This window comes from Magnolia sinica, chromosome 7 (assembly GCF_029962835.1).
Source record: "Magnolia sinica isolate HGM2019 chromosome 7, MsV1, whole genome shotgun sequence".
In the NCBI taxonomy this organism is placed as follows: Eukaryota; Viridiplantae; Streptophyta; class Magnoliopsida; order Magnoliales; family Magnoliaceae; genus Magnolia; species Magnolia sinica.
The window spans coordinates 47,556,732-47,700,910 of NC_080579.1; the positions used below are offsets into that span (position 1 = coordinate 47,556,732).

The window sequence follows — 144,179 nt, forward strand, 5'->3', positions numbered from 1 at the left end:
ATATCCGACCTATGGTCGATCTGTGATTGACCCATTAGGTCAGAACACGATTTATCCAAATAGGCTCGTAATCGTGTTCTTTGAGTGTTCTTATAGTTCCCACGACCCCCTTGAAGGTCGGCCTGTTTCCAGACGTAAACGCCTTATCAGGCTCAAGTTTCATACGCCGAGTTATCGACTTGTCAATTTTTCCCCCAATAGCCTATATCAAAAGAAATAGTTTGGAAAATTGCATTAACCCTTGATTTTTAGAGGGTCTGCCATTATGATTATATGAACTTTGTTCTAACCATTAGATGTTATGGTAAAAGGTAGATTTGTATGCTCTTTTCAATGTATGATCTACCTAAATCATAAATGGTGCTGAGTTTTGAGCCCTAGGTTTAAAATAGTTGATACACGTGGTGGTCAGAGTGAATTTCATATAAACATGGTGACAAGAGCCACTCAAATCTCCATTCTCTTTGTTGACATATGAGAGCAAGCGTTACGAATTCCAAGGAAAGTTACTCTAATGATAGCTTATTCAATAATCTTTTGAATGACCTCACCAAAGTGTAAATTCTACGCTGAATAAAGGCAGTGGAAGGTAAATTCTATGGACTAGAGTGTAAGTTCTACGCTAGGTAGGTAGTCTTTTTAATATATTATAATATAAGACTAGTATGTGCAATGAGCCCGTGGGTTTAATAATGATAAGGTATAGTATCGTTACCATGGACCCTGCCTATATATATATATATATATATATATATATATATATATATAAACAAATAAATTATTTAAATCAAGGTCCATGCCCGGCCAACCCTAACGCAATCCCAATGAGGAGGTCAGTTTGACCTGATGTCAGCAACTTTAGATCTAAGCTGACCGGATCCGCGGAGAAGTTTAGGGCCGACCCAAATCGTTATGGACCAGGTCCAAAGATCCTACGGGCTGGATCAACCTTCTGCACCCTTGGTATAACATCGTTCCAACTTGCAGTTTGGCCGAGAGTGGGCCCACAGTTCAGTGATCCAACCTATTGATTATATGGACCCACTTTCCACATCTAAGTATATACAGCACCTCTCTCTCTCTCTTCAAGGGTTTGGACTAATTCCCGCTCAATAATTACCACCTTGGACCAATATGGAATAATAGACGTGCATCATGATTCAACCATTTCACAGAAGTGGGTCCCATGATTCATTGATCCAGAATGTTGATTATATTACATTGTCTTCTATATTGGAAGATCTTAGCGCTCTGATCTTTGGCCTGTTCTGGACCACTGTCAAACGTCTATTCATGGGACAGTGATTTAAGGGCTGGAAACCTATAAATATTTTTTGGGATGCCTCGTAATGGAGGCGGAGGGCGCGGATTAGATACTGACAAGATCCATAGCCAAAGCGCTATTGAAGTGACATCACCAAGGTCTATGGACCCCCCATGATGCATGTGTTGTATCCATACCGTCCAACCATTTGTAGATATCGTTTTATGCATGATAAAAATAATGAGATAGATATAAAGTTAAGTGGACCCACCACAGAAAACTATGGGATCAGTCACACCCACCGTTGAAACATTTATAGGGCCCATCACCATTTATTTTTTAGATCCAACTTATTCATAAGTTAACATAGAAATAGATGAAGTGAATATATATATATATATATTTCTGTGGCCCCTAAGAAGTTTTGAACGGTGGATGTCACTGTCCCTACTGTTTTCTATGGTGGAGTCCCCTTGAACTTTAGATCTATCTCATTATTATTTCTCATGCCATAAAACGATATCTCCAAATGGATGGACGGTATGGATACAACACATGCATCATGGTGGGATCCACAGAGCTTGGTGACGTCACTTCAGTAGCGATTTGGCTACTGACCTTGTCAGTATCTAATCGGCGCCCCCATACTTAGTGAGTTCTGTGGGTGTCACCGTGATGTGTCTTATCCAAAACTTCTGTCGCCCCTAAGAAGTCATGGATGTTTTCAACGGCAGGCGTTCAATTCGCACCGGTTCCTGCGGTGGGGTCCACTTGAGCGTTGGATGTGCTTCAATTTTGGGTTCATGCCCAAAATGAGCAGGTAAAATGGATGGACGGCTTGGATAAGGCATAGATCACGGTGGGCTCCACAGAGTTTACTCAGTACGCAATCCGCGTCCATTACGAAGAGATAGGATCCGGGCCTTTCATCCAACCGGCCATACGGTTCATGTCTTGTCGCCCAACAAAAAAAAAAAAAAAAATGCTGATCAGCCCATCAGGTTTTCACATTCGTTTAAAGAAGAAATGGACGGCCGAAATAAATCGACCATCCCCGATCTCGCATACATGTAGGACTGACAGAGTCCAGTATACACAACTAATGGAAGGCAAAAATACAGTCCAACTCGGTTAGTAGGGGTGATACATGGCAATTGTGCAGGACAAAGGAGCCGTCCAAAAGGCACCCCCCATATTGATTATCAACGGTCCAAAATAAGGCCGATCCGCATCAGTTGGGCCCACACCTCCAGTCATATCCGAAGCAAGATACTAAAAACTCCTCGGCCAACGTCCATCCGAGTACAACGGCCTAATGCAACTTACCTACCTCAATTTGAAAAAAATGACGAGAGTTTACCGTAACCCCAGTTACAAGATGCCCTCGTAATCCAAAGCTCTGTGGGGCCCACCGACGCGTCCTCTTGACATCCACTCCGTCCACAAGTTTCTATAGATTCTGTTATTACGTGAGCCCAAAAATGGTAAAGATATAGAGCCCAACTGGGCCACATCCCAGAAACAGTAGGGATCAAAAGCCTACCATTGAAACCCTATTGGTGCCAGATGATTTTTGGATCAGGCTGGTGTTTGTGCTTTGCCTTAGATGGTAGGAATCGCCTCATGAACGGACTGTATGACATATAAATATCACGGTGGGTCATGAATGTTTCAATGTCCGGCGTTTCCATTCACATTGTTTCCTTCAGTTCTCGTTTTTGAGCTCACGGATTAACATGATCTTGATTGGCGGAACTGATGGACGGCCACATGTACTTTCTGGGTGGCTCCAAAGAGTTTTGGGTCACCAAAGCAGTGGAGTACTGTGTAAACTCTGTGGAGCCCACCGTGATGTATGTGTCTTATCCAAGCCGTCTGTCCATTTATCTAGTTCATTTTAGGAAATGAACCCAAAATAGAAGCATATCCAATTCTCAAGTGGACCACACCAAAAGAAACAGTGTGAAATTGAACGCTATTGTTGAAAACTTTTTGGGGCCACATAAGTTTTGGATTAATCTGATTTTTAATTTTTATCCTTTATCTATGTCTGTGTGACCTTATAAACCGGTTGGATGACAAATAAACATCCGTGTTTGTGTGACCTTATCCTCACTATTTCATGTGGTGTGGTCCACCCGAGCTTTGGATATGCTTAAATTTTGAGCTCATGCCATCAAATGAACTGAAAATAAAAATTAAAAAAAAAAACCGGATGGACGGCGTGGATGAGACAAATACATCCACGGTGGGCCCCACAAAGTTTACTCAGTACGCAATACGATTGGTTGGGTTAGAAGAAACTCGCGTCCCAATCCAAAAGAGGTGCCCCCACAAGTTTCCCGCCATGAAATATCCGCTCGTTAGCCACCTCTTATCCATTGCGGAGAATCCCAAGAAAACCGGTAAAAAAAAAATATAGTCGCCGTTACAGTCCTGTAAAAATCCGAGGTCGGCCGAAAAATGCCAAAGGAGAAACCGACGCTAATCAATTCGCCCCGACGTACTCACCACCAACTGTCCCCTCTCTTCTTTCAAAATCAATCCAACATCTATAATAAACTCTCCATATCCAATCGTAGCAGAATCCAATTAGGAGAATGGCGAGGCTGAAAACAGGATTTCTATTTGCTCTCGTCATCGTTTTGGCTGTAGCTGGCCGTGTTTGGGCTGGGTTTCTCAAGTATGAGACTGGAGCTGGGCCTGTGGAAGGGAAGTTGAATGTTCATCTGGTCCCGCATTCGCACGATGATGTCGGATGGCTGAAGACGATCGATCAGTACTATGTCGGATCAAACAACAGTATTCAGGTTACAAGTGTAGAATTTATTTATTTATTATTATTATTTTTATTTTTTTAAAAATTTTAGTTCAATGATTTTGGTGGTTTTGGGGGAGGATTTTGAATTAGTTTGAGTAGATTGGACTATGGTTTGTGTAAGTCAATCACGTACTGATCCAAGACCCAGTTATAGAAGGAGCATGCCTGAGATTCACACTGATTAGACGATCTTGACCATTGGTGGTTGGATATTGGATTTGGACTGGCAAATATTCCTTTTTGGTTGTTCATTGGATGGCTGCCAATTCGATGGTTAGGATATTCCAGTGAATGTGATTTTTGGAGTGTTTGAGTTTGAAATGAGGCTCATGGCTTTGGACGGTTCGGATCGTCCCATGAATGTGATTTTTGGCATCTGCTCAACAATGGGAGGTCTGGATTGAGTTGCGTGAATCCCACATGTACGGTGGATGATTCACATGGTTGAAAAAATAATGGTGAACTACTAGTCTTAACCCACATACAACATCTCGATGGGTGATTTCTGGTATTTATTAAATGGCGGTAGCTTATGTAAACGGATTGTGTCCTGCCCCTGCATGGATGATAATCCGTCCAGGCATGGATCTGCAGGGCCCACCGTGATGTATGGGTTTTATCCACGCTGTCTATCCATTTTGAAAGATCATTTTAGACTCTGAAACCAAAAATGAGTTAGATCAAAGGCTCAAGCTGACCACATAGTAGGAATTGAACGCTCGCCATTAAAAACTCGTTGGGATCCGTAGAAGTTTTGGATCAAGCTGATATTTGTGTTTCCCCTTCATCCAGGTCAATGTGACCTTATGAACAGGTTGGATGATAAATAAACATCTCGGTAGGCATCATCATCACCACTGTTTCCTGTGGTGTGGTCCATTTGAGCATTAGATCTGCCTCATTTTTGGCCTAGTACGATAAAATGATCTGAAAAAATGGATGAACGTTGTGGATAAAACTCCTACATCACAGAGGTAATGTGGTTCCGCTAGCTTGTGCACAGCACCTTTGGCCTAAATGCAAGTCAATCATACCATCTGAATCATGGGTACCACATCATGCATGGATTATATTCCAAAAATCTCAATGATTGGGTTATCTTAACCACTTGATATTCGATGTTGAGTTATGACTGTTGATAATTTCCTTTATCATGGTCACCAATTGGGTGGTTATGATCATCATGGAGCACACAAATTGGAAAGTTTGGATTGACTTGAATATATGCCACTTTTATGGAGGATGAGACATGAATCATGATTGTTTAAGAATCCTGTAAATCATGCAGTTTGTAGCCCGTGTTTGAATGATGAGTTTCATTTATTAATTTATTTTGTCTTTGTAGGGTGCTTGTGTTGCGAATGTATTGGATTCACTGGTCGTTTCATTGCTAAAAGATCCTAATCGGAAGTTTGTTTTTGCTGAGCAGGTGAAACCAATGCCTTTACAATGTTTCTTGATTTTTATTCTTAATGTTGATACATGTATAGACATCATGTAGTTTGTGATACTCGGCCAAATTATCAGCATTTTCATCTGATCAAGCATTTCAAACAGTCTGGTCCACTTTTTCATAATCAAGGCAGTTCATCTGGTGGGCCCCACCATGGTGGATGATGTTGCAGTCAGCCCCCATCCGTCAATCCTTTCTACCTGATACTTGATCTAGAAATGAATATTTTTTTTAAAAATTAAAATAAAATAAAAATTAAAAGAAAAAAGAAACAAAGCCAATGACCCCTATGCCAGAAAGGTTCATTGACCAGATGGTTGGGATCTTCTGATTGAGAATATCATTGCAGACAAGACATTTGGATCATTGAAAGGTGGGGCCTGTGGATATGTGATGAGACTGAAATCTCATCTAGCAAATAATTCCAGTATTTTGGCTTGTGTATTTCCTTTCTGTTGACCAGGGCCATGAAACATCATCTGTCTTTGAATCTTAGCATCCATACTTGGGCTAACAACCATGTGGCTTGGCTGTTTATAGGAACTTTTGTAACATCACCCATTTATCTTTCCATATATATGTATATGGTAAATGTAAGACAGGAACTTATGGTGGGAAAAAAGAAAAGAAAAACCAAAACTGTAGATTAAAAAAAAAAAAGGCAATTCCGCCTAAAAAAGGTAAAACAGGGTAAGAAAGAAACACAAAAAGTCAGTCAGTCAGTCAGTCATCATCAGCATTATTTGGTGAGGGAGAACATTAAAAATTTGTCCTGCAGAGGAGAAGATGAAATCAAACGGAACTACTATGGTGGATAGAGTGAACCCTATCTGATCGTTTAATGAAACCATGCCTTTACTAAAGGGGCATAGTAGAAAAATGAGAAATCTAATTCTTTAGTCGATAAGCATTGTATATATATGGACTAAACTAATATTAGAGGATGAAAAATTAATGAAGTCAAATGAACATGTGAACAAACTGGATTTGGGTGATGATGAAACTGAACGTAAATGGACTAATAAAGAGCACAAGTGTGATTAAATATAAGCTTAGTTGGATACGAGGAAGCTGACCCCAATTAGTTGGGATAAGGCTTATATTATGATGGGGTGGATAGAGGGAATTATAACATATCATGACAGATTTTTTAGTTCCACATTTGTATAAAGCAGCCCGTCCACACACCACCTCATGTGGCAATGTCGCTGTGTGAAATCCAAGCTTTCCATTAGGTTCAAGTGAGTCCCTCTGTGTAGATGCCATGGCCCCAAAGTCAGGCTGGTGCACCCATCACATGTGCTACAATATTATAAACAAAAGGAGATCTTAGAAAAAAAGTGGTCAGGTTCTTTTAGCCATTGACTTGCTTTATACTGTGGCCCATATGATTAGTGGACTTACCTGATTTTAGTCCAAGGCATTTAAGAAGTTGGGGCCACTCAATGGATGGCCTGGATCTCACATCAATGTGCCATGTTGGCCGATGTGGTGGAATATGGTCTTCCTTACACATGTCAACTAGAAAAACTCTATGACATAAACACTATAAGAAAGTAATGCTGGTCAAGTAAAAGATGCATGTGATGGGATTTTTTTCTTCAACACAAAAACACCAGGGACACAAAGTGTTCCCTAATATTCAAGCTTTTTCATAGTTTTTTTTTTTTTTTTAATCTATCCATACCCTGTATTTAGATTATTATTATTTTTTTTATTTGGAAAAATGATTGATTATCTTCACAAGTCAATTTTGATATCTATAGGCTTTTTTCCAACGTTGGTGGGATGAGCAAAATGAGGAAACACAAGAAGTAGTGAAGAAATTGGTAGACTCTGGCCAGTTCGAGTTCATGTATGCAGTTCTTAAGTTCTATTACCAGCTTTCGCTGTTGAAATTGAATTGAATTTATTTTTCATTTTTATGCTGTCATAGTAATTTGCAAATTGTTGCTTAGAAATGGTGGCTGGTGCATGCATGATGAAGCAACGTGTCACTACATAGATATGATCGATCAAACAACTCTAGGTCACCGCTTGATAAAGAAGCAATTCAACAAGGTTCCACGTGTTGGATGGCAGATCGATCCTTTTGGGCATTCTGCTGTACAAGCTTATTTGTTTGGAGCTGAGGTAACACACTGTTAATGATCTCATATATGTTAGGGTGCATTTAGGACTTACTGTATTTGCGTTGAGCAAAATGGTGATTGTGCTCAATTTGGCAACTGAGCTCACTTGCCATTTTAAGCCACTTAAACGTATTTCCTCCATTCACTTGATGTGGAATGGGTCTAATGCAGTAATGCACATTCATAACGAAAACCTATTTCATAATGTAACTTGGCATTGTTAAATGTGGTGCAATGAAATTTTCTGCCCTTTCAAAACTGCTCCTTAAAAAGTGGATAAAATTACATTGGTGTACCTTCTATTTATTCATTGGTTAGAACTTGGAACCAATGTTTAGATACCTATGTTACCGAAGTACAGGTACGGCCATAGAGTAGGTACTTGGGTAAATGATTGGTTACAACTCATAAGTGTAGTCATGTTAAAATGTTTCCGGAATTATATAGCAAAGCAGGATTCACTATAAATTGTAGTCACTAATGAATCTGGAGTTCAGAATCCCGCTAGATATGTAGTTCAGGCCGGGGGATTTCTTACCCTTACCCTTCTCCCAATATCCCACTCAGTACTCCAGTTTTCAAAGGTCACAGTGAAAAACTCTTAATGTTCATAAAATTGTTTAAAACTTAAAAGCATTAAACGCACTGAAATGAGAATAAAACAAATAAATAAGTGAAATTAGGAAAGCAAAGAGAACGATTAGGAAATTGAAGATAATCGGTTTACTGCCTCTGTTATCGTAGGCTTTAGCTTAGGGCACCCAGGGTGGGGTACCTTGCCTAAGTGACCTAAAGCTAGAGTCTAGGTGATCCTAAAAACTAACCTTAGTGAAATATTTAGTAATTAACACTGTTAAGTACTAAACATTTCACTTGCTTTTTGGCTCTTGTTAACTTTAGACCATGCTTGCTGATTTAATTCAACCACATTCTTCAAGTGAACTCGTTTCTGCTACAAGTATGTTTTGCAACTGTCTCAAACAATCAATACATTTCTGTTTCCTCTAATGATGATCGTGTTGGCATCAGCCACATATCGTCGCCAATATCAAACATTATTACTAAAAAAATTTTAAAGAGCATTGCAGGATCCTGATGCAGCATGACATGACCTAGTGTCCAGATACGCCACTTACGCCGGTCTTTACAAGTGGGGCTTATGTCAGATACCCAGACTTTTGATATGGTGGGCTCCACTGTGGATGGGGATGCCCTAAGTTCTTACAGATTGGAAGAAATGCAACAACTGTTTGGGAAAAAAGGCTATAAAAGGCTAAAGATTGGAAGGCTAGGATATTCCGATGTGAAGATTTTGAGGCATCTTCCTTCCACTTTAGGGCTCATCTGATCAGTGGTCTGGATCACAGAAACATTTGGATCCAACTTGTACAGACAGTTGCATCTGGACATTATGGATGTCATGATGCATCAGGATCTGGTACTTCTCTCTTGTAAAAAATCTATCTGTCAATACTCTCAGATGACTATTGAAAAATTACTTATTATCTGATTGGTTATATTGTTCCTGTAGCTTGGTTTCGATTCTCTATACTTTGCAAGGATTGATTACCAGGACAGGGCAAAGCGTAAGGTGGATAAATCACTTGAAGTTATATGGCGTGGGTCAAAGACTTTTGGTTCTTCTTCTCAGGTATGAAACTTCAAGTTCTTGTTCTGTTATTTATTTATTATTTTAAATTGCTATAGTTTGCTGACATATCTGTTGTCCAACTACCAGATTTTCACAAGTGCCTTTCCTGTTCACTATGGTCCTCCAAATGGTTTCCATTTTGAAGTAAATGATGAATCTTCACCTATACAGGTACCTACTTCTTATGACAGTTCTCATGTACTCATCTGGATTTTGTTGTAACTGTATCTCCTCATTGCTATCATGGAACATTTGTAGGATGATCCTCGTCTATATGACTACAATGTTGAACAACGTGTAAATGATTTCATTGATGCTGCTAGGACTCAAGTAAGCCTTTACACAACTCTTCATATGAAGTGTCCTAGTGGTTTCTAATAAGAGTACAATTCAGCCCATGCATTTAATGTAATACTTGTATTCACTCTCTCTCTCTCTCTCTCTCTCTCTCTTTCTCTCTCTCTTGTAATTTTATTTGGCTTTGATGAACAGGCAAATGTGACACGTACAAATCACATCATGTGGACAATGGGTGATGATTTTCAGTACCAATATGCTGAATCTTGGTTCAAACAAATGGACAAGTTTATCCATTATGTTAACAAGGTAATGCACTGGGACCAAATTCAAACCACCTTTCAATCTTGGGTGAAAACTTGGAAGTAGTTCTATTCAACTTTAGAATATTTTTGCTTTTAAAAAAATAAAAAATAAATAAATAAATAAAAACTATAAGAGCCAATATACGACCAAAGAATGTAAGTACAGTCATAGAACAGATTATCATTACATTTGTTCTTGTTCTAACTTGGAGTTAATACTGTCAATATATACTATTTCCTGTGAAATCATCCCTTCCAAATTGTTTAGATTTGCTGCTGTGCATAGGAATAGGATCACATCCTTTGACTCATGTCCAATAGGTCATTGGCAATGATTCACAATTCTAAGAGGAAGATTGTAGTACACAGCTTATTGGTGTGTCCATACTCCCATCAGGAAAGGGAATTCTGCAATGACTATGGCTTTGATGACACAGCCTCTTGAGGTGCTAGAAGTGCGTTTTAACAGTTTGTGTTTAGCCTGCCTTGACCTCTCTTCCCTATGCAGAGTCCTGTTTGGTAGTGTTTTGTTTAGCTGAAGCTTCTTTTCAAGGGAAATCTTACTGCAAGTTGCAACTCACTTCTAGGAGTAAATTCGTTTATCCAATCCAATGCGATCAGAGGATAGTTAAAAATGACTGCTATTGTGTTGACTATGGCATTATATATAGTAGAGATATCATGTTTCTTGTCCAACTTTAAGATGATTTTCATCTGATAGTTTGTCTGGTACTTTTCTTAAGTGGTTATTGGTCTGAACCATTTTTGCAAGTAAAAGGTTCCATGAGATGGAGCTGAGTTAAGTGGGCTGATTTAGATCTTTTGGTTTCCATTGGCAAGTAATACATACAAGCTGCAAATTTACCTATTATCTAGGATGTAGAAAGGGCATTCCTAGGTCAGTTTGCACTTGGATTTTGAACTGGTAGTGTTTGGCAGGCCAGGCCTACTGAAATTTTATTTTGCCCAGCTCATGTCCAGTCCATATACACACCCCTTCCATTATCCAGGGAGGATGGTTAACAACTTAAATTATTCAAATTTGGGTTGCTTCCAAATTTGACTGTTGTTGCCAATGTTATTGGACAGGCAATATCAATGCATTTGAAAATAAAATAAAATTGGGCATAAGTTATTCAACTAGCACCCTTAGAGTAGCCCACTGGTAGGTAAACAGATACAGAGAAAATTGAGATGGTTCAACCATGTGCCTCAAAAGCTGGGGACAACTGTGATAAGAAGGGGAACTTTCGTAGGGTTAAAGCACCCAAATGGAGGATGAGGGGAAAACTTAAAATGGACCTGAGGCAAGGTAGTGAGAAGGGATATGAAGGCTTGCTCATACCAAGGATTCATGAACCTGATCCCAAATAGCTGGGACAAGGCTAGCTTTAGGCTTCTGTTCATGAATCTACCATTTCATGAGCCATACATCAGGAACATTCTAATCTATTAGATATGACATATGAGAATGTGTGGAGATGGTTGGTGAAACAGGATTTACAAATCTGACTGCAAATAACTGGACAACTCTCTGATGCTGATGAAGTCGGTCTTATCTTTAGGCCTCTGTTGGTGAATTTAGCATGTCATGATCCATCAATCAAACACATGCTAAGTTATCAGATACTGGAATGTACTGCATACTTTAAGAGGTGAACCAAAACAATCCATTGAAAATCTCATAGATGATGCAGTAGTCAACATTATCTGATGCAACACATCTGGACGAAATCCAACTGGTAAAATTTCAAGGGGGACATATGGTTCAACTTACAGTACTACAAGGCTATCCTGGTGTTTATGGGTTGAGTTGCTTGATGGCTCCAAAGGGCACAGTGATAAAACTGCCTTGGGAACTGGGAAGAGCAAGCTATGAGAGGATTCCTTGCAGTTCATGTCATAAGTTCTAACTTCTGAAGTTTACCATTCTATGCAGATTGTTTCTGTAATTTCTAAGGTTAATCCTTTTTTCAAAAAAAAAAAAAAAAAGTAGTTTTCAATCAGAGTGTTACGGTTTTATGTAGTGTTTTCTCTGGTACATAATTGATACTGCGTTCTTCTTTGCTTATGGGTTGTTAAAATTTTCTACATGTTTTGTGAAATAATCCCTTAGCTGTGTCTATAGAGTCATATGAAGATGCAGTAAAATAAGTCTCTATTTTTTTCGTCTTCAGATGCAATTCCTTTTATCAAATTAACCATGCAGCTTAGATGGGTTTACTATGGCAGGATGGTCGCGTCAATGCATTCTATTCTACTCCGTCCATTTACACCAATGCAAAAAACGCAGCAAATGAATCTTGGCCACTAAAAACTGATGACTATTTTCCGTGAGCAACAACACTTTTTCTGTTCTGTGTAGCTACATGGCATGGATAGTATTTTGTCACCTGACTTCATCATGTTTAGAAGCTCCCCTTATGGTGCAGATATGCAGACTCTGCTAATGCTTATTGGACTGGATTTTTTACTAGCCGCCCAGCACTAAAGAGATATACCCGCATGCTGAGTGGATATTATCTGGTAACACAGAAACTCAATTTTTATCATCTTGAGAATTTTTAGTATTACGATTTGGCATGAAAAATGAGTTCAATCTATTAAAATTCTGGAAACAAATCTAAATTATCTTAATAGGCAGCACGGCAACTTGAATTTCTAGTGGGAAGGAGATCATCTGGTCCACACACCTTTAGCTTAGGAGATGCATTAGGAATTGTACAGCATCATGATGCTGTGACTGGCACAGCTAAACAGCATACGACAAATGACTACGCGAAACGCCTTGCTCTAGGAGCTTCTGAGGTTTGTAGGGACTTTGATTTCTTCCTCAAGTTCCTTTTTTATTCATCCTTATGTATCTTGTTTACTGACCTTATTCATATCCTTTTAATATTACAAAATTTAACAGGCAGAAATGGTTGTGAGCTTGGCTCTGTCATGCGTTACTAATTCAAGTTCAAGCAGACAATGTACCACTTCTACATTGAACTTTGGCCAGGTGAGTTGTTTTTTGTAAGTCATATGTTAGCCTCATCTATGGGGTTTTTTTTTTTTTTTTTTTTTTAAAAAAATATTTACATGGGAAGGACATAATCACTTGTTACATCCTACAACTCACCTATCTTATGAATATGTTTGTTTCATCCTAAAACTCACCTTGGGATCTCGGTTGCATACAGGAGCAAGGGGTCACATAGTTGGAAATTGGAATTCTATCATCACATGCCGTCTCATGTAATAGTCTCTTGGAACATCATAGGGGTCTTGTGTAATGTGCTAATATAGAAGATTCAAGAATATGCTAGAAAATCTAAAAGCACCTAGAAGGTCCAGGGAAAGTCTAGAAAAATCATAGTCTTGGGAGTGTAGAAGAACATAGAAGTGTCTTGAACTGAAGTAGGAAGAAGTATGTGGAGGCTTCTAGATTGTTTGGATAAGTTCAAAGGGCTCCATTACTTCTACATAGCAAGGGACAAAGGGTTTTGCAAGCCACAAAAAAAAAAATAAAAAATAAAATAAATCTGACTCCATTTTTTTTGTCATGGAAAAGCTATATCTATTCTTGAATGATATGTTGGACCTGTTGGAAAAAATATTTTGAGCTTGGTATCAGTCTCTACTAGATGAAAGACATGGTATAACCAATGTCTTAAATATTGGCAATATCGGCCAATATATCCCACGATATATCTTCTATTCCACCTATGCAATATGAAATGCACAGGTAGTGCCAATATATCTCACATGTTCGATCCAGTGAGTATTTTCAATTTCTGATATATCCCACATGTTCTATCCCACCTATGCAATGTCTCCTTCTTTTTTGAAATTATGTTAAATCAGTGTCAAATAGTTAGAAATCCATTGGTTCTTCATATTTTGCATGAAAAACCATGGAGTTGAAGCTTTGATTTCGATATTCATTGGTTCTTCATGTTTTCAATGCAATTGAGACTAATTTCGAAGTATTTAGGAGTATTTGGTGAAATGATCATCAACATACACTTTAATTTCTAGGTGGTCCGATTTACGATGTTACACTCCAAAATTCTCCCAAATTGCTTGCAATGTTACACTCCAAACATGAAATATGACAACTAATCTACTGATTTGTTAAGTAATTATAAAATTTTGAAAAATAAAAATCATTTTTAATTAAAATTAATAGACAATAATTAAAATATTATTATTTTTAAATTTTCCTTCAACCAATAGTCAATTGAGACCAATGTTTTAAATATTGACGATATTGGCCAATATATCCCACGATATGTCCGATACAAAACACAAAGATAGTGATGATATATCCCACATGTTTGATCTGGAGAGCATTTTTAATTTTTGATCCCTTTTTTATTGAAATTATGTTAAATCAATTTCAAATGGTTACAAATTGATGCAGGACAATTAACCACTTGCTCTAAAAGCTCGAACTAATAGAGAATGGTGAATTAATCCCTTTATCTCATAGCCCAGGCCCCACATCCATGGGTTAGGTTCTTGACCGAACCCTCCTCGTGGGCCCCAAATCTATAGGTTCTGCCCTTCATGGGCCCCAAATCCATGGGTTTCGCCTCACACGGGCTGCTCACCTCGAGTGTGCCCCCGCATCCCACAAGCCACCCCACTCTTCATGTTTTGCACGAAAAAAATAAAAATAAAATCATGGAGGAGCTTTAATAAAAAGTTATTAAAATATATTTTTTTGAAATTTCCCTTCAACTAGCTATCAATTGAGACTAATTTCAAAGCATTTAGGAGTATTTGATAGAATCTTCATCACATACACTCTAATTTCGAAATTGGAGTGTAGGTGGTCCACTTTGGGAAATTTTGGGGAAAATTCAAAATTTCCCCAATTTCTCCCAAATTAATTGCAATGTTGCACTCCAAATATGAAATCGAGCATGTATGAAGGCTGATCTACTGATTTGTTAAGTTTGTCAATTTTCAGAAAATAAAAATTATTTTTGATTAAAAATTAATGAAAAGTTATTAAAAATATTTGTTTTTTGAAATTTCCCTTTAACTAGCTATCAATTGAGACTAATTTCAAACTATTTAGGAGTGTTTGATGAAATGATCATCACATACACTCTAAATGTTATGCATTCAATTTGAATATAGTTTCATTAGTTCAGTCAGACAGTGCAAAGCTTAAGACTCTATATAAAGGAAACCTATTAGGTGCACTTATTTCTTGAGATATTATCATTTAATAGTGTGTATTCTTTTTCAAACAATCCCTGAAGTTCCATTGAAAAAATCAACCATTTTCCCAATGTTTCTTCATGTTTCACAACATGTGCAATAAGTTACCTGATACAAATGATTTATCCCATGCGATAACCGATACGTATTTGTATCCTAAGGATGCGATACTGTAACGCCTTGAAAATTAGGGGTCAAGTAGAAGTCCAACTCCCGAGTTCCAACGCATCACTTATGCAACAAATTTAATGATGATTTAATGTTGTCTGTATTAGTGCATAAAACATGAATAAGATTAAGCCAAATCAGCAAAACATAATCCAGGGACAATTGAAATACGCAAGCGGAAGACTGACTCAAATATGTATAACTTTACAATTCAGTATAAGTCCCCAAAGTATGTATGCATTGCCAGGTCAATAATTACATGTATTGTTTTAAAATACAAAATGTCAAAAATATAATAGTCCACTACAAGTATAACCCTGAAGCCCCGCCGATCAGAACGGTCTAAGTAAACCCGCCAGAATACTGCATATATGAGAAGGCCTCCTCGTTGTCTATGAAGTCCGCCTCTGCCTCATCAGTCGGGTCTCCATCTGCAACTAAGACAGAGTCTGGTTGGTGTGTACAACACCGTTCCGAAATGTGGGAGTGAGTGATCAACTCAGTGGAACAATAAAGCAAAGGTTAACATGTTCTCAATTCAGTCAAGCGGTAATGATAAAACAATACAATCAAACATCCCTAAGTACTCTGATTAATGCAAGAATGTTATGAATAAATGATGCATGCCCTCGCCTACACTCCCTCTGCGATCTTCATCTAACGGTCGCGCATGTCAGTCACTTCCTCAGTGCTCTACCCAACGCCAAACGGCACATGCAGTGCAGTGAATGAACGTGATTACCAAGTTCTTATTAGTCCTTTTCATACAGCAGGATTGGGAAGCTAAGGTACCTCCCTTATATTAATTCCCAAACGATGATCCATTCTAGGGTCGTTAATCCTAGTAGATCTCATACGATGTTACAGTTCTAGGTCACTGCAAAGGGCTCGTCACCTTATCAGTGCAGGCCTAGTATGTACTCTTGTTGCTACGTAAGGGCTCGTCGCCTCTACGCAGTCTTAGCGTACGCTCGAGGTCACTATAAAGGGCTCGTCACCTTATCAGTGTAGGCCGACAGCTCGAATACAGTGTCCCATACCACCGTATTCAGCTCACAAGGCTGTGTTGCTCACTGGACACTACGGGGAGGCTCATCACCCTAGCGTAGACCAACGGCTCGACCACGGTGTCCCATACCACCATGCCCGGCTCATGAGTCTTAGCGGATTGAGGTACCAAGGTTAAAGGGGTTTTCACTGGTGAGTTTGGTACCTTAGATTCAAGCAGTAGCGTCCATACATGGTGAACATACATCAGGTCAATCGGGTTACTTGACGAGCTCGACTAGTACGAGCGCACGTTGAGTTAATTGACATGAAGCGCATAAGCACTCCGTGTGGCCTAACCACTGCCAACATCCCAAGTACGGCTCGGATTCATCGATCACGTCCTATGTGTTGAAATCAACCTTAACCACCTATTCAATGCCTGTTACCGATTGCCTGGACTATTCCGTAGTCCCAAACACATTCAACTATAACAGATAATCATACAAGCTAATCAGAACAGTAATGGATCAACAATTCCAATCATGCAAGCATGTGAGCATTTGATGGATTTCAACTTAAACATGAATTCACACATATGTAGTCCCTAAGTAAAACAGACAAAGAATATAAGTTACATGGAGGAAATCATACACACCATTAAGGTAGTTGAGAATCTCTTCTTAACGCCCATATAAAGTACAATTTATTACACACTTGTTCATTCAGACAATTCTACAAACACTTAGACTAGATATTCCAATATACATGACGTATGTTGGTGATAGCACGTTTTAGGGCAAATCCTTTCACTAAGGAATTGTCACGTATACCTCAACCATATGTCTACAACAGTTAATCTTTCCAAATCCATATCCAGAATCCATACTCATACAAACATTTCAACAAACACAAGAATACACTATATTCAACATAGTTCATATATATGTGTAAAGTGCGGGAACAACGTGTCTAAGCATGTGATAGCAATTCAAGTCAGTCATAAATCATTAACTGACATTGAAAGCCTTGAAAACCATAACCTAAACATTTATAGTCCGCACCTTTCGCCGGTAGACTCATAGCGAACTCAGTTTTAAAAGCTAAATCTTGTTTACGGCACCACAATAACCTATAATAGGGAATAGGTTAGCTAATTCATCTATTACGCTAATCGGAAACCCTAAGACAAGTTAGGGTTAGGTTTTCTTACCAAGTACGCAGTCGGAATCGCCTGTGTGGCAATACCGGAGTGGTGGTTGAGTGCGTGGAATAGCGGGATCGAATCCCAGGAAGAATCTCTAACTCACTCTCTCACTTTCTTTATTTTCCCCTTCTCTTTTCTCTATTCTCTTTCTTAGGGTTTTAGAATTCGTATGGAATATGAGAGAGAGTGTTTAAGGTCCTTATATAAGCCCAGGACTGATGGAAATGGCCCCAGGGCCAAGGTATAGTTAGGTTATATCCAAAGGGCGTCTGTTTCAGCCCAACGGATCACTTCTGGTGGCCCCTTTTCCACGTGCAGTCGGACTTAAGCTCCCTGACATTGGATCTAGGTCAGGCTGAGTTTTCGTTCCGATCGGGTTTGCAGATCGACCGTGGCGGACCAGTTTCAGTTCAACGGTCATGGTCACTCGATCAGGGCCACAAGTACATGGCCATGTATGGGATATTTTCCCTGATCCGAGGGTGTATTTGGGTCAGATTCTGACGGTCTGAATCCTTATATTTAGCCCGCAAGTGACACGACTCAGATTACTTAAATTCGGAATTTACTTTTAAATATATTCACGTTTCTCACACACTTTGCTCCAGGCTCAAGTTGTACATTTCTAGACGTAATTTAGACTTGATTTCTGAGGGGGTTGTCAAGTCCAGTAATGCGGTCATAATTGTATAGTTTTGCGGTCATCGGACTTTTAACGTACGGTCCAGGTCCGATACGGAGTTTCAAGATGCTCCCGAGAGCAACTGGGTTTTGAGATGGATTCTAGATTTTAGGGTAATGTAGCGTCAAGGATACTGTACGGTTTGGGTCCTGCAGATCATATTTAAAGTGATTAGTGTTAATTTCACAAGTACACTAGTTTAGCACTTGCTAATACTAGCCTTATTTCTAAAGGTTTTGGTCCTGGGTGATTTTTGCCTGAGGTGGTACTCGGGTCCTTGTACAGATTTTTCCGAGACGTTACAATCTACCCCCCTTAAAGAAAAATTTCATCCTCGAAATTAGTACCTTTTCGTACTCCTCGAGAATCTGAGGGTAGTTCTTTCGAACCTCGGCTTCTGTCTCCTAAGTAGCCTCTTCTTCCATGTGATGCGTCCACAACACTTTCACGAGTGGAAAAACCTTGCTACGTAGTACCTGTTCCTTTCTGTCTAGGACACGCCTCGGTCGCAATACATAAGTAGCGTCCTCACTCAACTGGACCTGTTCCCATCTGATAATGTGGGAAGGATCGGGAACGTATTTCTTCAGCATAGAAACATGAAACACGTTATACACGCCCGCAAGTGGTGTGGGCAAAGCAAGGCTGTATGCTACCAACCCCACTCGATCAAGTATCTGGAACGAGCCAATGAATCGAGGCGTAAGCTTCTCCTTCTTGCCAAATCGAAGAACTCCCTTCATAGGGGAAACTCTGAGGAACACATGGTCTCCAACCTCGAACTCTGGCGGTCGCCACCTCATATCGGCGTAGCTCTTCTGTCTGCTCTGCGCTGTCAGAAGTCGACACCTGATAATGTCGACTTTCTCTGAAGTCGTCTGAACTAACTCCGGGCCAATCAAGCTCTTCTCACCAACCTCTGCCCAGCAATGCGGCGCTCTACACGGGCGCCCATACAGTGCCTCATAGGGAGCCATGCCAATACTCGCCTAGAAACTGTTGTTATAGGCGAACTCTGCATAAGGAAGACAGTCATCTCAACTGTCCTTGAAATCCAGCACACAGGCCTGCAACATATCTTTCAGAATCTTATTCACCCTTTCCGTCTGCCCGTCAGTCTGTGGGTGGAACGCGGTACTTGTAATATCCCGAAAAATTTCGTGTAAAGACCCGAGCCAGAAAATAGATGTAAATCGTGTGTCTCGGTCCGACACGATCTCCAAGGGAACTCCATGCAGACGTATAATTTCCTTGATGTACAACCTGGCCAACTCGTCTGCAGAGTTCGAAACTCTGATAGGGAGGAAATGAGCCGATTTCGTCAATCAGTCCACGATCACCCAAATAGAATCATGCCCCTTCCTCGTCTTCGGTAGCCCTGAGATGAAATCCATAGAGATGAAATCCCACTTCCATTCTGCTATGGGCATGGGCTGAAGTAGTCCAGGAGGTCGGCGATGCTCTGCCTTGACCTACTAGAACGTGAGACAACGGGACACATAATCTGCTATGTGAGCCTTCATATTGTCCCACCAGTACGACCTCTTCATGTCACGATACATCTTCGTACTGCCTGGATGCATAGCCATCCTTGAATCATGAGCGGCCTCAAGAACTTCCTTCCTCAAGTCAGGGAGGTTCGGGACGCATAGGCGGCCACAGTAACGTAAGCCCCCATCCGTGCCAACTCTCCACTTTGAGTCCTCATCTGCACTAACCTGCTCTCTCATCTTCGCCAATAGCTCATCGTCTGCCTGAGCTGCGATAATCCTGTCATCAATGAGGGGCTGTATTCGAATATGTGCGATGCCCTCATATGGCTCCTCCACCGTGAGTTCCTGCTCAAAGTCTCACACGAACTCTACCATGTCCCACTCTGCTACCATCAACAAAGCCGCAAATGCCAATGCCTTCTTGCGGCTCAGTGCGTCTGCCACAAGGTTGGCCTTACCGGGATGGTAAGAGACCTCGAATTTGAAGTCCTTCAAGGTTTCCATCCATCGCCGCTGCCTCATATTTAGGTCCCGCTGAGTGAATATGTATCTGAGGCTCTTGTGGTTACAAAAGAGCTCGAAATCCTCTCCATAGAGGCAATGCCTCCAGATCTTCAAAGCAAAGATAATGGCAGCTAACTCCAGGTCGTGCGTAGGGTAGTTTTTCTCATGTTTCCTCAACTGTCGCAACAAGTAGGCAATAACCCTGTCCTTCTGCATCAAAACACCGCCCAAACCGAGACGAGACGCGTCCGTGTATATCGTATACTTGACCCCTTGCTCTGGCAATACTAGCACAGGGGCGGACGTCAACTTGTCTTTCAACTCTTGAAAGGTTGCTTCCGCCTTTTCATTCCAAGCGAACTTCAGATCCTTCCATGTCAATTGAAACAAAGGTCTAGCTATCTTCGAGAAATCCCGAATGAATTGTCAATAGTAACCTGCCAGACCAAGGAAACTCCTCACCTCGGTAACCGAACCGGGCTGCTTCCAGTCCTGAACTGCGGCTACCTTAGCAAGGTCCATAGCTATCCCTTCTCTGGACACCACGTGTCCTAGAAACTTGATTTCCTCTTTCCAGAAGTTGCACTTCTTGTACTGGGCGAACAACTGGTTCTTCCTTAGAGTATCCAAGACTGCTCGCAGGTGTTCCTCGTGCTCTTCCCAACTCTTAGAGTATATCAGGATATCATCAATAAATACGATAACGAATCAGAATAGAAATGGCCGAAATACCCTGTTCATCAAGTCCATGAACACGGCTGGTGCGTTCGTAAGGCCGAACGATATTATGAGAAACTCATAGTGTCCAAAATTGGTCCTGAAGGCAGTCTTCTGCACGTCCTCATCCCTGACGCGCAACTGATGATACCCCGATTGCAGGTCAATCTTCAAGAAATACCTTGCCCCCTTTAACTGATCAAACAGGTCATCTATCCTCGGCAAAGGGTAGTTGTTCTTTACCGTCACTTGGTTCAATCTGCGATAATCAATACATAATCGCAAAGATCCATCCTTCTTCTTTATAAACAACACAGGCGCTCCCCATGGAGACACACTGGGTCGTATAAAGCCTGCATCCAACAGAGCATCGATCTGTTTCCTCAGCTCCTCCATCTCACACGGAGCCATGCGATAGGTCAGAAGAGACACAGGTGTCGTACCAGGCACTAGATCGATCGTAAAATCAATTTCGCGCTGAGGGGGTAGTCCAGGTATCTTCCTGAACACGTCTGAGAACTCTTGGACCACAGGAGTGTCCTCGAGCGCTGGACTATGAGCGTCCTCCAGCATGTAAGCATAACAATCAATGCGATAGGGCCAACTGACCTGCACCGGGAAAGTAAAGGTCATGCCCTCTGGTCCATAGGCTGTCACCACTCTACAATCGCAGTCGATCTCTGCCTTCATCTCTGTGAGCCAATCCATACCGAGAATGACATCATAATGATGTAATGGGGTGACAATCAAGTCGAGGAGCGCTGTCCCGCTCCCTACATCTATCGAACACCCCTTATAGATCTTAGTAGCGTCCGAGAAAGTCCCTGTGGCGGTAAGGATTCTCATCCCAACCATAAGACTAGTTTCCAACCCTAGCCGCTTGACTGTTGCACACGATATGATAGAGACAGTGGACCCGGTGTCCACTAATAAAAAGACTGGAGTACCTTGGATATGTGCCGTAACATCAAAAGCCATAGGTGGCATAGGTGCTGCCTCTGATGCTTCAGCTATAAGTGAGTGCACTCGAGCCTACTGAAAACGGTTAGGCTAAGGTACCATAGGCCGTTGAGGCAGCCTAGATAGAGGTACAGGTGGCTGGAATGATGGATGAGCTGGTGCCGAGCGTAGAGGTGGTGCTGATATAACCTGGGGAAGCAGGTGGTTGACCCTCTGGGGCGGTGAGAAGCCGCTATCCCTCATCCTGGTGAAGCAGTTCACCTTTGTGTGGCCTGGCCTCTTGCAGTAGGCACACTACACATCAAGTCACCTCACAGGGGCAGGTGGAGCCATCAGTCTCTGCGGTGAATCTGCCCATGGCCTCTTCCCGAGGAATGGTCTGCTCAAAATCTCTGGTCGCGGCCTAGGAGCCATCGGTGCTCGCATACGGGACTGCCTGTCCCCGTCCTGCTCAACTCTCATGGACATGCTCACTAGCTCAGCATAGCTACGTATGCTAGCGCAGCACATCTTCGAGCGAATATCTAGTCGCAGACCCTCAGAAAAACGCCATATACGCATCATTTCATCTGTCAGAATCAACGGGGCATACCTGCCCAACTCCGTAAACCTGTTCTCATACTCTGCCACTAACATCCCTCCCTGTCGGAGGCGAAGGAACTTACTCTCCTTCTCGTGGCGATAGGTGACGAGATAGTATTTCTCATGGAAACAGGTCTCGAAATCTGCCCACGTCCATATGTGTCCGACCGCAACAGTACGGAGGACGTTATCTCACCATAAGCTGGCCTCCTTCTCGAACATGAAGGTGACCAACTCCACCTGCTCGGGCTCTGTGCAGTGTAGCGGCTTTAGCATCTTAGAGATGCGGTCAAGCCAATACTCGACCTCCTCGGGGCTGTGAGTACCCGCAAAGGTAGGGGCCGTAAACGCTGGAATCGCTCAAAGTGGCCGCTGGCACTTGCATTCCCAGCAGAGGGCGTAAATGAAGCAGGCGAAGCCACACCTATGCTCTGGGCAAAAATTCCCGCCATGGTGGCCAAAAACTGCTGCTACTATGCCTGCTGCTGCTGCTGCTGCTGCTGCTGATGTACCTACTGTTGCTGCATCAATAACATCATCTGCTCTAACCTATCAGTAGGGGGAGTTGACTGAGGTACAGATGGTGTCGAAGAGGACGCGCGGTTCTGTTCTGGAACCGGTGACACAATAGGTGTAGGCCCATTGGTGGGGCCAGTGGCTGGCTAAGAGTCCGGCATGGTGTCAGAGGGAGACGGGCCCGAACTGGGGTCCGTATGGCTATCGCTTAGGGGAGGTGCCCCTTCAGACGAATCGCCAAGAGTGAGCCGTGCCATACTCCGTGTGGCCTTAGGTGGCATTCCCTATATACAACATAGGGTGCCACCCAGGTCAGATTCAGCATGCCCACAACCTCAACCACACAGCATTTACACACAGTTTAAGGGAACTTCATGCATTTCATTTACCAAAATTGTCACAATTACATGAGATACGTCATAACATGAATCATGACAGGAAATGCATATGAGCTATTACAAGCAAGGCTACGAACGTTAAAACAAGCCAACAAGCACGACATACTTTCCACCTACAATACTCCTAAACTTGCCAACATCAAAACACACACATTCTAAGATAGCAATAAAACAAGCTACTAGACAACGGCATGGATGACTAGACATCTGAGTTTGACGATGGAGGAGAGGCGCCCTTATCCTACAGGCAACACAATAGTTTTCAAGGTGCAGGTCACCTTCTTAAACTTGTGCTTCATAAGGGCCCGGACATCGATAATCTCCTATCGCAAGGCAGCCTGGCCCTCCTCAAGTCAAGCTAAGCGGGCTTCCCTAGCAGCCCGATCAGGGTCATGCCCCGCTGTCGTCGGAGTGGAGCTCTCATCCGTGTCCTGAGCCTCCACTTCTTCCTCCTGTTCTTCTTCTATCTCCTCTCTGCTTTCCTCCTCGCTTTCATACTCTTCACTAGTCGTCTCGTCCTCACTCTCATTGAGGCGAGCTTGCCGCTATTGTGGCCCAATTTCCATCTGATTGAGAGTAGTTTCGTTGATGTAATGGGTCGGCACCGACACTTCCGCTCCAAGTCTATAGCCAAACTCACGTGCAATCTTGCATATGAGTCAGCCGAATGGAAGCGAATCAGATGCTCTAGTGGAGCGTGCAGTAAGAACTATCTGTCACAGAATATGCGTAGGCACGCACAACTTCTCTCATTGCCCCACTTGCTACAGGAACTCTACCATCAGACGAGTGCACTCACTGCGGTTGCTCCACCTAGGTTACACGTTGTATGTGAAGATGTGGTGGAGCAGGCGGAAGTCATCAGTCATATTGGTTGCTAGGAGGCTGTTATTCAGATTCCAGTGGGCCAGTTGTCCGCAAAGGAATCGCGTGCGGCTATCCCTTTCACGTGCACTCTTCAAATTCTTCTCGCTTGCATGCACTTCGCCAAGCGGCATCTTCATAAGCCGAGCTATCAACCCAGCATCAATTGTGGCCTCCCAATCTCTAACAATGGGGATCTTGAACTGCAAGGGCTCCAACGTAGGCTCTCGAATGTGGGCATAGAAGGCTCAGACTGTGCCCACATTTGCACGGTACTCACACTCGAACACAGGACCCCATCCGGCTTCGATCAGGCGGTTCATCACCAGATATTGCCCGAAGAGCCTCTCATCCACATGAGCTTCAAAGAGGACCCTGCGACCCTGAAATCTCCCATAAGACATATCCGTCAGGAGGATCCTTTCGAGGGGAGTCTGGGGATCAAGCTCCCACTTGGTCCTTATCTCCCGATCGACACTTGCACTAGTGGCGACGCCTTTAGACCTCCGTGAACGAGTAGGGTGACTAGGCCCGGCCTCATCCGTAGGAGTCCTCTTCTTCCCCATGAGAGAAAGAAGCGTGGAAATCGAGAAGATGACCATAACAAGCTCGAATAAGGCCATGGAAAAGGGAGGAAATTAGGGAAACGGGATGGTTGAATGGGTTCCCACGGCTTGTTGAAGCACACAATGGTATTTGTGTGTTCAAAATGAGAAGGAATGAAGAAAGTAGAAGAGGGGTTGTTGGGCTTTGGAATGTTGAGCTACAAAGAGGATTTGTAAGCTCAACAAATGGGAAAAAATAAGAAGATGGAAGGTGGGTTTCGATGTAAAGGATGGAGGTGTGTGTATGTTGAAGGAAAATGATGAAATGGGTGGATAGAGGGGAGATTTGAGAGAGAAACAAAGGTTTTTAAAGAAAAAGGAGAGCTTAGAGGGGTAGATTATGAAGGGGAGGTGTGTTTGGAGGGTTTAAATTCATCCCAACACACATCAGTGGGCCATACAGCACCCTAAGAGTGTCGGCCCGAACCGGCCTGCCCAGCCAGGCTTGCCAACCATCTCTGGACATTCCGGCGATGCCTCGCCAGTTGGGCGAGGTCCTCCTGCCCCCTGGACTCTAAAAACATGTGGGACCCACCCTGGGTCCCCCTGGAAATGTTCTGTTTGGCCCCCGACTCCGTTTTGAGTTATTTCGGGTCATTTCGAGAATTTCTAATGTAACCTCATATTTTCTCAATTGTTGAAGGCTGGGATTGGATAAATCATGGTCTAAACCCGTCGATTGACGGTCTAGGGATGATCCGGGATCATCTCAAGCGATCGCGGATGTGTACGGACCTGATCTCAGCGATCATTTTCGGTAACTTTCGCCAATCGGCGAAACTAGAAATCCTAAGCTTGTCTCTACATTTTTCTCACACCCACCTAGGTCTAAATGCGTCAGCGTATGTCATGTGACCATAACCCAAGTCCGGTTTACTCCAAATCATGCTCTGATACCAACTTATAACGCCCTACAAATCGGAGGTCAGGTAGAAGTCCAACTCCCGAGTTCCAACGCATCACTTATGTAACATATTTAATGATAATTTAATATTGTCTGTATTAGTGCATAAAACATGAATAAGATTAAGCCAAATCAGCAAAACATAATCCAGGGACAGTTGAAATACGCAAGTGGAAGACTGACTCAAATATGTATAACTTTACAATTCAGTATAAGTCCCCAAAGTATGTATGCATTGCCAGGTCAATAATTACATGTATTGTTTTAAAATACAAAATGTCAAAAATGTAATAGTCCACTACAAGTATAACCCTGAAGCCCCGCCAATCAGAACGGTCTAGGTAAACCTACCAGAATACTGCATATATGAGAAGGCATCCTCGTCATCTACGAAGTCCGCCTTTGCCTCATTAGTCGGGTCTCCATTTGCAACTAAGACAGAGTCTGGTTGGTGTGTACAACACCATCCCGAAACGTGGGAGTGAGTGGTCAACTCAGTGGAACAATAAAGCAAAGGTTAACATGTTCTCAATTCGGTCAAGCAGTAATGATAAAACAATATAATTAAACATCCCTAAGTACTCTGATTAATGCAAGAATGGTATGAATAAATGATGCATGCCCTCACCTGCACTCCCTCTGCGATCTTCATCTAACGTCATGTATGTCAGTCACTTCCTCAGTGCTCTGCCCAATGCCAAATGGCATATGCAGTGCGGTGCATGAACGTGATTACCAAGTTCTTATTAGTCCTTTTTATATAGCAGGATTGGGAAGCTAAGGTACCTCCCTTATATCAATTCCCAAACGGTGATCCATTCTAGGGTCGTCAATTCTAGTAAATCTCATACGATGTTACGGTTATAGGTCACTGCAAAGGGCTCGTCACCTTATTAGTGCAGGCATAGTATGTACTCTTATTGCTATGTAAGGGCTCGTCGCCTCTATGCAGTCTTAGCGTACGCTCGAGGTCACTACAAAGGGCTCGTCACCTTATCAGTATAGGCCGACAGCTCGAATACAGTATCTCATACCATCATATTCGGCTCACGAGGTTGTGTTGCTCACTGGACACTACGGGGAGGCTCGTCACCCCAGCGTAGGCCGATAGCTCGACCACAGTATCCCATACTACCATGCCCGGCTCATGAGTCTTAGCAGATCGAGGTACCAAGGTTAAAGGAGTTTTCACTGGTGAGTTTGGTACCTTAGATTCAAGTAGTAGCTTCCATACATGGTGAACATACATCAGGTCAATCGGGTTACTTGACAAGCTCGACTAGTACAAGCACACGTTGAGTTGATCGACATGAAGTGCATAAGCACTCTGTGTAGCCTAACCACTGCCAACATCCCAAGTACAGCTCGGATTCATCGATCACGTCCTATGTGGCGAAATCAACCTTAGCCACCTATTCAATGCCTGTTACCGATTGCCTGGACTATTCTGTAGTCCCAAACACATTACAACTATAACAGATAATCATACAAGCTAATCAGAACAGTAATGGATCAACAATTCCAATCATGCAAGCATGTGAGCATTTGATGGATTTCAACTTAAACATGAATTCACACATATGCAGTCCCTAAGTAAAATAGACAAAGAATATAAGTTACATGGAGGAAATCATACACACCGTTAAGGTAGTTGAGAATCTCTTCTCAACGCCCATATAAAGTACAATTTATTACACACTTGTTCATTCAGACAATTCTACAAACACTTAGACTACATATTCCAACATACATGACGTATGTTGGTGATAGCACGTTTTAGGGCAAATCCTTTCTCTAAGGAATTGTCACGTATACCTCAACCATATGTCTACAATAGTTAATCATGGCAAATCCATATCCAGAATCCATACTCATACAAACATTTCAACAAACACAAGAATACACTATATTCAACATAGTTCATATATATGTGTAAAGTGCGGGAACAACGTGTCTAAGCATGTGATAGCAATTCAAGTCAGTCATAAATCATTAACTGACATTGAAAGCCTTGAAAACCATAACCTAAACATTTATAGTCCGCACTTTTCGCCGGTAGACTCATAGCGAACTCAGTTTTAAAAGCTAAGTCTTGTCTACAACACCACAATAACCTATAACTGGGAATAGGTTAGCTAATTCATCTATTACGCTAGTCAGAAACTCTAAGACAAGTTAGGGTTAGGTTTTCTTACCCAAGTACGGAGTCGGAATCGCTTGTGTGGCGATACAGGAGTGGTGGTTAAGTGCGTAGATTAGCGGGATTGAATCCCAGGAAGAATCTCCAACTCACTCTCTCACTTTCTTTCTTTTCCCCTTCTCTTTTCTCTATTCTCTTTCTTATGGTTTTAGAATTCGTATGGAATATGAGAGAGAGTGTTTAAGGTCCTTATATAGGCCCAGGACTGATGGAAATGGCTCCAGGGCCAAGGTATACTTAGGTTATATCCAAAGGGCGTCTGTTTCAGCCCAACGGAACACTTCTGGTGGCCCCTTTTCCACGTGTGGTCGGACTTAAGCTCCCTGACATTGGATCTAGGTCAGGCTGAGTTTTCGTTCCGAACGGGTTTGCATATCGACCGTGGCGGACCAGTTTCAGTTCAACGGTCACAGTCACTCGATCAGGGCCACAAGGACATGGCCATGTATGGGACATTTCCCCTGATCCGAGGGTGTATTTGGGTCATATTCTGACGGTCCAAATCCTTATATTTGGCCCGCAAGTAACACGACTCAGATTACTTAAATTCGGAATTTACTTCTAAATATATTCACGTTTCTCACACACTTTTCTCCAGGCTCAAGTTGTACATTTCTAGACGTAATTTAGACTTGATTTCTGAGGGGGTTGTCAAGTCCAGTAATGCAGTTATAACTGTATAGTTTTGCAGTCATTGGACTTTCGACGTGGAGTCCAGGTCCGATACAGAGTTTCAAGATGCTCCCGAGAGCAACTGGGTTTTGAGATGGATTCTAGATTTTAGGGTAATGTAGTGTCAAGGATACTGCATGGTTTGGGTCTTGCAGATCATATTTAAAGTGATTAGTGTTAATTTCACAAGTACACTAGTTTAGCACTTGCTAATACTAGCCTTATTTCTAAAGGTTTTGGTCCTGGGTGATTTCTGCCTAAGGTGGTGCTCGGGTCCTTGTACGGATTTTTCCGAGACATTACAGATACGTAACGTGATACCGATATTTCAAACACTGATCAAGACAATATATCCTTCAATTCCCTCCTAAAACATGGAGACCAAACAACCCAACCTCCCATCCTTGAATAAACCTAAGAAATCCACATTTCTTTATCATTTGCCACCTGTACGGACAAGGAGAAGCATGACATAAAGCATTGCTATCACAACATGCATCTTCCAAGAATCTACTCCATACCACTTATCCTTCTTGGCTTGCAAACCTCTCCCCATTCCAAAAGATATTATTGCCAACACCTTTCCATAGGAACTCCCTTTGAATTCTTTCCAATCTTCGAATTACATGCACCAACCATTTTGAGCAGAGACGTAAATTATAAAAAAAGGCAAGTTCGACGAGGCTGAATTGATGAGAATTATCCGCCCTCTCAAGGACAAGAATCTTCTCTTACATCGTGAAAGTTTCCTTTCCACCCTTTCTGCCATGTCATCCCACAAATGAACAGGCCGACACATAGGGGTAAGCTAGGGTAGGTCTTTGGAAGGCAACAAGCCTTGCATCCAAAGCTCCCCGTGACAGCACTCACATCCTTCTCTCTCATGCGAATCCCCATCGTTTTTCTTTTCAGAGTTAGTTGATTTTTGGGTCTGACATTATTTCAAACCATCTAACAATGATCCTTAAGTTATCCACCTGTTGCCTACTCACATCGCAAAACAGGATTGTATCATCAGAAATAGATTTATTTTAATGGCACCCAAGAACTCTGCCATTCCACTCTCTTCGGGTGCATCACAATGTCAAGAACCAGATCTGTAGTAACATTGCATGGTTTCATTATCATTACAATTTACTGTTACAAAATAAATATTGGATTGGTAGAACTGAGTAATGAAATATTGAACAAACCAGGAAAAACCTAAACCTGTTTTTCCCAACAAAACTAAATCCTCATTTCATCAGTTCCATCACAAAACACTTAGAATCTGATAGTAGCATAATTCTCCATTTCACATTTAGTCTAAAATCTTCTCCAACTGCCAATCTTTTGGGTTTTCAATGAACTAATTATAATGTGTTTCTCATCTAGAGGATCTTTATATTTTGCATGCTTTTCATTTTGGCGTTATGTCTTTAATTCATTAAGGTTACTCCTATTCTAGTTTGCTAAAAGTTCAATTTTCTTTTCTTTTTTGGGTCAACAGTGTCATTTGCTCAATATAAGCTACTGCCCGCCAACTGAGGAGGAAATTCCAGAGAACAAGAGCTTAGTGGGTGTTTATGTTATTGTCATGTTGGTTACAAATTTAATAATAAAGAATAAATTGTTTTCAACATTGAATTCTATGACATTATAACAGATATTAACTTGTTCAGGTTGTGGTGGCATACAATCCGCTTGGATGGATCCACACTGACAATGTTAGGATTCCAGTGAGTATGCATCCCCTTTTTTTTTTCTTTCTTCTTGTGGGATTGATTCTTAATTTGTTCCATGCATTTGCCTTAATATCAGTGTAATTGTTATATTATTAATAAGCTACCGTTTATCATCATCACCACATCCTTTCATTTCTAATAAAGTTACTGTTTTTGTTAAGGAAACAAAAATGTTGGTTCATGGATTACATGTACTATTGTGTTCTACATTTAATTACATGGTTTTATGCTCTAGGCCTGATGGTATAGATATCATACTTGTTGGACGTAGGCCAGTGGGGCCCACTTGTGAGCAATCACTAGTGGGTACGTCCCATGTTTTCTCTGGTCTTTTCCTTTGAATTAAATTTCAAATTCAAATATGAATTTGATTTTTAATTGAAGATAGGGATTTGATCGGATTTTTTGGCCTTATCCCAATCCCACCCAAACTCTCCTTCCTCTGTTATAAAAAGGAATGCGCTTCTCTCGTGTGAAGAATTGAGTCATATGATAAACCGAGAGTATACAGAGAGATATTGTGTGCGCTATAGTCTGTCCATTTTAGCTTGCCCTTGGGACGATCTGATCAATAGATCGCAATCCGGGGCCACTATATACCGTAGGATCAGAGGTGTGAATAGTTCCATCTGCTCCAGTAGTAGATAGGCAGGCCGTTGAAGCACCGTTCTTCTGCTTTGTGAGGGTTCCAAACTTCGTGTAGACCATCAGATCTTGAGGGCTCACCTTCCGCGCTTCCCAACAGTGGTATCAGAGAAAACTCAACGGCAGATCTTCGATTTATAATTTTCATCTAAAAAGGTAAGTGGCCCTTTTTTTTTAAATTATTGGATTCATGCTCCTGGCTTTTGAAATGTATAAGATCAGTGTGCACTGTGACTCTTGATATGCAAATATGCACCGAATGGGACTACATAGATGTGCATAATGTGCATAGATGTATACACATGAGACTGTGTACATATATATGTGCACATGTGACTGTGTACATAGATGTGCATGATGTTGCCATACAGAACTATTTTCATGTATGACCGTGTACATAGATGTGCATGATGTAGACACTGCACACTGTATTTCGATAAAAATATTATATATATATATATATATATATATATATATATTATATATATATATATATAAAGGCCCTTTGACGTGAATCTTCTATCTGTACACACATGTATATTTACACATGTATTTGTACACTTGTTGGCTGTACACACATGTATCTATATACAAGTTTAACAATAATTAACATGGCTTTTGTACACATTGGCTACTATATTCATGTTCTTTTGTGCATATGTTGTTATGTACACATGCCAATATGTTGTGCTGTACATATGTCAACACGTTGTTTCTGTTAACATGTAGTTTACAGCAACACGTTCCATGTTTTTATATGATGTACTATAACACGGTTATATGTTGCATATTGTTGTATGATGTCCTATAACATGTTGCATTGTTTCTGTTAACATGTTGTTTACAGCAACATGTTAGCATGGTGTTTACACATGTAGTTTATATATGTACATGGAAGGATATAAATTGTTCACAGTACACATGGATGGCGTACTGTACACATGTGATATAGTTGGCTGAACATAGATGTAGGCCACGTGATCTAGTGCTTACAATACACATGGCTTCTCAAATACATGTAGTTTAAATGATGGTGTGGATGTTGTGCACGTATAAAGCATGCAAGAATAACACATGTAATGCAGCCTACTATATCATTAAACATATTTACTACAAGCCATATGTTAACGTGTGAGGAGGGCTGACGTGTTGTACTATAACTAAAATATATACATCATCATATGATTGTACATGGAAGGTTTCCATTTAAGAAGGATGGAATGGTGGGGTCCACTAATGATGTCATCTTGGGGATCCGCTCTGTTCATTATTTTCTCCATATCATCTCATGATATAGGGTTAAAAATGAGGTAGATCTACTATTCTGGTGGACCACACCACATGAGTGTATGTTAAAGTACTTTAACATGCAATACATGTATATATTCTAACGTGTTAAAATACAATACGTCAGCCTACAAGATGTTCATCATACGTCAGTCTACATGTATACATCACACATTTCCTACATGTTGTACGTCAGCCTACATGTTGCTGTACATGTTGCTGTACACGTTGCTATTATAAATCCAACACGTTTAATGGTACACATCTGATATGTACATCTGTTGAATAGATATGTACATTTCCCGTGTGAAGCAGATGGCATATGTGTGAAATAAATCCAAAAATCAGCTCGTGGCATACATGCCTCCCTGCTGTGTGAAGCAGATAGGCTGAAGTACATCTCACGTGATTAGCTAACGTACACGTGTTGGCTGATGTACACGTGCAGCAACTATGTTTTAGTTTTGCTAATTCCACATGTATAGATCTGTTTAAAGATCTATGCACATATTTGTTGAATTCATGTTTAATCTACAAAACAATAGTGTGGTCCACATTCAGATATGCTGCAACCTGAATGTGTTATCCTGAGTTTTGGATTTGATGATATATATTTTTTATGAGTTGATGGACACATATCAAGTATGTTGTTTCTTTTATTATATCTTCTTCACTGTTGATTTAAAACTCATTAGTGAACGAAACGATCATCAACCATGATGATCAATGTTGATGAATGGATCCATCATCAACAATGATCATTAACGGTAATGATCGGATCCATCACTAATGGTCATGATCACAGGTGAAGATTGTACTCTCTTTATATCTAAGCACTTGATTTTTCCTTTCTGATGATGATGTTAATATGCATGAAAATATTCGGCTTGATGTGTTTAGATCTTAGCCCCCTACATTTTCCATTAGAAATTACAAAACTTAGTGCTTAGATGCTCCCTAAAATATAAAGGTTGTGCATAACCTGAGTGGGAGTTTATTCTCCTCCACCAAATGATGCATGCAACCATGTAATGGAAGGTTGCACGTTATACAAATTTATTCTTATAAAAGTATTAAACCCATTTTAATTAGAGAACTTGATTGTTCTATGCCGCCCATTCGGGTATGTGGACTTTCAGATCTCATTAAGATGTGTTAACTGCTTTTATACTTTGAAAATTTATATAACACGTAGAAATGCTGATGATTAGTATCAATACCTTAGATCTTAGCTAAGTAGTGATACTCATGTAATGTAGAGATGGCCACCAAAGCGTTAATCGTTGAATAACTGAAAGGACAACATTTCGACGGCAACAACTACGAAGACTGGTCCCGCGCAGTGCGATGCCTTCTGGACAAGGACGACATATCTCACACACTCGATGTAGTTCAAGAGGAACCCATCTTAGCTGAAAACGGGAACAAGAACATAGGGTTGCGATGACTTGCTATAATAAGTGGTGAAAACAAAATCGTTCAGCCCGTAATGTCCTTCTTAGCACTATGCACAAAGAACTCATACCCACATATGAAGTTCATGAAACCGCTAAGGGAATCCGGGAAGCACTGACAGATGCCTATGCGCAGAAGTCAGATGCGAGATTTAGGGCAATGGAATTAGAATTCCAGGAGTACAGTATGCCTGTCGGCTGCCCCATCAAAGATCATATTCGTAAGATGGAGCAAATGATAGGTGCCCTTAGGAATGTTGGGTGTAAATTGACTGAAAATCAGAAGACTATATCCATGCACCGTTCCTTGCCTGAATCTTGGGCCCAAATCAAAAGAATTCTGAACCATACTGATTCTATTACTACGTTCAGAGATTTTCTGGCCACTTGGTACGTGAGGTTGAAATGAATACAATTCAGCCAGGTTCGGGCAAGGCCTTTGTAGCAGAGACCCATAAACGGAAAGCTAACAATAAACGGTCCAAAGCTCGCAAGAAGGCGAAGAAGAATAATCAAGAACAGAAGACCACAACACATCCTCCAAATCTCAAGAAGGGGAATGGAAAGAAGAAGCAGAAAAAGACAAATATAGTCTGCTTTGTCTGTGGAAATTCTAGCCATTATGCTCAGCAGTGTGCCCATAAAAAGACGGGAATTTCTCAGTCACAAGATACTTTATATGTAGGCGTTTGTTCTGAAATCATTTCCGTTGATACTATATCTAACGAGTGGATTTTGGATTCAGGCGCAACAAAGCACGTGACACAGAGTCGTTGAGGACTCGAGGAATTCCGGCCTGTAGCCAAAGGAAGTTACAAGCTGTACATGGGCAATAACGCTGTTGAAGACGTACTAGGGATTGGCGTTCTCCATCTCCGTATGCGCATAGGGCAAACAATAATCCTTCGTGATACTCTTTTTGCACTGGAGATGCGTCGGAATTTAATTTCTGTTTCTAGGTTATTATTTGATGGTTTTGATATTCGATTTTCCGGGACGAGTTTCTTTGAGACTGAATAACCTCATCCTTGCATTGGGAAATTTAATTTCAGATTTATTTATTCTGGACATAGATTGTGATAATGCCCCTCTTGCTTTATCTGCTATGTCGATTGAAACTGTAGTATCTGAATCTCAAAAATGGCACGTGAGGTTAGGTCACATAGGAAAGGATCGTATGACAAAACTAATACGTTCTGGTCTGTTAGACTCCTTATCCAAAGTTAATTTGTCATTTTGTGAACATTGTGTGTCCGGGAAGACATCGAAGAAACCATTTCCCAAAGCGGCTAGGTCCAAGGGCACACTAGAAATAATCCATTCAGATATCTGTGGACCCTTTAATGTACATGCCAGAAATGGATGTCAATACTTTGTCACTTTCATTGACGATTACTCGCGCTATGGATATGTGTATCTCATCTCACACAAATTTGAGGCTTTTGATTGTTTTCTTAAATATAAAGCTGAGGTGGAAAATCAGCTTGAGAAAAAGATTAAAATCCTTCGATCTGATAAAGGTGGCGAGTATACATCTGAAACGTTTAAATCATATTGTGAAAACGTTGGAATTGTTCGGCAGTACTCAATGGCTTACACTCCACAACAAAACGGTGTTGCAGAGAGAAGGAATAGGACACTATTGGACATGGTTAGATCGATGATGGCACAAGCCAATCTCTCTACCACATTCTAGGGAGACGCACTGTTAACAGCCGTCTACGTCCTTAATAGAGTCCCATCCAAATCCATTTCTAAGACTCCATATGAGATGTGGTCTGGGAGGACTCCTTCTCTAGCCAACTTACGCCCTTGGGGATCTTTAGGACATGTTTTACTACCTACTCTGCATAGAGGTAAACTTGATAGTAAAACCATTGAATGCGTGTTCATAAGGTACCCTATGCATTCAAAGGTATACATTCTAGTTTATGAGGACCATGAACGATGGATTGAGATAGAATCCTGAGACGTTACCTTCGTTGAAGATAGATACCCAAGCCGAATGAAGCAAAAGGCTCCAATAGAACTTTTTTAAATACCCGATGTATCTCAGGAGAGTGGGAGTTCTGCTCCTCAAGATGATGATGCTCCTATAGTTCGCCAGGACAGTGGGAGGACATCTCAGCAGGCTCCTGAGTTACATCGAAGCGAAAGAGGATTGATTCCCCGAAGATACTTTGATATTGAAGGGCAAACATTCTCTTGTGTTGCAGTTGATGATGATGAACCTGATTCGTATCAGGATGCATTATTATCTTCTAACTCGGCCGATTGGGTAAATGCTATGGACGAAGAGATCGCTTCCATAGAGAAAAATAAAGTCTGGGAACTTATTGATCTATCTTCCAATCGCAAAGCGATAGGTAATAAATGTGTACTTAAGATCAAAAGAAAGGCAGATGGTACAATGGACAAGTATAAAGCATGATTAGTTGCTAAAGGTTTTACACAACAAGAAGGCATTGATTACGAGGAGACCTTTTTAGCTGTTGCAAAGTTCTCCTCAATCCGCATGATCTTGTCCATTGTCGCAAGTTTAAACTTAGAGTTATATCAGATGGATGTAAAGACCGCATTCTTAAATGGTGACTTGGATGAAGAGATATACATGCAACAGTCCATGGGTTATGTGGACAAAAAGCATCCAAAGAAAGTCTGCAAGTTGTTGAAATCTATCTATGGGCTAAAGCAATCTTCAAGACAGTGGTACATGAGGTTCCACTTGGCCATCACCACTTTTGGATTCACGATGAGTGAAGAAGATCATTGTGTATATATGAAATAGTCTGGAAGATCTTTTCTGATACTATCTCTATATGTAGACGATATCCTGTTAGCTGGTAATGACATGCAATTGTTGATATCGACTAAAGATTAGTTATTCTCGAACTTTGAGATGAAAGACCTCGGTGAAGCCAACTTTATTCTTGGAGTAAAAATCATCAGGGATTGCCCTAAGAAATTTTTAGGCTTGTCTCAAGCAACCTATATACAAAAAATCATAGAGCGGTTCAGGATGGAAAATTCAAAAGCTGTTGAAACCCCTATGGATAAAGCTACCAAGCTAGACAAGAAATCGTGTCCCCAGACTGAAGCCGAGAAATTGGCTATGTCCTCAGTACCTTATGCAAGTGCAGTAGGGAGCTTAATGTATGTTATGCTTTGCACCAGACCGGATATTAGCTATGCAGTTGGCATAGTCAGCCGTTATCAGAGTAACCTGGGACAATCTCATTGGCAAGCCGTCAAACGTATATTCCGCTATCTCAGAGGAACAAAAGACCTAATGTTGTATTATGAAGGCACAAGCCTCAAGCTCAAAGGATATTCAGATGTTGTTTGGGGTAATGACGCTGACGAGGGAAAGTCTACTTCAGGGTATGTATTCTTACTCGGAGGAGGAGTTATCTCTTGGTCGAGTAAGAAACAGACATCCACAGCTCTTTTATCTATGGAGGCCGAGTACATTGCATGTTGTGCTGCAGTTCAGGAGTGTGTATGGGTTCGCAGATTTCTATTAAGTCTGGGTGTTGTACCGAGTGTTCGTCAGCCTATATCGTTGAAGATAGACAATACTTCTGCCATTGACTTGGCAAAGGACCCTAAACACCACCAGAAATCTAAGCACATTGAAATCAAGTATTATTACGTCCATGATCAAGTGAGAGATAAAAAGGTCGCCCTCAGCTACATTCTTACTAAAGAGATGATGGCTGATCCCATGACGAAACCTATAGCTAGAGATCTATTTCAGGTTCACGTCAGGCAGATGGGATTGAGGAAAGTTTGAATGATATACTTGTTTTGTAAGACATTCGATCTTTCATGAATAATATATTCCTTTTATTCAGTATTGACCTCTAATATAAACTAGGTAAGAAGATCATCAGCATTTACCTTGAGATCATGTAGGATTTCTATTTTTGTCGGCAGGCCGGTCACCCAGTCGCACGGGTTGACCAACCTTGAATGTACAAGAGAGGTACATTTGGGGCCATGTTTATACATTGAGGTATGAACTTCTTTTTATTTTGAATAATAAAGGATGAGGATATGAGTGAGTCGTATCCGCCTACAATCTTTTAAGATTGAAGATGAGACTGACAAAGTCAAATAACATAAGTGCACCATTCTTTTTATGCGATCAATGTTATGGCCTGAATTTAAAGCCAGGTTATGAGGTTATGAGATGAGTCATACCTCATGTAGAATGACCTGCGTATTGTAGACCCGACATTCACCTAGTATTGTCTACTTTACGACGTGGATTGTAGCTACGTGCTAGAACCTTTTACCTACAGATTGCTTTGATTCGATCTAATCATTGCAACGTGCGAGTAGCCAGTCCCGTAGGTGACTCTGTGTCCTTAGATATCCTCCTCTTGTGTATATGAGGATGAGATTGAGTGTCACTACTTTAGTGTACTATGACGAAAGGTCCTTGATTGGCCAGACTCAGTTACGCTAGGAAAGCGGCTTGATTAATTCCAAATTACACATCTGCATGGGGAAGATCCCGTGACAGCTACACCAAGTTTCTAGAACTATAAATACGTACTTGAAGACTTATCCACTGGCAATATCGAGTTGTTTTTTATTAGACTTTTGCAAGCAGTATTTTTCTTAAAAAGCATATATATATAAGTATTTCTTTGAATTGGTTTTAGTCGAAGTTTGTGAAAAATCAAGTTTTCAGAATAACTCGATAAGTTGGATAAGTGCGTATGTTGGCCGAGTACTCCAGTTCAGGAGTTAACTTCATCCGATGTGGTCATGTGGACTAGGACAGGCATTGCAAAGCTTGGGTTATTGAGTTCTAGTCAGGCGGTCACTTAGTACTTAAGCACCTGTGAGAAGATTATGGTGATCTAGCTGGTCCCACGCCTCTAATTCTTTTGATCGTGATGTTTGGTTCTTTGATTGTTATTAGGCAAGTTAGATGGACAAATTTATGTGCCTATCCCACAATGTGATTGAGTGGGAGATGTTGGACGTAGGCCAGTGGGGCCCACTTGTGAGCAATCACTAGTGGGTACATCCTATGTTTTCTCCAGTCTCTTCCTTTGAATTAAATTTCAAATTCAAATATGAATTTGATTTTTAATTGAAGATAGGGATTTGATTAGATTTTTTGGCCTTATCCCAATCCCACCCAAACTCTCCTTCCTCTGTTATAAAAAGGAATGCGCTTCTCTTGTGTAAAGAATTGAGTCATACGATAAACCGAGAGTATACAGAGAGATATTGTGTGCGCTATAGTCTGTCCATTTTAGCTTGTCCTTGGGACGATCTGATCCATAGATCGCAATCCGGGGCCACTATATACCGTAGGATCAGAGGTGTGAATAGTTCCATCTGCTCCAGTAGTAGATAGGCGGGCCGTTGAAGCACCATTCTTCTGCTTTGTGAGGGTTCCAAACTTCGTGTAGATCGTCAGATCTTGAGGGCTCACCTTCCGTGCTTCCCAACAATACCATCCTTCTGCTGTTGTTCTTCTTGACTGTAGATTTAGGAAACATGAATACTGGAATATGCTTGCTTCTTCTCTTTTCCAAGCCATGAAGTTGAACTGATTAGATGATAAATTTGGGAAGATTAGAATATGGGTTTCTTCATAATTTTTTGAGCATGTTACTGTGAAAAATGATTTCTGGTTAAATAGATGGTGGGGAATGTTACCATTTCTTGTAAATTGCTGAAGATCTATGAATAAGTGCACTTCATATTATATTCTGAAATGCAAATATGGATTACAATGTCCATATTTAGATGATCACTGAGTGCAAAATTATAACTGATTGTTTGCATCATAATTAATATGAATTTTGCATAGAATGCTTGTTCATATAGGATTTCAGATTCTAGTTGTTGTTCAGCCCCAAATTTAACATTTTATATAAAGCATTTCCCAACTTGTTAGTTCCTTACAGTATGTCTATCTGAAGGGGCCTCTTTCTGTTTGATCAATTATTTTCATTTTCTTTAATCAATTTCTTTCAGGTCAATGATGAGCATCATGTTATAAGAGATTCTAGTGGCAATACCATTGAGGCACAGTATGTGGAGATGGATAATGCTACTATTAACTTAAGAAACTTCTACACAAAGGCCTACTTGGGAGTGTCAGCCAAAGAAATCCCAAAGTATTGGCTCTTATTTCAAGTATCTGTGCCACCACTTGGATGGAGCACCTACTTTATTTCTAAAGCTGGGGGACAAGGTGGATTTTCAATATTCTTCTCATTAAATACTTTTTGGCTTTTCTGGTCATTTGTTACATACTGCATTCAAAAGCAATCCATTTCATGGAACAAAAGCACCATGAGCAATAACAATATTCACATATTGTAATGCTCCTTAAAAAATATAGGAGCAAGTAGTGGGCACATGTCAGTTACGGATACTTCACAAAATGAGACATTGGAGGTTGGACCTGGAAATTTGAAGATGTCCTTTTCATCAACATCTGGACAATTGAAACGTATGACGAATTATAGAACAGGGGTGAGTTGCATTTTCTTACCTGATTACAAGCTCCTGGGTTAATGACTTAGCCTATTTCCAGAAATGGTTGTATAATTTATTTATTCTTTTTAAGGTTCAACAGAAAGATGGAATAATTTTGGTAGGGTATGCTTATGAAGTTTGGAGCATATTTGCATTGACATCTTTATTCTTCATGTTACAAGTGTGAAAGGCAGACAGTACAGTAGTTAGTAATTGGTGTAACTCCGTAATGAGGCCAGTGTAAACTGAGTCTCTAGATTTCCACAATTCTGATGTGGGAGTCCAACTTAGCCCTTTGTTGATATTTTGGAAACAAAAAAGTTTTTGGGTTTTTTCTTTTCTTTTCTTTTCTTTTCTTTTACTCTTTTTTGGAGAAACTAGAGGGATAAAGAGAAAATTTGATGATGTGGAATTTGTAAGATTGTATTTCCTTAGGGGCTTGAAAAGTTCCGTAGCCAACTAGGAGTGGATTTGAACAAGTCTCTGGAACTTGAAGTTTTAGATGAGCTGAAGACTTGATCTTTGGACTCATCTGCACAGAGATTGGGATGTGTGATTTGTACAAGAACTTGGAACAGGATCATAGTGTTAACTCGAGATGAAACTTTCCCTCCCTATATGTAAATGACTTAGGCATAAGGCTCTGATATATTGGAAGAAATAAACTAAAAGCAATCAAGGAAAATTTGGGGGCAGTTGGAATTTGGCCCAATATGAGTGATATGAACGACAAATATTTCAGACATTAAAATTGCAGCTAGATTGAAAAACAATGCAATGAATTCCAAACTACAAGAGTGGTAATACACAACATTGCAATATAACAGAAGTTTCAATTGTAAACAAGAAATACGCTTTCTAAAAAAATAAGAGCTTAATAATTAAAGAGGGAGAGGGAGAGTCATATGCATGTGCACACGCCTTTGCCCAACCCATTCTTATTGTGACAGCAGATTTCTGTACAATCCTCCAGCTTTCATATATAATGGTTCTGCTCGTGGAAAAGGACTGACTTCACCAAATTAACTCAATCGAGTTTTGTTAGAATATTTCTTAATAGTTAATCTAATCCATTACTGGATTACTATTTCAGTTTTAATATGTTGCTGGTAATCTAACTAGGAGAACACAAAATTCCATAGAGAGGCCTAAGGGTTACTGTTGCAATGCATCAGGTCGATATACCTATACAGCAAAGCTATCTGTGGTATGGTTCAAGCATTGGAGACAAGGATCCACAGGTATGGCACTGCTATGCTTAGGATCAGCACTGTTATGGAATTCAACTACTCGTGGTAACTGTTTATTGTCATGTGTATGCTAATTTTCAAGGCCTCCGGCGCATACATATTTCGACCAGATGGCGCTCCTCCAACAGCTGCTTCAAGATCGGTAATCCTGCTGGTTTCCAGTTTCTTGTTCATTGTAAATTGCTGAATAATGACTTGAGAAACTTGAAACCATTAAAAAGCGGTGTTGGTTAGCTTGTTTGTGGTTTTAAGGTTACTAAACCTTAAATGTAATTTCATTCGACTGTAGGTACCCTTGAAGATTGTGCGAGGACCTCTAGTTGATGAAGTCTATCAACAATTCAATCCGTGGATTTATCAGGTTCTCTACCTTTTATTCACCTATCAAATGGCCATTTCATCAAGATTAATTTATAACGTAGCTTAATAGGATTCTTTATTCAAAAACATCTCTAGTGTTTCAAAGTCACAAAAATTTATCTCTTTCTATTTAAATAATTTAGAAATCATTTCATTTTATTGTTCCTTTAGACCTCTAAACCCTGAAATGATGGTGAATAGAAACATCTAACACAATCATTTCTTTGAGTCCCATGTCAACGCATAATATGATGGAAGAATCAACTAAGTAATTCAACATATAGCAGTAAGGGATGCAAGAGAATGTGCAGTAGAGCCACCTCCAAAACATACAGGAACATGAAAATATATTATAAGATATTAGGACTTTTGATGAGACTACAAAGGCATAAATATAGATATATTAAAGTTTTTTGGTGAATGCTAATCTACCATTGTGCAGCCCACCTATCTCTATCTTCTAGCCCTTTTATGTTATTATTAGTCTGTAGGACATAGATGGTATTTTTTTCTTTTGTTACTTAAGGATACACCTTTTTAACACACGCACTCACACCCCACACACACCCACGTACTCAAACCATAGTGGGATTTCACCACAATGGGTACTCGAACCCACAACCTCGTGTTGAAACTCTTGTGAGTCTACCAGCGAGGCATGCGTAAGGACCCTACTTAAGGATACACTTACCATTATTACTTCTATATTAAAATATAAAAGGAGGGGTGGGGTGTGTGGATGAAACCAAACCCTAATCCCTCTCTTTCTTCTTCTCTTCTCTCCTATTCTTGTCAATCAAGTTTACATAGCATCAAAGCATTGAACTTGATTGATCTAGGCTTTTTTTCCTCTTATCTCACGTTTCTTCCCTTTTTTCCACAATCAAATTTCTTCTATTTAAGTTGAATTTTTAAAGAGTTTGGGGGCTTATCTACATGAATCTTCTCTCATCATTGCTCAACCACCATATGATGCATTGTGTAATCGTGCCCCAATACTTGTAAGGCCCACTTTCATATATAACCATTGTGATGGATTAAAGTGGTTCATTGTGCATCTATGGTCAGATCTACAGTTAGATTTGAAGATAAAGGTATATGTGGAAGTTCTTCCTATGACGCCACGTCACTGTGTGGTCACACTTGGGCAAGCACACGTGGGCGAACCCTAAGGTGGCTAGCAGGATACTATGCACACAGTGAAGGTGGAACTTTGTCCCACATCGGAAGCATTGTCCGAAGTTGTGGTGGTTATAAGTTGGGTTCCTTCCTTAACTGGCATGACGCGTTGTCCCCGGAACAGGTGAACTTATGTCCAATGACAAAAAAAAAAACCACCGCTGCGCACTTTGATTACAATTGGTTGGACAATATCGAAGGAATAGGTGCTAATGTGGGCGGGGCCGATCAAGCCTAGGCGAGCTACCAGTATCCTTTCCCCAGATGACTCATTTTATATCTGTGGACAATATCATGTGCTGTGGGGGCCTTACAAGTTCAAAGCCGAGGACGGCTCTACCCTCGATGGGGGATATTGTGACGCCACGTCGCTATGTGGTCACATGTAGGCAGACACATGTGGGTGGGTGCATATGTGGGCGGGTCCCAAGGTGGCTGACAAGCTACTGTGCACACAGTGAAGGTGGAACTTTGTCCCACATCGGAAGCGTCATTCGAAGTTGTGGTGGCTAAAGTTGGGTTTCTTCCTTAACAGGCATAATGCGTTGTGCCTGGAACATGTGAGCCTGTGTCCAGTGACAAACAAAACCATTGTTGCACACTCCGATGACAGTTGGTTGGACAATATCTGAAGGGGTAGGTGCTAATGTGGGCAGGGCCGATCAGGCCTGGGCGAACTACTAGTATCCTTTCCCCAGATGACATGTTTTAAATCCGTGAGCTTTGGCAGGCAGACAATGTCATCCAAGTCGGTGAATCTTCATATTACATTTACCAAACTTAATGTAGCAAATTACTTACAATAGGCCATATCTATAGAGGTATTTCTTACCTATAAAAGAAAACTAAAGTATCTAACCTCCTCCAAAACTGAAGAAAGTTCGTTGGAATATACAGATTGGGTGGCAGAAGATGCTCATATTAAAGCCTTGTTATGAAATAGTATAGAGCCTCAGATTAGTGTAAACGTTACCTTTCACAAGACTACTAAGGAAGTGAAAAACTTTTTTATTTGGTACCCCTAGTTCATATTACTAGTTTATCTAACTTATTTCATTATTTTTATCGATGATTATTCTTGAATTACATGGTTATACTTAATGAAAGACCATTCAAAATTCATATAGAAGTACAAACACAATTCAATTCTAAGGTGTGTAATTCTCCATTCCGATAATGCTAGAGAATACTTATCTAATGACTTTAACACGTATCTCTCATCTCACGGGATTATTCACCAAACTTCATGGGCTCACAGGCCATAACAAAATGGGGCAACAAAACATGAGAATCGTTATTTACTTGAAGTTACTAAGGCATTGTTTTGAATATGAAAGTTCTTAAAATGTTTAGTGTGATGTGGTTTTAACTACATGCTACCTAATAAATCAGATGCCATCATCTGCCATGTGCTCATAGGCCATAACAAAATGGGGCAACAAAACGTGAGAATTGTTATTTACTTGAAGTTACCAAGGCATTGTTTTGTATATGAAAGTTCTTACAATGAAATTTGCATGCCTTTCATCAAGTCCCATGATCAGCAGGCAAATATGTTCACTAAAGCTTTGGATCGTACTCATTTTGATTGTTTCTTTGTCTAGTTGAGCATTCATGATATATATGCTCCAACTTGAGGGGGAGTGTTAATGGATGTGGGTTGTACCATTATACAACCCACCTATCTCTATCTTTTGGCCCTTATATGTCATTATTAGTTTTTAGAACATGGTCATTTTGCTTTTGTTACTAAAGGATACACTTCTCATTATTACTTTTATATTTTAATATAAAAAGATGAGGGGTGTGTGTGTGTGTGTGTGTGTGGATGAAACAAAACCCTAATCCCTCTCTCAACTTTATTTCATCTCTTTCTTCTCTCTTATCTCCTCTCTTCTTGTCAGTCAAGTCTACATAAGAGATAAAAAAAGGATAAGAAAATGAAAATCTTTTATTGATGATTCACATCATTTAAAAGAATTACCAATTTGTTGTCCATGCCCGTGGTTCTCAAGCATCTCACTTGGAAGGTGCATTGTGTTAAAACTGCTAGAAGAGTGGGACCATCATGTATGGATTTTGGTGCACAAATTGCATCAAGCAAAGAGTAACTGTCTAATTCCCGACAACAGATGGTTATTCTTACTGGTAGTCTATTTTGCTTTAACTGTTGGCTTTTGGGTTGTGGATATGATGATTGGAATTGTCTAATAGCACAATGGATGTTCACAAAAATTTACCAAGTGATCAGCCTTGATTTCTTTTGGAGTTTGCAAAGATTACTAAAAAGAACTGGAGTTGCTAAAGATGAACATTGGAAGTGAAAATTGAGCATTTCAATGAAATAAATTCTGAGAGAGATCATCTGAAAGTAAATTGCTGAAGAGGTAAGAAAAAAGTAATGAGAGAAATAGATTTTCGTTGTAGGTAGATTTTTTAATGTGATCCAGGTGATTAAGTTATATGCTCAAGATCTATGATAAACGGATCTTCCAAATCTCATGGGCCGCCTATGTTGGATAAGCAAAATGTGTTGGGTATGAGATCCATATCAGCTATAAGTCAACTGTATTGTTCTGAGTATCCCTAATATTATCGAAATATCCCTGATATTATCCGTATCTCCAGCTCAGTGATACCGATAACATTGGTATTATAAAAAAATTTCAGGTATCGGCAATGTATCGCCAATATTTTTTACTGTGTAAATTCCAAGTGACGCTTGTATGGCCAATGTATTTCCAATATTTTTGACTGTGTATATTCCAGTTGTCGCTTGTATCGCCAATGTATCTATATCAGTAAAAATCTGTTTATTAAAAAAATTTCATTTCAATTTTTTTATAGACGAGTGGTTGTATGTAGTGTTCAAATTGTCTATGATAATATCACGATATTATCGTTATCGCAACATGGGCAATATTGAGACCATGCTTCTCGTTTCCTTTCCAGTTGTCGGCGATTTCTCAGTGAAATATCATGTTGTCAATATTCTGAAATATCGAAGGATGTTTGGATGGATGGTTGGATGATAGATGGCATGGTTGGACTATTTCTTACGTCAGCACAATCTTTTAGGCCACCATAAATAGAAACTCATTATGTATGCATTCTTTTTGCATTTTTTGGATTCCTAAACATGCAAATATGTGTATTTTAGCATCTCCTAAAGTTTCACTGAAAAATTCCACAGTTTTCCTCATGTTTTCCCAATATTTCCCTGCATTTCCGGTCGTCGGCGATATCAATATTGTTTCGGTATGACATTCTTCTTTATAGATGACATTTGACATGTTCTTGTGTAAAGCAATTCTGTTTAATTGCTAAGTTTCTTTTCAGGGCTCAGTCTGTGTTCTCACTGATTAACGCAGTGGGAAACCATTCTCAATCATTGTTAAAGCATGGGAAATTAATAGAGACCATCTTGTTAGCAAATGTAAAAGGGAAATACTGCTTCTGCTTGTTCTTTGTGATGCACAATGAATATTGCATGAACTTAAAGAGAAAAAGAAAAACAATCATGCATGATGAAATTGTTGGTATTTAATGATCTTGAAGTCGTGACATCCATATATTCTTGTTAGTTTTTTCTTCCTCCTGTCAGTGGTTTTTACCATTTCATGTCCTCACAAATTCACTTTAACAATTTTCAGGTGACTAGACTCTACAAAGACAAGGAACATGCTGAAGTTGAATTCACTGTAAGTTCTTGACATAACAGAAATGTACATTTCCTTATCAAATAACTTGAATTCACTATGTTTGTGATGTCCATAAAGTCCGGTGGGCCAAAAAATTCTATTAGATGGTACTTAGTATAAGTAACTGCAACTTTTGCTTTCTGCTTTTGAGTTTATTAACGATGCCAATTTCCAAAATGAAGATCGGGCCGATTCCTGTGGATGATGGCGTTGGAAAAGAGGTCATTACACGGATGACAGCAAATATGGCCACGGACAGGACATTTTATACAGACTCTAATGGAAGAGATTTTCTAAAACGGGTATGCTTTTATTTCATCCTGAAAGTTTTGAGAGGCAACAGCCAACATGATTAAGGCATCCATGTTACTGGTCCTGATGTGGTCTATTAGTAGTAGTAGATGGGGATATAAAGCATATCTTGCAATCTTGGAATGTCTATGATGCATCTCTGCCAGATTCTGCTGTGATGGTTCTCTTGTACTAGGTTCTCATAGCATTCATTTCAGCCTTAGTACTATTTATGCTAAATTATATGATTTTTCTTGCCTTTAACATTATTATGTACATGAAAATCATTTGTTTTGCCAGGCATGTTAAAATCAGTTGGACCTGTGGTTCTGTGAAGTACTTGGGATTGGTACAATTGATTGTGCCCCTTTCCTCACTTTGTTTCATGCAGCTTGCTGGAGTTCCTTATTTTCCTTGGTTTTTTTCAAGTTGTTCCATTCAATAGAGCAACTTATGGCATCGTTCCTTAGCTGCGGCCTGTAGGAATTGCTACCATTTGACACCAACATGAGCACGAGCTGCTAGAATTCTAGTTGATATGTAACCATATTTTAGTGCTTCTAAGCTAACCATATGGAATAGATAGGAATTTTCCACATGTTGGTTCCATTCATTAACATGTTATCAGGGTGGGTGATCAATCCACTTCTAATGACAACCATTGGTCACCACTGCTGATCTCACCCATTGATGTCAATCTTGTCACTGTTCTTGCAATCTCACAGCCAGATGCAGTCTACTCAATTGCAAGAGTTCTCCAACCAACTGGACTATGGTTAAGGGGACAAGGCATCCTCATCTGTTTCACCATTCTCACCCATCACCAATCTCCATCAATGATCGGCTCATCTATTTGATCTTGCCGCCTACCTTATCCAGTGGAGTCGACTGGTATAAGTTGTCTTTGGATTTGTATCTAGATGTTACTGTTGCTAAAATCCAATCGTTGTATAAAATAAAATAATAAATAATAAATAAATAATCAGTGAGTTGATTTGACAACTGTAGATCTAAATCAGCTGCTGTGGCAATCCAGCTCCATCTGAATTGCTGAATTTGCTTCTTTCAACTGCTGATCGAATATGTTGTTCATGTTGGGGCCATTCTGGTTGGATCTGCCATTTCACTTTAGCTGGGTTGTCGCCTGTGTCATCACTACCATGGTTGATTTGCTGACTTATTCCAACAAGTGGGTCCACCACCTCGCCAGCCCCAAATGGTCCCTGTTACAAACAATCCCTTTACTATGTTGGGTCTTTCTTACCAGACAATTTTCTATGCTGGCCCTTTTTTATCCGACCTGTTCCTGCATTAGGCCGAGTTATTGCTGTGCTGGGCCTTTTTGGATTTAGAAGGCCTATCTTTCTTCTCTTGGATGTATGTTGGCCTCATTGATCTTGTTTAAAGATATTCTAAACTCTATTTGTTCTTTCTTTCTTTCTTTTTTATTTTAATTTTCTGCTTACTGTGATGTGTGGGCCTCAGGTGGGCCATTCACAGGGAAATAGTTGGGAGGGGACACCCACCATTTATTTCATCAGGGCCCACCTGAGCTTCAATGGCCTGATTTTCGGTGTGCCCTTTCATCCTGGGCAGATGGAGGGGTTGAATGGGCCCAATTTCATATGCTCAGCACAGTGTAGCGTGTTCAAAAGCAAGGGTGAGGTCCCCCTCCCAAATGTTTCCCTTGGGGTGGCCCACCAGATTCCAGACTGGCCTAATTTTTGGGCCATGGGTATGATGGGATGCAGGCATGCAGCCGATGATTGGCCCCGATAAATCAGTCTTTAATCTTAGTCAGGCATTCTGTCAACCATGCACAACCTTCTGTTGTTTCCAAATATAACTAGTGAGATAATCATGTGGTAATGTTCATAAATACAAGGACATATAGGCTCCCACCCACATGCAAATGAATGGCCATGCAGGTGGGGCATGAGGTAAGTCTCATGCATGTCTCCTGAATTCTGGCAATTCATTGGATGCTGGGAAGAGAGCATGGGATGTCAATCGCAACATGTCATGCTACATTCTGTTCATGAGAACATAGTTTTTGGTTACCATTCTCCTCTTCTGATGATCAAAACTGGGAACGCCATATTTTGTTTCTTATCCCCATCATTTTGTTGTTTTTGCTTTTATTTTTCTTTAATGATTTTTGTCCAGTACCTGTATAAATATTAAGTGGCATCCTGTGGAATTTTACTGCCTCTTGAAATACTAACTTGTCCTGATACAAATACCAATTGCTTGATCAATACTTTATTACTGTCAGGTGCGGGATTATAGGACAGACTGGCCTCTTGAAGTGACTCAACCTGTAGCAGGGAACTATTATCCAGTAAGAGTTTGTATTATTCAAATTTGGAATGGCATTACTTATGTAGTTTATGAAACAAGGTTGTATTTTCTCCGGCAAGTATCACAATCAAGTTGGAAATTAGACGTCCTTGTAGCATGGTTTCACATACCCTATATCTTAATGCTGTCTTAAACTACTGTAACTTCTAATTGAGTAGTCATTTATGTGGATGAGATTGCAACATTCTACGAGTCTATATTAATCGACAGTAGGTGCATCACAGTCAATTATTCTGTGAGCACATTCCACAGAATTCACTCTTAAACATAATCTCTGGCATATGAATTGATTGACAATGACATGAGAAAGCGGTAATCATCTTTTGATTTCTTATGCCTTCATTGCAGGGTGAGTTTTTGGTGTGGTTGAATGGGTTAATTCTGTTGGGTAGAACCCTTGCCTTCTTTTATGTTTCCTTCTTTTTCTTCAAAAATGGCTGTCATTATCAAAATGGAAAAAAAAAAAAAAAAAAAAAGTTACCCTTCAGTTTCGAGCATATCCATAGACAAACAAATATCATCATCCATTCTTCTTCTTTTTTGGCCAAATGGTCAATTTGCCAATTCCAATTGTAGACTTTGCATGGCAGGATGTTCTATCTTATTATTTTTGAAACCTAAGTTGCACTGCTACAGATATGGCCATTCATATAACACGATTTCTAGAGGGGCCCTAATATTTTAAATTTCACTTTGCACAAAAATGTAAGTAATTGATTAACAAATTTAATTATTAGAATAAGATAACAAAAGAAGAACAGTATAAGTTTTCCAAGTTTTTTTTTTTTCTTGCTATTTTGACAATTGGGATGTAAAAATGTGTTATTTGTTATTCTCTATCATGTATGCCAAAAATAGAGCTTGTTCAGATTACATCACTAAAAACTCATCTTATTTCTTGATATAGTTGGAGCATTTGGAAACAAATACATAGAATCATCCCACCACCAACACCATGTGACTTTTTTTTCTAACTAATTGTGGTTGGCTACACGAGTCCCGTTCCACCATTCCACTCTATCAAGGACCATATCCTCAGTTAAATCAAAGGCCATCAAATCAGTTCTTGTTTCCTCTGCTGACATCCTTTTGGGCCAAACATAATTACCAACAAAGTACAATGCAATGCATTTTATTCTTTAAGAAGTTGATTTCAATGTTTAAAATATCGGTATCGTGTTACGTATCACATCTTGGGATACAGATACGTATCGCACGAGATATATCATTGGTATTGGGTAATTTATCACACTTTTTAGGAAACATGGGGAAACATTGGGAAAATGGTTGAATTTTTCAATGAAAGTTCAGGGATTGTTAAAAAAAGACCATAATACACACTTTTAAATAATAACATCTCAAAAAAGAAGTGCACATAATAGGTTTCCTTTGTATAGGATCCTAAGCTATGTGTTGTCCGAACTAATGCAACTATATTCAAATTGATTGCATAACATTTAGAGTGTATGTGATGATCATTTCATCAAACACTCCTAAATACTTCAAACTTAGTCTCAATTGACAGCTTGTTGAAGGGAAATTTCAGAAAAAATTAATTTTTTAATAATTTTTTTTTTAAGAGTTTTATTTTTCAAAAATTGATAAGGACTTAACATATCAGTAGATCAGCCCTCATAAATGCTTGATTTCATGTTTGGAATGCAACAGTGCAAGCAATTTGGGAGAAATTAGGGAATTTTGAATTTTCTCAAAATCGGGCCACCTACACTCAAATACTCCTAAATACTTTGAAATTAGTCTCAATTGACAGCTAGTTGAAGGAAATTTTTGAAAAAAAATAAATTTGGAGAACATGAAGAACCCATGGATATCGAAATCAAAGCTCCGACTTCATGATTTTTCATGCAAAACATGAAGAATTGATGGATTTTTAACCATTTGACACTGATTTAACATAATTTCAACAAAAAGAAAAAAAAAAGAAAAAAAAAAGAAAAGAAAGAAAAGAAATTGGAAATTGAAAATGCTCACTGGAAGAAACGTGTGGGATATATCGGCCCTACCTGTGCATTTTGTATTGCACAGGTGGGATATAAGATATATCGGCCGATATCGTCAATATTTAAAACATTGGTTGATTTATATACTCCTTTTAGTTGTTCGTCCACCATCTTTTATAAGTTAATGTTTTTATTATTCTTTCTAATGAACTCAGAAATTGTAATATCTTTTATAGGATTAAATATGACTATTGACAGAACACAAAATGTCACTTTTTAAATGAATTCTCAATTTGTAAGAAATGAAATTATTGTTGGATTGGTAGCTATAATATACCATATTTTTTTTTTGAATTGTTTAAGAAAGAAAAAGAAATACATGACGACAGATTAAGATCCTACTGAAATCATCGTTGTGGACATTGTCATCTTCATTGCTTGTCCCAATTATTTGGGATCAGCTTCTTGAATCCTGTTTCTCCAATCATCAGTACAGAATTCCTTAGAATGAAAGCAATGAGATTATTCTTATTTCTTCCAAGGAAGAATAATAATATTTTTAAAAATGAATAAATGATCTTCAATGATGAAAGCAATGAGATTATTCTTACAATGAAAAGTGCCTAGAATTAAATACCCTTTTAAGTAATGGAAAGGTGAATAATAATTTAAAAAATGAATAGACGATCTTCAATGATGAAAGCCCCCTGATTCGTTGTGGTATTCAATTTGGTGCTCGTGAAAAAAAGGAGAAAGATGATTGTTCCATTCTTGAATACTAACGAGTTTTTGTGGAGCATTGGTATTGAAACACCCTATTGATGCACATCACCAATTTTTGTGGGTAATTGTTCAATAAGAGGAATGAGACATATCTCCAATGATTGATTCCCAAGGTTTCCACAGCACTATAGGACCATGGATTCCAGTTTTGGAGATCTAGTTTGGATAGCAAGTGGAAATCTCATTTTTATGAGACAATGCTCACATCGTATCTTGTGCTGGGGAAATTGACGTTGGAAAAGTGTAGTGATTATATGTGGAATCCACTACAATTTTTGCTATCCAAACATAGTGAAATGTCCCATCATGGGAAAAGTGTTTCCTTTTCCTTCTGTTTTCCCTCAGTCCAAACAGGCCCCAAGTCTTTTTGTGAATTTTCCTCTAGATCTTTTTTTCCACTTTCCTATAAAATGTATATTCCCTGATATTTCAGAAACATAACATCATTTTCTTGCTCTTTTTTTCAATAGGTTGATCTTAGTATAACTACAATCTAGTTTTATAGCATGCAGTTATTCAGATGTTCACCACAGCTGTTTTAGCTGAATTTTATGGTTTTTTTTAATCTAGAACACAGGCCTATATAAGAACCTTAGCACCAACTTTGTCTATAGCCCTCTCACTGAGCATTGTGCATCAAATGTCATTTATATTTTTTACCATAGAACCAACTAATTATCAATACATTTCTGCCTCAATTTTCATTTAGGTTTCAACAAACCTTGTTGAAATGTTCCACACTATGTTGTAAAAAATGTTCTAATTAAATCCTACATTTTTTATTTGATATATAATTTAATGATTATAAGCATTTTTTATTGGCAATAAAATCCACATCATGGCTGCTTTTATTGACTATAGTCTATAAGCATTTTGGGCTAACTGCCCTTTTTGTCCTTCCATTTTCTTGTAGCTTGTTTGGCCTTTTTCCTTTCTTGGTTGGTAATGAAATTCTGCTTACCTTCCAAAAAAAATGACATCATGCCCTCCACTAATAATGTCAAAAAAAATTAAATGTCAGATTAACCTTGGAATATATACGTTGGATGGGAAGTCAGAGCTCTCAGTCTTGGTTGATCGTGCCATTGGAGGTGCCAGCATTCAAGATGGGGAACTAGAGCTCATGCTTCATAGGTTCAATTTCCTTGCGATATCATTGTTAAAGTGCTCCTATTCCTTCAATTATTCTTTATGATTGTCATTTCATTTCCATTTCCGCCATTTTAAGTTGATTATCCCCTTTGTTCTATTCAAGGCGAATGGTTCATGATGATTCCAGAGGTGTTGGTGAAGCACTTGATGAGATTGTGTGCGTGGAAGATACTTGTGAGGGACTTACGGTATGTTGATATATATCATAATTATGTACATTTTTTTAATGTTCCTATTAATAACCATCTTGTTTTAAGATGAAGCCAATTAATTATATAATAATTGTGGTTTGGCATATAAATATTTTCTTTTGTAGTTTAAATTCCAATGAGTCTTGATGTTAAATTTACCCAAAGTCTACCCTCCTAGGAGATCATCCGAATAGTGATGCGGAAGAAGTTGAAATGATAAAGTACCCTTTTGTCTTACATGGGAATTTAATTGTGGAATAGGGAATAGGATATAGATAAACCATTGAGTGGCAATCATTATATTAAAGAAACTATATTCTTTTTTTATCCTCTATTGCATATCCAGTTTTTTTTTTTTTTTTTTTAATAAAGAGTTTTCAAAGAAAGAAGCTCATATGCCTCTTTAGAAATGGAGATAGCTCCCTGCAGCACCTGCTCCATACATATGGCATGATTCTAAGGCAAGCAGAACCATTCATCTGGTCTTCCCCACTACATGAAGATCATATTGCTAAGAAATCTAGATCCTAACTATCTTAGTCATGATGCTAGTGGGCTGGAAAATAACAATTAAGAAATTGCACCAATTTGACTGCTCGGGTTGTCAAATCACCAAGATTTCATTGCGTTATTAACAATCTAATGGAGTCATTTCATCAAAATAAGTGGTTAGGAAACATTGATCTTCACTATATGGAAGCTATTTGTGTTGATGTTTATGCATCTTAAATACTTATTGCCCAAGGTCTTTCTTGTTTCTCCACAATCAATATGTAGACGCATCATCGTTGAAGCCTTGCACTAGTATTTGGGGTCAGCTTTACAAATCCTATTTCATTGTTCAATCCTAAAGCCATATCTGTCACGCCCCCAACACTGGAACCTTGGTTAAAGCTAACCTTGGCATCAGGTTAAGGAACGTGACTTGGGGTAAAGTATCAAACATTCATAATTCAACATTCACAATCACACATCCTCACAGTCAACCATAAATGCATAAAAGACTTTATTCAACTTATTCATAAGGTTTGATGTTTAACCACCACTAATCCTACAAATAACCCATACTGCAACCTACGTGGCTAGGTATAAATTTTTTTTTTTAAAAAAAAAAAAAAAAATCTAAAGTAGATGATCATTGCTATAAAATTGTTCCGGCTAGTTTCTGAATGCATTTACTTGCTTCTAATGTTGTAATACATGAAACTGAATGGAATGAGCTAACCACAGCTCAGTGAGATAATTCCAAATCAAGGGCAGCAATGATTTTCAAAACTTAAGGTAAATTATGCCTTGTCAAAAATCATAAAGAGTATGCATGTATGATATAAATGCATGCAAAATTCCACTATTCTCAGTATAGTTTATTTGATGAACACCAGGGCCAATCATCTCTTAATTGGCCTAATATAGTCACTCATACTATTATACTTACAATTCTCTCCAGTTAGATAATTAGAACTTAGCAATCTGAATTGCACAAGAAATTCATCAACACTCATCAGGGACTCTCAACCCCAAAGACCCCTCAATGTTCCCCTCTATTTTTAGTTCACTAAAAAAATGCTCATAATCTACGCAAGAATCACTCAATCAATCCTCACACACTCAAAATTTAGTCTCATCCTCTCAACTAGTGCTCTTAGAATATCCATAATGATGCATATTGGAACATATGTGCAGTTTGTAACCTTTCCAAAAATATACTTTCTAAAAATAGCTGTTTCATAAATAAATTGCAACTTTCCAAAGATAACTTACTACATTGGAAACTTTCTAAACATGGTTTCAATACAGGAATGCAAATGCTTACTTGAATCAAAACCTCCCACTAATATATTTTCACATATGTATATAGTACTCACACATTATAGTGTTTCTCGCAATTATCTACCTTTTTATCCTTTTCTTTCTTAAGTGTCGGCTTAGGAAGGTGATTTTTCTCACAACGATCTCGGCCTTCCATTTCTAATCCAGCAAATTTTCTACAAATAGGATTTCTCAAATGGAAACTTTCCTCTTATAGAATCCTTCTGATTGTGATCCGAAGTTAATGAACTACTTTACGGTGTTATGAGGTAATAGAACTTGGTTTGCAAGTGCCAATTTCCAAGGCCGACATGATAGGCTAGCACCAAGTTGGAAGTGAGATATGTTTGGGACATTCTCATACATATTTAACTTGTGATTTTGAGGAGAAGTCGTAAAATAACACTGCCAAATTTCTCATAATTCAACTAGTTGAATTGGAGGTCTTAAGCATTCAAAAGCTTCTTCTGATTTTCCCCCTAATTTTTCCTAATTTTGATTGTTCAGATTCGTGGATATTATTATATTAGCATCAACCAGTTAGGGTTTGGGGCACGCTGGAGGCGGACAGTTGGTCAACAAGTTTATTCACCATTTCTCTTAGCTTTCACACATGAGGTATATCATCCACTTAATTATATTTTCAGTGTATTTTTTGTTTCTTAATTGGTTTTTATGAAATTGTTGAATCTACAGGAAGAGGAAAGTTGGAAAGCTTCTCATTTGGTGAACGCTACGTCCATGGATCCTAATTATAGTTTACCTCCCAATGTGGCAGTCATAACACTTCAGGTAATCTTGACATGAAATCCTGCCTTGTAGATTAAGGGTTCATTTGGGTGTTTGTGGTTCTCAATGCGGACACGCAAGCTACTGTCAAATCATGGTTCCGATGGGCACCCGAAGGTCTTCTCATCTCAACCATGGTGTGGGGTGGGAAAAGCAATAATGCGCTAACCTTTAATTTGGTTCGGTTTGCTGTGGCCACACCAAGCGCATCACAAGTAGGCCTATGAAGCTGCCATCATCATCTAAGCCATATCCCAACTAATTGGAGTTAGCTACACAACTTCCATTTCACCATTCCACTCAATCACGGACCCAAACCATAGGTCCTAAGGCCTCTTATTATTACCACCACCGACATCCTTTTGGACCTTTCCCTCACCCTTTTAGAGCCTTTAACTTGTACCAAGTCACCCCTAACTAGCACAGCTCTTGGTCTATGTTGCACATGGCCAAGCCTTGCCTTTAACTTGTACCAACTCACCCCCAACTAGTGCAGTTCTTGGTCTATGTTGCACATGGCCAAGCCATGTTAAGTTTACTTTTCCTGATCTTATTATCCATTGGTACTACTCCTAAGTTCCCTCGAATGCATTCATTTCTAATTCTGTCTTTCCTCGTCTTCCTATTTGTTCATCTTAACATCCTCATTTCAGCTACGCTTATCCTATGAGCATGTTGTTCCTTAACTGCCCAACATTCTGTCCCATTAAGCTTGGCTGGCCTTAAGCTATCCTTCCCCACATTCTGTCCCATTAAGCTTGGCTGGCCTTAAGCTATCCTTCCCCTTTGGATCCTAAGGCAGTCTTAGAAAGCCCTATTAACTATGATTTGGCGGCACAACCAGCTGTAACACAAACCTTGGGTACTTCACCTCTTTAAAGGGACTTCCACCTTTAATTTTGCAGGAGTTGGATGATGGAAATGTCCTCCTTCGGTTGGCCCATGTATATGAGGTATGGCAATCAAGAATCTTTATTTGATGGTGATTGATTTCTAGCATTGTTATTCATTTTTATGATGCGAATATGGTTAGGCTGGCGAGGATGCCGAGTATTCATCAACAGCCAAAGTGGAACTGAAGAAGATCTTTGCGACAAGGATGGTATGTAGAGCTGCTTTTGATGGTTAATTCCATTATTCAATATGGCTCATTCAAATTTCAAACCCATACACTATTTTCCTATGTCCTCCTATTCAGATGGTTTCCAAAATGCAACTTGGTTGAAAGCAAAAAGAAATGTAACCTTCCACCTTTTTACAATGCTTGAGATTGATTGTTCAGCAATGATCCTTGCAGAAATTTATTTCATCTCTTATGGGTGTGCATCTCATTCAGGCTAACATTCTGTCCAGTTTGATCCCACCATGGATGGTTGATGGATTGAAAATGTCTCCCCCATCAATGGTTGGCTTGCAATGGATGGCTAAAAATAAAACAGAGCTGCTGGTCCACATGTGATGGGAAGATTGGTTAAGATTATCATGTGGAAGAAAATGTTGGTCTACTGTCCATCTACAGTGAGGTCACCAGGTGAACCATCTGGACCACTGAAAGGTGTAACCCACGTATATGAAATGCTGGTCCAAACCAAAATGCTGCTAGTTCAGGCCTAGCATTGCATAAATCCTCTTCATGGAAAATGATTGTTTGTCTATTGCATACTGATTAGTGCAGTATTGTCTCATGAAACTGTTTCATATAACACCCCAATCAAACTGTGCCATTTCCAAGAAGAAAACACCAAAACTCTGAAACTAGAGTCGAGTTCATAATACATAAATTAACACTTTATACTGAATTACCGACCATGGTTTTCTTGTGCAGATTAAGGAAGTGAAGGAGACAAGCTTATCTACAAACCAAGATAAGTCAGAAATGAGAAGCATGAAGTGGAAAGTCGAAGGAGATAATGGGGAGAGTCCTACACCAGTGAGAGGCAGCCCGATCAATAATGCTACTCTTATTGTTGAGCTTGGTCCAATGGAGATCCGAACTTTCTTGTTGAAATTTTAGGTTAGTCACAGCAGTTATAGTTTCATTTGTGGCCATTCCATAATTAAGGTGTATATGCCTCTTTCTTTCAATGAAACCGTCCATTGGCTAGGAATGTATCTGGTTCTTAAAAATAATAATAATAATAATTTTTTTTTAAAAAAAAAAAACAGTCAGCATTCAATCTTTTTGTATTTAGGAACATTTCATGATTTTTCTACATTTCCTGAAATATCCCCAGCACCAGTGCAGTCAAGTGAACCAATAAGCATGCAACTGGAGCTTGCCCTTCAACAACCAATTAGTTCATATGGTGGGGGCTCCATTGTGGATGTATGATGAAAAACCTCTCCTGCCAATGGAATCCAAACCCGTAGTTGATACAAATTTTATTTTGAATGAAGTTGCAAGGACAAATTTTGGGTTGTGGACTGGAAAGACAGGTCAGTTTGGGTTGGGGATCCAAATCCCATTTTTGGCAGGCCACATGCTAATGTGCCTCTACTTGCAATTATATGAGAAATTCTTCTAAAATGACAAATATGCCGACTAGAATCCATGATTTTAATAAGACTTGGGAAACATCATCTTCTCCATATTACAACCCGTTTGAAGTGCAATCATGATTTTAAGACTTGGGAAGTTGGACCAACTCTTTAAATCTGAGTAGAGTCGTGACTCAGCTGAGTGCCTATTTTCAATTCTGGCTCAGCGTCCAGCCATATCAGGTCCCCGCGGCGTCCAAGTCACACTAGATCTGTCAAGTCTTAAAACCTTGAGTACAACTATCCATGGTTAAAGCCCAAAAGGGGGTTGGAAAAAAGAGTAACTCACCCCATCTCCACACAAAGAAGAATCAAACAAGATAATCACAATTGCACAAACAAATCCAACAGCAATCTGAATTTACGTGGAAAAACAAGAAAAAAAACCATGACACAAAGTGATGAAAACGAAGTTACAAGAGACGAAAACTTTACCGATCAAAGCCTCAAGAAGAAAAGCCCAAACTTTTTTCCTTTAAAATCCCTCTCAAACACGTTTGGGCTTTTCTTCTTGAAAAGCCCTATGAAAGCAGAAAACCATTCACAAGGATTTAGAAAGCCCTAGAACACCTCTACTTCTCCCAAATCCCAATTACACCCAATATATAAAGTATCACAACTAGAATAGAAAACAAATCCCGCACTTACACAACTTTGTACTCACGCTCGATGGAACCTTTGAGCATCTGTTGACCTCTACTTGCATGGAGTGGTCTGTCAATGGCATCAACAGACCCTGTTCTTTACAAATTTAAGACATCAACAACAATCTCCACCATCTCTGTTAGTGGCGACGCACATCAATACGTTTAGTATGTGAGTGATAAACTAAATTTTTAACAAAATTGATCGCACTCTCATTGTCACAATTGACTAGCACGACCTTCTACTAAAGCCCCAACTGATTTATCATCCTCCTGAACCAAACACCTTCCTTGAATGCGGCAGTGACAACCTCTGTGGTACCCTATTCTCAGCTCCTAGCTCACATATTCCAGGTTCCGATCTTAGGATCCCACAATGAGGATTTTTATGAGTATTATTTTTTGTATGTAAGCATAATTAAAAACATCATCACATTTTCACTATAATATTAGTTGGAGTATTGTGCTAAAATGGAAATAGATGATATAACAAAAGTCCCAAAAGATTAGAGTCCTACATGTAAACAACGTGAGTAAGCTCACTACAAAGTTTAGAGATTGTAATCTTGTGTGTGCAATGCATGTGTCAAGCATACAATATCAGAAGAATAAGCGAAAATAGAGGGTTAAATTGACAAGTCTATGCATGTTATCAGCCATAACGAGGTCATGTGATGCAAGAGCCTACATGGCCAAATGTCATATGTTAACTATGTAATACAACATGTCAATCATCCACTAGTCCACATATTAGAATAGTTCTCAATTGGATCATTAGGCTAGGTGTAACGCCCTGAAAATCGGGGGTCGAGTAAAAGTCCAACTCCCGAGTTCCAACGCATCACTTATGCAACATATTTAATGATGATTAAATGTTGTCTGTATTAATGCATAAACATAAATAAGATTAAGCCAAAACTGGAAAACATAATTCAGGGACAATTGTAATACGCTAGCAGAAGACTGAAACGAATATATATAAGTTTACAGATCAGTATAAGTCCCAAAATATAGTGCATTATCAGGTCAATAATTACATGTATTGTTTCAAAATGTAAAATATCAGAAATGTAACAGTCCACTACAAGTATAACCCGCCTGAATAGTGCATATATGAGAATGCCTCATCATCATTCTCGAAGTCCGGCTCCACCTCGCAGGCTGCGCCATCGTCTGAACTTACAACAGGGTCTAGTTGGTGTTCAAGACACTGTCCCGTAACGCGGGAGTGAGTGATCAACTCAGTGGAACAATAAAAAAAAGGTTAACATGTTATCAATTCAGTCAAGCAGTAATGATAAAGCAATACCATCGAACATCCCTAGATACTCTGATTAATGCAGGATGGTATGAATAAATGATGTATGCCCTCGCCTGCACTCCCTCAGCGATCTTCATCTAACGGTCATGCATGTCAGTCACTTCCTCGTGCTCTCTACACATCGCCAAATGGCATATGCAATGTGGTGCATGAACGTGATTACCAAATTCTTATTAGTCCTTTTCATACAGCAGGATTGGGAAGCTAAGGTACCTCCCTTATATCATTTCCCAAACAGTGATCAATTCTAGGGTCGCCAATCCTAGTAAATCTCATACAATGTTATGGTTCTAGGTAGCTGTAAAGGGCTCGTCACCTTATCAGTGCAGGCCTATAGTAGTACTCTTGTTGCTAAGTAAGGGCTCGTCGCCTCTAAGCAGTCTTAGGGTACGCTCGATGTCACTACAAAGGGCTCGTCACCTTATCAGTGTAGACCGACAGCTCAAATACAGTGTCCCATATCACCATATTCGGCTCACGAGTCTAGGTTGCTCACTGGTCACTACGGGGAGGCTCGTCACCCCAGCGTAGGCCGACAGCTCGACCATGGTGTCCCATACCACCATGCCCGGCTCATGAGTCTTAGCGGATCGAGGTACCAAGGTTAAAAGGGTTTTCACTGGTGAGTTTGGTACCTTAGATTCAAGCAGTAGCGTTCATACATGGTGAACATACATCAGGTCAATCGGGTTACTTGATGAGCTCGACTAGTACGAGTGCACGTTGAATTGACCGATGTTCACTCCCCAAGTGTAGGTTTGTGATGTAGTAATAAACTCGGTAAGACCGAGGTCGAATCCCAAGGGATTGAAACCTATGCGTTATCTGAAACTAGGTAGAAATAGAACTACCCTAAGATGAAATCTAAATCAAATATAAATTGATGAATAATGGTGAGAGATTAATGTAAAACTTAAGAGAAATCAGAGATAAGAAACTAGGGATTCAGAGGATCCACTTATAGAGATCAGGGAGATCTTATGCCTGTTTCAAGAACTCAACAGGACTTAAAGTCCCATCTTCATGAAAATCAAAAGTGAACTTCCTTTGATATAGTTTTTAAGAGATGAAAGGTATATGAATTAGAATGGATTCCATCACCAAACCATGCCCATGAGACAAAGTAAACAACAGAATTAAACTAATTACTAACCAATCAACAATGTATGAAGGTTAGGAAGGATACCGTCATCCGACCATGCCCAGGAGACGATGGTGAACAACAAGGCTTCCTGACATCATAAACATAAAAAAGGAAGGAACATGCTCAAAGCTATCGCAGACCTATTGTAATTTTAGTCACAACAGACCATTTAAAACTAAAAACATTCCCATGATCAAACTAATATCAAGATCAATTCAGTGTAATAAAAAGCACAAGCAAAGCGTTCTCCCATCACGCTACAAGCTTCACCTCTTAGCCCTAGCTAAGAGGTTTAGCCGACCATGATTAGGCTATCCTCAAAATTAAACATAAAGAAAAATAGTAAATAATACTCAGAAAAATCTTCTCCAACTCTGTCTCTTTTCTTGTATCCACGTTCAAGCCCCCCAAGCCGAGATCTCCTCCGAGATTGGATAGAAAATGAATCATCTTCTCTCTTCACGTCCCTCTCTTTTATAGCTGCTGGAGGTCGATTGGAAATCGGACGTGGACAGCTGGAGTCGGTGCGCAGCTACAACTCCAGAAACCTTCTTGCACAGCAACTAGTAAAAACAGAAACGGGGAACTGATCGCGTGATCTGCTCCGTTCAGTCTTCTTGGGGGTGATCGATTGCCCCATATGAAGGGTTTGGATGGCCAGGATCATTGGGCCAATCCTACCCATGGTCGTAGAACGGACACAAAATGTCCGGTTTTCGTAGACACAAGGCCTTCTGCGTAACACATGCAACCGACCCAATTTGTGTTAGATATGGGGTCCCTGATCATTGCTGGGTTGGAAATCCAGTCCGATCATTGTTTCTGTCTCGAAAATTAAGCTGGGAAGGGATAGTTTTGGTTGTCCATTTAAGTGGCCCAGGGAATCCGTGCTTCTACCATCCGATCAGCGTTTGCTACTTCATGCACGTGCAACGTTCGAGATACTCAGGCCGTCGATCACTGTACGATCGATTTGACTCCCTAGTTTCAATGAACGGATTGGATCATTGAATGGTATGATAGTAGTGGCCCACCGAGTTTCGCCCGGATTTCCCTGTTGCGAACAGAGCCTATGCAGCGGCGCTGTGACGTTGGTGGGGCCCACTTTACTACTGTTTTGAGAAATCGACGCCGTCCACTGCATTATGATCGAAAAACCATTCGGGAATGGTGATTTTTAGAGTGAAATCGGTGGGGCACACAAGATCTTCTACTCCGTCGTCCATCCTGCGTTTAACGGCTGGGATCGTGAAGATGCTTGCATAGTGGCAAAAGGACACCTAGGTGCTAGTCTTGGCCATCTCCTAAGACAAGTGAACGGGTCGGATCATCGAACTGAATGATGAGTGAGGCCCACAATGATCAACCAACGAAAACAACGTCGGACGCTGTTTGAGTCATGGTAAGAGTCGGGTCAGCCCGACTTTGACTAGGCTGACCGTCCGGTGCGACGCGGCTAGTGTGTGTGCTATGCACATGCATCGCATGTGTGGGTCCCAGGTGATGTATTCGAGAAATCCGCTCCGTCCAAATATTTTTTCGCCCCATTTAAGTGGTTGAAACCAAATTTGAAGCATATCCAGATATCAGGCGGGCCCAAATTGAGAATTTATGGGATGATTTGTCCATTGGGACACTTCCACAATGATCGATTGGCTGAAATTTAACTTGTATGGTTAATTTAGGGTCCTTAGTCTATATATGAAGTCTCGAGCCGAACGGACAGTGGGAACCTTGTAATCTTGTATTCTGGACCAATTTCGGGCCACTTGAACTTCAGTTTCTCGATTTAATTGGGTCTGTGGCGTATAAATCCGTCGATCTTGGTCCCTTGGAGTCTATCCCTTGCCTCGATGGTTCTTGAGCACTAACTCCATGCTTTTAGTACCCTTTTCAAATCCAGGCTCCTAAATACACCTTGCATCACAAACACGATTAAAATAAGCCATTAAACAGTATCATGTTCGTAAAAGCAGGTAGTAACTGGGGTCTAATATGCAATATTTGACCCTCAACAACTGACATGAAGTGCGTAAGCACTCTGTGTGGCCTAACCACTGCCGATAACCAAGGTACGACTCGGGTTCATCAAACACGTCCTATGTGGCGAGACAACCTCAGCCACCTATTCAGTGCCTGTTACCGATTGCCTGGACTATTCCGTAGTCCCAGACACATTCAATTATAGCAGATAATTATACAAGCTAATCAAAACAATAATGGATCAACAATTCCAATCATACAAGCATGTGAGCATTTGATGGATTTCAACTAAAACATGAATTCATACACATGTAGTGTCTAAGTAAAGCAGACAAAGAATACAAATTACATGGACGAAATCATACACATTGTTAAGATAGTTGAGAATCTCTTCTCAACGCCCATATAAAGTACAATATATCACACACTTGTTCATTTAGACATTTCTACAAATACTTAGACTACATATTCCAACATACATGACGTATGTTGATTATAGCACGTATTAGGGCAAATCCTTTCATCAAGAAATTGTTACATGTACAACTAGCATAAACATATGACAATTAATCATGGCAAACACATGTTCGAATTTCATACATATACGATACTTTCTACATATACATGGAATACACTAAACTCAACATAGTTCATATATATCAGAAACAGGAAATAAACATCGCATTTAGCATGTGAAATAACACCCACATCAGTACTAAACCACTAACCAGCATTGAAAGCCTTGAAAACCATAACCTATACGTTTATAGTCCGCACCTTTCGGCGGTAGACTCGTAACGAACTCAGTTTTAAAGATAAGTCTCTGTCTACGGCAGATTGGCAACCTATAGCATAAATTAGGTTAGCTATTTCATAACTTACACTATCTGAAACCCTAAAACAGATTAGGATTAGGTTTTCTTACCCAAGTACATTGTCGAAAACGCCGGATTTGTACTATAGAGGGGGTGGCTAAGTGCATGGAGTAACGGGATCGAATCCCAGGAAGAACTTCCAACTCTAACTCTCACTTTCTCTCTTTTCCTTTCTCTTTTCTCTTCTCTCTCTCCTAAGGTTTCTCAAATTCGTATGGGGTGAGAGAGAGAGAGGGTTTAAGGTCCTTATATATGCCCAGGTTTGATGGAAATGGCCTCAGGGCCAAGGTATACTTAGGTTATATCCAAATAAGGACCGTTCCGGTCCAACAGAGCACTTCTGGTGGCCCTTTTTCCACGTGCGGTCGGACTTAAGCTCCCTAACCATGGATCTAGGTCAGGCTGAGTTTTCGTTCCGATCGGGTTTGTAGATTAGCCGTGGTGGACCAGTTTCAGTTTAACAGTCATGGTCACTCGATCAGGGTCACAAGTATACCGACATGTGTGGGATATTTCTCCTGATCCGAGGGTGTATTTGGGTCAAATTCTAATAGTCTGAATCCTTATATTTGGCCCACAAGCGACACGACTTAGATTACTTAAATTCATATTTTTATTTTTAAATATTTTCACGTTTCTCACACACTTTGCCCCGGGCTCAAGTTGTGCATTTCTAGACACAGTTAGGACTTGATTTCTGAAGGGGTTGTCAAGTCCAGTAATACGGTCATATCCGTATAGTTTTAGAGTAATCGGACTTTCGATGTGCGGTCCAAGTCCGATATGGAGTTTCAAGATGCTCCCGAAAGCAACTGGGTTTTGAGATGGATTCTAGATTTCAGGGTAATGTAGCGTCAATGATTCTGCATGTTTTAGGTCTTGCAGATCATATTTAAAGTGATTAGTGCTAATTTCACAAGCACTTTACTTCAACACTTGCTAACTTTAACCTAATTTCTAAAGGTTTTTGGTCCTGGGTAATTTCTGCTTGAGGTGGTACTCGGGTCTTTGTACGGATTTTTTCGAGACGTTACAATCTACCCCTCTTAAAGAAAAATTTTGTCCTTGAAATTAATACCTTTTCGTACTCCTCGAGAATCTGAAGGTAGTTCTTTCGAACCTCGGCTTCTGTCTCCCAAGTAACCTCTTCTTCCGTGTGATGCGTCCACAGCACTTTCACAAGTGGAATAACCTTGCTACGCAATACATGCTCCTTCATGTCTAAGATACGCGTCAGTTGCAGTATATATGTAGCGTCCTCGCTCAACTGCACCTGCTCCCATCTGATAACGTGGGAAGGATCGGGAACGTACTTCTTCAGCATAGAAACATGAAACACGTTATGCACACTCGCAAGTGAAGTGGGCAAAGCAAGGCGATACGCCACCGCCCCCACTCGATCAAGTATCTAGAATGGGCCAATGAATTGAGGCGTAAGCTTCCCCTTCTTGCCAAACCGAAGGACTCTCTTCATAGGGAAAACTCTGAGGAACACATGGTCTCCGACTTCGAACTCTAGCGGTCGCCGCCTCGTATTGACGTATCTCTTCTTTTTGCTCTACGCTGTTAGAAGTCGGCGCCTGATAATGTCGACTTTCTCTGAAGTCGCCTGAACTAACTCGGACCAATTAAGCTCTTCTCGCCAACCTCTGCCTAGCAATGCGATGCCCTACATGGACGCCCATACAGTGCCTCGTAAGGAGCCATGCCAATACTCGCCTGGAAGCTGTTGTTGTAGGCGAACTCTACATAGGGGAGATAGTCATCCCAACTGTCCTTAAAATTCAGCACACAGGCTTGCAACATATCTTTCAGAATCTGATTCACCCATTCCGTATGCTCGTCATTCTGTGGGTGGAACGCGGTACTAAACTTCAACTTTACACCCATCGCTTCCTTGATATAAGTCCAGAAAATAGATGTAAATCACGTGTCTCGGTTCGACACGATCTCCAAGGGAACTCCATGCAGACGTATAATCTCCTTGATGTACAACCTGGCTAACTCGTCTGCAGAGTTCGAAACTCTGATAGGGAGAAAATGAGCCGATTTCGTCAACCGGTCCACGATCACCCAAATGGAATCATAACCCTTCCTCATCTTCGGCAGCCCTGAGATGAAATCCATAGAGATGAAGTCCCACTTCCATTCAGCTATGGGCATGGGCTGAAGCAAACCAGGAGGTCGGCGATGCTCTGCCTTGACCTGCTGGCACGTGAGACAACGTGACACATAATTTGCTATGTGAGCCTTCATATTGTCCCACCAGTACGACCTCTTCATGTCACGATACATCTTCGTACTGCTTGGATACATAGCCATCCGAGAATCGTGAGCGGCCTCAAGAACTTCTTTCCTCAAGTCAGTGAGGTTCGGGACCCATAGGCGGCCACGATAACATAAGCCCCCATCCGTACCAACGCTCCACTCTGATTCTTCATTTGCACCAACCTGCCCTCTCATCTTCACCAATAACTCATCGTCTACCTGAGCCGTGATGATCCTGTCTCAAGTAGGGGTTGTACTCGAATATGTGTGATGCCTCATACGGATCCTCCACCGTGAGTTTCTGCTCAAAGTCTCACACAAATTCTACCATGTCCCACTTTGCTACCATTAACGGAGCCGCAAATGTCAATGTCTTATTACGGCTTAGTGCGTCTGCCACAAGGTTGGCTTTGCCAGGATGGTAAGAGACTTCGAACTTGAAGTCCTTTAGTGTCTCCATCCATCGTCGTTGCCTCATATTCAGGTCCCGCTGAGTGAATATGTATCTGAGGCTCTTGTGGTCACAAAAGAGCTTAAACTCCTCTCTGTAGAGGTAATGTCTCTAGAGCTTCAATGCGAAGATGACGGCTGCCAACTCCAGGTCGTGCGTCGGGTAATTCTTCTCGTGTTTCCTCAACTCACTCGAGGCATATGCAATCACCCTGTCCTTTTGCATAAGGACACAACCCAAACCAACACGAGACGCGTTGGTATATATGACATACTTAACCCCTTGCTCTGGCAATACTAGCACAAGGGCGAACATCAACCTGTCCTTCAGCTCCTGAAAAGCTGCTTCTGCATTTTCATTCCAGGCAAACTTCAAATCTTTCCGTGTCAACTGAGACAAAGGTTTGGCTATCTTCGAGAAATCCTAAATGAATCGTCGATAGTAATCTGCCAGACCGAGAAAACTCCTCACCTTGGTAACCGAACCGGGCTGCTCCCAGTCCTGAACTGCGGCTACCTTAGCAAAGTCCACAGTTATCCCTTCCTTGGACACCACATGTCCCAGGAACTTGACTTCTTCTTTCCAGAAGTCGCACTTCTTATACTTTGCAAACAACTGGTTCTTTCTCAGAGTATCTAAGACTACTCGCAGGTGTTCCTTGTGCTCTTCCCGACTCTTGGAGTATATCAGGATGTCATCAATAAACACAATGACGAATCGGTAGAGGAACGGCCGAAATACCCTATATATCAAGTCCATGAACACGGCTGGTGCGTTCGTAAGGCCGAACGACATCACGAGAAACTCGTAGTGCCCAAAACTGGTCCTGAAAGCTGTCTTCTGCACGTCCTCATCCCTGACGCGCAACTGATGATACCCTGACTGTAGATCGATCTTCGAAAAATACTGCGCTCCTTTCAACTGATCGAACAGATCATCTATCCTGGGCAAAGGATACTTGTTCTTCACCGTCACTTGGTTCAACCTGCGATAATCAATACACAATCGCAGCGAACCGTCCTTCTTCTTCACGAATAACATGGGTGCTCCCCAAGGAGGCACACTCAACCGTATGAAGTCAGCATCTAACAGATCATCGATCTGTTTCCTCAGTTCCTCCATCTCACATGGAGTCATGCGATACGTCGGAAGAGATATTGATATCGCATCGGGCACAAGGTCTATAGTGAAGTCGATCTCGCGCCGAGGAGGTAGTCTAGGTATCTTACTGAACACATCCTCAAACTCTCGAACCACCAGTGTGTCTTCAAGTACCGGGCCGTCAACATTCTTCAGTAAGGAAGCATAACAAAGGACTCGAAAAGGGCAACTGACCTGCACGGGGAATGTAAAGGGCGTGCCCTCATGTCCATGAGCTGTCACCAATCGAGTCTCGCAGTCAATCTCGGCCCTCACTTCAGTTAGCCAATCCATACCAAGGATGACGTTGAAATGGTATATCGTAGTGGCAATCAAGTTAATGCATATCGTCTTACTCCCTAGATCTATCAAACAACCCTCATACATCTTGGTGGCATCCGTAAAAGTCCCTGGTGTTGCAATAACTCGCACCCCGACCATCGGAGTCGTCTTCAGCCCTAAGCGCTGGACTGCAGAACACGATATCACAGATATAGTGGATCCTGTATCCACCAATAGAAATATAAGGGTACCTTCAATGTGGGTGGTGAGCTCGAAGGTCAAAGGCACGGTAGCTGTAGAATCAGGCGCCTCCACTGTGAGTGCATGGACGCGCGCCTGCTGAGACTGGTTGGGCTGAGGAGCCATAGGTCGCTGGGGCGGCCTAAATCGAGGTACGGATGGCTGGAAGGATGGATGAGCTGGTGCCGAGCGTAGAGGTGGTGGTGATATAGTCTAGGGAAGCTAGCGGTTGATTCTCTGGGGCGGTGAGAAGCCGCCATCCCTCATCCTGGTGAAGCAAGTCACCTCCGTGTGGCCTGGCCTCTTGCAATAGGCACACCACACATCAGGTCGCCTCACAGGGGCAGGTGGAGCCATCAGTCTCGGCGGTGAATCTGCCGGCGGCCTCTTCCCGAGGAATGGTCTGCTCTGAATCTCAGGTCGCGGCCTAGGAGCCATCGGTGCTTGCATACGGGACTGCCTGTCCCCGTCCTGATCGGCCCTCATGGACATGCTCACTAGTTCAGAGTGGCTAGGTATGCTAGCGCAGCACATCTTCGACCGAATATCTAGTCGCAAGCCCTCAGAAAAACGCCGCATACGCATCGACTTATCTACCAAAATCAACGGGGCGTACCTGCCCAACACCGTGAACCTGTTCTCATACTCAGCCACTGTCATCCCTCCCTATCGGAGGCGAAGGAACTCACTCTCCTTCTCGTGGCGGTAGGTCACGGGGTAGTACTTCTCATGGAAGCGTGCCTCAAAATCTGCCCACGTCCACATGTATCTAACCGCAACAGTACGGAGGACACTATCCCACCATAAGCTGGCCTCCTTCTCGAATATGAAGGTGACCAACTCCACCTGCTCGAGCTCTGTGCAGTGCAGCGGCTTTAGCATCTTACAGATGCGGTCAAGTCAATACTCAGCCTCCTCGGGTCTGTGAGTACCCGCAAAGGTAAGGGGCGTAAGCGCTGGAATCGCTCAAGGTGGCCACTGACACCTGCATTCCCAACAAGGGGTGTAAATGGAGCAGACGAAGCCACACCCATGCTCTGGGCAAAAATTCCTGCCATGGTGGCCAAAAAATGCTATTGTTGCTGGCACAGCTGCTGCTGCTGCTACTATTGTATCTGCTGCTGCTGCATCAACAACATCATCTGCTCCAACCTATCAGTAGGGGGAGCCAACTGAGATATAGGTGGTGTCGAGGAGGACGCACGGTTCTGCTCTGGAACCAGTGGCACAACAGGTGTAGGCCCATTAGCGGGGCCAGTGGCCGGCTGAGAGTCCGGCATGGTGTCAGAAGGAGACGGGCCCGAATTGGGGTCCGTATGGCTATCGCTTAAGGGAGGTGCCCCGTCAAACGAATCGCCAAGAGTGAGACGTGCCGTACTCCGTGTGGTCTTAGGTGGCATCCCCTATATACAACATAGGGTGCAACCCAGGTCAGATTCAGCATGCCCACAACCTCAATCACACAGCATTTACATACGGCTTAAAGAAACTTCATGCATTTCATTTACCAAAATTGTTACAATTACATGAGATACATCATAACATGAATCATGATAGGAAACGCATATGAGCTATTGCAAATAAAGCTGCAAACATTAAGACAACTAACAAACACAAAACACACCATTTACCTACGATACTACTAAGCCCTTAAACATTGAAACACAGACATTATAAGACAGCAACAAAGCAAACTACTGGGCAACGACATGGATGACTAGATATCTGAGTCTGGCGATGGAGGGGCACCCTCATCCTGCAGGCAACACAGGATAACTTTCAGGGTGCGGTCACCTTCTTAAACTTATGCTTCACAAGGACCGGAGTATCAATAATCTTCTGTCGCAGGGCAGTCTGGCCCTCCTCAAGTCGAACTAGACGGGCTTCCCTAGCAGCTCGATCACGGTCATGCTCCGTTGCCGTAGGTGGGGAGCTCTCATCCGTGTCCTGAGCCTCCACTTCTTCTTCCTGTTCTTCTTCTATCTCCTCTCTGCTTACCTCATCGCTATCATACTCTTCGCTAACCGTCTCGTCTTCACTCTCATCGAGGCGGGCTTGTCGCTGTCATGGCCCAATTTCCATCTAGTTAAGAGTAGCCTCGTTGATGTAATGGGTCGGCACCGGCACTTCCGCCCCAAGTCTATAGCCAAACTCCCGTGCAATCTTGCATATGAGTCGGTCGAATGAGAGTGAATCAAACGCTCTAGTAGAGCGTGCTGTAAGAACTATCTGCAGCAGAACGTGCGTAGGCACGCACAACTTCTCTCCCTGCCCCACTTGGTATAGAAAATCCACCATCAGACGAGTGCACTCGCTATGGTTGCTCCACCTAGGGTACATGTTGTACGTGAAGATGTGGTGGAGCAGGCGAAAGTCATCAGTCATCTGGGTCGCTAGGAGACTGTTGTTCAGATTCCAGTGAGCCAGTTGTCCATAAAGGAATCGTGTGCGGCGATCCCTTTCACGTACACTCTTCAAATTCTTCTCGCTTGCATGCACTTCGCCAAGCGGCATCTTCATAAGTCGAGCTATCAACCCAGCATCAATTGTGGCCTCCCAATCTCTACCAACAGGGATCTTGAACTGCAAGGGCTCCAATGTAGGCTCCCGAATGTGGGCGTAGAAAGCTCGGACTATGCCCACATTTGCGCGGTACTCGCCCTCAAACACAGGACCTCACCCGGCTTCGACCAGGCGGTCCATTACTAGATATTACCCGAAGAGCCTCTCATCCACATAAGCTTTAAAGAGGACCTTGCGACCCTGAAATCTCCCACGAGACATCCGTCAGGAGGATCCTTTCGAGGGGAGTCTGGGGATCAAGCTCCCGCTTGGTCCGTATCTCTCGATCAACATTAACACTTGTAGCGGCGCCTTTAGGCCTCCTTGAACGAGTAGGGTGACTAGGCTCGGCCTCATCCGTAGGCGTCCTCTTCTTCCCCATGAGAGAAAGAAGCGTGGAAATTGAGAAAATGGCCGTCACAAGCTCGAACAAGGCCATGGAAAAGAGAAGATAGGTGGGAAAAAGGAGGGGTTATTGAACTTGATGGTATATGCGACACAAATGAGGGATTTGTGCTCTCAAATCAAAGGAAAAGAGAGAGATAGGAGAGGGTTTTGATGGAAAATGGTGGGAGGGTATTTATGTTGAAGAAAAATGATGAAATGGGTGAATGGAGGAGAGATTTAAGACAAAACCAAAGAGTTTTGAAGAAAAAGGGAAGCTTGGAGGGGTAGTTTATGAAAGGGAGGTGTGTTTGGAGGGTTTAAAACTGACCCAACACATATCAATGGATCACACAACACCCCAGGGGCGTCAGCCCAAGCCGGCCCGCCAACCGGCGAGGCCTCGCGGAATCGGCGAGGCCCTCGCCGGTCTCTGGACAGTCGGGCGAGGGCTCACCCTTTGGGCGAGGTCCTCCTGCCCTGTAGACTGTAAAAATATGTGGGGCCCACCCTGGGTCCCCCTGGAAGTATTTCGTTTAGCCCCCGACTCCGTTTTGAGTCGTTTCGGGTCATTTCGAGTAACTTCGATGTAATTACGTATTTCCTCGAGTGTTGAAGGCTGGGATTGGGTAAATTACGGTCTAAACTCATTGATTGATGGTCTAGAAGTGGTCCGGGGTCGCCTCAAGCGATCACGGACATGTACGAACCCGATCTCGGCGATCATTTTCGGTAAATTTCGTCAATTGGCGAAACTGGGCAACCAAATCTTGTTTCTACATTTTTCTCACACCCACCTAGGTCTAAATGCGTCAGCGTAGGTCGTATGCCCATAACCCAGGTTCAGTTTAATCCAAATCATGCTATGACACCAACTTGTAACGCCTTGAAAATCAGGGGTCGAGTAAAAGTCCAACTCCCGAGTTCCAACGCATCACTTATGCAACATATTTAATGATGATTAAATGTTGTCTGTATTAATGCATAAACATGAATAAGATTAAGCCAAAACTGCAAAACATAATCCAAGGACAGTTGTAATATGCTAGCGGAAGACTGAAACGAATATATATAAGTTTACAAATCAGTATAAGTCCCCAAAATATGTGTGCATTGCTAGGTCAATAATTACATGTATTGTTTCAAAATGTAAAATATCAGAAATGTAACAGTCCACTACAAGTATAACCCTGAAACCCTCGTCGATCAGAGCGGTCTATGTAAACTCGCCTGAATAGTGCATATATGAGAATGCCTTCTCATCATCCTCGAAGTCCTGCTCCACCTCGCAAGCTGCGCCATCGTCTGAACCTACAACAGGGTCTGGTTGGTATTCAAGACACCGTCCCGTAACGCGGGAGTAAGTGATCAACTCAGTGGAACAATAAAGAAAAGGTTAACATGTTATCAATTTAGTCAAGCAGTAATGATAAAGCAATACAATCGAACATCCCTAGATACTCTGATTAATGCAGGATGGCATGAATAAATGATGTATGCCTTCGCTTACACTCCCTCAGTGATCTTCATCTAATAGTCACGCATGTCAATCACTTCCTCGTGCTCTCTACACATCGCCAAACGGCACATGCAATGTGGTGCATGAACGTGATTACTAAGTTCTTATTAGTCCTTTTTATACAACAGGATTGGGAAGCTAAGGTACCTCCCTTATATCATTTCCCAAACAGTGATCCATTCTAAGGTTGTCAATCCTAGTAAATCTCATACGATGTTATGGTTTTATGTCGCTGCAAAGGGCTCGTCACCTTATCAGTGTAGGCCTAGAGTACTCTTGTTGCTACGTAAGGGCTCGTCGCCTCTACGCAGTCTTAGGGTACGCTCGAGGTCACTACAAAGGGCTCGTCACCTTATCAGTGTAGGCCGATAGCTCGAATACAGTGTCTCATACCACCATATTCGGCTCACGAGTCTGGGTTGCTCACTGGTCACTACGGGGAGACTCGTCACCCCAGCGCAGGCCGACAGCTCGACCACAGTGTCCCATACCATCATGCCCGGCTCATGAGTCTTAGCGGATCGAGGTACCAAGGTTAAAAGGGTTTTCACTGGTGAGTTTGGTACCTTATATTCAAGCAGTAGCGTCCATACATGATGAACATACATCGGGTCAATCGGGTTACTTGACGAGCTCGACTAGTACGAGCGCACGTTGAATTGACCGACATAAAATGCGTAAGCACTCCGTGTGGCCTAACCACTGTCGATAACCAAGGTACGACTCGGGTTCATCGAACACGTCCTATATGGCGAGACAACCTCAGCCACCTATTCAGTGCCTGTTACCGATTGCCTGGACTATTTCGTAGTCCCAGACACATTCAATTATAGCAGATAATTATACAAGCTAATCAAAACAGTAATGGATCAACAATTCCAATCATACAAGCATGTGAGCATTTGATGGATTTCAACTAAAACATGAATTCACACACATGCAGTGTCTAAGTAAAGCAGACAAAGAATACAAATTACATAGAGGAAATCATACACATCGTTAAGATAGTTGAGAATCTCTTCTCAACGCCCATATAAAGTACAATATATCACACTTGTTCATTTAGACATTTCTACAAACACTTAGACTACATATTCCAACATACATGACGTATGTTGGTTATAGCACGTATTAGGGCAAATCCTTTCATCAAGGAGTTGTTACACGTACAACTAGCATAAACATATGACAATTAATCATGGCAAACACATGTTCAAATTTCATACGTATACGATACTTTTCTACATATACATGGAATACACTAAACTCAACATAGTTCATATATATCAGAAACAGGAAATAAACATCGCATTTAGCATGTGAAATAACACCCACATCAGTAATAAACTATTAACCGGCATTGAAAGCCTTGAAAACCATAACCTATACGTTTATAGTCCGCACCTTTTGGCGGTAGACTCTTAACGAACTCAGTTTTAAAGATAAGTCTTTGTCTATGGCAGATTGACAACCTATAGCATAAATTAGGTTAGCTATTTCATAACTTACACTATCTAAAATCCTAAAATAGATTAGAGTTAGGTTTTCTTACCCAAGTACGTTGTTGAAAATGCCGGATTTGTGATACAGAGGGGGTGGCTAAGTGCGTGGAGTAACGAGATCGAATCCAAGGAAGAACTTTCAACTCTCACTCTCATTTCTCTCTTTTCCTCTCTTTTCTCTTCTCTCTCTCTCCTAGGGTTTCTCAAATTCATATGGGGTGAGAGAGAGAGAGAGGGTTGAAGGTCCTTATATAGGCCCAGGTTTGATGGAAATGGCCCTAGGGCCAAGGTATACTTAGGTTATATCCAAATAAGGACCGTTCCGGTCCAACAGAGCACTTCTAGTGGCCCCTTTTCCACGTGCGGTCGGACTTAAGCTCCCTGACCATGGATCTAGGTCAGGCTGAGTTTTCGTTCCGATCGGGTTTGTAGATCAGCCGTGGCGGACCAATTTCAATTTAACGGTCACGGTCACTCGATCAGGGTCACAAGTATACCGACATGTGTGGGATATTTCTCCTGATCCGAGGGTGTATTTTGGTCAGATTCTGATGGTCTGAATCCCTATGTTTGGCTCGTAAGCGACACGACTCAAATTACTTAAATTCGGATTTTTATTTCTAAATATTTTCACGTTTCTTGCACACTTTGCCCCGGGCTCAAGTTGTGCATTTCTAGACACAATTAGGACTTGATTTCCGAAGGGGTTGTCAAGTCCAGTAATGCGGTCATATCCGTATAGTTTCAGGGTAATCGGACTTTCGACGTGCGGTCCAGGACCGATACGGAGTTTCAAGATGCTCCCGAGAGCAACTAGGTTTTGAAATGGATTCTAGATTTTAGGGTAACGTAGCGTCAATGATTCTGCACGTTTTAGGTCTTGCAGATCATATTTAAAGTGATTAGTGCTAATTTCACAAGTACTCTAGTTCAGCACTTGCTAACTTTAACCTAATTTCTAAAGGTTTTTGGTCCTAGGTAATTTCTGCCTGAGGTGGTACCCGGGTCTTTGTACGGATTGTGGTACTCGGGTCTTTGTATGGATTTTTCTGAGACATTACACTAAGTACCATATCATGTGATGTTCGGCATTAAATGGCCTAAAATATAGAGTGGGCCCCGATTAGTGGGCCTCTCTAACAATGCAAGGGTCTACGTGGCGTGGCCCACTTGAGACTTGAATTGGCCCATCATACGATCCCTACACTAAAATGATACATCAGACGGATAAAAATGCATACATCAAGCTTCAATGGTTTGTGGTATGCAACCACCATCGTTCTTGGCGTGCCCCACAATCTGGTGGGTCCCACTCCCCTGCCATGCCGGCAGCCTGGTCGTCCCAGCAAGGTGGGGCTCTCTAAATCAGGTTGGATGGCAATAAAACATCAAGGTGAGCCTTAAGAAAGTTTCAACGGTGGGCGTTAATATCCTCACTGTTTGCACGTGGTGCGGCCCACCTGAGGCCCGGATCTGCCCCATTTCGTTTTCAACATCTAAAATGATCTAGTAAAATGGATAGACGGCATAGATGTCTCACATAAACATCATGGTGGGCCCCACGAATTGGGCCACCTGCCTGGCAGCATACCAAGCACGCTGCCTGTAACGGGGACCCGCATGTGGGTCCCAGCAGTTTTCAATCAACCTGTGATTTGTGTTTTGCCTCCATATGGTTAGTTCTCATGGACTTGAGACAGCCGCACAGGTCTGGATGGCAAGAAACATCACAGATGGCCCCTGAGGAACTTCAATGGCGGACGTCCTTACCTCTACTATTTCCAGTGGTGCGTCCACCTGAGATCTCGATCTGTCTCATATCTGGCCTTGGGCGCTAAAATAAGTTAAAGAAGCAGGTGAATGGTGTGGATTAAACACATATATCATGGTGGGCCCTATTCACGCCCAAGGGCTTCCGCCCTCTCACGGACGCTGAGCAGCGGCATCCGCTCTGTCCACTATCTGCACGTCTCTTTTCCTTTTTTGTAGATTTTTTTTTTTTTATTTACCCTCGATGTGGGGTCCACTTTCAAGATCCAAACCGTCCATCAGGTTGCCAGCTCAGTTTGGACCGAAAGAGATCTTACTTTGGCAGGTTTCGTTGTGTCTAATTGTATACACACGTAACGGTAGGCCTTGGAAAGTTTCAACAGTAAGTGTCATTGCCACCACGGTTTTCTATGGTGTGGCCCACCTTCAATCTGGATCAAGCATGTTTTTTGGATTCATCATTGAAATGAGATGGAAAAACGGGTGGAGCGTGTGGATTTACCAAAACCGTTAAGGAGGGCCCCTGCTGGCCAGGGTGCGCCTGTACGTTGCTGAACATGTGCCCACAGTGATGTTTGGATCTAGCTGATACTCGTGTTTTCCCCTCATCCTGGCCACTCATGACCAGGGAGAGAGGTCAAGAGTGACCACTGCCTAGGTTGGACGGCAAATAAACATCATGGTGGGCCATAGGAAAGTTTCAATGGTGGGCGTCATTGTCACCATTGTTTGCTATGTTGTATCCCACTTCCAGTCTAAATATGGATCAGATTTGGACCCATCCCCTGAAATGATCAGGCAAAAAGGATGAATGGCGTGGATGAGACATATACACCATGGTGGGCCCACGAGTGGGGCATCTTTGTAAGGCACAGAAGGGGCTTCCTCCTAACAACAGCGGACACGGCAGCACCAATGGCTAAGAACCGTTGGTGTAAATGATACCCTAACGCTTCTAGACGCTGACGGTTTAGAGCCGTCGCCAATGTTTGACCAATGCCAACAGTTAAAGAGCGTCGGCGTTTCTCATTAAAAATTTACAAATTATTTAATTAAATAGAAGTGCTTCACTGTTCTCAAAGCACTAACAGTTATAGTGCTGCTAGTTGCATAACTTCACCTGGAAGCTCCAATTTAAAAAATCATATTTATCCACTAGAACAAAAAAGGCCTTTAGCCTCAGTTCAAAAGCTTGGTTTGAGACGTTAAAAACTAAGATAACCTTTAACCTCGATTTTGCCTCAATTATTCAAACCGAGGTTGCAATCCCGTGACTAAAGGCTTTAGCCTTAATTTTAACAATTAAGGCAAAAATGGCTTTTATAGCCTTGGTTCTTCAACTGAAACTAAAAACACATTTTTAGCTTTAATTGCCTCAAAATGAAGTTAAAATTTTTTACCCTCCATTGCCTCCAACCGAAGATAAATCTATTTTTAACATCGGTTATTAATAACTAAAGCTAAAGCCTTTAGCCACGGGAGTTGTAGCCTGGGTCTGGATAATTGAGGCAAAATCAAGGTAAAAGATGGATTTAGCCTCTGTTGGCATCAACTAAGGCTAAATTCAACCGAGACTAAATCCAAGCCTCAGTTACAAACTATGTCTAAAAATGTTTAATTTTTTAAAAAATATATGTTTAAAGTACTCATCCATTCATTCAATCCACTCATTCATCAAGACAAAACAATAATGAAAGCATAATACCAACAAAACAATTAAGAACCGTCTATTTAAAGTTTTCAAAACAAACTCAATCAAAATGTTGCACAACATTAGGTTCAACACATAACACAAAGCCACACTGCAGGATTTGGGTATGACTTTTGCTTGCTTGGTTGTCCAAAAGCATCTGCAAAGAACATAAACTCGCACCCCACTAGCATGTCCTTTGCTCCCAATTTTACTTTTAACAGCTCTAGAAGTTTCTTTCTCTACATTTAAACATCAAAGAAAGCAAAGTTACCATATAAAGTCTAAAATAGACTTGTTTGACATATGTACAAGCACATGGATATCCAAACAAAAACACATGAGAGCAAAAGAAAGAAAATAAACCTTCATTGCCACTTTGCAATAAGACGGGAACATTAGCAATCATCATCATTGTCATATCTGTCGAAAATGGTACAGGTCTTCAATGGGAAAAAAAAAAGCCCTTCATTCCAATAGTAAGAGTGATGCAGGACAATTAACCACTTGCTCTAAAAGCTCGAACTGTTAGAGCATGACGAATTAATTCATTTATCTCATAGCCCAGGCCCCACATCTCATGGATTAGGACCTCAGCCGAACCCCCCTCGTGGGCCCCAAATTACATGGGTACTACCTTACACGGGCCACCCACCTCGAGTGTGTCCCCGCATCCCACAGGCTACCCCACTCGAGCCCGGTGTGAAATGCGCATTAATCACCCCCGGTGAGGAGTCTCGAATAAAAGACCTCTCCCGTGGGCCCCGCCCGCCCCGAGTGTACCCCTGCGTCCCATAGGCGACCCCACTCGAGCCCGGTGTGAAAATGCCCCTGCATTAAAGAGTTACTTGATGCTAGCAAAACATATTGACCTATATGCATGCACACAAACACTGCACGTGGCACAAGTATGTAGTGTTACCTAGACACATGGCATGTGTGCCAAGTGCTGAAGTGTCATGAAACATCCAACATGGTAGTGTATAAAGAATAACGATTGAATGCTAGAAAGAGTGCTAGTATCAACAGTCAAGAATTTCACCAGGAATTAATCAATATACTAAAGCGGTATAAAACAGTAAGTTGGAACATTATTTTATGCCCTTCTAAAATTTGGTTCAGGTCAGGTACTTAATAGGGTAGACATTTTGTTTGTACGGCTTTGTGTGTCAAATGAACCTCAGGTCAATGGAACTAGATTCTTAGTCAAAGTGCACAAGCGACGTTTGTTGTCAAATGGACAGGCCAAATTTTCTGGCTAGCACATGATTAAGTTGGACCCTAAAATTAATCAAATGAATCTTTCAAGTGTTCTATTTTGTCACATATCAACTAGAGCACCCTCTCATGAGCCAGTACCTTAATGTTCTACAAAATAGTTTCCTTGTATTACAACCAAACAGCAAGGCAGACTCATGATGTGGGAGGACTCCAACATATAACAATGTGTTAATGCAAGCATGACACATCTATTTTGGCATTGAAACTATATTAGCAAAATAAGATGGTAAGAGATTCGCAGGTGAATCAGGTTACCATGTATCTGTTTTGGAAGTTGTTATGTGCCTGCTGTTCTATCTCTGTCACCGGAGCACGATGATCCTCAAGCTTCTGGAGTGCCCATGTGCACTTCGACCGCCACCATAATTCCATATACTGATTCCTGCTCACGCTCTGATACACCTACACGAATATTTTACGCATGAATAATCAAACCATGGTAACGTGAACCATATATTGTGCCAAACTTATAAAATATTAAAATAACTAAACAAAAAGGTCAATCAGATACGATTTCTAAAACTTCAGACTGCCTATGTTTGCATAAAGCAAATATAGCCTGAATGAGTAATGAAATCATGATCACAATGCCAATATGAAGCCCACGTCTTTAAGTTCTATGAATAGGGATCCAACAGTACATATGGAAAATACGTATACCAATTAGTACTATTTAACCTTTTTTTTTTTTTTTTTGTTAGCTTGTTAGTACACCCCACTGTCAGTTGACACTTCACTGTTAGCCACCCCCACTAGGGACCGATACCAAGACCTCAAGTGTTGAAACGAGGTATCTTTCACTCAGTCTACCACTTGAGCTATGGATCAGGGTGTTAGGACTATTGAACTTGTGCTGCACCCACTGTATGAGCCATAGCATGGCTCAAAAATTGTTGTGATTGGAATATTTGCTTCAGCGTTGTGGACTTGAAGCAAATATTATCTTGGCAATTGTACGTCCCCATGTTATCTTCCCTATTACAACCTGAGAAAGTGACTGAACCCACCTTCATGCTTATTCAGATGCTGACTGGGCCGGTTGTACTCTCACAAGTAGATCTACCATTGACTACTGTGTTTTTCTCGGGACTTCTCTTATCTCTTGGAAGTGTAAGAAGCAGACCATTGTTTCCAAATCAAGCACGGAAGCTGAGTATAGAGCAATGTCAGCAGCTTGTAGTGAGATTATCTGGTTATGTGGACTTCTTTCTGACTTGGGCGTTCATCTACAAGATCCTAATCCACTCCATGTAAATAATCTGAGTGTCATTCAAATTGCCTCAAATCCGGTTTTTCATGAACGAACAAAGCATATTGAAGTTGACTGTCACTTCATCCGCAAGAAGTTTTAGTCTCGGATCATTTTGTTAACACATGTCGCATCCCATGATCAGATTACCGACATTCTCACGAAGTCCCTCACTTCTACACGACACTCATTTTTAGTTAGCAAACTATTACTTATTGATGATAAGCATTAGTTTGAGGGAGGATGTTAGACAGGCCACATTCCTTGTATAGAAGATTTTGTATTTATTATTTTACCTTGTATAGTCGTTGTAAAACTCTATATATTTAACCCTTTAGGGTTATCTCAAACACAAAAAAAGAAAAGGAGAATCATTCTCCCCAAAGCCTTCATTGTTTTTGGTTTGTTTTCAGTCGATTTAACTCTGAAGGAGGTTGATGCTTTACATGTCCAAACGCGCCCTTTTCCTGTTGTTGTAGAGTAAATGGTAGTACCTCACTAGAGATTCACAGATGTGGTAGACAACTTTTTGCCTCAACCACAGGTCAATGCTGTAAACAAAGAGAAAACAATGAAGGGTTTGAGGAAAATGATTCTCCTTTGCTTTTCTGTATATTTGAGATAACCCTGAAGGGTTGAATATATAGAGCTTTACAACGACTATACAAGGTAAAATGATAAATACAAAATCTTCTACTTAATAATCGCCTATCTATAGAATCGACTATACAAGGCATGTGGCCTGTCTAACATCCTCTCTCAAACTAATGCTGGTCATCGACAAGTAATAGTTTGCTAACTAGAAATGAATGTCGTACAGAAGTGAGGGACTTCGTGAGAATGTCGGCAATCTGATCATGGGATGCGACATGTGGTAACGAAATGATCCGAGACTAAAACTTCTCGCAGATGAAGTGACATTCAACTTCAATATGCTTTGTCTGTTCATGGAAAACTGGATTAGAGGCAATCTGAATGGCACTCAGATTATCTACATGGAGTGGAGTAGGATCTTGTAGATGAACGCCCAAGTCAGAAAGAAGTCCACGTAACTAGGTAATCTCACTACAAGCAGCTGACATTGCTCTATACTTGGCTTCCGTGCTTGATTTGGAAACAATGGCCTACTTCTTACATTTTTAAGAGATGAGAGAAGTGCCGAGAAAAACATAGTAGCCAGTGGTGATCTTCATGTGAGAGTACAACCGGCCCAGTCAGCATCTAAATAAGCACGAAGGTCCAGAGGGGCCGTGGAGGAGAAGAACAGAGATCGATCCAGAGTTCCACGTAGGTACTGTAAGATACATAATACTCCAGTCATATGAAGAGTCCAAGGAGCAGAAAAAAATTGGCTGACAACTTGGACCACGTAGGTAATATCAGGGCGAGTCATTGTTAAGTAAACCAGACTCCTAACCAAAAGGCGGTATAATGTGGGATCCGTAAGGAGTTCACCATCGTCACTGTCATATTGAACGTTAAGTTCCAAGGGAGCCTGAACTGTCTTCTAATCCGTTAATGAGGCTAAGGCGAGAAGATCCTTGGTATATTTATGTTGGCTGACCAGGATTCCACATATAGAACGCGAAAATTCAAGTCCAAGAAAGTATGTCAGATGTACCAGGTCCTTCATCTTGAAGGATGACTACAGAACTTCCTTTAATGCCGAGATATCAGTATCATCGCTACCAATCAGAAGTAGGTCATCAACATATACGAGAACAATGACGATTCCATGCTGAGTGGTGCACAAAATAATTATGGATCATGACCACTTTGAGTAAATTCAGCTCCTGTAACAACATGAAATCGTTGGAACCATGCCCGAGGGGCCTATTTGAGACCGTATAGAGCTTTCTTCAGGCGACAAACTTTATTGGCAGGGATTAAAGATCTAGGAGGAGGTTTCAAATATACTGTTTCTTAGAGGTCTCCATGAAGAAAAGCATTTTTCACGTCCATCTGAGTGAGTGGCCAAGAGCAAACTGATAATATGGCTAGAAGAGTGCGAACAGTTTTCATCTTGGCCACAGGAGCGAATGTCTCATCATAATCAATTCTGTGTTCCTGTTTGTATCCCTGAGCGACAAGCCGAGCTTTGTATCAATCCAATGATCCGTCAGACTTGAACTTCACAGAATAAATCCATTTACTGCCAATTAATTGTCGGTCAGTAGGTCAAGTAACAATGTCCCACATATGGTTATCATCCAATGCTACAAGTTCTTCTGCCATAGCCTTCTTCCAATAATCATGACTAGCTACCTGATGGTATGAAGTAGAAATAGATACAGTATCTAGGGTAGTATTCATGGTAGACAGAGTAGATCGAGCGATTAGGCTGTCGATGTACACAAGAGGAACGACGTACCAAGATAGGATCTGGATCGGTTACGGGTACAGTAGGAAGAGTAGTAGGTGATGGATCTGTAGGTGGTCATCGTGAATAAACCTCTAATGGATAAGGAGGTGTACTCGAGGCAACCAAAATGACAGGAAAAATAGTAAGACTAGGAGAGTCTGGTGTGGGCGAAGGAGGAACAGATGAATGGAAGGCAATATGCTTAAGAAAAACAACATGTCGTAATACCCGTACACAACGAGAGACCAGATCATAGCAACGAAAACCCTTCTTAGGTTCTCTAAATCTCAAGTACATACATTTTATTGATTTTGGAGAAAGTTTGTTACGTTCACCTGATGCCAGATGAACATAACATACACAACCAAAAACACGAAATGTGGAATATGTAGGAAGTGAACCGGTGAGAATAAAGTAGGGAGATTTACTATTCAGGACTATGGTTGGCAATCGATTAATCAAGTAGACTGAATGCATCATAGCTTCCACCCAGAAGGAACGAGGAACACTCATAACTGTCATTAAGGTATTGGCAGTTTCAACAATATGGCGATTTTTTTGTTCAATTACCCCATTCTTTTGTAGAGTATCAAAACAGGTGGTCTGATGAGTAATCCCATGACCCTGAAGATATGTATGAAAATTTATGGAGAGATACTCTCCCCCTGAGTCAGAGCAGAGAGTTTGAATTTTTACTCAAAATTGAGTGTCCACCATAGAATAAAATATTTTGAATTTTTCAAAAACCAGTGACTTAGAGTGCAGAAAGTAAATCCAGGTGTAACGGGTGAAATCATTAATGAATATAATATAATATAATATCGTAGTATAGAGAGAGACATAATTGGGAAAGGGCCCCAGACATCCATATGCACCAATTCAAATATAGATGATGATTTTGTAGTACTTAGAGGAAAGGGAATACACTTACTTTTTGAAAGGCAAAAGGAAGAACAGGAATAATCCAAATTACTTTTATTAAGATAAATATTCCCTAACATGGCAGAAGAAAAGAACTGAATCAAATGATCAGAATGTGGATGACCCAGGTGAAAGTGCCAGAGTTTCTACATTTTATTTGCTGAACAAATATCCGAGGAAGAGGGAGAGAAGAAACAACGAGCTGGGGTAACGGATGGGTGAAAGTCCAGCACGTATAAACATCCATGCCGCCTACCCTTCCCAAGTACCTTTCCCATTGCCAAATCCTGCACAAAACAACAATTTGGAAGAAATATGACTAAGCAGTTATTGGATGTAAGTTGACCAACAGAAATTAAATTTGAGGAGAGTTTAGGGATATGAAACACATCACGAAGGGTAAACTGGTGATGGTCAAAAGGAGAGAAAGTTAATGAACTAACAGACTGAATGGGTAGTTTAGTGCCATTTGCAGTAAAAATAGTCTGATTGCCAGTGTAGGGACGAATATCGAGAAGATGTGATACATCACCAGTCATATGATTGGAAGCATCGGAATCGAAGAACCATGGAGAAGATGAGGTTATACCTGACATATCGGCCGCAGAAAGGGCCTGCATGATCTGCTGGAGCATTGCAAGAGTCAAAGGTGAGGAAAGACCTTCAACAGAACCAGTGGATGTAGTATCACTAACAGAAGGCTCGGAAGAAGTAGTCGCAGAAGTAGCAGAAAGAGCACGACCATGGCTACAACCTTGACCACCATGTCCACGGCCCAATGAGGATGCATAGGCACATGAACGACAGTCTTGAATACCATGAGCAGTCCTTTGACAATAAGCGCACCAATCTTTGCACTGAGCGACGACATGTCCCACTTTGTTACAGCCGCAACAAGTTAAAGGAGTAGAACCACGGTTTTGTGCAGAGGTGGATACAGCAAGTGTCAGGTCAGATGGTCCCTGAGATGTCCCCTGAGAGAGGACCTGCAGTCGTTGTTCCTCGACTAATATATCATTTATAACCGAATTCATTGAAGGAGTTGACGGTTCAGGAGAGCAGCCCTGTAATGCTCAAACTTCGGATGCAGTTTCATAAGAAACTATCTAACTTGCGCACTCTCGCGCATTGCGTGGAATATTTTAAAGTCATTTGGGAATTCTAGATTCATCATAGCCATCTCTGTCCAAATTGTAACCATTGTAAAGTAGAAAGTTTGAATACTTTTGTCACCTTGAGTAAGGTGAACCAGATCTTGTTCCAGGCGGTATAACCTAGCTGCATTACTCTGTTGATATATTGTCTGGAGATGCTCCCACATAGCCTTAGCAGTGCAATGTGACATGAGGCCAATAGTATTGATCGATCGACCGAATCAAGAATCCAATTAATAATCCATTCATTTTTCATTTCCCAATCATCCATTCTGTCGGCATCGGTGGAAGCGGGGATAGTAACAGATCCATCAGTCAATCCCCACAAATCACGACCCTTGAGAAATCTTTGAAAGTGGATGGCCCATAAATTGTAGTTGGTGCCATTGAAACTACATCGTGGGGCCTCTGTACGAGAGGCATTATCCTTTGATAGGAAGAGATAAGAACGATGCTAAAGAAGAAAGTACCTTGCAGCCACAGATCAGAACAACAACCAGCAAAAGACAGAGACAGCAGGAGATCAGAACAAGACAGCATCAGATCAATAGGGATCGGATGCAATAGTAGACAGCAACAGATCAACAAATCAATAGATCAGGATGTCAGTAGTAAGTGTAGTAGGGATCGGATGCAGCAGGAGGTGCACAGAGAGGTGCTCAGGGACGTGTGCAGGGGCGTGCGGACAGGCTTGGGGAAGATCGGACGTGCGTGGGGAGGGCCGGATCGGACAGGGGAGGAGCCGGATCTGACAGGGGAGGGCCGGATTTGACAGACGATGGTGCCGGTGATGAAGAAGATGTTAGATTAGGATCGGTTTGGCTCTGATACCATGTAAACAAAGAGAAAAGGATGAAGGGTTTGAGGAAAATGATTCTCCTTTGCTTTTCTATATATTTGAGACAACCTTGAAGGGTTGAATATAGAGCTTTACAACGACTATACAAGGTAAAATGATAAATACAAAATCTTCTACTTGATAATCGTCTATCTATAGAATCGGCTATACAAGGCATATGGCCTGTCTAACAAATGTGGGCCAAATGAAATTACAATCAAATTCCAAAGTTAGCGGTTTGACTTAAAAATCAAATGCTCAAGCATGCAAAGTCTTAAAAGATAGCCCTGGATTTCTTCGTGAATGGAAGAAACACACATTCAATGTGAAACTAACCGTGTACCATTTGAACTTCAGGCATCAGCATTAAACAAGATCTTAAACTGATGGAAATAGACATGCCAGCCCACATTTTGTGGAACATCAACAGCCCATCAGGTGGGCCTCATCATGAAAATGACCTGGTTTGAGAATCCAATTAGTCAATTGGCCTGGTCTGAGAATCCAACCCACATTTAATTTTCCACATTAAAGATTGAAACCATCAAATTCCTCATATTTGAAACTTAACACTTGAAAAACCAGCTTTTTTCACACAAAGTAGAGAGAGGCCAGGGAAGAAATAAATTCAAAATAATAGTTTGGGCCAATCACAACCAAGTAAACAACCTAATATTCCATATGATCACAATGGGACTAGCATTTGTTTCGCACAGCAAAAGGCAAAGGAACAAACAACACATATTCCAAATCATCACCAAGGAGTATAAAATAAATCAAACAACTCTAGAGAAAGTCAAAGATAAAGACAAAATTCAAACTTCTTAGATAACGGTTGTTTTGAAGCTCACAAGAGCATTTAATTGCATCCAAACATATCAAGATTTCTAGTTAGTTACAAATTGAAGTGTGAGAGACAGGCAACAAAAAACTCGCACTATTACGTCCACAAAAAACTTGACACTGGGATTGGATCCATCTAGTTTATTTGTGGGCTTCTCCAAACATAATTCAGGTCCATGCATAGGTAGAGAGTCCTCTATCCATTGTACACAGAATGTGTTGACCGGTGAGACTTACTAGCAGGTAAAACACTAGGAGCATCATTTTCTTGCAACAATTTCTCGATACTTTTCTTCAATAGTGACTGCTCATTTAACTAAGCACGGGTATTTCTAAGTGAGTGTAGATATTTGAAAATCAAGAATGTGAAACTGTAACCCTAGAAATCAACAGACAGTGCACAGAGTGATATATAATGTGCTAAGATTCAAAATAGTATTTTATTTTCCACAGAACTAATGCACTACCATTATCATAAAGATACATAAGCATCTGAAAAGATGTTATCGTCTATTATAGAAGAGCATTTAAAAACAAAAGCTAGTGGGCAACTTTTACAGATTATATTATCAGAACGAAAAACAAAGAAGAAGAAGAGAAGAAGAATAAGGAGAAGGAGAAAAGGAAAAGGATAAGATGAAGAACAAAAACAACAAACTCCTTTTCATTTCATTCTCTGAAGCTTCAATCCACCATGCTCAACTTCTGAAAAGACACTCAGGGAGTGCTAAGGGGGTACACACTATAATATTATTCCTAAAATTTCAGTTTACTATGTCCTGTAATCCATCTTCTAAAGCTTCCTAGGTAGCAAATCTTAGATAGTCTTGAGAAGATTTCTACAGTAGTGCTAGTCAAGTCAAGAATACTCCAAGAATTTTCTTAGATAGACTTGAGATGTCTATGAATATTATAGTTTTCTCTTTATTCATTCTATCAAGAAAACAATTCAACCTTTTAAGGTTTTTATACAGCAGCCATCCTCCCAAGCCTTATCCACCAATGTACTAAGAGCTTTTATGACAACCACAAAAAAATAATGAGGATCACAGATTCCCTACCTCAAGCCACAAGAAGGCTCAAAAAAGCCTTCAGGAGAACCATTAACAGGGTATTAAGATCCATGCTAACGGTACATCACCTTCATCCAAGGTCTCTAGCTAACACCAAACCCAAATGGCCCTGCACATAATTAAGAAATTCAAGCCTTCAACACTAAGTTTGAAGATGATACCAAATTGACCACTCTTAGGTCTAGAGTGTTGAGGTGTGGAGCCAGCACACCAATTGCGCTCGTTGAAAAACGGAGGCCTTTCACCACGCTACTCAACCGGTCGAGTAGACTGCACGACTCAAAGTCTAGCGAGCTAATGTTTTGGAATTCCACGGTGCTCGACCAGTCGAGTGGGCCGCTAGACCAGTCAAGGCCCTTGCTTGACTAGTCGAGGCTATGCAAATCCTAGTCCAGATTTGGTGTGAACTGCGTAAATTTGAGGTGGTTTTCACCAAGGTGTGGAAGGGAGTTGCCTAAACTATAAATAGGGGTCCTAAGGTTATTCTAGGGTATGAAAAAGGGTTTTCTAAAGTAAGGCTAAGGGTTTTCTATATGTCCAAGGTTAGTATATTGATCGTAATCTCGTTTTTCTTCATAGTGGAAGTTTGCACTTGTGGTTTTTTTACCCTTGTTAGGATTTTTCCACATATATTCTATCTTGTAGTTTGTTGGTATGCTTGGATTCTACTTCTAGATTATTTTTCTTCCTATTTATCGTTTTGTGGGTGAGACCGGAGATTGGATCTCGGTTCACTAGTGTTGTTGGCGTGCTGCACAACAACTAGTATCAAAGCTATTAGTTTAGTTCAAGTGGCAGTGATGATGGAAGAAGGGAAGACTAGAATTGAGAAGTTGGATGGTTCAAACTTTGCCTTCTGGAAAATACAGATGGAGGATTATCTGTATCAGAAGGACCTCTATATTCCTCTAGGAGGAAAAGAGAATAAACCAGAGAAGATGACAGATGATGAATGGTCTTTATTGGATCAGAAGACTTTAGGAACGATCTGACTCTCCTTATCTAAGAGCGTCGCCTTCAATATATCCAAGGTGAAGAACACAAAAGAATTAATGTAGGCTCTAGCTACGATGTATGAGAAACCCTCAGCGTCCAAGAAGGTTCATCTTATGAAACGGCTATTCAAAATGAAGATATCAAATGGTGGGAGCGTGGCTAAACATCTAAACGAGTTCAACACAATCACAAGCCAATTGGAATCCATTGGCATCACTTTTAAGGGCGAGGTCAGGGCGTTATTGATCTTGTCCAGTTTCTCGGACAGTGGGATGGTTTGGTGATTGCCATGAGTAATTCTTCAGGGTCGACAAAGCTGAAGTTCGATGATGTTGCCGGTCTAATTCTCAGCGAAGAATCTAGAAGAAAGACATTGGGAGTTTCAAGGGATTCGGCGAATGCTCTAAGCATTGAAGGAAGAAGAAGATCGCTGAACAAAGGAGGTAATAAACACGGACGTTCTAAGTCAAGGAAGAAGTCTAAGGGACTTAAAGACAAAGACGGGTGTTGGCATTGTGGGAAGAAGGGGCACATGAAATGCGAGTTCAGGGCGCTTAAGAAACAAGAAGGAAGCTCTTAAGGTGGGAAGAATTTAGTAAATCTATCTGAGGAGAGTGACATAGAAGCGTTGATCTTGTCTCTTGATGCACGGAATGAGTCTTAGGTCATAGACTCGGGTGCTTCGTTTCATGCTACTTCGTGCAAAGAAGTTTTGCGTGATTATGTGTCAGGTGACTTTGGGAGAATCTACCTGGGTGATGATAAGCCATGTAGTATTGTTGGAAAGGGAGACATTCATATAAGTCAGAAAGACAGAACAATTTTGAAATTGAAAGATGTCAGACATGTACCGAGTTTGAGATAAAATTTGATCTCAGTGGGGCAGTTGGCCAATACCGGATATGTGACGACATTCACCAGTGATTCCTAAAAAATCACAAAAGGTGCTTTGGTGATATCTCGAGGTAAGAAGGAAGGTACTTTGTACGTGACTTTAAGATAGTATAGTTCACTCGCAGTCGCATCAATTGGAGTGAATGGGCAGTTATGGCATCAGAGGTTGGGACATATAGTGAGAAAGGGATGGAAGTGCTATTGTCAAAAGGGAAGCTACCAGGACTATAACGCCCTAAAAATCGGGGGTCGAGCAGGAGCCCAACTCCCGAGTTCCAACACATCACTTATGCAACATAGATAATGATGATTAAATGTTGTCTGTATTAGTGCCTTAAACATGAATGGGATTATACCAAATTAGCATATCATACTCTAGATACAGTTAAATTACGCAAGCGGAAGGCTATAATAGATATATAAGAAATATAAACTGTTGTAAGTCTTAAGAGTGTGAACATGTCACCAGGTCAAATATATACATGTATACTCAAAAAATGAACAAAATGAATATACATGGGTGTTCCAAAAGTGCAAAATGACAAATGTAATGGCGTCTATTCAGCATCCTTGTAACCTCGTCGATCAGAACATGGTCTACGTAGACCCACCTGATAAGTGCAAGTAGGAGAACACCTCCTCATCATCATCAAAGTCCAGCTCCGCTTCGTAAGCATTGCCATCATCTGCAACTACAACAGGGTCTGGTTGGTATTTAAAGCACCGTCCCAGAACGTGGGAGTGAGTAATCAACTCAGTGGAGCTATAAAGGAAAGGTTAACATGTTATCAATTCAATCAAGTAGTAATGATAAAGCAGTACAACACTCATTCCTAAGTACTCTGGTTAATGCAAGGATGGTATGTGATAATGATGTATGCCCTTGCCTGCACTCCCTCTTGTGACCATCTCATGATTGCGGCATGCAACACTCCCGCTGTGCTCAACTCCAACACCAAAGGCACATGCAATGCGGTGCATGTGCATGATTAGCCAAGTTCTTTATTAAGCATATTCATATAGCAGGATTGGAAAACTAAAGTACCTCTCTTATATCAATTCCCAAACAATGATCTATTCTAGGGTCGTCAGTCCTAGTAAATCTCATACGATGTTGCGGTTCTAGGTCACTACAAAGGGCTCATCACCTGATCAGTGTAGGCCTAGTTTATACTCTAGTTACTACGAAAAGGCTCCTCGCCTCAACGCAGCCTCATAGTATGCTCGAGGCCACTACAAAGGGCTCGTCACCTGATCAATGTAGGCTGACAGCTCGAATACAGTGTCCCATACCACCGTATTCGGCTCACGAGGCGGTGTTGCTCACTGGTCACTACGGGGAGGCTCGTCGCCCCAGCGTAGGCCGACAGCTCGACCACGGTGTCCCATACCACCATGTCCGGCTCATGAGTCTTAGCGGATTGAGGTACCAAGGTTAACGGGGTTTCCACTGGTGAGTTTGGTACCTTAGGTTTAAGCAGTAGCGTCCATACATGGTGACCATACATCGAGTCAATCGGGTTACTTGACGAGTTCGACTAGTACGAGCGTACATCGAGATGATCGACATGAAGTGCGTAAGCACTCCGTGTGGCCTAACCACTGTCAACAACCAAGGTACGACTCGGATTCATCGAACACATCCTGTGTGGCGAAAACAACTTCAGCCACCAGGTCAGAACCTGTTACCGATTGCTTGGACTATGTAATAGTCCCAAGCATACTCCAGAACAATAGCATTTACATGTAGTAGTCAAGACAACATGTAACAACACATTTAAATATAGATTTCACTTCGGCATTTTTAATAAACACACAGAATACATGTTAACATACATGAGCATTTTCTTCATACATCACATAGTAATAAGATAGATTACATGAAGGAAACTGTAACCCTAAATAAGGGGATTGAGAATCCTATCTCAACGTCCTCATCAGAGACATTACATCAAGCATTTTCTCACCCAAGTATTTCATCAAACACTTAGACTACACATATTACATACACGTAATATGTTAGTTAAAACACATATAGTAGCGAACCCTTTCACAAAGGAGTTGCCACAAGTGCAACGATCATGCATTAGCAATCAATAATCCTGGCATGCACAAATCATAATTCCACATTCATTCAAACATTATAACAAACACTTAGACTACACACTCCAACATACATGACATATATTGGTGATATTACGTATTAGGGCAAATCCTTTTGCCAAGGAGTTGTCGCATATACAACAAGCACATAACCACGACAGATAATCATGGCAAGCACAAATCCAAATTCCATGACAATACAAATATCTCCACATCTACATGAAATATACTATGCTCAATATAGTTCATATATATATGTAAAGCGAAACAGACATCGCATTTGGCATGTGAAATGGCACCCATGCCAGCAATAAATCATTATCCGGCATTGAAAGTCTTGAAAACCATAACCTAAACGTATATAGTCCGCACCTTATGTCGGTAAATGCATAACGAATTCAGTTTAGACACTAAGTCTTTGTCAACAATAGAATGACAACCTATAGCATGAAATAGGTTAGTTATTTCATCACTTACACTATTGAAAACCCTAAAACAGATTAGGGTTAGGTTTTCTTACCCAAGTACAGAGTTGGAATCACTGGAAAAGCGATACAGGTGTGGTGGCTAAGCACGTGGAGCATTAGGGAAGGATCTCGACATTTATCTCTCTCACTCTCTCTCTCTTCCTCACTTTCTTCTTCTCTTTTCTCTCCTCTCCCTTAGGGTTTGTAAAATTCGTATGACATGGGAGAGAGAGGGTTTAAGCCCTTTATATAGGCTCAGAAGTGATGGGAATGGCCCCAGGGCCAAGGTATACTTAGGTTACAGCCAAATAATGTCTGTTCCGATCTAATGGAGCACTTCTGGGGGTCCTTTTTCTGTGTGCGGTCGGAATTAAGCTCCCTGACATTGGATCTAAGTCGAGTTAAGTTTTCAGTCTGATCGGATTTACAGATCGACCGTGGCAGATCAGTTTCAGTTCAACGGTCACCGGTGCTCGATCAGGGCCACAAGTGTACTGACATGTGTTAGAAATTTTCCTTGATCCGAGGTTGTAATTAGGTCAGATTCTGACGGTCTGAATCCTTAGATTTGGCCTGCAAGTGAAACGACTCAATTCACTTAAGTCCCAGTTCATTTCCTAAAGATATTCGCGTTTCTCACACACTTTGCTCTGAGCTCAAGTTGTGCATTTCTGGATATTATCAAGACTTGATTTTCGAGGTGGTAGTCAAGTGTAGTAAGGCGGTCATAATCATATGGTTTCGTAGTAATCGGACTTTCAACGTGCGGTCTAGGTCCGATACGAAGTTTCGGTGTGCTCCCGAGAGCAACTGGGATTAGAGATTAATCCTATGTTTTAAGGTAATGTAGCGGCAATGATTTTACACGTTTTAGGTCTTGTAGATCATATTTAAAGTGATTAGTGCTAATTTCACAGGTACTCTAGTTAGCACTAGCTAATTCTCGCCTAATTTTTAAAGAATTTGGTCCTAAGTAATTTCTACCTGAGATGAAACTCGGGTCTTTGTATGGATTTTTCCAAAATGTTACAATCTACCCCTCTTAAAGAAAAATTTCATCTTCGAAATTAGTACCTTTTCGTACTCCTCGAGAATCTGACGGTAGTTCTTACGGACCTCGGCTTCTGTCTCCCAAGTAGCCTCTTCCTCAGTGTGATGCGTCCATAACACCTTCACCAACGAGATAACCCTACTATGCAACACCTGCTCCTTCTTGTCTAGGATGCGCGTCGGCCGCAAAACATAAGTAGCATCCTCACTCAATTGTACCTGCTCTCATTTGATGATGTGGGAAGGATCAGGAATGTATTTCTTCAGCATAGATACATGAAATACATTGTGCACGCCCACAAGTGGTGTGGGCAGAGCAAGACGGTATGCCACCACACCCACTCGTTTAAGTATCTGAAATGGGTCAATGAACCGCGGCGTAAGCTTCCTCTTCTTTCCAAACTGAAGGACTCCCTTCATAGGAGAAACTCTGAGGAACACATGGTCTCCAACCTCAAATTCTAATGGTCACCGCCTCATATCAGCATAACTCTTCTATCTGCTCTGTGCTGCAAGGAGTTGATGCCTGATAATGTCGATCTTCTCTGAGGTCGTCTGTACTAACTCGGGGCCAATCAAACTCTTCTCGCCCACTTCTGCCCAGCAATGCGATGCTCTACACGGGCGACCATATAGTGCCTCGTAGGGAGCCCTGCCAATACTCCCCTGAAAGCTGTTGTTGTAAGCGAACTTGGTATAAGGAAGATAGTCATCCCAGTTGTCCTTGAAATCAAGCACACAAGCTCGCAGCATATCCTCCAACACCTGATTCACCCGTTCCGTCTGCCCATCCGTCTGTGGGGAGAACGCGGTACCGAACTTCAACTTCACACCCATCGCTTCTTGGATATGAGTCCAGAAGATAGATGTGAATCGCATGTCTCGATCTGACAAGATCTCCATGGGAACTCCATGGAGACGTACGATATCCCTGATGTATAAACTGGCCAAATCATCCGCAGAGTTTGTAACTCTGATCGGGAGGAAATGAGCTGATTTTGTCAATCGGTCTACGATCACCCAAATGGAATCATGCCCCTTCCTCGTCTTTGGCAACCCGAAAATGAAATCCATAGAGATGAAGTCCCACTTCCATTCAACTATGGGCATAGGCTGAAGCAGTCCAAGAGGTCGGCGATGCTCTACCTTGACCTGCTGGCACGTGAGACAATGGGATACATAATTTGCTATGTGGGCCTTCATATTGTCCCACTAGTATGATCTCTTCATATCTCGATACATTTTCATGCTTCCAGGATGCATTGCCAATTTCGAACTATGTGCAGCCTCGAGAACCTCCTGTCTCAAGTCATGAAGATTTGGGACGCATAGGCGGCCACAGTAACGTAAACCCCCATCCGTACCAACTCTCCATTCCGAGTCTTCATCGTCACTAACCTGCTCTCTCATCTTCACCAATAGCTCATCATCTCCCTGAGTCGCAATAATCCTGGCATCAATAAGTGGCCAGACACGAATATGTGCGATGCTCTCGAACGGCTCCTCTACCGTAAGCTTCTGCTCAAAGTCTCGCACAAACTCTACCATATCTCACTCTGCTATCATCAACGAAGCAGTAAATGTTATCATTTTCTTGCGGCTCAACGCGTCTGCCACAAGGTTAGCCTTGCCAGGATGGTAGGAGACTTCGAACTTGAAGTCCTTCAAGGTTTCCATCCATGGTCGCTGCCTCATATTCAGGTCTCTCTGCGTGAATATGTATCTGAGGCTCTTGTGGTCACAAAAGAGCTCGAACTCCTCTCCGTAGAGGTAATGTCTCCAGAGCTTTAATGCAAAGATGATGGCTGCTGTAAGACCCATGTCCTAATCCGTACTGTTCCGTTAGCTTTCGCGGTCCTTCCGGTCAAATTCCGGCAACCTTCGCACCGTATCCGGTGTTTGCGCACGATCCTAAGCCAGGTCCCGCGCACCGACGTCGGCTTGGTCTGAAAGTTATATCATAGCGACCGCGTCGTCGCCGCGGTTCCAACGCCGTGACTTGCGCACCGAACCGATACCCAGGCAAGAAGATGCCGATCAGCGTTTATTCCGAAGAAACACCGCGCGTTGCGGATTTCGAGAGAATCTCTACAATCAGTCCCATCAATCAACCATTAAAGCATCCCATACCTCAAGTACAACAACCCATCTCCACCTTTTTTCAAAAGTTTACCCTCTTTCCACCTCACCACTCCTCTTTTTCCCATTTTCAACATCAACCATACCCCCTTTTACAATTTTCAACCCAAACCATCCCCCATCACTCCATCACCCATCTCTCTCTCTCTCTCTCTCTCCCTTACAAGTCTCTCTCTCATTTCAAACTCTCCCATAGCAAGTCCCATACGTATGAGTCCCCCATGGTGAGAAAATGGCATTTGTGAGGCCCCCTTTCCTACCCCTTCATCTCTCATCTCAACCATCCATTTCTCATCTTCCTCCATCAAAGAGTAGCACAAGGAGCTAAGGAAGCCAAAGGAGCAAGAAGATCAAGTGGTGGGTGCCTTGATAGGGTAGATTTTGATATTTCTAAGATGGGCCAAGTGAGGCCAACCGATCAATGGTTTGGATCTCACTTTGGACCCTAAGATGTGGCCGATGGCCCACTTGGATCACCATGATCATTCCATGATGGGGCCATTCTCCATGGACCCCATCATGATGTTTGTTTTCTTACATATTTAGGGTCATCTAGACCGTTTAATTTGGTGGAGATGAGATCTCCACCGTTGGATTTAATTTTAATGGGCCACATGTAATGGGACCCACTTGATGTATGATTTAGTGCAAGGGAGGGCCCATAGTGCCGGGGTCCCTCCATCACGCGGGTCCCACTCTCTCTCTCTCTCTCTATCTCTCTCTCCCTCTCTATTTCCTTTTTTGTGTGTGATCATGACATGCTTGTATGGCCCACTTGGATGGATCAGACCCTGAAGCATACATCCTACCCAAGTCATCTATAAGTAGGGCCCACTTTGTGTGTAATATCCACACCATCCTCCATGAGGTGGCCCATCTAAGCAGGGCCCACCTCTAATGTATTTACAAAGTCCAGCGTCCACGGACGCTGGACGTTCGGTTGAAAAAAAAAATGCAAATGGGTTCAAGGCAATGGGGGTGGTCCGCTTGTGTAGGCCCACCTTGATATATGTAATAAATCCATGCCGTCCATTCCTTTCCCAAGATCGTTTTAGGCGTTGAGCCAGAAGATGGGACCAATCAGACTTTCAGGCGGGCCATAACATGGCAAACAATGCGCTCACCATTGAAACATCCCCTATTGCTTCTATACACTGAAATATGCCCAATATTGGGCTTGTTTTGCTTGTCTAGAAGCATGGAAGGCCATTGGACGGAGTGGATTATCAGACGTGGGCCCCACCTGTGAAAAACCACAGGAATTCAATTTTTTCAAAAAAAAATATAAATCATAACACAGCAGCGTTGCTGCTGTGTCAGAGAATGCAGCAGGCGCTGCCTGCGCACGCCAGCGCCCAACGGACGGGCGGTCAAGCAGCCACCCACGGCTGTGGTTGTGGGCCCCACCTTGATGTTTATAAACCATCTAAACCGTTCATAGGGTGGGCCACCCCCTGACATGGGCCCACCCCAAAAATCAGCTTAGTCCAAGACTCAGGTGGCCCACACCGTAGGAAACAGTGGGAATGAGCCCCTACCTTTGAAACCCTTTTCGGGCCCACAGAAGTTTTGGATCAGGGTGAAATTTGTTTTCACCCTTCATTTGGGCCCATGGGACCTCATCAACGGGTTGGATGAAATATAAACATTATGGTGGGCCCCACATGGAGCCCACAGTGATGTCAGTGTTTTATCTCCACCGTCCGCCTGGACGGTGGAGCCCACTGTGATGGTGGCGTGGAGCTCACTGTGATGATTGTGTGGGCCCACTGTGATGGTGGCGTGGAGCCCACTGTGATGCGTGCGTATGTGTGTGTGTGTGTATATATATGTATATATATATATATATATATAGATATATAATATTATATTTCATGTAATATTATATGAATTATATATATGTATATAAATATTTTACTTACTTATGTTGAGGCCCATGAATGAGGCCCACTTTGATATATAGGTAAGGCCCACCTCAGTACTTGTGGCCCATGGTTGAGGCCCACTTTAATGTATATATAGAGCCCATGGGTCGAGGCCCATTTAATGTATTAGGGGCCCATGGGTCGAGGCCCATTGAGATGTAATGTGACTAATGGGTTGAGACCCATTTGATGCATGTATGGGGCCCAACTGGCGAGGCCCATTTGATACATATAAGGCCATAAGATTAGGCCCATTTAATGCATTCTAAGGCCCACGGGTTATGGCCCATTGCAATGCACATAAGGCCCATTGGTGTGGCCCATTGTTGTGGCTCGCTTGATGAACATGAGGCCCATATGATACGACCCATTTGATGTATTGAAGGCCCAATGAGTTACACCTAAGGTTCATTGCAATGTGCAGTCCCAATATGATTTATGTAACGATGTTTACGTCAGGGCTATGCCTTGGGAGCAATGGTGGTTTGATGTCCACATTGCAAGTATAGTGTGGTTAAATGTCCGCATTATGACTTTCCCTAGGGCCCATTGTTAGGCTCATACGTCTGATGTGTAGGCCGTCTAGGCCCATCTTTGTTATGATTATCATCCATTCTATATAGCATGCTCAGTTCCATGATTCATGACCATATGCATCATACGTATGCTTGATATGAGAAATGACTGATCATCGCATATGCCTTCGGGCAGATTGATTAGGGGCTCCCGTATAAGGGGTGTTACCCTACATGAGTGCACGATACGCGCAGGATTGCTGCATGACTGAATAGTGTGATTCATGCATTCGCATTGTGTGATATGGTTACTCTACGCCCTAGCGACATCAGGGCCGTAGCCTCCACAGACGTATCGCGGTTGGCAGGATTGGATACCGGAAATACTGTTCTACATGGGGTGCGATAGATATCCCTGGGTGAAAGTCCCTAAACCCTTATGGTACCAGGAGGTTGCTTCAACGTCTAGACCGAGTGGGTGCATGAGCGCTGGGTGCCGATTACCAGACGGTTGCGCTTTCCACTGTGTCGTGGTCGGTTGGAAGGGGGTGCGGCCTTACCCGCCCGAGAGTAGGGGGCAATGCTAGGCTGAGTCTGACCAGCTCAAGGAATGGGTCCGCTATTGACGAGCCGAGCCAAATATTGGCAGGCGGATAGTGAGGTCTTTTCCACTAACCTTATTGCGCGCGATGGGGCGACAATCTGGCTTGGAGTGTACTAGACCCTGGTGATATTCCAGATTTGAGCCGTATTGACATGTGGACTTAGATGAGGATTTGTATGCTTGACTTGCATTTCGCATTGCATGGCCTTGGTATGGCCGACATCATTCTTTGCACCGCATGGCCTTGGTACGGCTAATGGGATTCTTAGCATTCATCAGCATGTTCCGCATTACTCTGATACTGCATAACTACATTATCATCTTGAGCATACACTTTCACCACCCTCTAAGCTTTCTATAAGCTTATGCACGACCGTTGCGTGCAGGTGACGTTCACTACCAAAAAAACGGGTAAAGGCTACAGATTAAATCCGTAGCCATAGACCTAAGGCTACGGATTAAGTCCGTAGCTAGTCCGTAACACGACCGTCGTCGTAGGTGCCATAACGATAGGTCTGGAACCTATAGCTACGGATTTAATCCGTAGCCTTAGGTCTATGGCTACAGATTAAATCCGTAGCCTTTTCCCCTGTAGCAAAAAAAATTAACAGCTATAGATATTATTTGTAGCTGAAAGTCCGTAGCAATAGGGTAAAATTTAAAAGGCTATACCTATCTGATTATTGGCTACGGATTTAATCCGTAGCTATATTGTAAATAGCTACAGACATAATCCATATCAATTATATCTGTAGCAAAAACTTCAAACAGCTACGGATATTATTTGTAGCTGAAAGTCCGTAGCTGAGTGCCAAAATTAAAAAGGCTACACCTGTTTGATTAGTGGCTATGGTCAATATCCGTAGCTATTTTGTACATTGAAAAATTAAATCACCTGTTCATTCAATTACCACCTGTTCATTCAAATACCACCTGTACAATCATTCATTCATTCATCACCTGTTCATTCAAATATCACCTGTACAATCATTCATTCATTCAATTACAATCATTCATTCATTCAATTACAATTACAATCCTTCATTCATTCAATTACAATTACAATCCTTCATTCAATTAATTACAATTACAATCAATTACAGTTACAAATACAATAATGCTGAAAATACAAATCTTTGGCTTCATTAGAGAAATGTGCTCGACTTCACCGAATTTCAGCAGCTTCGTATATTCCATCATCCTACAAACAGTCATGTCATTCATAAATTAGAATGCCCATTAGAGAAAAGAAAGACAGTAAAAGAAGTGCATCACGTATAACCACTTTTTTTTTCTTAATGAATTAAAAAAAAAAAACTCAAAGAGGAATGAAATTGACACAAAAGAAATGGTCTCACCATATGATTATAGGTTTAGGTTTGGTTTAGGTTTAGGTTATAGGTTTAGGTTAAGGTTAGGCTATAGGTTATAATTAAGTTTAGATTATAGGTTAAGGTTTAGGTTATAGATTTTGGTTTAGGTTTAGGTTAAGGTTTAGGTTATAGGTTATAGCTTTTGGGAACTTGATTACAGGTTAAGGTTTAGGTTTAGGAAATCGGGTTCGGGTTCGGGATCGGATTTAGGTTTGGGTTTTCAAGTTTAGGTTTAGGTTAGGGAGTTGAGATTAGGATTAGGTGTAGGTTTGGGTTTAAGAATTTGAGAATACATTTAGGTTTTAAGTTTAGGTTTAAGTTAAAGGTTTTAGGAAAGGTTATAAGTTTATGTTAGGTTTATGTTTAGGTTTAGGTTTAGGTTATAGGTTATAGCTTTAGGGAATTGAGAATGGGTTATGGTTTAGGGAAAGGTTAGGTTTAGGTAATAGGTTTTGGGATTTGGGAATAGTTTTAGGTTATAAGTATAGGTTTAGGTTAGGTTATAGGTAACGGTTTAGGGATTTGAGTTTAGGCTATAGGTTTAGGTTTAGGTTTAGGTTTAGGTCTAGGTTGAGGTTTACGGAATTGAGTTTAGGTTATAGGTTTAGGTAATAGGTTTTGGGATTTGGGAATAGTTTTAGGTTATAAGTATAGGTTTATGTTAGGTTATAGGTTAAGGTTTAGGGATTTGAGTTTAGGTTATAGGATTAGGTTGAGGTCTAGGTTTAGGGATTTGAGTTTAGGTTATAGGTTTAGGTTTAGGTTTTATGTTTAGGTTTAGGTTTATGTTTGGGTTTTGGGATTTGAGAATGGGTTCGGGTTTAGGTTATAGGTTTTGGAATTTGAGAATGGGTTCGGGTTTAGGTTATAAGTTTTGGTTTTGGTTTAGGTTTATGTTATAGGTTTTTGGATTTGAGAATGGGTTATGGTTTAGGTTTAGGAAATCGAGTTCAGGTTCGGGATTGGATTTAAGTTTGGGTTTTCAAGTTTAGGCTTAGGTTTAGGCTAGGGAGTTGAGATTAGGATTAGGTGTATGTTTAGGTTTAGGGAATTGAGTTTAGGTTATAGGTTTAGGGAGAGGTTAGGTTTAGGTAATAGGTTTTGGGATTTGGGAATAGTTTTACGTTATAAGTATAGGTTTAGGTTAAGGTTTAGGGATTTGAGTTTAGGTTATAGGATTAGGTTACGGTTTCGGTTTAGGTTATAGGTTTTGGGATTTGAGAATGGGTTCGGGTTTAGGTTATAGGTTTTGGTTTTGGTTTTGATTTTGATTTTGGTTATACGTTTGGGTTTAGGTTATAGGTTTTTGAATTTGAGAATGGGTTCGAGTTTAGATTATAGGTTTAGGTTTAGGTTTAGGTCTAGGTTGAGGTTAGGTTATAGGTTTAGGTTTAGGTTTAGGTTTAGGTGTCGGTTTAAGTTTAGGTCTAGGTTGAGGTTAGGTTATAGGTTTAGGTTTAGGTTTAGGTTTAGGTGTCGGTTTGGGTTTTGGTTATAGGTTTAGGATTAGGTCTAGGTTGAGGTTTAGGGAATTGAGTTTAGGCTATAGGTTTAGGTTTAGGTCTAGGTTAGCGGTTAAGGTTTAGGGATTTGAGTTTAGGCTATAGGTTTAAGTTTAGGTGTAGGTTGAGGTTAGGTTATAGGTTTAGGTTTAGGTTTAGGTTTAGGTGTCGGTTTGGGTTTTGGTTATAGGTTTAGGTTAGGTTATAGGTTAAGGTTTAGGGATTTGAGTTTAGGTTTAGGTTTAGGATTAGGTCTAGGTTGAGGTTTAGGGATTGAGTTTAGGCTATAGGTTTAGGTTTAAGTCTAGGTCTAGGTTAAGGTTTAGGGAATTGAGTTTAGACTATAGGTTTAGGTTTAGGTTTAGGTTGAGGTTTAAGGAATTGAGTTTAGGCTATAGGTTTAGGTTTAGGTCTAGGTCTAGGTTAAGGTTTAGGGAATTAAGTTTAGGTTTAGGTTTAGGATTAGGTCTAGGTTAAGGTTTAGGGAATTGAGTTTAGGTTATAGGTTTAGGTTTAGGTTTAGGTTGAGGTTTACGGAATTGAGTTTAGGCCATAGGTTTAGGTTTAGGTCTAGGTCTAGGTTAAGGTTTAGCGAATTGAGTTTAGGCTATAGGTTTAAGTTTAGGTCTAGGTTGAGGTTAGGTTATAGGTTTAGGTTTAGGTTTAGGTTTAGGTGTCGGTTTGGGTTTTGGTTATAGGTTTAGGATTAGGTCTAGGTTGAGGTTTAGGGAATTGAGTTTAGGCTATAGGTTTAGGTTTAGGTCTAAGTTAGCGGTTAAGGTTTAGGGATTTATGTTTAGGCTATAGGTTTAAGTTTAGGTGTAGGTTATAGGTTTAGGTTTAGGTGTCGGTTTGGATTTTGGTTATAGATATAGGTTAGGTTATAGGTTAAGGTTTAGGGATTTGAGTTTAGGTTTAGGTTTAGGTTTAGGATTAGGTCTAGGTTGAGGTTTAGGGAATTGAGTTTAGGTTATAGGTTTAGGTTTAGGTTTAGGTTGAGGTTTAGGGAATTGAGTTTAGGCTATAGGTTTAGGTTTAGGTCTAGGCCTCGGTTAAGGTTTAGGGATTTGAGTTTAGGTTTAGGTTTAGGATTAGGTCTAGGTTGAGGATTAGGGAATTGAGTTTAGGTTATAGGTTTAGGTTTAGGTTTAGGTTTAGGTTGAGGTTTAGGGAATTGAGTTTAGGCTGTAGGTTTAGGTTTAAGTCTAGGTCTAGGTTAAGGATAAGGGATTTGAGTTTAGGCTATAGGTTTAGGTTTAGGTTTAGGTTGAGGTTTAGGGAATTGAGTTTAGGCTATAGGTTTAAGTTTAGGTTTAGGTTGAGGTTTAGGGAATTGAGTTTAGGCTATAGGTTTAGGTTTAGGTCTAAGTCTAGGTTAAGGTTTAGGGATTTGAGTTTAGGCTATAGGTTTAAGTTTAGGTCTAGGTTGAGGTTAGGTTATAGGTTTAGGTTTAGGTTTAGGTGTCGGTTTGGGTTTTGGTTATAGGTTTAGGATTAGGTCTAGGTTGAGGTTTAGGGAATTGAGTTTAGGTTATAGGTTTAAGTTTAGGTTTAGGTTGAGGTTTAGGGAATTGAGTTTAGGCTACAGGTTTAGGTTTAGGTCTAGGTCTAGGTTAAGGTTTAGGGATTTGAGTTTAGGCTATAGGTTTAAGTTTAGGTCTAGGTTGAGGTTAGGTTATAGGTTTAGGTTTAGGTTTAGGTTTAGGTGTCGGTTTGGGTTTTGGTTGTAGGTTTAGGATTAGGTCTAGGTTGAGGTTTAGGGAATTGAGTTTAGGTTTTAGGTTTAGGTTTAGGTTTAGGTTTAAGTTTAGGTTTAGGGAATTGAGTTTAGGCTATAGGTTTAGGTTTAGGTCTAGGTCTAGGTTAAGGTTTAGCGATTTGAGTTTAGGCTATAGGTTTAAGTTTAGGTATAGGTTGAGGTTAGGTTATAGGTTTAGGTTTAGGTTTAGGTTTAGGTGTCGGTTTGGGTTTTGGTTATAGGTTTAGGATTAGGTCTAGGTTGAGGTTTAGGGAATTGAATTTAGGTTTTAAGTTTAGGTTTAGGTTTAGGTTGAGGTTTAGGGAATTGAGTTTAGGCTATAGGTTGAGGTTTAGGTCTAGGTCTAGGTTAAGGTTTAACGATTTGAGTTTAGGCTATAGGTTTAAGTTTAGGTCTAGGTTGAGGTTAGGTTATAGGTTTAGGTTTAGGTTTAGGTTTACGTGTCGGCTTGGGTTTTGGTTATAGGTTTAGGATTAGGTCTAGGTTGAGGTTTAGGGAATTGAGTTTAGGTTTAGATTTAGGTTGAGGTTTACGGAATTGAGTTTAGGCCATAGGTTTAGGTTTAGGTCTAGGTCTAGGTTAAGGTTTAGCGATTTGAGTTTAGGCTATAGGTTTAAGTTTAGGTCTAGGTTGAGGTTAGGTTATAGGTTTAGGTTTAGGTTTGGGTTTAGGTGTCGGTTTGGGTTTTGGTTGTAGGTTTAGGATTAGGTCTAGGTTGAGGTTTAGGGAATTGAGTTTAGGTTTTAGGTTTAGGTTTAGGTTTAGGTTTAAGTTTAGGTTTAGGGAATTGAGTTTAGGCTATAGGTTTAGGTTTAGGTCTAGGTCTAGGTTAAGGTTTAGCGATTTGAGTTTAGGCTATAGGTTTAAGTTTAGGTATAGGTTGAGGTTAGGTTATAGGTTTAGGTTTAGGTTTAGGTTTAGGTGTCGGTTTGGGTTTTGGTTATAGGTTTAGGATTAGGTCTAGGTTGAGGTTTAGGGAATTGAATTTAGGTTTTAAGTTTAGGTTTAGGTTTAGGTTGAGGTTTAGGGAATTGAGTTTAGGCTATAGGTTGAGGTTTAGGTCTAGGTCTAGGTTAAGGTTTAACGATTTGAGTTTAGGCTATAGGTTTAAGTTTAGGTCTAGGTTGAGGTTAGGTTATAGGTTTAGGTTTAGGTTTAGGTTTACGTGTCGGCTTGGGTTTTGGTTATAGGTTTAGGATTAGGTCTAGGTTGAGGTTTAGGGAATTGAGTTTAGGTTTTAAGTTTAGGTTTAGATTTAGGTTGAGGTTTACGGAATTGAGTTTAGGCCATAGGTTTAGGTTTAGGTCTAGGTCTAGGTTAAGGTTTAGCGATTTGAGTTTAGGCTATAGGTTTAAGTTTAGGTCTAGGTTGAGGTTAGGTTATAGGTTTAGGTTTAGGTTTAGGTTTAGGTGTCGGTTTGGGTTTTGGTTATAGGTTTAGGATTAGGTATAGGTTGAGGTTTAGGGAATTGAGTTTCGGCTATAGGTTTAGGTTTAGGTCTAAGGTTTAGGGATTTGAGTTTAGGCTATAGGTTTAGGTTTAAGTCTAGGTCTATGTTAAGGTTCAGGGAATTGAGTTTAGGCTATAGGTTTAGGTTTAGGTTTAGGTTGAGGTTTAGGGAATTGAGTTTAGGCTATAGGTTTAGGTTTAGGTTTAGGTTTAGGTGTCAGTTTGGGTTTTGTTTATAGGTTTAGGTTAGGTTATAGGTTGAGGTTTAGGAATTTGAGTTTAGGCTATAGGTTTAAGTTTAGGTGTAGGTTGAGGTTAGGTTATAGGTTAAGGTTTAGGGATTTGAGTTTAGGTTTAGGTTTAGGATCAGGTCTAGGTTGAGGTTTAGGGAATTGAGTTTAGGCTATAGGTTTAGGTTTAGGTCTAGGTCTAGGTTAAAGTTTAGGGAATTGAGTTTAGGCTATAGGTTTAGGTTTAGGTCTAGGTCTAGGTTAAGGTTTATGGAATTGAGTTTAGGTTATAGGCTATAGGTTTAGGATTAGGTCTAGGTTGAGGTTTAGGGAATTGAGTTTAGGCTATTGGTTTAGGTTGAGGTTTAGGGAATTGAGTTTAGGCTATAGGTTTAGGTTTAGGTCTAGGTGTAGGTTAAGATTTAGGGATTTGAGCTTAGGCTATAGGTTTAGGTTTAGGTTTAGGTCTAGGTGCAGGTTAAGGTTTAGGGAATTGAGTTTAGGCTATAGGTTTAGGTTTAAGTCTAGGTCTATGTTAAGGTTTAGGGATTTGAGGTTAGGTTTAGGTTTAGGATTAGGTCTAGGTTGAGGTTTAGGGAATTGAGCTTAGGCTATAGGTTTAGGTTGAGGTTTAGGGAATTGAGTTTAGGATATAGGTTTAGGTTTAGGTCTAGGTCTAGGTTAAGGTTTAGGGATTTGAGTTTAGGTTTAGGTTTAGGATTAGGTCTAGGTTGAGGTTTAGGGAATTGAGTTTAGGCTATAGGTTTAGGTTGAGGTTTAGGGAATTGAGTTTAGGCTATAGGTTTAGGTTTAGGTCTAGGTCTAGGTTAAGGTTTATGGAATTGAGTATAGGTTATAGGTTTAGGTTTAGGTTTAGGTTGAGGTTTAGGGAATTGAGTTTAAGCTATAGGTTTAGGTTTAGGTCTAGGTCTAGGTTGAGGTTTAGGGAATTGAGTTTAGGCTATTGGTTTAGGTTGAGGTTTAGGGAATTGAGTTTAGGCTATAGGTTTAGGTTTAGGTCTAGGTGTAGGTTAAGATTTAGGGATTTGAGCTTAGGCTATAGGTTTAGGTTTAGGTTTAGGTCTAGGTGCAGGTTAAGGTTTAGGGAATTGAGTTTAGGCTATAGGTTTAGGTTTAAGTCTAGGTCTATGTTAAGGTTTAGGGATTTGAGGTTAGGTTTAGGTTTAGGATTAGGTCTAGGTTGAGGTTTAGGGAATTGAGCTTAGGCTATAGGTTTAGGTTGAGGTTTAGGGAATTGAGTTTAGGATATAGGTTTAGGTTTAGGTCTAGGTCTAGGTTAAGGTTTAGGGATTTGAGTTTAGGTTTAGGTTTAGGATTAGGTCTAGGTTGAGGTTTAGGGAATTGAGTTTAGGTTATAGGTTTAGGTTTAGGATTAGGTCTAGGTTGAGGTTTAGGGAATTGAATTTAGGCTATAGGTTTAGGTTGAGGTTTAGGGAATTGAGTTTAGGCTATAGGTTTAGGTTTAGGTCTAGGTCTAGGTTAAGGTTTATGGAATTGAGTTTAGGTTATAGGTTTAGGTTTAGGTTTAGGTTGAGGTTTAGGGAATTGAGTTTAAGCTATAGGTTTAGGTCTAGGTCTAGGTCTAGGTTAAGGTTTTGGGATTTGAGTTTAGGCTATAGGTTTAGGTTTAGGTCTAGGTCTAGGTTAAGGTTTAGAGATTTGAGTTTAGGCTATAGGTTTAGGTTTAAGTCGAGGTCTAAGTTAAGGTTTAGGGAATTGAGTTTAGGCTATAGGTTTAGGTTTAGGTTTAGGTTGAGGTTTAGGGAATTGAGTTTAGGCTATAGGTTTAGGTTTAAGTCTAGGTCTAGGTTAAGGTTTAGGGATTTGAGTTTAGACTATAGGTTTAAGCTTAGGTCTAGGTTGAGGTTAGGTTATAGGTTTAGGTTTAGGTTTAGGTTTAGGTGTCGGTTTGGGTTTTGGTTATAGGTTTAGGATTAGGTCTAGGTTGAGGTTTAGGGAATTGAGTTTCGGTTATAGGTTTAGGTTTAGGTTTAGGTTGAGGTTTAGGGAATTGAGTTTAGGCTATAAGTTTAGGTTTAGGTTTAGGTTTAGGTTTAGGTTATAAGACATAGGTTTAGGGAATTGAGAATAGGTTAAGGTTTAGGTTTAGGATATCGGGTTTAGGTTCGGGGTCGGGTTTATGTTTGGGTTTTCAAGTTTAAAGATAGGTTTAGGTTAGGGAGTTACGATTAGGATTAGGTGTAGGTTTAAGTTTAGGGAATTGAGAAAGGTTAAGGGTATGGTCCTTGCAAAGCAAATACAGATATAAACAAGGCCATCCGACGCAAATGCCAGGCCCCTTCCAATGTTGTCCATAAAAATGGACAACTTCATCATGGTCATAATAGCGGTTCCCTCTTTCAAGGGAACCCCGCTCTTCCGAATAGCTCCGACGCACATCCGGGACTGCTCCATTAATTTCGATCAAATACATAAACACGGCCTATCCAAATGGACAGGCCCCTCCAACGCTGTCCATAGGAAATGGACAGCTTCATCATGGTCATAACAGCGGTTCCCACCTTTCAGGGACCCCCGCTCATCCGGATAGCTCCGACGCACATCCGGGTCTGCTCCATTAATTTTGAGCAAATTTAATGGAGCAAATACGTAACCACTTGGTCCCAAATACTTACTTTATAAAAGAAAATCTCCCATGTTTTCTCAAATTTTCTATTTCGATCTTTTTTAACTCAAATCCATGTCAATGCATGAGAATCATACATAAACATGGATTTTAAGCAAAATACATGAGGGAAATTACAACATAGATATCATGCACATGATATCACATAATGTACTGTTTAATGAACTACACATGTGCATTCTTGACAAGAGACGTACCAGATGCTTGAAAATATGCAGCTCCAACCCTCCCACATGCAACATCCACCTGAAAGAATGCGCATAACCATCATGCTTGAGTAATCATTATAGGAATGTACAAGTAAAACTATAAAACCAGAGATACTCACTGCATTTTTAAGATCTCCTCCATAGTTGACGATTCATTCTAAAGCCCTTCTCCCTCCTCCTTTACCCGGGCTTGGGACCGGCAATGCAAGGAGTTGCATTGGCGGAGTTAAAAAAGAGCTTAGGCTCCATTTGGTTTTATAAAAAAAATATTTTTATAAATACTAATGTGATGACCAAATGGAGCCTAAGACTATAAATACGTTCAAATATAGAGTACAAAATTCATTCAATATTAAAAGAAATAAAAAAACAAGTGCCAAATTAGTTCAAAATGCACACAACAAGTTCAAAATTAGTTCAAAATGCACACAACAACTTTAAATAGAGTTCAAAATGCACACAACACATGTTCAATTATACGACCAAATTTGTTCAAATTATTGAATTCTCAAAGCCTCTTTCCCCCATTGCACAAATGATCCTGGACCGGCCTCTCCAAGTGTAGATGCGAACCCATCTTCTTTCCACAAAGGAGCGTGAGGTTGTATAACCTCAGTCAGGACAACAACAAAAGCTCCATCCTCCAACGGCTCGCAATGGACAGTTGCATTTGGATTAACTTCATGTACTTCACCACGAGCAACTACACCACGTTTTTCAAAACCAAGCAAGTCGCATCTCTTACCGATATATATAATATCCGGCTACATTTACACATAAAATGGCATTGGTATTGTTAGCGTTTATAATATAATTGCAAGCTCATTATAGTAAAAAATTTATACTTGCATACCGACGACGCCTGAGTAGATTTAGCGACTGTTGGTGATGAGAGATTTTGAGTATACTGTCTATCTTTCTGCATATCAACCAATGTTTTCTTCATCTCAACTATATCTTGGGTCATACCATCCAATTTTTTCTTCACCTGAGATAACTCTTGAGTTACGCTCTCTTTTTCTTTTGTCACATTCTCTACCTTTAAACGAGCAGGGGCTGACTTCTTCAGTTCGACCTTGCTTATTGAGCAACCTAGACCCCGCATTCGCCCTCTATTGTCAGACCCAACCAACTGTAAAACATTGTAAATTAAGTTATTAGGATATTCATAATTACCATAAAACTCTACTAATTTTTAAATTTTATTACTACCTCTGTAAGGGCATCATCCATGCCGGTCATCCTAGAAGCAGGATTGCTACTATAGAGCTCATCTAGTTTTTCCTGTGAAAAAATACAAATGAATGCAATATAATTCAAAGTTATACTTAGGCTTTTCACAAGGGTACTAGTTAGTGGTACGAGGGATACACTTACAGCAAGTTCAGGATATTGGACAACTTTGTCCTTTCTTGTATGGGCTCTTAAGAAGACTTCACATCTACCTATCTCGACATCGGAGGTAAGATTCTTCTCCATCGCCTTTGGCACATTATATATCATTGAAATATACATCATTAATAGATTTAGATGAATGGTAATTCAAATTTAAATTCAATTTTAAACTATAATATCTATTTTTAAATACATACCATCGTATGGCGAGTAACAGCCATGTTGTGCCTTCCAAAACACGCAGGTCTTTTTAGCTTAGCCCGATTGACTTTATTCCTTGCACTTACCCTCTTGAATTCCTCGGTGGTACGTTGATCCACGAAGGCCTTCCAATCCTCCATAGGGATACCTGGGGGGGCCATCTCTTACAGCAATAGGATCCTTGTTTGTAATATATTTTGCAGTCAATCTTCTCTTGTAATTCCTCCACGCTTCATTGATGCGTTTTGTAACGTAATCAAGACTTGCAGCCCAACTTTGACCCTCAAACTCATAAAACTGTGACAATCTTTCTGTGACCATATGAATTTGTTCATGAGGCACTTGGCGAAAGTCTGGGTATATGATCGGGATATGAGAACGGGTGAGGACACCGACATGCGATGCAAAGTCTCTATGAGTGGAACAGTCCTCATTCGGTTGCCCGAATTCATTCGTCTTTAGGACTTTTTTCCTATCAGGTGGCACAAGTAAAGAAACCCCCTAGTAATGCCTCTTTTTTTAGATGAAGAAGAAGCTGACACAATTACATAAAAAGAATAACAGTTATATATACACATCATTGATTACTGTCAATATATAAGGAAAAGGAAATTTACATATATAATTAAGGAGAAGTGTCTTATTACCTTTGGTATTGCTTGAATCTGTACTGCACCTGCGCACCCAATACCTCCGCTTGTGAATCCATGTGCCTATTTCTTCCCTAATATGAAAAGATAAGAAAAGATTTTTTTAAAAAAGCTAATAGTTAAGAAATAATTTAAATCACAGATAAAGTATAAAAAATTCACTATATTATCCAAACTTTGTTTAGATTTCCTCCAATAAATATCATTCTGTTACATTCTTAGAAAATACAAATAAATCAGTAGATTCTCTTCGATCGTTTTCTTTTTTTTGTTTTCTCGACCACAACACTCACATCTTCAGATTCATTGAATATCAACTCATCAACCATTGCTAATGAGGTGAGATCAGGTCCTGCATCGGCATTACTTACAGCCTTTAATCGTTCCGATAGAACGCATGTCTCTTCTTTGATAAAAAAAAATTTTGGGAACTTCTAAGACCGCATGCTAGTCAGGATTTTTTGGATCTTTGGAGTAGAAAACATGCGTGGCATGCTCTGCAAGAATGAAGGGCTCGTCACCGACTTTGTCTGAACTGTAAAGACTAGCCAAATTTACTAATCTCAAATTCGCTTCTGCATCAAAAGAAACACCATGATGTGTCACTTTCACCCAATCACACTTAAATAGGATGGGCTTGTACCCTGTTCGGTACTCCAATTGGATAATTCTACGAAGGACTCCGTAGTAAGGTTGATTTTCATCCACTGTATTGATATCCTTAGCACTTGATCGAAAGGTTGTCATACCCTCTGTCCTAACCCCACTGTTTTGGTTCGTTTTATTCTCCTCATAGTCCTTAGTGACAAAGAGGTAACCATTAATACAATATTTATTGTATTGCATAGAAAAAGCTAGAGGTCCTCTCACAACATTTTTAAATTCATTATCGTCAGATTCAATGAACTCTGGTTGCCTCTTCAACCAAGATATGAATTCGTCCTCGTTAGGCACCCTGTTGATCCTCTTATAGCATCGCTGCAAGAAATCTTTGTGCTTCCTGCGCGATATTCGATAACATTGTTATATTGAAATCGCATAAAGTAAAGAAGATAAATATATATATACATATATATATATATATGAGCTTATTATACATACCATTCCAACTCGTCGTAGCTGGGATGACTCTTCAGTACCCATCTACGAGCTTGTTCGTATTCGATACCCGCTAGGATAACACTTTGACCCGTACCTACTGGACCAACATCGTCATCATTAGAGTCATCATCAACGATATCTTTCAACTTACGTAGTCCTGGAATGACTCTATTAAACCGTTTTTCCAGCTTCTCCAGTAGGCTTGTTTTCTGTTTTCCTTTATATTGATTGCAGAATATAACTGTCTCCTCTTGGATGTACTGCTCTGCAATACAACCCTCAGGTCGTGTCTTGTTACGGACATAGGCCTTGAATGTCTTCATGAACCTGACAAAGTTAATGATACATTATATATACATGCAAATGTAGATGTTAAGCCGATTTATTCTTATTAAGCTCACAACGTACCTTTCGAATGGATACATCCATCGATAGTATACAGGACCACATATGCGAGCCTCGTAAGCCAAATGGATCGACAAATGCATCATAATGACAAATATCGATGGCGGGCATATAGTCTCAAGCTGACATAACGTCCTAGCCATGCCTCTCTCGAGAGTAAGGAGTGTTTGAAGGTCTACGGTTGTCGAGCACAAGGCATTAAAGAAGGTGCAAAAGCTTGTAATTATAGGACGAATGACCTTTCTATCCCTGAATGCATGCTGGATGAGAACTGGGAGCAGATGTTGCATCAACACATGGTAGGAATGAGACTTCATTCCCTTTAAATCCACGCAATCTTCCTTTACGATGGTCCTCCAATTCGCACTAAAACCGATCGGAACACGCAGCTCATGCAAAGTTTGGATGAAAAGTTTTTTCTCTTCTTTTCTTAGACAGAAAGGACTTTGTTTCTGAATCACCTTGCCATTGTTCTTTTTCAGCCATAGACGCTTCTTAATTCCCAATTGTTTCAGGTCCCTGCGTGCATTAGCATCATCCTTGGTTTTGCCAGGCGTGTTCAACATCAAGGCAACAAGGATTTCACATATATTTTTCTCAATATGCATGACATCAAGGTTGTGACGCACGGGAATATCTTTCCAATACTCCAGATCAAATAATATAGACCGTTTGAAGAACCACGGTGATTCAACATCATCCGCTAGCTCTTGTCGGCCTCCATCAATACCCCTTATATTACTCTTCCTAGTCTTCCCCCACTGCATATTCAAGTTCGCGGTTTGTCTTTCAACCTCAATCCCATCCAGACGGATCGGTTGACGTCGTATCTCCACCTTCTTGTTGAACGTGCCGGCACTTGTGTCCTTCCTAGCCTGTTCTGACATTGGCAACCATCGTCTGTGGCCCATATAAACATGTTTCTTTCCATATTGGAGTCGCAAAGAATCTGTGTTAGGACCACATACAGGACAACCATACTTACCCTTTGTCCTACAACCAGAAACGTTACCATATGCTGGAAAGTCATGAATTGTCCAAAGCAGAACAGCACGCATGTTGAATTTATTTTCATGGTATGCATCGAACGTCGTGACCCCTTCTCGCCATAACTTTTGCAGTTCATCAATCAATGGTTGTAAATAAACATCAATATCCTTTCCTGGTTGTCGCGGTCCCTCAATGAGCAAAGTCAACATAGTAAACTGAGGTTTCATGTAAAGCTTTGGTGGAAGGTTGTACGTCACACACATAACAGGCCATGAACTATGCGACATACTGAAAGTGCCGAACGGGTTAAACCCATCTGTAGCGAAACCCAATCGAACATTGCGAGGCTCAGCTGAAAACTCTGTATACTTGTCATCAAGATTCTTCCATGCAATAGAATCAGCAGGATGCTCCATCTTTTCATGTTGAAATTTTCTGGTTGAGTGCCAAGACATTTCTTTCGCCAACCATGGCACACTGAACATTCTTTGTAGCCTTGGTGTTAATGGAAAATACCTTAACACCTTCCTAGGTATTGTAGATCCTTTTTTCTCAGAACCCATTTCAGTCTTGTACCTAGAAGTTTTACAATTTGGACAAATGGTTTTCATCTCGTTCTCTCTCCAGTATAAGATGCAGTCATTTGGACAAGCATGGATTTTCACATAATCAAGACCCAACTTTGTGATGATCTTCTTCGCTTGGTAGGTATTAGTTGGGGCCTTGTTACCGGAAGGTAACACCTTCTTTAGTAGTTGAAGGAGCTCTGTAAAGCTTTTTTCACTCCATCCATGATTCACCTTTAATTTGAAAAGCTGTACAATGAAAGTCAGCACGGTGAAATCTTGGGCCCCAAGGTATAGCTCAGTCATTGCGTCTTGTAGATTTGCTTCAAACTCATTAGTTTCATTTTCTCTGAAGACGCCTTCAACTATAGGGGTCACGTTGGGCTCATCCTATACAACTTCATCTAGGTTATTACCACCAAGTTCTTGAACGATCGCGTTGTGAACCTCATTTAAGTTCGAGACACTATGATATTGTTGGGAACTTGATTCACGTACAGTACACTTAGGTGATACATGTTCCCCATGCATGTTCCAAACCCTATAGCTTGGGTCGAATCCATTTTTCATTAGATGTATTTCCATATCATCATAAGAAACCGGAAAACGTGCACATCTGCAAGTGGTGCATGGACAAGGAACAAATTCTCTACCAGGAAGGTTTTCTTGTGCAAACTTTGAAAAACTTCTGATTCCAGAAAGAAAACGTGGGTCAGGGAAACTTAGTGTCATCCACTCCCTATTCATTACAGCCAAATCTCGATTAACCAATGGGTCCATTTTCAACCTGCACCTTACCAAAAATTAAAGTTGGAAATTAACCTAATGCACCATCCTCCTTAAAAGTTAAAAATGAAGAAAGTGCTATCAGATGATTGGACCCATACAGATATTATCTACCAAATACAATGTATTAAGGAGTTTGCCATCATTGTATTTTTACAAAAAATTAATAATGCAATTAATAAGTATAATATTAAACCACTTGCATAGATGAAAAGTCTCGCATGCAATTCTAATATATCAAGCTAAATGATGGATCGTACCAGTCAAAGACTTCACCACACAAGGGCAATGGAATGCTTACAGGATTAACATGTTTTATGACACGTGGTGGATGAGTCACGAACATTTAAAAAAATGGTGTACATGCACATGCTAGTCCAACACTTCAATCATATTTCTCAATATATATATATGAATGCCTATGCCAGTAACATAAAAGACATTGTAAATAAAAAAATTTAAAAAAAATAAAAAACATAGAAATTGAAATTGATGTCACAATCTGACAAACTCATAAAAAAATAATTCTGGAATTCCTTTCAGGATCTTAAGACAATCCACTGACATCACCATCATTACCTTTAAATCCCATCCAATCCACCCTAATCCCTTTAAAATTGCTTGGGACGTGTTTGGTTCAAGGGATTAAAAGGGATTGGAAAGTTTAATCCCGGGATTGGCCAGGCGTCCCAAACAGACCAGAAATAGCAATCCCGGGATATAACAATCCCATAGATCTTGCACCAATCTATTGACGCAACTATCATTACCTTGAAATTCGTACAATCTACTCTAATACCATCCAAATCCATCCAATCTGCCCAGCCAAACAGGCCCTAATGGTGGGCATTCAATCACCACAGTTTCTTATGGAACATGATGCAAGTTTCAAGTAAATGATGCCACGTTACAGGAGATTTAGGGTGAGAATTTTATTGGTTGTTTCTTTCCGGGCAAGTGCCTCCAACCTAGGCACACTCAATTCCCTTATACGAATGGGAAAATTCATCACTAGGAGCCTGTTTGGACTGGGAAAAGATGAGAAAAGTACAGTGATTATCCAATCATAGACTCTATGAGCATTATTTAAACATGGATTCCCATGGATTCTATTTTTTGAGGATCTTGTTTCGATAGAAAGTGGAAATCTCACATTCCTCTCACAATATTCACGTTCTATATTGTGCATGAAAATTTGACTATGGAAAGGCTAGCAATCGCTTCCAATCTCACCATTTCCTTTGCTATCCAAACAACAAAAAAGGTCCAAATAATGGAAAACCCTCGAGTTTTCTTTTCTTTTCCCACAACCCAAACAGGCCCTAGATTTCAAAGCATGGAAGAATGATCTAGCTGAGAATTGTGAACTTTCAGATCCTCTTCTCATCTATACTCGTAAAGAAAAACACATCAATCAACACCATCAACAATACTTCACATATCTTTGTTTGTTATGCCTTGAACTACCAAACAATTAATTCCACACCGACACACCCCTAAGAACTCAAAGCACTCACTAAGAAAGCACTCCTTTAGCGCATCCCCCAAAGGGACGAAGCTCCAACAAAGAAGATATGATCTTATATGAGTGTGTCAAGCTTTCCGATGGCTAGTCGGGAGAAGTAAGGTGTTCAAGCAAGATCACCTAAAGAGAAGAAAGACAAAGATTTGAATCCTTTGCCTTCATAATCTCCACTAGGTAGATCATGTATTGATGCACTACGACTTTGTGAGGGCCCTATAGTGGAGATTCTCCGATTTTTCAAGCAAATTTAGGTGATGCCTTAGATGATTGGCCCCTTCTTTCAAGTATGGCACGGAGGTTGCCAAGGCCTAGAAAGAATGGTCTGTTGAAGGCTAACTTAGCTAGCAGGGTTTTAGTCGATATGGCCTAAACGCAAGTAGAGAACTTTCGAAATCTTGTGGGTTCACCAAAAGAGGTGCATCTCAAGGAGGCCTTTCTAATGGAAATTAGGGGAGCTAATTCCATGTTGCGTTGGAAGTTTGGAACAAATAATCAATGTTGTCAAAATCATTATTGTATTGCAAATCATAATAGGGGTTGAATCATATCGAATCGAAAATCATATTGTAAATTGTAAGATTTTTATGATTTTCTACAAAAAGGAAAAATATAAATAAGCAAAAAAAATTAAAAACTTATCAATCATCCTTTTGCCATCAATATGCGCCAAGTAATACCATGTTATGATAGCGATAAAGGATTCTTATCTTCCCTTTTTATTATTATTTATCTTTCAAGAAATTTCATTTAAAAAACATACAAGGATCCTTTGATAATTTATGTTCTTGTGACATTTCATGAATTAGAATCACGTTGGAAAAGTGGCATTTGATTATGTAGACCAACAGAAAAAGATATTTTGATTTCTAACCACTATTCCACAATACAGATAAGTCCACATGATCGTAAGCACCCATGAAAACATTCCAGATAAGTCATACATTAATTTGGTGTTTCAACTAGTTAAGAAGTAAGAGATCTTAAAAAGAGTGAGAGAGAGAGAGAGACACACACACACAGAGAGAGAGAGAGAACTCCATGATTTAATGTTGAAGAAAATATATATCATTTAATCTCTCATAAAGAGCACAATAAAATAATTTACCTTTTCTAAATGATTCTTAAAGCCCCCACCAATTTAAAAACATAATATGAAAGCCGAGGGAAGCTTAAATAGTATAGGCACGAGTTTCACCGAATGCACCCAGAATTTCACTTAAGCCACAGCATTCATATGCACATTCTTCACCATGCATACGGACACAAGCGCAATGGGCGAGATTGTGAGATTGTGTGGAATGTATGACAAGCAAACATCATGGCACATGAGCCTGACTTAATGTGTATTACTTTGCATCGTAACAAACCTACACAACTTTTGGATTTTGTTAAACCATATATGGAATGTAGACTGAATATGTTTATCTGTCATTGGTAAGTGGCCTACACAAGTTTTGGATTTGTCGAGCCATATTTGGATAGCTAAAATCACAAGGTCCAAAATATTGGTTTCAATGTATGTGGTCGAAACCTTAAACCGCATTGGTACGTCACTGATTTGACGCTGGACATTCGATGAATTGAGCCATTCAGTGCATTTCTTTTCTTCTTCTTCTTTTTTACTTTTTATTTAAGAACTTAAAAGATTAAAGGGGATTTATTTGAAACTCTGGCAGAATTTGATGGTTGATGAACAGGCAAACCATAAACATTGCTAATGGTTTGGATTATAGTTTCTGATGGAGCTCAAGCATCAATGGATGAACACCCACCAATAATAGTAGCTTCATCTATAAATAAAACAATACTCACTACCTTCTCATTGCCTATACTTTGCAAGAGTTTAACGATCCAAAAATCATTTCCAGCATAGAGAAGTACTAGACCAAGCATAATTTGAATTGTAAATCAGGATTTAAATCATAAATCATAGGATTCAAATCAGAGAATCGTAGGATTTATATAAAATGGGATACAAGGTGAGATTCAAATCGTCTTACTTAAAATTCAATTCAAATCATAAATCGTAGATATTAGGATTTTGACAACACTGCTAATAATTGCTCATCCATCCGTTCCTCTAAGGCTGTTTGAAAGGTCCAGACCATTCATCAGACAGAGCCCAACATGAACATCCCCTGGGCAAAAAACCAAACTGGTCTACTCATCAGGCGGACCATACGTGTACATTAACTATGGACCATTCATTGCCCTTTCTTTCCACCATCCATTTTACTCAGAAACTAGCATGCAACCTAATGAGTGGACCACAACCACAGGTTTATAATCCAAGGCATGTTCATCCCACCTGATTACTGGCTAGGATCTTACACCCTTGTGTAACAACAGCATGTTCCCCCCAATTCACCGTCCAAGCGAATCTCCTTCGCATTTCTCCTCACAAATTCCAACTTCCAATCACCGAACATATAAATTAAAACCGTAAATAACAATCTGCAGAATCTAACCAGCAAAACCTAAACAAAGAATTATAATTCACAAGGCAATACCTGACACCGGCACACAATTCTCCCGACTGCACAATCCCCGTTGCTGCCGACTCAGCAGCCTCATGTCGTAAGATGATCTTTAAAAATAGATGGGCGGCATGGATGAAACACATACATCATGGTGGGGCCCACAGAGCACCACCACCGGCCATTGGCTGGTGTCGGGGGTTGTAGCCGTTCCTGTTTGGCTGGGTGGATTGAAAGGGATTGAAAGGTATTATGGTGGATGGCCTGGATTTCTAGGTATTGATGGTGTTGACAGTGGATTGTCTTCAGATACATGGGATTGCTATATCCCTGGATTGATATATCCAGTCTGTTTGGCACACCCGGCCAATACTGGAATTAAACCTTACCATCCCTTCCAATCCCTCGAGCCAAACGCGTCTCAGTTGGCTGTTGATCACCGACTCTGTTTGGCACGCCCGACCAATCCCAGAATTTAACTTCCAATCCCTTCTAATAACATCCAATCCCTTCCAATCAGAAATGCCAAACGGCCCTTAGATTTCAGAAACAGAAGGGGCAAATCCTTTCAATCCCTTCCAATAACATCCAATCCCTTCCAATCCGACCGGCCAAACGGCCCTTACATTTCAGAAATAGAGAGAGGGGAATGCAAATTGAACCTCTGAAAGATTTGAGAAAGAGATAAATAGGGAAAAAGAAATATACTCACCGTACGATGCTTCTTCTTCTTCTACTTCATGCAGCGAAATGGGTTTCGGAGGACTATGGAATGCGGCCTTGAGACAGTGAGAGAGGGTGAGGGAGATCGGGAGATGAAGAGAGGGCAAGGGAACGAGAGAGACTGAGTGCGAGAGAGAGAGAGAGAGAGAGATGGAGACGGAGATGGAGAGTGGGTTTCTGGTTTGGAGGGCGGGAGATAATGGCGTTGGGTTTGGTTTTTGGAGGGAGATGGGGTTTTCGACGGGCGCGTGACGGACGGCCCTGAGCGGTTTTAGAATTTTAGTTACGTGGGGCCCACTGTGATGTATTTCATACATCCACTCCATCCAATAAATTTAAAATATTATTTTAACTATGATGAACAATTCATTTAGATCAAATCTTTAAGCTGACCACACAACAAATTAACAGTACACATTTAATTTATATTATTTCTTATGGTGTGGTCCACCTAAATATTCAATCCACATAATTTTTCGGCTTATGCAACAACATTATATATCCGAATTTTCGGACGGCTAAGATCAAATACATATATTCCAGTGGACCTCATGGATCCCCCTCAGCACCATATAGGTTATAGGTTGAAATATATGTTTTAGCTACAGAGAACCTAGGCTATAGCTACGGATTAAATCCGTAGCTAAAAGCTTTCAACTTCCATAGCCTTTACTCGATTTTTTGGTAGTGGTTGGATCGCAGCAGCGCTGAGGCTTGGACGCGTGGCTGATCTTTTGGAGCTTTTTTTTTTGTCTATCATCATTGTATTTCCCTTATGCTCATTGTACTTGTAAAGTTTTTGATTATAGTGGAAATGTGATGGAGTTTTTGGTTGTTGTTTGTGGGTTATGCCTTTGGTTATGCTTATTACGAATCAAACTGATGTACAAAATCCTCCTTGTAGCATCCCAGGATCGGAACCTGGCGAATGGGCGCTGGGAGTCGAGAATGGGGTTCTACGGAGGCTGTCAGCGCCGGATTCGGCGATCGGGAATTTTGTGAGCCCGATTTCTGAGTTTGGGGCGTGACAGAAGTTGGTATCAGAGCATAACTCGGGAATAACCAAGAACAACATTACATATCTGCTATGAATGATTTAAGTCCTAAGTTCGGGTAGCCTAGCGATCTTTTATTACCGACCCTTAACGAGTGTGCCTTCGAGAGTTTCAAAGTTGATAGGCACCTTCGCTCTTTCCTGTAGGACATGGCGCGCAGGAGAGTGACCCGATCGACTCCCGCACCACCACCTGAGACTTCGACTCCACCACCTGCGGCTCCCGCACTACCACCTACGATCCCTGCTCCACCACCCGAGATCCCTACTGCCCAGCCTGAGGATGCCGCTCCTCTCCCAGGGATTTATGCTGCCCAGCCTATGGGTGCAGCTCCTCCACCAGAGACCGGTGCGGAGCCGACCGTATCTGTGAGTGCTTCCCGATTCTGCCGAGATCTTTGCAGCCGCTGGGCCGCACTTCGAGCGAGCAGACCCCGGTCGTTTCACGCGCGGCGAGCGAGCGCTCGAGTGCCCTCCTTCGAGAGTTCCGACGCCTCGATCCCCCGCATTTTCAGGGTGAGCCAGACCCGACCGTGGCTGAGAGATGGCGCGCCGACGTAGAGAAGATATTTGAGACGATGGGATGCGCGACTGAGCGGCGAGTTCGATTAGCCGTGTTTCTTCTCCATGGTGAGGCTGAGCACTGGTGGGCGTCAGTCTCCCGGGCAGCGGGCGCTGATTTTGCATGGACTTGGGAGGATTTCGTGGATCGGTTTGACCGACAGTATTTTCCTGATCACATCCGACATCAGCAAGCGTTGGAGTTTGAGGCCTTGGTGCAGGGTGATATGACAGTGGCTCAGTATGCTGCTCGTTTTGTAGCATTGTCCCGATTTGCACCTTATTTAGTGGATGATGAGGAGCGAAGAGCCCGTCGATTTGAGGGCGGCTTGCGTTATGGTCTTCGAGGCCGTGTTATTGGGCATGAGCTCCCTACCTTCGAGGAAGTGGTGCGGAAGGCCCGGATTTTTGAGGCTGAGTGGGACGGTTCTCAGTCTGATCGCGGTCAGAGGAGAGACCGGAAGAGGCAGGCTTCTTCGAGTGATACCCAGCAGGGTCGACCTCAGCAGAGGCGCACAGGTCGCCCAGCCTTCCGAGCGCCCCCAGCACCTCCAGCACCATCTCCGAGACAGTTCACTGGCACTTATTTTAGGTGTGGTGCGACAGGACACCGTATGTGGGAGTGTCCTCGTCCCCAGCAGCAGCAGCAGCAGCAGAGAGGTCCACAGCAGCCTCCATCACCGCAGCAGCAGTAGAGACCCCCACAGCAGCAGCAGAGGCCCCCACAGCAGCAGCGACAGCAGCCTCCACCAGCGAGACCAGCTCAGCAGCAGCATCAGCACCGGCACCGGCGCCGGCACCTCAAGCAACTCCCACAGACTCACCAGAGCGAAGCATGCTCGAGAGGGGACAAGCACCTCCCGAGCCGGGCTCAAGCTCGATTCTATGCGGCCCAGCAAGATCCTCATCCTACGGAGGAGTCGTTGAGGGTATACTTCCGTATCTGCATGCATTGCATGTGTATTGTTTGATTATGGTGCATCGCATTCTTTCGTGGCCGAGAGTTTTTGCCGATTGACTAGTTTGTCGTTGGAGTCTGCTCATGAGGGTTTTAATGTCGACTCCCTTGGGGAAGACTGCAGTGTTGGGCCAATTTTGCTCGTCTTGCCCGTTGGTTGGGGATATCTTTTTGCTGCCGATCTGTTTGCTTTGCCTATGTCCGAGACATCATCCTGGGCATGGATTGGCTTGCGAGTATCACGCCATATTAGATTGCTCGCGAGGACGATTCACGTTTTGTATACGGCTTGCCGTAGTTCGATTCATTGCCGAGCCCGAGAGGAGAGCCGTTGTCTTGTTTGATGTCTTGTGCCATAGAGGAACCCTTAGCGGTGGCGTCGACCAGTTGCCTGTGGTTTACGATTTTTCCGATGTGTTTCAGGAGATTCGGGATTACCGCCTCGTCGACTCACCGAGTTTCAATTGATCTCTGCCCGGTACTGCACCTATTTCAAGGCCCCATATCGTATGGCACCATTGGAGTTGCGGGAACTGCGAAGCAGTTGGACGAGTTGAGCGAGTTAGGCTTTATCCGTCCGAGCGATTCGCCGTGGGGAGCGTCGGTACTCTTCGTGAAGAAGAAGGATGGCTCTAGTTGAGGCTCTGCGTAGATTACCGCGAGCTCAACAAGGTCACGATCAAGAACAAGTACCCGCTCAGGATTGATGATTTGTTTGATCATTGCAGGGTGCGCAGTTCTTTTCGAAGATTGACTTGCGTTACGGTTATCATCAGATTCGGGTCGAGAGGAGGACATCCCGAAGACGGCATTCGGGACGCGTTATGGTCATTTCGAGTTTGGTCATGTCCTTCTGACCAATGCGCCAGCGATATTCATGCGATTGATGAGCGAGGTCTTCCGTCCGTATCTCGATCGGTTTGTTGTAGTCTTCATCGGCGACATTCCTGATTTATTCGAGGACTCGTGAGGAGCATGAGCGGCATTTGGAGGTTACATTGCAGACCCTCCGCGCACAGCAGCTATACAAGGCTGGAGAAGTGCGAGTTTTGGCGGGGAGGAGGTGAAGTTCCTCGGTCACGTGGTGACGAGGAGGGTGTCGCAGTAATGGACCCCTCGAAGGTTGAGGCGGTGCGTCAGTGGGACAACCCACGACTGCGTTCGAGATCCGTAGTTTCCTTGGTTTAGCGGGCTACTATCGGCATTTCATTGAGGGCTTCTCTCGTATTGCGGCCCCGTTGACCAATTGACTCGGAAAGGCGCAGAGTTTATTTGGAGTGATGGCTGCGAGCGAGCATTTATGGAGTTAAAGGACCGTCTCGTTCGCTCCTGTCCTCACTCTTCCCTCCGGGAGTGACGGATTTATTGTATTCACCGATGCCTCGCATATTGTTTGGGTGTTGTCCTGATGCAACACGGCAAGCCTGTAGCCTTCGCGTCTCGCCAGCAAGGTCCATGAGCCGAACTACCCCACGCATGATTTAGAGTTGGCTGCAGTTGTCTTCGCACCGAAGGTGTGGAGACACTATCTCTATGGGGTTAGGTTCGAGCTCTTTTACGATCATAAGAGCTTGAAGTACCTCTTCTCACAGTTCGAGTTGAATATGAGGCAGAGGCGTTGGATGGAACTCTGAAGGACTATGATTTCGATCTCCGGTACCACCGGGTAAGGCGAACGTGGTGGCGGATGCCCTCACCCTCAACCACGAGGCCTAGTGGCGCATATGATGATTCAGGAGTGGCGGATGCTCGAGGATATAGCAGAGTACGACTTTGAGTTTGGCTTGCGGTCTTCTATTGTTCAGTTACGAGCCCATCGATTCAACCCTCTCTTGTCGCAAGGGTGATCGAGGCTCGGCAGACAGACGACGACATCCCTGAAACTAGCGGCATCTCGTCGAGCAGTTAGCATTGTGCAACTGAAGGCTTCAGAGGCCGATTATGTGTCCGGATATTCTGAGCTACGCCGAGATCTTATGGCCAGAGGCACATCGATCGCGGTTTTCTATCCATCTGGCTCGGCGAAGATGTACCATGACATGAGGCGATAGTATTTTGGGCGGGGATGAAGCGCCGGATCGCCGGCTTTGTGGCCGAGTGTGACACGTGCCGGCGTGTCAAGGCCAATCATCGGAAACCTCTATTGCAGCCATTGAGTGTCCGATGTGGAAGTGGGAGCACGTGTCGGCAGATTTCATTATGGGCTTGCCGAGGACTCGGCAGCGGTCATGACGCCATCCGGGTTGTCGTGGATCGACCGACGAAGTCGGCACATTTTATTGCGATACGTGCGACTTGGCCTTTGGACCGGCTTGCGAGATTATTCATCGAGGATATTGTGAGGCGCATGGCGTTTCAATCTCGATCGTTTCGACCGAGACCGAGGTTCACGTCTCAGTTTTTGGGGGAGCTTCCAGAGAGCGATGGGTTCGATTTGCGGCTCGGCCCGCGTACCATCCCATGAGACCGATGGCCAAACCGAGAGGGTCAACCAGATCCTTGAGGATATGCTTCAGGCGTACACGATTGATTTCGGGGGTAGGTGGGATGAGCATCTGTGATTGGTTGAGTTCGCATACAACAACAGCTATCAGGCGACCATTGGCATAGCTCCTTTTAAAGCACTATATGGCAGACCATGCAAATCACTGAGTTGTTGGATCAAGGTTAGAGAGCGTCGTCTCCTAGGTCCCGAGCTTGTGCAACAGATGTCAGAAGCTATTAATATCATCAGGCAGAGGATGTGCACAGCTCCGAGCCGGCAAAAGAGTTTTGCTGATCGACGACGCCATCCCTTGGAATTTTGTGTATCTCAAGGTCTCACCCATGAAGGGCGTAGTTCGATTTGGAGCGAAGGGCAAGCTTGCCCCGAGATTCATAGGACCTTTTGAGATCACTTGGCGCGTTGGCGCCGTCGCCTATCGGCTTGCCTTGCCATCTCAGTTGTCTGGCGTCCACAACGTTTTTCATGTCTCCATGTTGAGGAAGTATGGGTCAGACATCGTCCCTGTTATCGATTGGCAGCCGTTAGAGGTTCGTGAGGACGCTTCCTATATTGAGCAGCCAGTCCATATCCTTGATCGGAAGGAGCAGGTCCTCCGGACCAAGGTCATTCCGTTGGTGAAGGTTCAGTGGGGTCACCATTCTGTTGAGGAGGCTTCTTGGGAGCGTGAGGCTGAGATTCGAGAGCGTTATCCCCATCTTTTTTATGATTGATTGTGTTGTATGTTGTATGTTATCTCTGATTTTTTATAGTGATGTTATGTTTCTTTTCCCTCTTGAGTTCTTCCTAGTTGCGATGATTGTGTAAATTTCGAGGACGAAATTTCTATTAGGAGAGGAGAGCTGTAAGACCCGTGTCCTAATCCGTACTGTTCCGTTAGCTTCCGCGGTCCTTCCGGTCAAATTCCGGCAACCTTCGCACCGTATCCGGTGTTTGCGCACGATCCTAAGCCAGGTCCTGCACACCGACGTCGGCTTGGTCCGAAAGTTATATCATAGCGACCGCGTCGTCGCCGCGGTTCCAACGCCGTGACTTACGCACCGAACCGATACCCAGGCAAGAAGATGCCGATCAGCGTTTATTCCGAAGAAACACCGCGCGTTGCGGATTTCGAGAGAATCTCTACAATTAGTCCCATCAATCAACCATTAAAGCATCCCATACCTCAAGTACAACAACCCATCTCCACCTTTTTTCAAAAGTCTACCCTCTTTCCACCTCACCACTCCTCTTTTTCCCATTTTCAATATCAACCATACCCCCTTTTACAATTTTCAACCCAAACCATCCCCCATCACTCCATCACCCATCTCTCTCTCTCTCTCTCTCTCTCCCTTACAAGTCTCTCTCTCATTTCAAACTCTCCCATAGCAAGTCCCATACGTATGAGTCCCCCATGGTGAGAAAATGGCATTTGTGAGGCCCCCTTTCCTACCCCTTCATCTCTCATCTCAACCATCCATTTCTCATCTTCCTCCATCAAAGAGTAGCACAAGGAGCTAAGGAAGCCAAAGGAGCAAGAAGATCAAGTGGTGGGTGCCTTGATAGGGTAGATTTTGATATTTCTAAGATGGGCCAAGTGAGGCCAACCGATCAATGGTTTGGATCTCACTTTGGACCCTAAGATGTGGCCGATGGCCCACTTGGATCACCATGATCATTCCATGATGGGGCCATTCTCCATGGACCCCATCATGATGTTTGTTTTCTTACATATTTAGGGTCATCTAGACTGTTTAATTTGGTGGAGATGGGATCTCCACCGTTGGATTTAATTTTAATGGGCCACATGTAATGGGACCCACTTGATGTATGATTTAGTGCAAGGGAGGGCCCATAGTGCCGGGGTCCCTCCATCCCACTCTCTCTCTCTCTCTCTATCTCTCTCTCCCTCTCTATTTCCTTTTTTGTGTGTGATCATGACATGCTTGTATGGCCCACTTGGATGGATCAGACCCTGAAGCATACATCCTACCCAAGTCATCTATAAGTAGGGCCCACTTTGTGTGTAATATCCACACCATCCTCCATGAGGTGGCCCATCTAAGCAGGGCCCACCTCTAATGTATTTACAAAGTCCAGCGTCCACGGACGCTGGACGTTCGGTTGAAAAAAAAAAATGCAAATGGGTTCAAGGCAATGGGGGTGGTCCGCTTGTGTAGGCCCCACCTTGATATATGTAATAAATCCATGCCGTCCATTCCTTTCCCAAGATCGTTTTAGGCGTTGAGCCAGAAGATGGGACCAATCAGACTTCCAGGCGGGCCATAACATGGCAAACAGTGGGCATACCATTGAAACATCCTCTATCACTTCTATACACTGAAACATGCCCAATATTGGGCTTGTTTTGCTTGTGGGGAAGCATGGAAGGCCATTGGACGGAGTGGATTATCGAGTGGGCCCCACTGTGAAAAACCACAGGAAACAAAAAAAAAAATATAAATCATAACACGCGGTCTTGTGTCGAGCTTATGCGACGCGCGCACTGCGCCGGCGCCAACGGACGGGCAGCGCCACCACGGCCGTGGTTGTGGGCCCCACCTTGATGTTTATAAACCATCTAAACCGGGCATCGGGTGGGCCACCCCCTGACATGGGCCCCCCCCAAAAATCAGCCTGATCCAAGACTCAGGTGGCCCACACCGTAGGAAACAGTGGGATTAAACCTTGAAACCCTTTTCGGGCCCACAGAAGTTTTGGATCAGGGTGAAATTTGTTTTCACCCTTCATTTGGGCCCATGGGACCTCATCAATGGGTTGGATGAAATATAAACATTATGGTGGGCCCCACATGGAGCCCACAGTGATGTCAGTGTTTTATCTCCACCGTCCGCCTGGACGGTGGAGCTCACTGTGATGATTGTGTGGGCCCACTGTGATGGTGGCGTGGAGCCCACTGTGATGCGTGCGTATGTGTGTGTGTGTGTATATATATATATGTATATATATATATATATATAGATATATATAATATTATATTTCATGTAATATTATATGAATTATATATATGTATATAAATATTTTACTTACTTATGTTGAGGCCCATGAATGAGGCCCACTTTAATATATAGGTAAGGCCCACCTCAGTACTTGTGGCCCATGGTTGAGGCCCACTTTAATGTATATATAGAGCCCATGGGTCGAGGCCCATTTAATGTATTAGGGGCCCATGGGTCGAGGCCCATTGAGATGTAATGTGACTAATGGGTTGAGACCCATTTGATGCATGTATGGGGCCCAACTGGCGAGGCCCATTTGATACATATAAGGCCGTAAGATTAGGCCCATTTAATGCATTCTAAGGCCCACGGGTTATGGCCCATTGCAATGCACATAAGGCCCATTGGTGTGGCCCATTGTTGTGGCTCGCTTGATGAACATGAGGCCCATATGATACGGCCCATTTGATGTATTGAAGGCCCAATGAGTTATACCTAAGGTTCATTGCAATGTGCAGTCCCAATATGATTTATGTAATAATGTTTACGTCAGGGCTATGCCTTGGGAGCAATGGTGGTTTGATGTCCACATTGCAAGTATAGTGTGGTTAAATGTCCGCATTATGACTTTCCCTAGGGCCCATTGTTAGGCTCGTACGTGTTATGTGTAGGCCGTCTAGGCCCATCTTTGTTATGAACATCATCCATCCTATATAACATGTTTAGTTCCATGATTCATGATCATATGCATCATACGTATGCTTGATATGAGAAATGACTGATCATCGCATATGCCTTCGGGCAGATTGATTAGGGGCTCCCGTATAAGGGGTGTTGCCCTACATGAGTGCACGATACGCGCAGGATTGCTGCATGACTGAATAGTGTGATTCATGCATTCGCATTGTGTGATATGGTTACTCTACGCCCTAGCGACATCAGGGTCGTAGCCTCCACAGACGTATCGTGGTTGGCAGGATTGGATACCGGAAATACTGTTCTACATGGGGTGCGATAGATATCCCTGAGTGAAAGTCCCTAAACCTTTATGGTACCAGGAGGTTGCTCCAACGTCTAGACCGAGTGGGTGCATGAGCGTTGGGTGCCGATTACCAGACGGTTGCGCTTTCCACTGTGTCGTGGTCGGTTGGAAGGGGGTGCGGCCTTACCCGCCGGAGAGTAGGGGGCAATGCTAGGCTGAGTCTGACCAGCTCGAGGAATGGGTCCGCTATTGACGAGTCGAGCCAAATATTGGCAGGCGGATAGTGAGGTCTTTTCCACTCACCTTATTGCGCGCGATGGGGCGGCAATCTGGCTTGGAGTGTACTAGACCCTGATAATTCTCATTTGAGCCGTATTGACATGTGGACTTAGATGAGGATTTGTATGCTTGACTTGCATTTCGCATTGCATGGCCTTGGTATGGCCGACATCATTCTTTGCACCGCATGGCCTTGGTACGGCTAATGGGATTCTTAGCATTCATCAGCATGTTCCGCATTACTCTGATACTGCATAACTACATTATCACCTTGAGCATACACTTTCACCACCCTCTAAGCTTTCTATAAGCTTATGCACGACCGTTGCGTGCAGGTGACGTTGGATCGCAGCAGCGCTGAGGCTTGGACGCGTGGCTGATCTTTTGGAGCTTTTTTTTTTGTCTATCATCATTGTATTTCCCTTATGCTCATTGTACTTGTAAAGTTTTTGATTATAGTGGAAATGTGATGGAGTTTTTGGTTGTTGTTTGTGGGTTATGCCTTTGGTTATGCTTATTACGAATCAAACTGATGTACAAAATCCTCCTTGTAGCATCCCAGGATCGGAACCTGGCGAATGGGCGCTGGGAGTCGAGAATGGGGTTCTACGGAGGCTGTCAGCGCCGGATTCGGCGATCGGGAATTTTGTGAGCCCGGTTTCCGAGTTTGGGGCGTGACAGCTGCCAACTCCAGGTCCTGCGTAGGGTAGTTTTCCTCGTGTTTCATCAACTGACGCGATGCATAGGCAATAACCCTATCCTTTTGCATCAGAACGCAACCCAAACCAACACGAGACCCGTCAGTGTATATTGTATACTTGACCACTTGCTTTGACAATACTAGCACAGGGGCGGACGTCAACATGTCCTTCAGTTCCTTAAAAGCTGCTTCTGCCTTCTCATTCCAGGTAAACTTGAGATCCTTCCGAGTTAGCTGAGACAACGGTCTGGCTATCTTAGAAAAATCCCTAATGAAGCATCGATAGTAACCTGCCAAGCCAAGAAAACTCCTCACTTCGATAACTGAACCAGGTTGTTCTCAGTCCTGAACTGCGGCTACCTTAGCAAGGTCCACAGTTATCCCTTCCTTGGACACCACATGTCCCAGGAACTTGACTTCTTCTTTCCAGAAGTCGCACTTCTTGCATTGCGCGAACAACTAGTTCTTCCTAAGTGCATCGAAGACTGCTCGCAGGTGTTCCTCGTGATCTTCCCGACTCTTAGAGTATATTAGGATGTCATCTATAAACACGATGACGAATCAGAATAAAAATGGCCGAAACACCCTGTTCATCAAGTCCATGAACACGGCTGGTGCGTTTGTGAGTCCAAACAACATCACAAGGAACTCGTAGTGCCCAAAACTGGTCCTGAAAGCTGTCTTCTGCACGTCCCCATCCCTGACGCACAACTGGTGATACCCTAACTGTAAGTCAATCTTCGTGAAATACTGTGCCCCCTTCAACTGATCGAACAGATCATCTATCCTGGGCAAAGGATACTTGTTCTTCACCCTCACTTGGTTCAACCTGCGATAATCAATACACAATCGTAGTGACCTGTCCTTCTTCTTCACAAACAACATAAGTGCTCTCCAAGGAGACACACTAGGTCGTATGAAGCCTGCATCTAATAGATCATCGATTTGTTTCCTCAACTCCTCCATTTCACATGGAGGCATGCGATACGTGGGTAATGAAATGGGTGTTGACTCAGGCGCTAGGTCGATCGTAAAATCATTCTCGCGCTGAGGAGGAAGTCCAGGTATCTTACTGAACACGTCCGAGAAATTTCGAACTACTGGCGTGTTCCCAAGTGTCGGACCATCAACATTCTTCAGTAAGGAAGCATAACAAAGAACACGAAAAGGGTAACTGACCTGCACGGAAAATGTAAAAGTTATGCCCTCAGTGTAATAACCCGAAAAATTTTGTGCCAAGACCCGAGTACTACCTCTATTTTCCTTAGAAGCTTTTTGGGGTAATTAGCGCTAAACTCGATTGCTTGTGAAATTTGCATCAATCACTTTAAATTGGATCTGCATGACTCAAAATCTGTAGAATAGTTAGCGCTAGGTTACTCTGAAATCTGGGATTCATCGCTAGACCCAGTTGCTCTTGAGAATTTTTAGAAGTTCTGGATCGGACCTGGACCGCGCGTCGAAAGTCCGATAGCGATGATCTTAGGCTGTTGCGGTCACCATGTTGGGCTTAACCATCACCTCAAAAATCAAGTCCAGATGATGTTCTGGGTCGATTTGATTGAGTCCGGAGTGAAGAGTGTGAGAACGGCGAGATATTTAATAAGAATTTATAAAATCTGAGTCGTGTTACTTGCGCGATGATTTTAAGCAATCTGACCGTTGGATTTTGACCTAATTTCACCCTCTAATTAGGAAAGGTGGCCCAGGCATGTCCTTGTGCTTGTGGACCTGATCGAGATTTGGTAACCGTTGTTTTGAGTGTGGTCCACCACGGCTGATCTGAAGATCCGATCGGTACGAAAACTCAGCTTGACCTAGATCCATGGTCAGTGAGCTTAAGTCCGACCTTTCGTGGTAATAGGCCCACCGGAGGTGCTTCGTTGGATCGAGAGAGGCTTGTTTTGGTTATAACCTAACTATACCTTGGCCATGGGGTTATTTTCATCAATGTTATGCCTATATATAGACCTTAAAACCCTAGCTCTCTTTTCCATACGAATTTCCTAACCCTAGCTAAGAGAGAGAGAGGAAAAGAGAGAGAAAGTGAGAGAGAAGTTGGTGAATCATCTTAGATTCTTTCCTGTTCTTCTTCATCCTTAAACCTTCACTTTTGAATTGCTATTCCGGTGATTCTGAGTTCATCTTTGGGTAAGTTAACCTAACCCTAATCTGTGTTAGAACTTAGAAGAGTCTTTGTGTTGGTGTAGCTCATTTTTATTCTTGCCTTAGGTTATCCTGTCGCCGTTGACGAAGACATATCGTCTGAATCAGTTCGGTGTTCTATTTCTGGCTTAAGGTGCGGACTTTAATTGTATAGATTATGGTTTTCATGGCTTTCAATGTTAGTGAATGGTTTATTCTTGCTATGGATGAGATTCCACATGCCAAATGTTATGTTTATTTTGCGTTCCTGAGATGCATGTGTTACATTGAGATTTGTGTATTCTATGTGTATGTATAAAGTACCATATGCGTATAAAATATGAACATGTGTTTGCCATGATTATTTGTCGTGTACTTATGCTAATTGTATGTGCGGCAACTCCTTGGTAAAAGGAATTGTCCAAATGTGTGTATTTTAACATACGTCATGTATGTTGTATTATGTATTCTAAGTGTTTGTAGAAATGTCTGAATGATCTAAAGTGTGATATATCAACCCAGTATGGGTGTTGAGAAGCGATTCTCAACTCTCCCACTAGTGTGTATGATTTCCTTCATGCAAGTTACATTCCTTGTTGTTTAATTTCAAGTCTTACTTATGTTTAAAGCCATGTTAAGTTGATATTCTTCAAATGCTTACATACCATATGATTTGAGTTGTTGTTCCATTACTATTCTAAATTGTTGATATCAATATCTGTTATAGTGGAATGTGTTTGGGACTATGAATAGTCCAGGAAATCGGTAATCGGCCTTAAGTTCATGGCTGAGGTTGCTTTCGCCACGTAGGACATGATTAGACAAACCCGAGTCGTATTAGAGTTGTCGACAGTGGTTTGGCCATGCGGAGTGTTTGCGCACTCTATGTCGTTCAACCCAACGTGCGCTCGTGCTAGTCGAGTTCATCAAGTAACCCGATTGTCCGATGAATGTTCACCATGTATGGACGCTACTGTTTGAATCTAGGGTACAAAACTTACTGATGAAATCCTATTAACCATGGTACCTTGATCTGCTAAGACTCATGAGCCGGACATGGTGGTATGGGACACCGTGGTCGAGCTGTCGGCCTACGCTGGGGTGACGAGCCTCCCCGTAGTGACCAATGAGCAACCAAACTCGTGAGCCGATTATGGTGGTATGGGACACTATATTCATGCTGTCAGCCTACATTGATTGGTGACGAGCCCTTTGTAGTGACCTCGAGCATACCTGGATACCGCATTGAGGTGACGAGCCTTAGTGTAGTAATGAGGGTATGATAGGCGTGCATTGATTGGTGACGAGCCCTTTGCAACGACCTACAACTATATGATCGTATGAGATGTCTGAGACTGACGACCCTAGAATGGATCACTGTTTGGATGGTGATATGAGGAAGGTACCTTAGCTTCCCAACCCTGCTGTATGAAAAGGACTAATAATGACTTGGTAATCATGTTCATGCACCGCATTTGCATGTGCTTTGTAGACGTGGTGCACTTTGAGGCGATGTCATGCATAACATAAGATGAAGACGCTGAGGGTGTACGCGCGAGGGCACACATCATTCCTCATACATCCTTGCATTAGCAAGAGTACTTAGGACATGTTTGATTGTTCTGCTTTATCATTACTGCTTGATTGAACTGATAACATGTTAACCTTTACTTTATTATTCCATTGAGTTGATCACTCACTCCCACTTTCTGGGGCGGTGTTAAACACCTACCAGACTCTGTCTTAGTTGCTGATGTTGCAGATGTTGATGCAACCTTTGAGGCAGAGCCGGAGATCGAGGATGATGAGGCTGCATTCTCTTTCATGCAGTTTTTAGACGGGTTCTAGTGAGCCTTGTTCTGATGCGCGGGATGCTGGGATTTCTTTTGGGAATTAAATGATGTAATTTGATACTTGTAATTTTGATAGCAACACTTGTATTATGACCTGGTATGTTACACATGTACACATATATTTCATTAAGTCTTCCGCTTGCGTTCTTCACTTATCCTTGAATTATACTTGCAGTTTGGCTTAATCTATTCCATGTTTTATGCACTCATACAAACAACATACATCCATCATTCAATATGTTACATAAGTGATGTTTTGAAACTCGGGAGCTGAGTTATGCTCGACCCCCGAATTTCAGGGCGTTACACTCAGGCCCGTGAGATGTCACTAATCTGGTGTCGCAGTCAATCTCAGCTCTCATTTCGGTAAGCCAATCCATGCCTAGGATGACGTCATAATGGAATAAGGAAGTGACAACCAGGTCAATGCATATGGTTTTGCTCCCTAAGTCTATCAAACACCCCTTACATAACTTAGTAGCATCCGTAAATGTTCCTGTTGCTGCGATCACTCTCACTCTTACCATAGGGGTCGTACTCAACCCTAAACGTTTAACCGTCGAGGATGAAATCATTAAGATAGTAGATCCCATGTCCACAAATAAAAATACTGGTGTACCTTGTATGTGGGCAGTGAGCTCGAAAGCCAAAGGGACTGTAAATGTTGACTCAGGCGCTTCAGCTGCAAGCGCATGTACTCGCTCCTGAGAACGGTTCGGCTGCGGTACCATAGGCCATTGTGGCGGCCTGATTCGAGGTACAGGCGGCTGAAAAGATGGATGTGCTGGTACTGACCATAGGGGTGGAGTCGAGAGAGGTGGTGGCATCTGATGGTTGATCCTCTGAGGGGGCGTAAAGCCGTTGTCCCTCATCCTGGTAAAATAGTACATGTCAGCATGGCCCAACCTCTGGCAGTAGGTGCACCATATATTAGGTCGTCTCGTTGGGACTGGCGCAGCTGCAAGTCTAGGAGGCGAATCCGCACGTGGCCTCTTACCGAGAAATGGTCGGCTTAGCAGATCTGGTCCGGGCCTCTGACCCATGGGTGCTCGCATACGGGACTGCCTGTCCCCGTCCTACTCAGCTCGCAGAGACATGCTCACTCACTCAGCATAGCTGGGTATGCTAGCGCAGCACATCTTTGAGTGGATCTCGGGTCGCAGACCCTCAAAAAATCACCGCATCTTCATCGGCTCATCAGCTAGGATCAACGGAGCATACCTAGCCAACTCTATAAATCTGTTCTCATACTCTGCCACTGTCATCCCTCCCTGATGGAGACGAAGGAACTCTCCCTCCTTCTCATGACGGTACGTGAGAGGAAAATACTTCCCATGGAAGCGCGTCTCAAAAGCCTCCCACGTCCATATGTAGCCGATAGCAATAGTCCGCAGGACACTGTCCCACCACAAACTGGCCTCCTTCTCAAACATAAAGGTGACCAACTCCACCTGCTTTGCCTCAGTGCAGTGCAGCAACCTTAGCATCTTAGAGATGTGGTCAAGCTAATACTCGGTCTCCTCAGGTTGGTGAGTACCCACAAAAGTAGGAGGCCACAAGCCCTGGAATCGCTCGAAGGTGCCGCTGGCACTCGCGTTCTCAGCAAGGTGCACAGGTGGTGCATGTGGAGCCACACCCATACTCTAGGCAAAGACCCCCGCAATGGTAGCTAGAAACTATTGCTGCTGCTGTTGTTACTGTATCTATTGCTGCTGCATCAACAACATCATTTGCTCTAGCCTATCAGGAGGCGGAGCGGACTGTGGTATGTGAGGCGTCAAGGTAGACGCACGGTTCTGCTCAGGAACCGATGGTGTAATAGGTGGTGCCACAGGCGGTGTCACAGGTGTCAGCCCAGTGGTGGGGCCAGTGGCCGGCTGAGAATCCGGCATGGTCTCGTGAATCGAACCCAAGATGGGGTCCGTATGGCTATCGCTTAGGGGAGGTGCCCCATCAAATGATTCACCGAGTGAAAGGCGTGCCAAGCTCCGCATGCTCTTAGGTGGCATTCCCTATATACAACATAGGGTGCAACCCGTGAGATTTTGCATATAACACTCAATTCTTCAAGCATGCAAAATAGTCCATAACGAAAGGGGTCACATGCATTTCATTTAACAAAATTGGTCACAATACATGAGATATAGTTTTACATGAATCATGATGGGAAACGTATGTGAGCTATTCTAAGCAGGATTCCATACGCTACCACATAACTAAGCCTATTAAGGCTATACATAGAAACAAGAAAACAACAACAGAGCAAAATAAAAGATGATTATGAGCATGACTAGTCATCTGAATCAGGCGATGGTGGGGGTGCACCCTTATTCTGCACACAGCACAGGATTGTCCCCGAGCTGCCGTAGGGGTGCAGGGTCCACTTTGGTTCCACTCGATTTGCGTCGTTTGGGCTTCCGACTCCGTTTGAGTCGTTCGGGTCCCATTTCACATATTTTTGCACTTTTCAGGTTGTTTGGATGTGGAATGGGTAGAATTTTGGTCTATACCCGTCGATTGACGGTTTAGAAAAGATCTGGGGTCCCTGCGCATGATCACAGATGCGTACAAGCACCGATTTCGACGGTCAGTTTCACCTGGTGACGAAACTGGGAATCCTATAATCATTTCTACGTTTTCTCGCCCCCTCCTATGTCAAAGTACGTCAGCGTGCATCGTGTGACCATAACCCAGGTCCAGTTTAATCCAAATCATGCTCTGATACTAACTTGTAACGCCCTGAAAATCGGGGGTCGAGCAGGAGCCCAACTCCCGAGTTCCAACACATCACTTATGCAACATAGATAATGATGATTAAATGTTGTTTGTATTAGTGCCTTAAATATGAATGGGATTATACCAAATCAGCATATCATTCTCCAGAGACAGTTAAATTACCCAAGCGGAAGGCTGTGATAGATATATAAGATATATAAACTATTGTAAGTCTCCAAAGTGTGAACATGTCACCAGGTCAAATATATACATGTATACTCAAAAACTGAACAAAATGAATATACATGGGTGTTTCAAAAGTGCAAAATGACAAATGTAATGGCATCTATTCAGCATCCCTGTAACCCCGTCGATCAGAACATGGTCTACGTAGACCCGCCTGATAAATGCAAGTAGGAGAACACCTCCTCATCATCATCAAAGTCCGGCTCTGCTTTGTAAGCATTGCCATCATCTGCAACTACAACAGGGTCTAGTTGGTGTTTAAAGCACCGTCCCAGAACATGGGAGTGAGTGATCAACTCAATGGAGCTATAAAGTAAAGGTTAACATGTTATCAATTCAATCAAGTAGTAATGATAAAGCAGTACAACACTCATTCCTAAGTACTCTGGTTAATGCGATGATATGCGATAATGATGTATGCCCTCGCCTGCACTCCCTCTTGCGACAGCATCTCACGATCGCGGCATGCAACACTCCCACTGTGCTCAACTTCAACGCCAGAGGCACATGCAATGCGGTGCATGTGCGTGATTAGCCAAGTTCTTTATTAAGCATATTCATACAGCAGGATTGGAAAACTAAAGTACCTCCTTTATATCAAATCCTAAACAATGATCTATTCTAGGGCCGTCAGTCCTAGTAAATCTCATACGATGTTGCGGTTCTAAGTCACTACAAAGGGCTCGTCACCTGATCAGTGTAGGCCTAGTTTATACTCTAGTTACTACGAAAAGGCTCGTCACCTCAACGTAGTCTCAAAGTATGCTCGAGGTCACTACAAAGGGCTCATCACCTGATCAGTGTAGGCTAATAGCTTGAATACAGTGTCCCATACCACCGTATTCGGCTCACGAGGCGATGTTGCTCACTGGTCACTACGGGGAGGCTCGTCGCCCCAGCATAGGCCGACAGCTCGACCACAGTGTCTCATACCACCATGTCTGGCTCATGAGTCTTAGCGGATTGAGGTACCAAGGTTAACGGAATTTCCACTGGTGAGTTTGGTACCTTAGGTTCAAGCAGTAGTGTCCATACATGGTGAACATACATCGAGTCAATCGGGTTACTTGACAAGCTCGACTAGTATGAGCGTATATCGAGATGATTGACATGAAGTGTGTAAGCACTCCGTGTGGCCTAACCACTGTCGACAACCAAGGTACGACTCGGATTCATCAAACACGTCCTGTGTGGCGAAAACAACTTTAGCCACCTGGTCGGAACCTGTTACCGATTGCCTGGACTATGTAATAGTCCCAAGCCACTCCAGAACAATAACATTTACATGTAGTAGTCAAGACAACATGTAACAACACATTTAAATATAGATTTCACTTCGGCATTTTTAATAAACACACAGAATACATGTTAACATACATGAGCATTTTCTTCATACATCACATAGTAATAAGATAGATTACATGAAAGAAACTGTAACCCTAAATAAGGGGATTGAGAATCCTATCTCAACGTCCTCATTAGAGACATTACATCAAGCATTTTCTCACCCATGCATTTCATCAAACACTTAGACTACACATATTACATACACGTAATACGTTAGTTAAAACACATATAGTAGCGAACCCTTTCACAAAGGAGTTGCCACGAGTGCAACGATCATGCATTAGCAATCAATAATCCTGGCATGCACAAATCATAATTCCACATTCATTCAAACATTATAACAAACACTTAGACTACACACTCCAACATACATGACGTATGTTGGTGATATTACGTATTAGGGCAAATCCTTTCGCTAAGGAGTTGTCGCATATACAACAAGCACATAACCACGACGAAAATCATGGCAAGAACAAATCCAAATTCTATGACAATACAAATATCTCCACATCCACATGAAATACACTATGCTCAATATAGTTCATATATATATATACGTAAAGTGAAACAGACATCGCATTTGGCATGTGAAATGGCACCTATGATAGTAATAAATCATTATCCGGCATTGAAAGTCTTGAAAACCATAACCTAAACGTATCTAGTCCGCACCTTACGCCAGTAAACGTGTAACGAATTTAGTTTAGACAATAAGTCTTTGTCAACAGTATAATGACAACCTATAGCATGAAATAGGTTAGCTATTTCATCACTTACACTATTGGAAACCCTAAAACAGATTAGGGTTAGGTTTTCTTACCCAAGTACAGAGTTGGAATCGCCGGAAAAGCGATACAGGTGTGGTGGCTAAGCACGTGGAGCGTTAGGGAAGGATCCCGACATCTATCTCTCACTCTCTCTCTCTCTTCCTCACTTTCTTCTTCTCTTTTCTCTCTTCTCTCCCTTAGGGTTTGCAAAATTCATATGGCATGGGAGAGAGAGGGTTTAAGCCCTTTATATAGGCTCAGAAGTGATGGGAATGGCACCAGGGCCAAGGTATACTTAGGTTACAGCCAAATAATATCGGTTCCAATCCAACGGAGCACTTTTGGGGGCCCCTTTTCTGCGTGCGGTCGGACTTAAGCTCCCTGACATTGGATCTATGTCGAGTTAAGTTTTCAGTCCGATCGAATTTACAAATCGACCGTGGCGGACCAGTTTTAGTTTAACGGTCACCGGTGCTCGATTAGGGCCACAAGTGTACTGACATGTGTTAGAAATTTTTTCTGATCTGAGGGTGTAATTGGGTCAGATTCTGACGGTCTGAATCCTTAGATTTAGCTTGCAAGTGAAACGACTCAATTCACTTTAAGTCCCAATTCATTTCCTAAAGATATTCGCGTTTCTCACACACTTTGCTCCGAGCTCAAGTTGTACGTTTCTGGATATTATTAGGACTTGATTTCTGAGGTGGTAGTCAAGTCTAGCTAGGCGGTCATAATCGTATGGTTTCGTAGTAATCGGACTTTCGACGCGCGGTCCAGGTCCGATACGGAGTTTCGGTGTGCTCCCGAGAGCAACTGGGATTAGAGATTAATCCTAAGTTTTAAGGTAATGTAGCGGTAATGATTCTGCACATTTTGGGTCTTGCAGATCATATTTAAAGTGATTAATGCTAATTTCACAGGTACTCTAGTTAGCACTAGCTAATTCTCACCTAATTTCTAAAGGATTTGGTCCTAAGTAATTTCTGCCTGAGATGAAACTCAGGTCTTTGTACGGATTTTTTTGAGACGTTACAAGGACTAAAGTCTATAGACTTGGAATTCTGTGAGGACTGCGTGTATGGCAAGCAGAAGAGGGTGAGCTTCAAAAAAATAGGAAGCACTCTAAAGACGCATCTGTTGGAGCTTGTAGACACTGATGTGTGGGGACTGACACAAGTATCATCTCTTGGTGGTTAATGTTATTTTCTTTCGTTTATTGATGATGCTAGTAGAAAACTGTGAGTCTATTTCTTAACGCACAAATCTGATGTATTTGATGTATTTAAAAAGTGAAAAGTAATGGTAGAAAATGAGACAAGTAAAACAGTAAAATGTCTCAGATCAGATAATGGAGGAGAATACTGTGATAAGAGATTTGAGGAGTATTGTGCAACAAATGGAATCAAACATTAGAAAAAGATTCCAGGGACACCACAGCAGAACGGTGTGGCTGAGTGCATTAATAGGACTATCCATGAGTGCGCCAAGAGCATGAGGTTACATGTAGGGTCGCCTAAGACGTTTTGGGCAGATGCTGTGAATACCGCCACATATCTCATTAATATAAGTCCCTCAGCACCATTGGATGGTGGGCTACCAGAAGAAACGTGGACTGGGAAAGAAGTGAACCTTACACATTTTAAAGTGTTCAGTTGCACTTCATATGTTCACATTGATGCAGAGCATATAAACAAGCTAGATGTGAAGTCCAGGAAGTACACGTTTATGGGCTACGGACAGCATGATTTTGGCTACCGTTTTTAGGATATAGAGAATAGAAAAATCATCAGAAGCAAAGACGTAGTCTTCAATGAAAAAGTGATGCGTAAGGATAGTGTGTAGCAAAATAAGGCCGATGAGTAAGAATTCATAGAGTTGGAAGAGTTACCGGATACGGGTGTTACAGTGCCACAGGATGAGCATGCACAGGAGCATAATGAGGCAGAACCGCAGACACCGACTGTGAGGAGATCTACTCGGGAGAGGAGACCCAAGGTCCGATATTCACCTTCCTTACATTATCTACTGCTGACAGATAATGGTGAACCAGAGTGTTTTGAAGAGGCATTACAGTTAGATACACAAGTTAAGTGAGAGCAGGCCATGGATGATAAGATGGACTCTCTTGAGTCCAATCACACGTGGGAGCTAGTCACTCTACCAAAGGGTAAGAAAGCTCTTCATAACAAGTGGGTTTACAGACTAAAGGAGGAGCATGATGGTTCGAAATGGTCCAAGGTCAGTTTGGTTGTGAAAGGGTTCCAACAAAAGGCAGGTATCGACTTCACTGAAATATTTTCACCAATGGTGAAAATATCTACGATTCGCATGGTCTTGAGTATAGTGGCTACATAGGACTTACATCTAGAGCAATTAGATGTTAAAACAGCCTTTCTTCATGAAGACCTTAAAGAAGATATATACATGCATCAGCCGACAGGATACGTGGCACCAGGAAAGGAAAACAAGGTGTGTAGATTGAAGAAGAGTCTATATGGCTTGAAGCAAGCCCCGAGGCAGTAGTACAAGAAGTTTGACAATTTCATGTCGGGAAACGGTTTTAGGAGATGTCATGCAGACCATTGTTGCTATTTGAAGAAGTTTGATACATCATACATCATCCTTCTTCTGTATGTTGATGATATACTTGTGGCCGGATCAAGCATGAAGGACATCTCAGATCTCAAAAGACAACTGTCTAGAGAATTTGTCATGAAGGATTTAGGAGCTGCAAAATAAATTCTAGGCATGAGGATAAAGTATGATAGGAAAAACAAGAAACTAGTTTTATCACAGACAGAGTACATAGCCAAGGTACTTGATCGATTCAGTATGGGAGGTGCTAAGCCGGTTAGCACTTCATTAGCTAACCACTTCAAGCTTTCTAAGGAGCAAGGTGTGAAGATGCAGGAGAAACGGAACTACATGACTAAAGTCCCATATGCATCAGCTATTGGGAGTCTCATGTATGCTATGGTGAGCACGAGGCTAGATATTGCTCAAGCAGTGGGAGTTGTTAACAGGTTCTTGAACAACCCCAGGAAGAAACATTGGGAAGCTGTGAGGTGGATCCTTAAATAGATGGTAGGTATTGTGGATGTAGGGCTGTGTTATGGGGGATCAGAAATCAAGCTACAAGGCTACGTAGATTCAGATTTGGTAGGAGATATGGACAGCAGAAGAAGCACTATAGGATATGTCTTTACTCTGGTAGTGCTGCAGTCAGTTGGGTCTCTCAATTATAGAAGATAGTATCTATCAATACAACGGAAGCAGAATATGTTGCAGCTACAGAAGCATGCAAAGAGATGGTGTGGACGCAAGGTTTCATGGAAGAGTTAGGAAAGATGCAAGCAGATTGCAAGCTGTACAGTGACAGTCAGAGTGCAATACACTTGGCTAAGAATTTAGCCTTCCATTCAAGGACCAAGCATATTGACATCAGATATCACTTCATATGTTCGTTACTAGAAGATGGTTCGATTGCTCTAGAGAAGATCCATACAAGTGAGAATCTTGCGGATATGTTGACCAAGACGGTCACACGGGAGAAGCTGAAGCTCTGTTCAACTTTGGTTGGTCTTTAGGCTTGAAGACGGGGAGATGGTGCATTCCGAATGTAGAAGACGAAGGTTTATGGTGATGTGTCTCCAAGTGGGAGATTGTTGAGGTGTGGAGCCAGCACACCAACTGCGCCCGTTGAAAAACGGAGGCATTTCACCGTGCTGCTTGACTGGTCAAGTAGTGCTCGACTCAAAGTCAAGCGAGCTAATGTTTTGGAATTCCACAGTGCTCGACCAGTTGAGTGGGGTGCTCGACTAGTTGAAGCCCTTGCACGACTAGTCGAGGCTACGTAGATCCTAGTCCGGATTTGGTGCGGACTGCATAAATTTGAGGCGGTTTTCGCTAAGGTGCAAAAGGGAGTTGCCTAAACTATAAATAGGGGTCCTAAGGTTATTCTAGGGTATGAAAAAGGGTTTTATAAAAAGCAAGGCAAAGGGTTTTCTACACGTCCAAGGTTAGTATATTGATTGTAATATCGTTTTTCTTCATACTGGAAGTTTGCACCTGTGGTTTTTTTTTACCATCGTTGGGATTTTCCACGTATATTCTGTCTTGTGGTTTGTTGGTATACTTGGATTCTACTTCTAGATTATTTTTCTTCCTGTTTATCGTTTTGTGGGTGAGACCGGAGGTTGGATGTCGGTTCACTAGCGTTGTTGGCGTGCTACGCAACATAAGAGTCCAAACATTCATGTGCAACAAGAGTCATATCAAAGATTTACCTTCCCCACACAACAGCACCCCAGGACTGGTAAATTTTAATAAGGGCACAACCTGCACTCAAGAGGCTAACCATTCGCCAAAATTTTACATGGATCTCCAGCAAGACTTAGAGGATATTAGTTCCTAAGATTCTCGACTCCTTCCTTCTTGGAGACAGATGCAACAAATGAAGGTCAAATGTTCCTCCCAGCTCAACCCTAATGGTAAAGAATTCATGGACAAAATAGATGAAAGCCGCTAGAGTTTCTTTCCAAAAGATACAAGGGAAAAATCCAAGGTAAATCTGTGAAGGCCAAGATCATTCTCTTAAAAAATAAAAAACAACACCCTAACCTCATTCTCCATAATATGATTTTCCAACTAATCCTCTTCCTTATCCAATATATAATTGAGTAATAAAGCATCTAGCTTTGAGCGATCACATAAGTTTCCTTGAACATATTCCTATAAATTTAATGTATTGTCAAATGTCCACATTCAATGTAAACGCCATGTTCCTGATGAGTATTTTTTTTAACTTGGACACCCTCACACGCACACACTCTTACACCCACACACAGCGTGTTCTAATGTTAAGAGAACAACAAACTAGCCAATGTATTCAATTACTATCAATCGAAACATAATTCTCATCAAAATTTGGAAAGCAAGTGTGCTGACTTTACAATCATGAAGAGGAAAGCTCCAAAATAAATGACAGTGGATCCCCATTGCTATAGTTGATTACTCAACGCACCTGAACTTGCTGGACAGCTTCCTGTTCAACTGAATCAGTGGCATTTCCCCTTCTAATTGCTATATCTGGGCAAACTGTTAGGTTTACCAGAATGTAGTGTAGCCTGGAAGCACTTCAATGAAATAGAAGCACATAAGAAAAATGCTAATGTTAAGGCACTAATGCTAAGTTGATTCACAACGTTTAATGGCAAGTGTCCATCTCTACTGGGGTGTTTAACTCCAATATTAGAAGCATGTCCAACAAAAAGATCTTTGAACCAACATCAGTTTCTCTAGCTTATATTAATTAGAACATGAACCCAAATTTTAGGTTAATACAAAGCTCAAGTGGGCTATATTAAATGGAGAAGTGGAAAATGGGACACCCACCCTTACAACCTTTCTGAGGCCTACTTCTGTTTATATAAATATCAAGCTTGTTCATATGGTGAGTACATCAGGATGAAGGGGAAAACCAAATATGAACTAGATCCAAAACTTCAGTGGGCCCAAGGAGGTTCTAATGGTGTGTTTCACACCTGCACTGTTTCCTATGTGTGGCCCACTCAAATGACGGACAAAGTAGATGTCACACCTGCACTGTTTCCTATAAACATGACTATTAATCTGTATTATCAACCCATATTTGATGTCATAGTTGCTGTAGGCCCAGGAATTAAGGGGCCCACAGTATGAAATTGCTAACTAACATTTTGATGCACTTGTTGACAAGTTAAAGGACTTGAACAATTGAGAACAGAATGGTGTGACACTACAAGAAAGTAGGCCTTTAGCCTCAATTTTTTAGCCTCAATTGAAAAAATGGAGGCTAAATGTATTTTTTAGCCTCGGTTGCTATGGAACTGAGGCTAAAAGTTCATTTTTCACCTCAGTTGCTAAATAACTGAGGCTAAAAGTCTACTTTTTAGCGTCAGTTGCATAAGAACCGAGGCGAAAGGTTTACTTTTAGCCTTAGTTCCATAGAAACCGAGGCGAAAGGTCTACTTTTAGCCTCGGTTCCATAGAAACCGAGGTGAAAAGTCTACTTTTTAGCCTCAGTTGCTAAGAACCGAGGCGAAAGGTATACTTTTTAGCCTCACTTGCATAGGAACTGAGGCGAAAGGTCTACTTTTTAACCTCAGTTGCATAGGAACCAAGGCGAAAGGTCTACTTTTTAGCCTCAGTTACATAGGAACCGAGGCGAAAGGTCTACTTTTTAGCCTCAATTGCTAGGAACCGAGGCGAAAGGTCTACTTTTTAGCCTCAGTTGCATAGGAACTGAGGCGAAAGGTCTACTTTTTAGCCTCACTTGCATAGGAACCGAGGTGAAAAGTCTACTTT

The 144,179-nt window shown here is 41.7% G+C and overlaps 1 protein-coding gene across 3 annotated transcripts; it reads left to right on the plus strand.

The window, feature by feature from the left end:
• Positions 1–3,766: 3,766 nt before the first annotated feature.
• LOC131251327 (alpha-mannosidase-like) lies at positions 3,767–58,188 on the plus strand. 3 transcript variants are annotated; one of them, XM_058251993.1, is made up of 29 exons: positions 3,767–4,074; positions 5,431–5,514; positions 7,305–7,393; positions 7,497–7,671; positions 9,202–9,321; positions 9,409–9,492; positions 9,580–9,651; positions 9,814–9,927; positions 12,138–12,256; positions 12,356–12,449; positions 12,564–12,731; positions 12,838–12,927; positions 30,089–30,154; positions 30,261–30,317; positions 39,713–39,932; positions 40,083–40,216; positions 41,395–41,460; positions 41,552–41,611; positions 41,759–41,830; positions 46,662–46,709; positions 46,892–47,011; positions 49,276–49,341; positions 53,127–53,239; positions 53,361–53,445; positions 55,765–55,875; positions 55,954–56,049; positions 56,952–56,999; positions 57,080–57,148; positions 57,872–58,188. In XM_058251993.1, exons 1-29 carry the CDS (start codon positions 3,865–3,867, stop codon positions 58,058–58,060), a joined length of 3,039 nt encoding a protein of 1,012 aa, XP_058107976.1. In that variant the 5' UTR covers positions 3,767–3,864; the 3' UTR covers positions 58,061–58,188. The 3 variants fall into 3 exon arrangements, with proteins under 3 accessions (XP_058107976.1, XP_058107977.1, XP_058107978.1); XM_058251994.1 differs by having other exon boundaries at positions 12,156–12,256; XM_058251995.1 differs by lacking the exon at positions 9,814–9,927 and having other exon boundaries at positions 12,156–12,256.
• The last annotated feature ends 85,991 nt before the right edge of the window (positions 58,189–144,179 follow it).

Bases quoted from the DNA above. Each gene is read 5' to 3' on its own strand.
- LOC131251327 (XM_058251993.1), top strand. From the start codon at position 3,865: ATGGCGAGGCTGAAAACAGGATTTCTATTTGCTCTCGTCATCGTTTTG. The intron at 9,652-9,813 runs GTAAGCCTTTAC...TTTGATGAACAG, and splicing joins TTGATGCTGCTAGGACTCAA to GCAAATGTGACACGTACAAA. The intron at 57,000-57,079 runs GTATGGCAATCA...GAATATGGTTAG, and splicing joins GGTTGGCCCATGTATATGAG to GCTGGCGAGGATGCCGAGTA.